At 42.3% G+C, this 122,848-nt stretch overlaps 9 protein-coding genes across 10 annotated transcripts; 3 read left to right on the top strand and 6 right to left on the bottom strand.

Moving 5' to 3' along the window:
• Nucleotides 1-15,843: 15,843 nt before the first annotated feature.
• Nucleotides 15,844-25,592, top strand: LOC310997848 (high affinity cGMP-specific 3',5'-cyclic phosphodiesterase 9A-like; the record flags this gene model as incomplete). Its single annotated transcript, XM_083987670.1, has 14 exons — nt 15,844-15,931; nt 16,895-17,044; nt 17,633-17,672; nt 17,762-17,864; nt 17,982-18,124; nt 18,810-18,869; nt 19,003-19,180; nt 19,394-19,516; nt 19,615-19,707; nt 20,677-20,744; nt 20,851-20,953; nt 21,040-21,144; nt 24,836-24,982; nt 25,500-25,592. The coding sequence occupies 14 exons, from the start codon at nt 15,844-15,846 to the stop codon at nt 25,590-25,592; spliced, it is 1,494 nt and encodes a 497-aa protein (XP_083843796.1).
• Nucleotides 25,593-26,960: 1,368 nt separating this feature from the next.
• Nucleotides 26,961-39,779, bottom strand: clcn4 (chloride channel, voltage-sensitive 4). Of its 2 annotated transcripts, XM_083985699.1 has the most exons (13): nt 39,682-39,779; nt 39,374-39,468; nt 37,071-37,225; nt 36,841-36,940; nt 36,566-36,753; nt 35,647-35,769; nt 35,339-35,545; nt 35,167-35,247; nt 33,249-33,794; nt 32,548-32,734; nt 31,344-31,742; nt 29,620-29,836; nt 26,961-28,506 (listed from the first exon to the last, which is right to left on the bottom strand). In XM_083985699.1, the coding sequence occupies exons 3-13, from the start codon at nt 37,194-37,196 to the stop codon at nt 28,416-28,418; spliced, it is 2,265 nt and encodes a 754-aa protein (XP_083841825.1). In that variant the 5' UTR covers nt 37,197-37,225; nt 39,374-39,468; nt 39,682-39,779; the 3' UTR covers nt 26,961-28,415. The 2 variants fall into 2 exon arrangements, with proteins under 2 accessions (XP_083841825.1, XP_083841824.1); XM_083985698.1 differs by lacking the exons at nt 39,374-39,468; nt 39,682-39,779 and adding an exon at nt 38,074-38,243.
• Nucleotides 39,365-44,973, top strand: LOC310997839 (NACHT, LRR and PYD domains-containing protein 3-like; the record flags this gene model as incomplete). Its single annotated transcript, XM_083987658.1, has 13 exons — nt 39,365-39,480; nt 39,675-39,788; nt 40,023-40,136; nt 40,365-40,478; nt 40,677-40,790; nt 40,977-41,090; nt 41,191-41,269; nt 41,344-41,560; nt 41,651-43,451; nt 43,538-43,711; nt 43,791-43,964; nt 44,290-44,336; nt 44,429-44,973. The coding sequence occupies 13 exons, from the start codon at nt 39,365-39,367 to the stop codon at nt 44,971-44,973; spliced, it is 3,723 nt and encodes a 1,240-aa protein (XP_083843784.1).
• A 1,444-nt stretch (nt 44,974-46,417) lies between these two features.
• ephx2 (epoxide hydrolase 2, cytoplasmic) lies at nt 46,418-55,531 on the top strand. The gene is made up of 18 exons (XM_083989531.1): nt 46,418-46,580; nt 47,057-47,135; nt 47,221-47,383; nt 48,123-48,313; nt 49,038-49,160; nt 49,624-49,695; nt 49,795-49,890; nt 50,899-50,977; nt 51,084-51,118; nt 51,703-51,729; nt 51,868-51,953; nt 52,035-52,146; nt 53,429-53,503; nt 53,608-53,650; nt 53,755-53,857; nt 54,044-54,113; nt 54,573-54,653; nt 54,748-55,531. The coding sequence occupies exons 1-18, from the start codon at nt 46,477-46,479 to the stop codon at nt 54,892-54,894; spliced, it is 1,686 nt and encodes a 561-aa protein (XP_083845657.1). The 5' UTR covers nt 46,418-46,476; the 3' UTR covers nt 54,895-55,531.
• A 67-nt stretch (nt 55,532-55,598) lies between these two features.
• On the bottom strand, nt 55,599-58,950 carry plaat1l (phospholipase A and acyltransferase 1-like). Its single transcript, XM_083992285.1, has 5 exons — nt 58,924-58,950; nt 57,549-57,678; nt 57,217-57,305; nt 56,482-56,646; nt 55,599-55,705 (listed from the first exon to the last, which is right to left on the bottom strand). The coding sequence occupies exons 1-5, from the start codon at nt 58,930-58,932 to the stop codon at nt 55,640-55,642; spliced, it is 459 nt and encodes a 152-aa protein (XP_083848411.1). The 5' UTR covers nt 58,933-58,950; the 3' UTR covers nt 55,599-55,639.
• Nucleotides 58,951-59,628: 678 nt separating this feature from the next.
• On the bottom strand, nt 59,629-73,014 carry LOC310996998 (zinc finger protein 513-like). The gene is made up of 7 exons (XM_083986565.1): nt 72,899-73,014; nt 72,363-72,614; nt 71,136-71,258; nt 70,719-70,856; nt 69,588-70,100; nt 68,290-68,486; nt 59,629-61,317 (listed from the first exon to the last, which is right to left on the bottom strand). The coding sequence occupies exons 2-7, from the start codon at nt 72,400-72,402 to the stop codon at nt 60,676-60,678; spliced, it is 1,653 nt and encodes a 550-aa protein (XP_083842691.1). The 5' UTR covers nt 72,403-72,614; nt 72,899-73,014; the 3' UTR covers nt 59,629-60,675.
• Nucleotides 73,015-74,409: 1,395 nt separating this feature from the next.
• Nucleotides 74,410-75,769, bottom strand: LOC310997831 (NLR family CARD domain-containing protein 3-like; the record flags this gene model as incomplete). The annotated part of the gene is made up of 3 exons (XM_083987647.1): nt 74,410-74,569; nt 74,757-74,873; nt 75,033-75,769. The coding sequence occupies 3 exons, from the start codon at nt 75,767-75,769 to the stop codon at nt 74,410-74,412; spliced, it is 1,014 nt and encodes a 337-aa protein (XP_083843773.1).
• An 8,996-nt stretch (nt 75,770-84,765) lies between these two features.
• On the bottom strand, nt 84,766-88,445 carry LOC310997824 (NLR family CARD domain-containing protein 3-like). Its single transcript, XM_083987633.1, has 7 exons — nt 88,394-88,445; nt 87,441-87,528; nt 86,996-87,244; nt 86,810-86,872; nt 86,542-86,687; nt 85,028-85,995; nt 84,766-84,882 (listed from the first exon to the last, which is right to left on the bottom strand). The coding sequence occupies exons 3-7, from the start codon at nt 87,237-87,239 to the stop codon at nt 84,810-84,812; spliced, it is 1,494 nt and encodes a 497-aa protein (XP_083843759.1). The 5' UTR covers nt 87,240-87,244; nt 87,441-87,528; nt 88,394-88,445; the 3' UTR covers nt 84,766-84,809.
• A 1,988-nt stretch (nt 88,446-90,433) lies between these two features.
• On the bottom strand, nt 90,434-93,732 carry LOC310997817 (NLR family CARD domain-containing protein 3-like; the record flags this gene model as incomplete). The annotated part of the gene is made up of 6 exons (XM_083987621.1): nt 90,434-90,878; nt 91,236-91,349; nt 91,511-92,448; nt 92,482-93,188; nt 93,294-93,392; nt 93,489-93,732. The coding sequence occupies 6 exons, from the start codon at nt 93,730-93,732 to the stop codon at nt 90,686-90,688; spliced, it is 2,295 nt and encodes a 764-aa protein (XP_083843747.1). The 3' UTR covers nt 90,434-90,685.
• Nucleotides 93,733-122,848: the final 29,116 nt, after the last annotated feature.

Raw genomic sequence — 122,848 nt, 5'->3', positions numbered from 1 at the left:
GTTGGGAACCACTGCTCTAGACCACCACTCAACCTGAGAGTCTCACCTCTCACAACCTTCAACTCCAACACCAGTAGTGTAAACCTCTCGACTACCCAGCCAAGCTGTCTGCTTCACTGGCTCCTGGTGTATTTGAGTTCCACATTGAAAGGAAAGCCACCAGAGAAAAGCAAAGTGCCAACACCGGGTCTTGATCTGGCAACTTCTAACGCCAAAGTCAGGAGTTTATCCTGTAGGCCACCACTGGATCTGGAAGTTGAAGATGTGGGACTTGTACTGACTCGTATGACGCTCAGCACAGCAGCAGAAAGCAAACACAGCAAAAGTGACAAACAGTAGAAATTCTCATGTTGACTCATGTGTGAATTCTCATGTTGAGTGGTGGTCAATCAGTCACAGCCTGTAAATTAAACATGTCAACAGGTCTGACCAAGGCTTTTCTTTTTTTCTTTTTTTACAGATTGCATTATTTTTTACAGATTGCATTATAAAAAGATGTTGTAGAGAGCACATAGGCTCAAGGTCTTGATAGCTTTTGTGTTATTAGTTTTACTGTAATATACCTCTTGACTTCATTCTTAAATGTAAGAAAAAAAGGGGATTTTGATTTGTGTATCTACATTTATGAATGTGCCATTTGGATAAAAGGATAACACGTTTAATGATGTAGTATTGTCTAACTTTGGTAAATGGAAAGACAGAAACTGGTAGAAAAAGAGCAAGACCAAAACAAATGAAAGACATCTTCAGGGCATCCCAAACAAAAAGAGCAACTTGTATCAATGACACTTTTAAAACGTTGTGAAAAGAAGACTTTAGGTTAAAAACATTTCTCATGCTTATAGCTGAGAACTTAAAACTTTATCTATTTTCTTTTATTTTACTTTTATTTGCTGTGTTTGTTTTTATTCTGTTTTATGAAGAACTTTAAACTTTATCTATTTTCTTTTATTTGCTCTTGTTTTTAACTCTGTTTTTAGTGTTTGTTTGTTTTTATTCTGTTTTATGCTTCTCTTTTTTTCTTTTTTCTTTTTTTATTGAGTTGCGCTCATAGACTGTAAAAAGAGGTTGCGCTATATAAATAAAGATGCCTTGCCTTGCCCTGCCTATGCTCCTCACCACCAGGCGGCGCTGGTGAAGCTGCAGCTTCAACCACTTCCGGTTAAGGAAGCATGGCTCATGGAGTAAGCAGACAACCGACCACCGGAGTCTACGAGAACTTCGCTAAAAGTCACTGTAAGTGCGATAAAACCTTCACAAATGAAAAGAAAAGTTGGTCGAGGAGCTACAGAGACGTGAACACGTAGAAAGAGACGTTATAAGCCGCTCCGTGTCCATAGCAACAGCAGTGTTAGCTTTCAGCTGTGTCTGTTTAGCTCCGTTTATGACCAATGTAAATGTGTGAACTAGAGTGTTGTAAAGAGCTGGATGTAGTGGTGGTGAAACCGAAGCTTTCTGAAGCACTGAACCACTTTGACACAGTTGTTGCCCCGAAAGTGATGATGCACCGCTGAAGCTGCAGCCCGCCGACACTTCCGCTTCATTTAGCTCCAATCGGTGTCGAGCGTAAAAACACTTAAACACATCTAAGATCTCAATTAATGAAATATTGCAGTTTAAAATCGTTATTTAATATATAGTAGAGTGTGTTGAGAACAAAATAACATAAAAATGATCAATGTAAATCAAAATGATCATCCCAGGTTGATTTCACACAGGTGTGATATACTTGGAGTTACAATGTATTGTTTAAGTGTTCCCTTTATTTTTTTGAGCAGTGTATTAAATGTCTATCTGGCTGTGATCCTGTGATCCAGTCTCATGAGTATCTTATTTAGGCTACACTTTGCTTATACATGTCTTGTACTTTTCCACTGTCATACATAGACCTCACTTCTCTCTGTGTTTTCTTTACTTAATTTCCTGTGGAGTAGCCTATATGGTGACAGCGCGTGTGGCTTTATTTAGTTACAAACTGTGTTGTCTGATGTGGTTTTTATTGAGTGTGAAGGAGGAGAGGTGAGGACCAGACCAGACTTTGTGCTCTAACAGTGGAGATGTATGTTGGTGTGTTCATGCAGACAGGCTGGATTGGTTGTTTGCGTTGTGCTTTTTGTTTTGGAGTGGCCACTGGCCACAGAATGGGTGGCCACTCTAGTTATCTACCAGAACTAGATTGTGTGTTATTGTTGTTGTTTTACATTGTAGTAAAAAGTAAAAACTACAGCCACTTTATGTAAAACCTTTTATTTTTAACACAGTATTTGCTGCAATTTTTTTTCTCCAGCCTACAATCTTTAATATTTGTTTTTTAGCCGCATAGTGTCAGTGTGCAAATTATAATAAGAAAGTGTTTGTCAACTTTATTCATGTTTTCAATGTAAACTGGTTAACCTGGTGTAATTCTATACTTTGACCAGCAGATGGCGCCAAACCACCATCTGGAGCCAGGAGTGAGCCACCTCAATGTTTCTGGAGAAAACACAATGGCCGCGTTTCCCAGATTCGATCTTTCTTAAGGACTTAAGAAGGCTCTTAAGAAGGGTTCGGCTAAGAAGGAGCGCTAAGATACGGGTGTTTCCCAGATGCGTTCTTAACTGCCTTCTTAAGATCACGCCAAAGAAGCTTCTTAAGAAGCTCTTAACAGGAGCTGTCCACCACCACAGTACTGAAACTGAATCAATCGATGCCAGGCAAATCGATTATTATATCACACGCCACCTAATACACACATAGATCACACACAGTGACCAGCGCAGCTGCACCGACGGGCGATGAATAAACCGAAGACGGGATTTCCACTTGTCAAACACGGGGTTAACACAGGTCCCGGTGTCCGCGGGCCTGATTAGAAACTTCTCCGCTGTTGTTGCCGCGTTGGTCACGGGCAGTGACGGACTTGCCATAGATGACACGGCACAGCCGCGTAATGATGCAGCCGAGACGGCTGCGTGACCATGTGATTGATGTGTGTGAAAATAAAAAATGAAAACGTGCGCAGGGGCTGGCTGGTTTACAGCCAGACAACTCTGGAAAAGAAAGTTGAAGCATTGCCGTGGTCTGGGTTCGAATCCACCCACTAAAATATTATTTTGGTGGTCAACACGTTTTTCTTTTCTCATCATCATTAAATGATCAATGCAAGGCTAAATATGTAGGCTATATAGGCTACATATATATTTAGGCAGTGGAGTGTTAATGCGTGACAGTCTTTTTGGTGCCAGTATAACATGGCACAGGAGGATCAGTGTCACGGCTGCCACACTCCGTGACACTGACCCTTGCTTGCGATGCCCCCACCACACCAAGAAGCTGCCCACTGTGTAAAAACACGATGAAACAGCGACACTAGGGGTTGATTTAAGAACGGTTGTTTTTGATGTTCATGCAGATATGGGACGTGGATGTGTGCGTAAAAAGTTATGATGAATGATAGTCCTGATGATTACTTTTATTTGTGTGCCTGATGTGCAGAGCACATATTATTCCTCATATTTAGGCTATTTATTGTTCTTATTTTATTTTTTATCTCTTTATTTTTTATTTCGGCACATAATTTAATGTTTTAAACATACGATGTGCACTGCTTAATATCTTGCTTAGTGTGATATTGATTTGCCTTGAAAACGTGAGCGTTGGTCGCTAAGAAGACTCGTAAGAGTGGGTCAGCTCGATCTTACGTTTCCTTCTTAGTGAAAGATCTTCTTAGGCTAAGAGCGACTCTGGGAAACACGTTCTTCTTTCACAGCGCTCTTAAGAGCGCTCCAAAGAAGATCTTAGCGCTAAGAGCTTCTTAACAAATCTGGGAAACGCGGCCAATGTAAGTGTGATTTGTAGCTGAAGTGTTGCAGCTCAAACATTTCTAAATGTCAGGATGAGTGTGACTAAATGTTTTTTGTGTATGTGTTGTCCCAGGTGGAGAGTCAGAGGTGTTTGTGAACATCACACTGAAGATGAAGCAGGAGGAGCTGACTGACTGTCTGCACAGCAGTAAGAGCATTTCTTTATTTGTCGTTAATGCTAGTTTGTTTATCTGGGGTTCACCTCATTAGTATAGGTTTGTATATGACCTGATTGTAACTGTACATACTAAAGCTATGGTCAACAATACATGTGTTTTAAATTTAAAGTTTCGTATCTTTTTATATACGTGTGTGTGTATATATATACACAATTTTTTGCATCTTGCCTTATTGCTTGTTTTATTGTTTGTGTTTTTACTGTCACAGACTCATTTACTCAAGATGTCTCCAATTTGACGCTCCAACAAGGTGACGTCCTCTAGGAAGGCCATGGAACACAGGTCTTACGTCTTTACATCAGGTTTGGTTTTTATTTTGTACTTATTTTCCAAACAACTTTACATTGTTTAACCTTGATCCCATCTCTGGTTTGTGCCATGTGCTTCACTGGGTGAGTCGGCCATCTTGTAGACCAGGCCATGTGCCTGTAGGCGTTTGTTCCAACCACGAGCACTTGAGTCAAGTCTCGTCTACAAGATGGCTGACTTACCCAGTGAAGCGCATGGCACAAACCAGGGATGGGATACGTAAAGTTGTTTGTAAATGTACAAAATAAAAACCAAACCTAAGTAAAGATGTAAGATCTGTGCTCCATGGTCCGCCTGGAGGACGTCATCTCATTGGAGTGTCAAATTGGAGACATCTTGAGTAAATGAGTCTGTGACAAGCAATGAGGCAAGATGCAATAAATGGTAAAAGATACAAAACTTTTATTTTAGGTTTTTATTTTGTACTTATTTTCATTTCCAAACAACTTTACATTGTTTAACCTTGATCCCATCCCTGGTTTGTGCCATGTGCTTCACTGGGTAAGTCGGCCATCTTGTAGACCAGGCCATGTGGCTGCAGGTGTTTGTTCCAACCAAGCAGCAGTACACCAGACTTGACTCAGTCAAAGTGCTCTTGGTTGAAACAAACACCTGCAGCCACATGGCCTGGTCTACAAGATGGCCGACTTACCCAGTGAAGCACATGGCACAAACCAGGGATGGATCTCAAGCATTTCCACACGATTAACATTGTTGAGTCTTCTTTGAACAGGTGGTGAAGTTCTTCTGGACTCAAGGTGGACAGCAGCTCCTGAAAGAGAGAACATGGACAATCAGTGTTAGACAGGACTAATTGCAACTCATGCTGAATGTGTCCTTTGTCTTTCAGACTGAACAAGATGGAGGTAACTGTGGAAGTAAGTAAAGATTGCTGTGTGGATTGGTGTTTCTTACCAAGTCGAGGTGGCAGTAGTAGAAGCACATGGTAGCCAGTCAGCTCAGGGTTGAAAACCTGCAAAAGAGACACAGATGAGTGAAACAAAGAAACACTATCAAATGAACAAAAACCTGAAGTAAAGATAAGATGCCTGGTCTTTGAGCAAAGTCACATTCCCTGACGCTTGTAGACCAGGCCATGTGGCTGCAGGTGTTTGTTCCAACCAAGCAGCAGTACACCAGACTTGACTCAGTCAAAAGTGCTCTTGGTTGAAACAAACACCTGCAGCCACATGGCCTGGTCTACAAGATGGCTCACCCAGTGAAGCACATGGCACAAACCAGGGATGGATCAAGGTTGACAAACATTTCCACACGATTAACATTGTTGAGTCTTCAATGTCTTCTTTGAACCAGGTGGTGAAGTTCTTATGGACTCAAGGTGGACAGCAGCTCCTGAAAGAGAGAACATGGACAATCAGTGTTAGACAGGACTACCTGCAACTCATGCTGAATGTGTCCTTTGTCTTTCAGACTGAACAAGATGGAGGTATGTGTCTTGTGGAAGTAGGTAAAGATTGCTGTGTGTATTCAACAGTATGCCTTGAGTGTTTCTTACCAAGTAGAGGTGGCAGTAGTAGAAGCACATGGTAGCCAGTCAGCTCAGGGTTGAAAACCTGCAAAAGAGACAAAGATAGAGTGAAACAAACACTATCAAATGAATAAAAACCTTAGTAAAAGATGCAAGATGCCTGGTCTTTGAGCAAAGTCGCATACCCTGACGCTTCCGCCTGCAACTCATGTTGAATGTGTCCTTTGTCTTTCAGACTGAACAAGATGGAGGTAACTGTGTGACTATGTGTCTTGTGGAAGTAAGTATAAAAGATTGCTGTGTGGATTGGTGTTTCTTACCAAGTGGAGGTGGCAGTCGTAGAAGCACATGGTAGCCAGTCAGCTCAGGGTTGAAAACCTGCAAAAGAGACAAAGATAGAGTGAAACAAACACTATCAAATGAATAAAAACCTTAAGTGTAAGATGCCTGGTCTTTTGAGCAAAGTCGCATTCCCTGACGCTTCCGCCTGCAACTCATGTTGAATGTGTCCTTTGTCTTTCAGACTGAACAAGATGGAGGCAACTGTGTGACTATGTGTCTTGTGGAAGTAAATAAAGATTGCTGTGTATGCTTTGAGTGTTTCTTACCAAGTAGAGGTGGCAGTAGAAGCACATGGTAGCCAGTCAGCTCAGGGTTGAAAACCTGCAAAAGAGACAAAGATGGAGTGAAACAAACACTATCAAATGAATAAAAACCTTAAGTGTAAGATGCCTGTTCTTTGTTCTTTGAGCAAAGTCGCATTCCCTGACGCTTCCGCTGACGCTCCAGTGCAGAATGACTATTTGTAGGACACTGCTCCTCTGTTTGCTGCAGTTGATCGTCAGGACGGGAGTGCAGACACATGTGCTCGGCCAATGGAGAAGCAGCTCCGCCTTCCTGGAGGACGTCATCTCTTAAGCTCAACATTCAATCTGTGTCACAGTACGAGTCAGTAACACGTCTGCTCACAGATCCACCGCTGGTGTAGTGGATATCCTCCTGGCTTTGGACTCTGACATTGTGGGTTCGAGTCCTGGTGTTGGCTTCTTGGTCTTCTCCGTAAGTTTCTTTGTATGTGCTGCTTTGTATGAGTCAGTACAAGTTCCAACACATTAAGTCTCAGATCCATCGCTGGTGTAGTGGATCTCGCTCTGGCTATGGACTCAAGAGGTCGATGGTCCGATCCCTGGTGTTGGCTTCTTGGTTTCCTCCTTAAGTTTCTTTGTATGTGCTGCTTTGACGATGTCAAATACACTATGACCAATGTCTCTGTCACACCGATTAATGGTACAGTGGGTTGCGCTGCTGCTTTGGGTTCAGCAGACCATGGGTTCGATCCCCAGGGAGAGAAGAAGAAGGCCGGGTAAAGAGATGCATGAGAAGTGAGTAAGTAAGTGGGATTTTATTGACTTTATTACTTAAAAATACAATAATACTTAATAATAGTTCTTACTTTAGTTTTTTTTATTTACCTACATTACTTCTAGTTACTTATCATTACTTTTATTTTTCTACTTTTAGTTTCTACTTTTAGTTCCTATTTATGACCTATATACCCACATTCATTCAGACGGACAAACAACACAGAGACGAACGACACATAAGTCGGGTCGGGACCGGTCGGGTCCTGTCAGGTCAGGTCGGTCGGTAACGCCCTTGTCCGGCCTTCTTCTGTCCCACCGTAGGGGCTTGGTACCCATCGTCGTGGTGGTGGGGAGGGGAGGGGACTGCTCCCACTGGGGCTCGAACCCGTGGCCTTCGCTACCCAAAGCGGTAACGCAACACACTTGACCACCGAGCCCGAGACAATCCACTGGTCATAGTGTATTTGACATCGTCAGGGCAGCTACAAAGAAACTTAATGAGAAAACCTCTCACTGTCTCCCCTGGGGATCGAACGCGTGATCTGCTGCACCCAAAGCGGCAGCACAACCCAATCAACCGTTAATCGGCGAGACAGACACAACATTGGTCATAGTGTATTTGACATCGTCAAAGCAGCACACACAAAGAAACTTCAGGAGAAAACCAAGAAGCCAACACCTGGACTCGAACCAACAATCTCTTGAGTCCATAGCCAAAACGAGATCCACTACACCAGCGCTAGATCTGAGGTGTGTTGGATTTTGTACTGACTCGTACGGCTGCACAGCAACATAACAAAAGCTGTCAGCTGTGTTGAATAAGTGAATAATTATGACAGTCTCCTTCATTGACATGTTTGGTTGGTCTTTGTTGATAAGATTGTTTTGGAGCAGGATGATGATGATGATGATGATGAAAACTGTGCGTGGTCGCGAACCAGCGAATGCTGCGTTGACAGGCAAGGAGTAACTCCATTACACCACAAGCGAGTGATGAAAAAAAAAAAAAAAAAACTGGGAGTGCTGATCGTGAGCAGGCAGCTCACAGCGGCCTCCGAGCTCCTGCAGCGGATCCCACACGGATCGGGGAGCAACGTCCCCGCGGAGCCAGCTGCCCCCCCCCGGAGCTCCAGTCGTGGTCCATCTCTACACATACAAACATGGATATGGATCACGGATCATGGTCGGGGGGGGGGGGGGGGGGGGGACGCGTTGAAACTCGTAAAAGTACATGGGATCATGTTGGGACATATGGATCATCAGGTTTGCAGTGGTGGCGGCGGGGACGTCGCTCCGGGGGGGGGGGGGGGGTTCCAGCACTCTCCACACTTTTACAAGTTTCAACGCGTCTCTCCCCCCAACCCCCCCGACCATGATCTGTGATCCATATCCATGTTTGTATGTGTAGAGATGGACCACGACTGGAGCTCCGGGGGGGGGGGCAGCTGGCTCCGCGGGGACGTTGCTCCCCGATCCGTGTGGGATCCGCTGCAGGAGCTCGGAGGCCGCTGTGAGCTGCCTGCTCACGATCAGCACTCCCAGTTTTTTTTTTTTTTTTTTCATCACTCGCTTGTGGTGTAATGGAGTTTCTCCTTGCCTGTCAACGCAGCGTTCGCTGGTTCGCGACCACGCACAGTTTTCATCATCATCATCATCATCCTGCTCCAAAACAATCTTATCAACAAAGACCAACCAAACATGTCAATGAAGGAGACTGTCATAATTATTCACTTATTCAACACAGCTGACAGCTTTTGTTATGTTGCTGTGCAGCCGTACGAGTCAGTACAAAATCCAACACACCTCAGATCTAGCGCTGGTGTAGTGGATCTCGTTTTGGCTATGGACTCAAGAGATTGTTGGTTCGAGTCCAGGTGTTGGCTTCTTGGTTTTCTCCTGAAGTTTCTTTGTGTGTGCTGCTTTGACGATGTCAAATACACTATGACCAATGTTGTGTCTGTCTCGTCGATTAACGGTTGATTGGGTTGTGCTGCCGCTTTGGGTGCAGCAGATCACGCGTTCGATCCCCAGGGGAGACAGTGAGAGGTTTTCTCATTAAGTTTCTTTGTAGCTGCCCTGACGATGTCAAATACACTATGACCAGTGCATTGTCTCGGGCTCGGTGGTCAAGTGTGTTGCATTACCGCTTTGGGTAGCGAAGGCCACGGGTTCGAGCCCCAGTGGGAGCAGTCCCCTCCCCTCCCCACCACCACGACGATGGGTACCAAGCCCCTACGGTGGGACAGAAGAAGGCCGGACAAGGGCGTTACCGACCGACCTGACCTGACAGGACCCGACCGGTCCCGACCCGACTTATGTGTCGTTCGTCTCGTTCGTCTCTGTGTTGTTTGTCCGTCTGAATGAATGCGTGAATGAATGTGGGTATATAGGTCATAAATAGGAACTAAAAGTAGAAACTAAAAGTAGAAAAATAAAAGTAATGATAAGTAACTAGAAGTAATGTAGGTAAATAAAAAAAACTAAAGTAAGAACTATTATTAAGTATTATTGTATTTTTAAGTAATAAAGTCAATAAAATCCCACTTACTTACTCACTTCTCATGCATCTCTTTACCCGGCCTTCTTCTTCTCTCCCTGGGGATCGAACCCATGGTCTGCTGAACCCAAAGCAGCAGTGCAACCCACTGTACCATTAATCGGTGTGACAGAGACATTGGTCATAGTGTATTTGACATCGTCAAAGCAGCACATACAAAGAAACTTAAGGAGGAAACCAAGAAGCCAACACCAGGGATCAAACCAGCGACCTCTTGAGTCCATAGCCAGAGCGAGATCCACTACACCAGCGATGGATCTGAGACTTAATGTGTTGGAACTTGTACTGACTCATACAAAGCAGCACATACAAAGAAACTTACGGAGAAGACCAAGAAGCCAACACCAGGACTCGAACCCACAATGTCAGAGTCAAAAGCCAGGAGGATATCCACTACACCAGCGGTGGATCTGTGAGCAGACGTGTTACTGACTCGTACTGTGACACAGATTGAATGTTGAGCTTAAGAGATGACGTCCTCCAGGAAGGCGGAGCTGCTTCTCCATTGGCCGAGCACATGTGTCTGCACTCCCGTCCTGACGATCAACTGCAGCAAACAGAGGAGCAGTGTCCTACAAATAGTCATTCTGCACTGGAGCGTCAGCGGAAGCGCCAGGGAATGCGACTTTGCTCAAAGAACAAAGAACAGGCATCTTACACTTAAGGTTTTTATTCATTTGATAGTGTTTGTTTCACTCCATCTTTGTCTCTTTTGCAGGTTTTCAACCCTGAGCTGACTGGCTACCATGTGCTTCTACTGCCACCTCTACTTGGTAAGAAACACTCAAAGCATACACAGCAATCTTTATTTACTTCCACAAGACACATAGTCACACAGTTGCCTCCATCTTGTTCAGTCTGAAAGACAAAGGACACATTCAACATGAGTTGCAGGCGGAAGCGTCAGGGAATGCGACTTTGCTCAAAAGACCAGGCATCTTACACTTAAGGTTTTTATTCATTTGATAGTGTTTGTTTCACTCTATCTTTGTCTCTTTTGCAGGTTTTCAACCCTGAGCTGACTGGCTACCATGTGCTTCTACGACTGCCACCTCCACTTGGTAAGAAACACCAATCCACACAGCAATCTTTTATACTTACTTCCACAAGACACATAGTCACACAGTTACCTCCATCTTGTTCAGTCTGAAAGACAAAGGACACATTCAACATGAGTTGCAGGCGGAAGCGTCAGGGTATGCGACTTTGCTCAAAGACCAGGCATCTTGCATCTTTTACTAAGGTTTTTATTCATTTGATAGTGTTTGTTTCACTCTATCTTTGTCTCTTTTGCAGGTTTTCAACCCTGAGCTGACTGGCTACCATGTGCTTCTACTACTGCCACCTCTACTTGGTAAGAAACACTCAAGGCATACTGTTGAATACACACAGCAATCTTTACCTACTTCCACAAGACACATACCTCCATCTTGTTCAGTCTGAAAGACAAAGGACACATTCAGCATGAGTTGCAGGTAGTCCTGTCTAACACTGATTGTCCATGTTCTCTCTTTCAGGAGCTGCTGTCCACCTTGAGTCCATAAGAACTTCACCACCTGGTTCAAAGAAGACATTGAAGACTCAACAATGTTAATCGTGTGGAAATGTTTGTCAACCTTGATCCATCCCTGGTTTGTGCCATGTGCTTCACTGGGTGAGCCATCTTGTAGACCAGGCCATGTGGCTGCAGGTGTTTGTTTCAACCAAGAGCACTTTTGACTGAGTCAAGTCTGGTGTACTGCTGCTTGGTTGGAACAAACACCTGCAGCCACATGGCCTGGTCTACAAGCGTCAGGGAATGTGACTTTGCTCAAAGACCAGGCATCTTATCTTTACTTCAGGTTTTTGTTCATTTGATAGTGTTTCTTTGTTTCACTCATCTGTGTCTCTTTTGCAGGTTTTCAACCCTGAGCTGACTGGCTACCATGTGCTTCTACTACTGCCACCTCGACTTGGTAAGAAACACCAATCCACACAGCAATCTTTACTTACTTCCACAGTTACCTCCATCTTGTTCAGTCTGAAGACAAAGGACACATTCAGCATGAGTTGCAGGTAGTCCTGTCTAACACTGCTTGTCCATGTTCTCTCTTTCAGGAGCTGCTGTCCACCTTGAGTCCAGAAGAACTTCACCACCTGTTCAAAGAAGACATTGAAGACTCAACAATGTTAATCGTGTGGAAATGCTTGAGATCCATCTCTGGTTTGTGCCATGTGCTTCACTGGGTGAGTCGGCCATCTTGTAGACCAGGCCATGTGGCTGCAGGTGTTTGTTTCAACCAAGAGCACTTTGACTGAGTCAAGTCTGGTGTACTGCTGCTTGGTTGGAACAAACACCTGCAGCCACATGGCCTGGTCTACAAGATGGCCGACTTACCCAGTATAGCACATGGCACAAACCAGGGATGGGATCAAGGTTAAACAATGTAAAGTTGTTTGGAAATGAAAATAAGTACAAAATAAAAACCTAAAATAAAAGTTTTGTATCTTTTACCATTTATTGCATCTTGCCTCATTGCTTGTCACAGACTCATTTACTCAAGGTGTCTCCAATTTGACACTCCAATGAGATGACGTCCTCCAGGCGGACCATGGAGCACAGATCTTACATCTTTACTTAGGTTTGGTTTTTATTTTGTACATTTACAAACAACTTTACATATCCCATCCCTGGTTTGTGCCATGCGCTTCACTGGGTAAGTCAGCCATCTTGTAGACCAGACTTGACTCAAGTGCTCGTGGCTGGAACAAACGCCTGCAGCCACATGGCCTGGTCTACAAGATGGCCGACTCACCCAGTGAAGCGCATGGCACAAACCAGAGATGGGATCAAGGTTAAACAATGTAAAGTTGTTTGGAAATTAAGAAAATAAGTACAAAATAAAAACCAAACCTGATGTAAAGACGTAAGACCTGTGTTCCATGGACTTCCTGGAGGACGTCACCTTGTTGGAGCGTCAAATTGGAGACATCTTGAGTAAATGAGTCTGTGACAGTCAAAACACAAACAATAAAACAAGCAATAAGGCAAGATGCAAAAAATTGTGTATATATATATATATATACACACACACACCCCGTATATAAAAAGATACAAAACTTTAAATTTAAAAACACATGTATTGTTGACCATAGCTTTAGTATACCAATCAGGTCATATACAAACCTATACTAATGAGGTGAACCCCAGATAAACAAACTAGCATTAATGACAAATAAAGAAATGCTCTTACTGCTGTGCAGACAGTCAGTCAGCTCCTCCTGCTTCATCTTCAGTGTGATGTTCACAAACACCTCTGACTCTCCACCTGGGACAACACATACACAAAAAACATTTAGTCACACTCATCCTGACATTTAGAAATGTTTGAGCTGCAACACTTCAGCTACAAATCACACTTACATTGTGTTTTCTCAATGTCCTGGCTCCAGATGGTGGTTTTGCGCCATCTGCTGGTCAAAGCATAGAATTACACCAGGTTAGTTTTAAATCACAGAAAACCAGTTTACATTGAAAACATGAATAAAGTTGACAAACACTTTATTATAATTTGCACACTGACACTATGCGGATAAAAAAACAAATATTAAAGATCGTAGGCTGGAGAAAAAAAATTGCAGCAAATATTGTGTTAAAAATAAAGGGTTTTACATTTGTGGCTGTAGTTTTTACTTTTTACTACAATGTAAAACAACAACAACTAGAACTAGACTAACTAGAGTGGTCACCCATTCTGTGGCCAGTGGCCACTCCAAAACAAAAAGCACAAAGCAAACAATCCAGCCTGTCTGCATGAACACACTAACATACATCTCCACTGTTAGAGCACAAAGTCTGGTCTGGTCCTCACCTCTCCTCCTTCACACTCAATAAAAACCACATCAGACAACACAAGCCACACGCGCTGTCACCATATACTCCACAGGAAATTAAGTAAAGAAAACACAGAGAGAAGTGAGGTCTATGTATGACAGTGGAAATGTACAAGACACGTATAAGCAAAGTGTAGCCTAAATAAGATACTCCTGAGACTGGATCACAGGATCACAGCCAGATAGACATTTAATACACTGCTCAAAAAAATAAAGGGACACTTAAACAATACATTGTAACTCCAAGTATATCACACCTGTGTGAAATCAACCTGCCCTGGGATGATCATTTTGATTTACATTGATCATTTTTATGTTATTTTGTTCTCAACACACTCTACTATATATTAAATAACGATTTTAAACTGCAATATTTAATTAATTGAGATCTTAGATGTGTTGTTTAAGTGTTCCCTTTATTTTTTTTGAGCAGTGTATTACAGTACATGTAGAAATATATATGTAACCTTTCTGACATCAAAACACTGAGGCAACTTTATAAGACACAACAAAGTCTGGTCTGGTCCTCACCTCTCCTCCTTCAGACTCAATAAAAACCACATCAGACAACACAGTTTGTAACTAAATAAAGCCACACGCGCTGTCACCATATAGGCTACTCCACAGGAAATTAAGTAAAGAAAACACAGAGAGAAGTGAGGTCTATGTATGACAGTGGAAAAGACACAAGACACAAGATTATATATATAAATATATGATTTTATATAAATAAATAAAAATATATAAATAACTTTGCTGCTTTACCGCGTCGCTCCACCGCGGAGTCTCCAATCCCCGCTTGCTCCACGACCTGCAGCCCAACGCCGTGGTGTCAGGGTAACTTCTTTTGCATAACTCACAACAGAGAAGTGTTTTTGACTTGCTATGGAGACGCACCTTGATTTATGCACTCGCGGCCTCGGCTGATGTTTTTTTTTTTTTGCTCCAACTTGGTCCATTAAGTTGTGCCCAATAAACAAAATGTATTGAACAAAGAACTCAAAAAAACGCCGCCAGCCTGCGGTCAAAAACAATCTACTTCTGTGCTCCACACCTGGAATAATCAGCGCGCACCTTAAATGTCCTCACATTACTCCCCACAGCGCCGCTCAGGCGCTCTGCGAGAATGACTCCACCACTACACCTGTAGACACACAGACAAGCTTTTAGTTGATTGGTTATCTTGGATATGCTATTTTAATGTTATGCTTTTATATTTTAAAAGGGATATTGGCAAATTGGCCTATTGCCTATAGTTTTATGAGTAGGTTCGTTACCTTTAATTGTAGGTGCAAGCTATTTTTAGAACGGCGGAGCAGAGACGTGAGTTGCTCAGAGCTACACTTTATGATTTTATCTGTGAAAAGCACTAGAAAAATAAAACTTACTTTCGAGATCCACAAGGTGGCTCCCACCCAGTCAATAAAACCTTGAAAAATAAAACCACTTAGTTAAAGTGAAGATGTGAAGCAGGATCTGATGTCCTTATTTTCTGTATGAAGCACCACTGATGATGATTTGTCTTCAACATAGATTTGAAAAAGGACAAATCTGCCAATCATACTGAATCAGGATTTCCAGAAATAGCTGCTTGAATCATCCAAATTATAACAGAGCTTAAACAAACCTTAAAGCAGAAGTAAGCGATCCGGTGGTTTTGGCTAACTTCCTGTCAGCCGATGGAGTTAGCAGCCCCCGCCCTCGTCCCTACGTCACCACATTCACGCGCATCCCTTGGCTGCACACACAGAGAGGACCGCCCCTTTATGCCGTTCTCTCTCCTCATTGGATACGTTTTCTCCTCGGCTTACAGCAGAGCAGAGTGACTGACAGACCCGTGTTTCGGACCAAACACTCTAAGTGATTGCTGTTGGAAGATATAACTATTTAAGACTTATATTAACACAAATATTCCGCTTACTTCTGCTTTAACAAATTATTCTTAAACGGTGACCGACTTCTGTGACCTCCTGACCCACCTGGATTTTCTTTTACTGGTGCACATTTCTGAGAGATTTCTACAAGAAACGATGTACACTCTAAAATGTATGACCCTCGGTGTCCCTGAGCCTCTGCCCACTCGTCCTGGTCGGTACTTCAGCCTCGAGTGGATGAGTGGGAGGGTCCTCTGTCAGCCGCAGCTGTCTCCTTCCCACATGCAAGGTGCCCGTCGGTGTCGAGAGGTCTCATTTGGACTCGGGGAGCAGGTCCTGCTTCACCCGGCTGCAGGATGACGACCAAAATCATCCACTTCATGGTGAACGGGCGGCTGGAGCAGGCCGAGCTCGCGGCCGACTGCTCTGCTGCCGACGTCAGAGGTAAGAGAAGGAAGAGGAGGTGTCGACGCACGCTGCAGCAGGTTGTTTATCATTTATTATCAATGTGTAAAAAAGCTGAAACATGCAGTTCAACCTGAGCAGGGTGAAGTGTGGAGTGACGCGGCCTCTCTGTCAGGACCGGGCCTCCATGTGGCGCTGACAGGTCCTTTCAGCTTCCAGCTCTTTGTCCTCTTCACACCGTCTGGAGTCCCTGACCTTTAAAGAGGAACTACGCAGGATTTATACCTTAACTCTGCTCCATTTGTACCTTAAATGAGACATATTCTGCCCCCTTTCCATGAATTAAAATAGTTCCCAGGTGTCTTATGGACATATCTGTGACATGCTTTGGTCAAAATCCCCCAAGGATCAAACATCACAGCTCTTTTCATCCTCTCTAAACAGCTCTGTTCAGAACGGCTGGTTTCAGTGCCTGTCCCTTTAAATGCAAATGAGCCACTGCTTGCCCCACCCCTTCTACCGGTCCCAGGTAGGGGTGGTATTATGCAAATTTGAATCCTAGTTACATCATTGTCAGACAACTGAGGGAACAGCTCGTAAAACCACATGGATTTCAACCTCGTGAGCCTGAAAATTACAGATTTTTTTTTCGTCAATTCTCACATTTTGGAGGCTGGAAGGCAAAACAAACGCCCAAATATGTGTGTTAAAGAGCCTTCAAAAAGTGATATTTCCATAATATGTCCCCTTTAATGAATCGTAACACACCCCGTAACCCGTAATCTCTTGTTGATGACAGATAAGACGACACAAATATACACATGGTAACATGGTAGATGATAATAACCTTATCCACCGCTCCATGGATTGATTTCTCACCGGCTTCTTTGTTGGAAACAAATGCACATGGAGGAGAGGAGGGTTAGAGACACAGAGGAGGAGACACCATCCTGCTGTGGAGTGAGTGTGAACCTCACCTGTGCTCATCTACCTGCCTGACAGATCTGTTTCGAGCGGCGGCAGAGGCCGGGCCGCACCACATCCTGAAGATGTACGACACTCAGGGCGTCATGGTGAACATCTCGCCCCGGCTGCAGGCCAACAGCCAGGAGACCTACTACCGGCTGGAGGTGGTGGCGTCGGACCTGCAGAGTGAGCCTGATGTTTCCAGATGTTTATTTGTTCATTTGGATCCCCCATTAGCGCTCTGGTGGACAAGTTGTGACCTGCACATTCACCACGCTATGAGATAATAATAACACAACGTTACCAGACAGAGTTGTTTTAGAGGGAAATTCATGCAAAACCGCTGATGCGCGTTGCCTTCAGGGACAGTTTTTCATCAAGCAGTCTCTGTATTTACCTCTAAAACAACTCTGTCTGGTAACGTTGTGTTATTATCTCATAGCGTGGTGAATGTGCAGGTCACAACTTGTCCACCAGAGCGTTTTGGAGTTGTTGGATTGTGTATTTGATGAGGGAAACCAAGAAATCCCATGAGCCTCCGTAGCGTAGCTCTGAGCAGCTCACGGCTCTGCTCCGCCATTCTAAAAGTAGCTTGCACCGACAATTAAAGGTAACAAACCTACTGCTATGACTATAGGGATTATGGCAATGGGCCAATTTGCCAAAATGTTGAACTATCCCTTTAAAACACATCTAATGAATAAAGTTAGAAGACTCCTGTGATGTTTCCTGTGATCAGTGTCTGATGAGGCAGTTGATGTTTTGTTTCTGCAGGTGTGACGCTGCCTCCTGAGCTGGACAGCATGGAGCACAGGTGAGTGCGTCCTGTCAGCGGTGTGACGCACTGAGGCGTTCAGGTTCACGTCGGACTCACCGCCGTCCACTTCCTGTCTCCACCTCCAGGCTGCGTCACCTGGAGAGCAAGGTCATGGAGGACATGAGGAAGACCCCGGACATCATCTGCGAACTCAAGAGCCACGTGGAGTCGTTCAAGAGGAAGCTGCAGGTCCGGAGAGAGGAACCAGGCACTTCCTGTGGCTGCTTCACAATAAAAGCCTCAGAGAGTTTTAGTAGAAACAGTATTTACAAAAATAATAAATATGTTGACCTTCTCCTCCGTCAGAGCGTGGAGCACCTGAGCTGGATGGGTCTGTTCAAGGACGACGGCGACCAGCAGAACGCCAAGTTCTCACCCAAACCCAAGACGCCTCAGCTGAGCGTGCAGGAGGAGCAGCAGCAGGTCCGCAGGAAGTTCCTCAACATGAGGTGACCTCGCCGCCTTCAGCAAAAATGTTGAATCTATTGTTTCTTATTCTTCACGTTAAAGGGATATTTCAACATTTTTGCAAATCCTCCTATCACCATAATCTCTATAGTCATAGCAGTAGGTTCATTACTTTTAATTGTCGGTGCAAGCTATTTTTAGAACGGCGGAGCAGAGACGTGAGCTCTACTTTCACCTTTTCCTCATCAAATTCATCAAACAACTCCAAAACGTTGTGACCTGCACATTCACCACGCTATGAGATAATAACAGAACGTTACCAGACAGAGTTGTTTTAGAGGTAAATTCATGCAAAACCGCTGATGCGCGTTCCTGTCAGGGACAGTTTTTCATCAAGCAGTCTCTGCATTTCCCTCTAAAACAACTCTGTCTGGTAACGTTGTGTTATTATCTCATAGCGTGGTGAATGTGCAGGTCACAACTTGTCCACCAGAGCGTTGTGGAGTTGTTGGATTGTGTATTTGATTAGTTTGATGAGGGAAATGTGAAAGTACCGTGCGCCTCCATTGCAGCTCGCGTCTCTGCCCCGTCGAAAAACAGCTTGTACTGACAATTAAAGGTAACGAACCTACTGCTAAAACTACAGGGATTATGGCATTCGGCGAATATGGCAAAAATGTTGAACTATCCCTTTAAGTTAGACCTGATTAAAGTTTTTTGGCGCAGCTCACTGCAGGTGACAGAGGAAGTGAGAGAGCTCCTGAAAACTCCTGTTTTTGACAACTGGTGAGAACAAACACAAATCAAACACACACACACATACACACGTACTCGTCCTGCCTCACCTGTGTGTGTGTGTGTGTGTGTGTGTGTGTGTGTGTGTGTGTGTGTGTGTGTGTGTGTGTGTGTGTGTGTGCAGGCAGTGGGAGGAGGCGGAGATGCTGGTGCTGCTGCAGGTGATGTTCACGGACCTGGACTTCCTGACGGCGTTCCACATCGAGCTGAAGGTGCTGCAGAACTTCCTGTTCGAGGTCTACCGCCACTACAACAACATCCCCTTCCACAACTTCCGCCACTGCTTCTGCGTCACACAGATGGTACGACAACCTCACACACAGACGGAAAACAGAGATACACAATTAATGTCTACTTTTACTTTTGGTCCAATTGAACACTTTTATTATGTACAAAGAGTAAAAAACAAAGCAAATTTAAACATAAAACACATAAAGTTTAGTTAAAAGTAGGGTTAAATCAAAAAGATGAGGAGGAAGCAGCTGTTGTGTTGTGGTTGTGTTGCTGTGCTGCAGATGTACGGCCTGATCTGGCTCACAGACCTCAGGAATAAATTAGGACGAATCGACCTGTTCATCATGTTGACCTCGGCGCTGTGCCACGACCTCGACCACCCCGGATACAACAACGTCTACCAGGTCCCGTCAGCGCCGCTTCAGCCTCCGTCTGATCTGTTCGTCCCATGAGAGAGAAATGATCCTTTAAAATCAATTTGTTTTTTTGTTTGTCTGCTCAGATCAACGCTCAGACCGACCTCGCTCTCCGCTACAACGACATCTCGCCCCTGGAAAACCACCACTGTGCCGTCGCCTTCGGCATCTTGTCTAAGGTAATCCCTCTACACATTACCTTTATTCTGAAGGAGCTTTGATATAAACATCTACCTTTATTCTGAAGGAGCTTTATTATAAACATCTACCTTTATTCTGAAGGAGCTTTAATAAACATCTACCTTTATTCTGAAGGAGTTTTAATATAAACATCAACTTTTATTCTGAAGGAGCTTTGATATAAGCAGCATCAACCGGATCGCTTACTTTTGCTTAATATAAACATCTACCTTTATTCTGAAGGAGCTTTGATATAAACATCTACCTTTATTCTGAAGGAGTTTTGATATAAACATCTACCTTTATTCTGAAGGAGCTTTAATACAAACATCTACCTTTATTCTGAAGGAGTTTTGATATAAACAACAACTTTTATTCTGAAGGAGCTTTAATAAACATCTACCTTTATTCTGAAGGAGCTTCATTATAAACATTTACCTTTATTCTGAAGGAGCTTTATTATAAACATTTACCTTTATTCTGAAGGAGCTTTAATTTAAACAATATTATTCTGAGGGAGCTTTGATATAAACATCTATCTTTATTCTGAAGGAGCTTTGATATAAACATCTATCTTTATTCTGAAGGAGCTTTAAAATAGACATCTACCTTTATTCTGAAGGAGCTTTATTATAAACATTTACCTTTATTCTGAAGGAGCTTTGATATAGACATCTACCTTTATTCTGAAGGAGCTTTAATATAGACATCTACCTTTATTCTGAAGGAGCTTTATTATAAACATTTACCTTTATTCTGAAGGAGCTTTATTATAAACATTTACCTTTATTCTGAAGGAGCTTTATTATAAACATCTACCTTTATTCTGAAGGAGTTTTATTATAAACATATACCTTTATTCTGAAGGAGCTTTGATATAAACTTTTACCTTTATTCTGAAGGAGCTTTAATATAGACATCTACCTTTATTCCGAAGGAGCTTTAATATAAACGTTTTCTCTCTGCAGCCTGAGTGCAACATCCTGAAGAATCTGACCTGCGATCAGTACAAACACATCAGAGGAGGAATGATCAGGTGAGACTTAAATACATCTATATGTATATATTAGAACACATACATGTGTATATGTACAAATTGCCCTTCGGGGACAATCAAGATCTCCTGACTCTTGACTCTTGAGATGCATCCTGGCCACTGACATGGCTCGACACAACGAAATCCTCAACAAGTTCAAAGTGATGCAGCCGGTGTTCGACTTCACCAACAAGGAGCACAAGGAAGTGGTAAGTTTGAGTTTCCAGCCGAGCTCTTACTTTGAAAGGATCCAGCTCCTTCACCAGAGTCTTCCTCTCTCCCCGTCTGTCTGCAGCTGATGAAGATCATGGTGAAGGTGAGCGACATCTCCAACGAGGCGAGGCCGATGGAGGTGGCCGAGCCGTGGCTGGACTGTCTGCTGCAGGAGTTCTTCAACCAGGTGAGACACACCGACACACAGGAAGTGACTGGAAGACACAACACTCACACACACGGAGGTGCAACCAAATTTCAAAATAAAACGTCCAGTGGGAGAACATCTGGATCAACCTATAGATTGATAAACTCAGCCACAGTTTTGATGTTGAAATAAAAACATCAGGGGCCAGATTCACAAAAAAAACTTCTTAAGTGTCTTTTTTTTCTTAACTTCAGTATTAAAAAGAAAAAAGAGAAGAAGTCATATTCTCCAAAAAAGTTTTTTCTCAACTTTCTGCTTAAAGGGATAGTTCAACATTTTGGCAAATTGGCCCATTGCCATAATCCCTATAGTCATAGCAGTAGGTTTGTTAGACAGAGTTGTTTTAGAGGTAAATACAGAGACTGCTTGATGAAAAACTGTCCCTAAAGGCAACGCGCATCAGCGGTTTTGTATGAATTTCCCTCTAAAACAACTCTGTCTGGTAACATTGTGTTATTATCTCATAGCGTGGTGAATGTGCAGGTCACAACTTGTCCACCAGAGCGTTGTGGAGTTGTTGGATTGTATATTTGATGAGTTTGATGAGGGAAACCAAGAAATCCCATGAGCCTCCGTAGCGTAGCTCTGAGCAGCTCATGGCTCTGCTCCGCCGTTCTAAAAATAGCTTGCACCGACAATTAAAGGTAACAAACCTACTGCTATGACTATAGGGATTATGGCAATGGGCCAATTTGCCAAAATGTTGAACTATCCCTTTAAGAAAAAACTTAAAGACCCACTCCCGTGAAAATCTTGTTTTTTGAGCTTTTCACATGTTCCTGTGGCATTTTTCTTGTGTTAGAGGACATATCAGCAGAAAAGGAAGTGCAAAATTGCATTTCTGAGTTTTTCTGCCTTCAAACTGCTGTGAACCAATGGCAGACGCAAACTGGCAGTTTCAGGGAGACTGGAGCTGACGTGTCACAGCTCCAGGGGAGGGCACTAGTGCTACAAGCTCCCGCCCCGCTCTGCATCTGGCTCAGAGGTGAAAACCATGGCAGCTCGGTGTAACTATGGAAGTATAACAGGTATAGCTCACCTGGTAGAACAGCTTGCACTGTGAGCAAGGACTATGCTCCAGTCTGGGATCGAATACCAATGTGGAGTTTTACGCTAAACACGCTGAATCTGTAATTGTACAATGTCCAGCTGTCAGCAGGCGGGGGGTGGGGTGCGAGGAGGTGGCTGGGCGGGTGCAGAGCAGCGCTGTCTCCGCCCACCCTCCAGAGGTGCATTGCTAATGAGCTGGTTTTAAAATGACCAAAAAGGGTCGCGGGAGTGGGACTTTAAAGCAGAAGTAAGCGATATTTTTGTGTTAATATAAGTCTTAAATAGTTCTATCTTCCGACAGCAATCACTTACATAGAGTGTTTGGACCGAAACACGGGTCTGTCAGTCACTCTGCTCTGCTCTGAGCCGAGGAGAAAACTTTTCTCGTATCCTACAATTTTTATCCAATGAGGAGAGAGAACGGCATGAAGGGCTGTGTGTGCAGCCAAGGGATGCGCCTGAATGTGGTGACGTAGGGCCGAGGACCAATAGATCCATGACGAGGGCGGGGGCTGCTAACCCCATCGGCTGTCAAGACGTTATGGTGCGTTCAAGGCAACCCGTAACTCGTGTTTTTACGAGTGGTCGTTATAGTGACTTTCACAGGTAAAACAGGTCGGAAAAACACGAGTGGGTTGCCTGGAACGCTACAAAGTCGTAAGTCGTGACGTGAAGCTATAATTTACGGTTTCAAAAGCCTGCCTGGAACGCAGCATTAGCCAAAACAACCGGATCACTTACTTCTGCTTTAAGAATGAATGGTATTCTTGAAATCAAAGTTCTCAAATTTGTTCTTAACTTTAAGACAACCTTGACCTGTCTTAAAATCCCTATGGTGAATAGGTAGCCTAAGCCTCTAATATCACACATTTTAGACAAGTTTAGACTAGTAGGTCATAGTAAGTAAATATATTTATTAATTAAAGCAGAAGTGAGTGATCCGGTCGTTTTCGCTAATGCTGCGTTCCAGGCAGGCTTTTGAAATCGTAAATTACAGCTTCAAGTCACAACTTACGACTTTGTAGCGTTCCAGGCAACCCACTCGTGTTTTTCCGACCTGTTTTACCGGTGAAAGTCACTATAACGGCCACTCGTAACTTCCGACCGGTGAACTCGTACCAGATCGAACTGGTACCACTTCACGGTCGGAAAAATACGAGTTTCCTTGAACGCACCATAACAGTCCTCGTCGCTACGTCACCACATTCACGGCGTTCCTTGGCTGCACACACAGCCCTGCATGCCGTTCTCTCTCCTCATTGGATAAAAACTGTAGGATACGATAAATGTTTTCTCTTCGGCTCAGAGCAGAGCAGAGTGACTGACAGACCCGTGTTTCAGTCCAAACACTCTATGTAAGTGATTGCTGTCGGAAGATATAACTATTTAAGACTTATATTAACACAAATATATCACTCACTTCTGCTTTAATCGCACAAAGTGACTGTTAACTATTAGTTAGCATGTTAGCACCGCTGACACAGCTTCAGCCACTTTGACCCACCCTCTTGTCTTATTTTCCGCTGTTATTCCCATATTATTAATTTTCCCCAAGAGAGAGTTTTTTCGTACATTAATTTCATTCACCATAACCTCAAGCGCCTGCCTTGAAAAGTTTCTGCATCTCTTTTTGTCCTTCACCATGGTTAGTCAGTGACTAAACTATATGCTATACACTGCAGTGACATATTTTAAGAAGTTCTTAAGTAGGAAAAATAAGAAATTCGTAAGAACTTCTTAAGACTGTTCTTAAGAAAATATTGAGGAATTGCACTTAAGAACTTTCTTATGAACTTCTTAATTTTCTTCTGAAGACATTTCTTAAGATCTTTCTTAAGAACATATTGATGAATCCAGCCCCAGATATTTAACCCTCCTGTTGTCCTCCTCCTGTCCTCCTGGGTCAAGGAAGGAAGGACAAAAGGAAGGAAGGGAGGAAGGAAGGAAGGAAGGAAGGAAGGAAGGAAGGAAGGAAGGAAGGAAGGAAGGAAGGAAGGAAGGAAGGAAGGAAGGAAGGAAGGAAGGAAGGAAGGAAGGAAGGAAGGGATAGATGAACGGAAGGAAGGAAGGACAAAGGGAAAGAAGAACGGAAGGAAGGATAAAGGGATAGAAGGAAGGAAGGAAGGAAAGAAGGATGAAGGGAAAGAAAGGAAGAAGGAAGGAAGGCAGGAAGGACGGAGAGAAAGAATAAAGGAAGGAAGGACAAAGGGAACGAGGGAGGAAAGAAGGAAGGAACAGATTGGGTCAAAAAAGAAGGGATGAAGGGAAGGAAAGAAGGGAGGGAGGCAAAAAAGATTGTGGAAAGAAAGAAGGGAAAAGGGTAGGAAAGGAAAGAAAGATGGAGGGAGAGAACAGATTTGTTCAAAGAAGGAAGAAGGGAAAAGGAAGGAAGGGGGAAAGGATTGTGGGAGAGAAGGAAGGGAAAAGGGAAGGGAAGAAAGATGGAGGGAGAGAGCAGATTCGTTCAAGGAAGGAAGGAAAGAAGGAAGGATGGAGGAAGGGAACAGAAGGACAACAGGAGGGTTAACACATCAACAAAACATCTTTTTGACGCACACAGTCAGACATTCTATTACAGGTGGACCCTGAACGCAGCGTTTGTCTCTGCTCTGGTCTCCAGAGCGACACGGAGAAGCAGAAGGGACTCCCCGTCACTCCGTTCATGGACCGGGACAAAGTGTCCAAGCCGTCGTCTCAGACCAGCTTCATCCGCTTCGTGCTGCTGCCGCTGTTCACCGAGCTCACCAAGCTCTTCCCCTGTCTGGAGGTGAGGTCCCTGAACGCAACACCAGAGAAGTCAGGTGTGCAGAGTAGACTCACTCATAACGCACACACAACACACAGGGTTCCTACGCAAGTATGGAAAGTATGGAATTTGATTTGATACATTTCCAGGTCTGGAAAAGTATGGAAAATGGAAATTATTGTATGGAAATATATTTATCTTATACTTATCTGAGTTTGGTCTTATCTGCAGTTATCTGGGTTAATTATTTTTGTATGCACTATTGTACCTATAGCTAGTTACATAATGGCATACACATTCAGAATAATGAAAAAAAAATATTAATTGCATGACTTTTATTATATAATGCACAACTATTTACTCAAATATCACAAATTATTTGAATTTTTTTTACCGAGAAGTCTGGAAATTATGGTCTGGAAAAAGTATGGAATTTGGAAATGTCAAATATGTAGGAACCCTGAACACAACACAACACAACACAACACGGGGATGACAGGTTGTGACTCGGGCTTGTTGTGTTGTTGTCATGGCGCAGCAGCACATCCTAGAGCCGGTGAGAAGAGCGCTCAAGTATTACTCTGAGCTGGAGACGGCCAATAAAGGAGAGGAGGAGGCCAAGACGCCATGAGGAGGAGGAGGAGGAGGAGGAGGAGGAAGACAAACGCGATGTTTTTCTTCCTTGTGTGTGTTTTATGAAACCAAAGAATTATTTATCGTCTCATCTTGGTTTGTTTTTTTATATTTAATTAATCATTGTATTTGTTTTATTTTGAACTTCTTAAAGGGATAGTTCAACATTTTGGTAAATTGGCCCATTGCCATAATCCCTATAGTCATAGCAGTAGGTTCATTACCTTTAATTGTCGGTGCAAGCTGTTTTTAGAACGGCGGAGCAGAGCCGTGAGCTGCTCAGAGCTACGCTACGGAGGCTCATGGGATTTCTTGGTTTCTCTCATCAAACTCATCAAATACACAATCCAACAACTCCACAACGCTCTGGTGGACAAGTTGTGACCTGCACATTCAAAACGCTATGAGATAATAACACAACGTTACCAGACAGAGTTGTTGTTGGGAAATGCAGAGACTGCTTGATGAAAAACTGTCCCTGAAGGCAACGCGCATCAGCGGTTTTGCATGAATTTCCCTCTAAAACAACTCTGTCTGGTAACGTTGTGTTATTATCTCATAGCGTGGTGAATGTGCAGGTCACAACTTGTCCACCAGAGCGTTGTGGAGTTGTTGGATTGTGTATTTGATGAGTTTGATGAGAGAAACCAATAAATCCCATGAGCCTCCGTAGCGTAGCTCTGAGCAGCTCGCGGCTCTGCTCCGCCGTTCTAAAAACAGCTTGCACCGACAATTAAAGGTAACAAACCTACTGCTATGACTATAGGGATTATGGCAATGGGCCAATTTGCCAAAATGTTGAACTATCCCTTTAACTTTATTTTGAAGTTTAGTGGCTCCTACAGTTTCCTGTTGAAGGATATTTCTGTTTTCTATCAATAAAACCAATGTTTAACATCTGGATCACAGCATTCAAACACGTTTCCAACTGTTTCCTGTTTTTCTTCTTTATATTTAAAGGTGTACAGAAAAGAAAAATGAATTTGATTCCACTCTGTCTGGGTCATAAAATTAGTGTAATAACTCATCTATCAGACAATGGAGCTCAAACTTTGTGCTAAATTCTATTTTCGAGTAAATCCGGGATGAAAGTGGGGTAGTTTCGCATTGGATAATGCAGTCACACGAATTATGCGTCGGTCTCGCCCCAAACATTGAATATCCTGCCCGCTCGATAACGACCAATCAAATTCGTTGTAACATCTGGATCACAGCATTCAAACACTTCTCCAGCTGTTTCCTGTTTTTCTTCACTATATTTAAGTTTATACGACTGTTTATCTGCAACATGACACAGAAAAACACACATTTTAAAACAAACCAAGACTGCAGATTAGATCAAACTTTATTTTTTCCCCACTTTTCATTTACAAAAACAAAAACAAAAAAAAGTGCAAATGTGAGTTTTTCTTCTCTTCTTCTTTCTGTACCGGTAATGAATCTGATAAATATTTTAGAGTTTCAACATAAAAAATAAAAAGAGGCAGAGCTCCACATTAGTGTGACGATTAAATTAAATTAAAATGCTCACAATAAATCTTCAGTATATACACACAGTTATTTTTCCAGTACATTCTCTTGGCATTGAACAAAAAAAAAAAAAAAAAAACATTGATCATTTGTTGGTTTTCCCATAATTCCCTCAAAGTTTCCGGTTGCGATGACGTGTGTTTAGTTTAGCAGCTGCAGCTCCGACGACAAATACCACGACACAGGAAGTGACCGAGCGGAGAGAAACACTGGATCGGGGAGGAAACGTGTTCACGACTTTCAGAATAAAAGCCCGACACAGACACACGGAGCTCCTTCATGTAACAGCAGCTTTTTAGTGCTGATATGGATATTTAAACTGCTGTTGTTAAAATAATTCACATCATTAAATCAACACTAAAAAAAAAAAAAAAAACTGTGACGGTTCTGCCGCGACAGTGAACGCATCGTTTAGTGTTTGGGACACCGACAACATCGACACAGGCAGCGTTAATATAAATATGGCAGCGACACGACGAGAACACAAAGTGCAACAGTCCCAACAAAAAAAAAAACAACACAAAACAACTCAGGTACAGAAGATTTACAGTAAAAACGAGGAAGAGTCACAACTGGTCCCATCATCTTCATCTTCATCATTTTGTACAGTACCATGACAACACCGGAGCAGATGAGCGATTAATAATAAACTGTGGTTTTTGTTTGTACCTGTGAACTTTTCTCTGCTGCTTGAGTCTATTTCATATCATTATTATTGTTATTATTATTATTAATGAGTTTCTGAGAGTTATTTTCAAACACAAACTAAACTTGTAGCCAAAAAAAAAGAAAAAAAGAAGCAGCAACAGAATAATTACAGTTTGTGTTTCACATCTTTTCATGTCACAGCAGCTTCGATTAAATCCTGCAGAGTATTTTCTGGCATCTCAAAGACAAAAATAAGAAGTGAGAAGAGATTTTGATCGCTGAAGTTCACAGGAACGAACGTTAAACTACGGCTACGACTCGGCTCAGAGAAAACAAACGCACCTCTTTTTTTTTATTTCTTTTTTTTTTGTTTTGTTGTTTTTTTTTAGGATGAGAACTAAAAGAGCTTCAGGCGGCAGCAGCAGCGTCTTCTCCGGCTTCATATGTAGAAATTTTTATATCTATGATGATTATTCACACGTTTCCTGGATTGTTCTCTTCAGTTTCACCTTCAGCGTTTGATTTGAGGCGTTTAGCTTTTCAAAATAAGAGCGGTGCATCATCATGTTGAACTGAGAACGGTGGCGGTGCGGTGCGGTGGCGGTGGCATTGAGCGGCGGCGGTGGGACTTGCCTGTTCACAGCTAATTGAACATGATGGACTCTGGATCCTGGTTCATCATCTGGGCCATGTGGCGCAGCACGTCCTTCTTGGTGATGATGCCCAGGAGACGCCTGCGAGGGACAGAGAGAGACACGTCAAACGGGTTTCAAACTGTCTCCTTTATTATAGTTTAATTTATCCCTATCTGTCATACTGTAATATAGTTTGGGCAAGAAGCCAGGCAGTTTTTGTTTCAGAAAATGCAAGTTGTGAAGCCTGAGTTTTTTTGGGTTGATGATGAGGTAAAGTTGGAATGGTTCTTCAGAAAAGAAGTCTTTACTATAAAAAGTGCCTGGTCAAAAAGAAAAAGTGAATTATTTATGTGAATTCCATGTGGTTTTTGTTTTGTTTGTCTGTGCTCTGATGATTTTGCTTGTTGTCTAAATATGAAATGTGTCTTGTAAGCCCTTATAGGCTGGGCGCTTTAATTGGTGCATGACATTTAAATAAATATAAATTCATTCATAAATTCATACATTTCCTTCTACTCTTCACAAAACTTTGGTCCTCCAGAAACACTTTACACATTTCATCTGCTCCTTTATTTCAGAGACTATGTAAGTATTTATGACATTAACATTTTTCAAATATGTGTTTTTCTTTATAAGATACTCTCTAATGAAGGAAATATTCCAGAACAATTCAAGACTTATGGTTCATTCTTACTCAACACGCCAATCTGCAAATCTTCATCTCCCTAAACTCCTCACTACCAGAGGTCAATTCTCAATTAGATTTAGAGGTAGTAAGTTATGGAACAGTTTCTACCATTTAGCAAAAAAATTGTTCTTCTGTGAAATGTTTTAAAAAATGTTTAAAAGGTAATTTAACTGCTGTTTTGTAATGTATCGTCTATGTAGGCATTTGTCTTGCTGTTCATTGATAACTATACATTTTAATACTGATTATTATTCTCATTATTATTATTGCTCATGAGACACACATACTTTCTGTTTTTAAAAAAAATATATATTATTGTTGTTAGTCACTATTATTTTTTTATACATTTTTTCATGTTATCTTGTGCTTTTGTACATTAAACTCTAACATTAATATTATTATAAGGTGGAGGCTTCAGTGGTTTTTTGCCTCTCCCTGCACTGTTTCATTATTATCTATCATGTTTTATGTTGTATTCTTGTAAATTGTGCAAAATAAAAAGAACGAACTAAGAACTAACTGACCCGCTCCTGGTGACCAGACACTGGCGGAGGCCGAGCTTGCGGAAGATGTCGACGACCGTCTCCATGGGCGTGTGGTCGGTGACGGTGAAGGGGCTGAGGTTCAGGATGCGGCGCAGCTTCAGCGGCTGCGGGTTGCTCGCCGGCAGCTGCGGCGCGTCCTCGGTGAAGTAGACCACGGAGCTGCTGACCACGCCGTCCTGCTTCTGGCGGGCCGTTTCTGTGAAAGAGAGAAACAAACGAATGAAGAGACGTTGTTTTTTTTCTTTTTTTAAAAATCTTTCTGCTTTTTCATCACAGACGAGCTGCGGTCGGCGAGCGGCCTTACTTTTCTTTTCTTTTTTATTGTGGAAAAAACACGACAGACAATACAGTGAACATGCATTGATGACTTACATTGACATAAAATGTGAAATTAGGTGTGTGTGTGTGTGTGTGTGTGTGTGTGTAAGTCAGTTATAAAATATTCTATAAATGGTGATCATAATAATGATGAAAAAGAGACTTGGTGGATAATAATGGGGAAAAAAATAGTAATAAAGATTGAAAAAATTAATTAATAATAATAATAGAAAATAAATAAATAACAATTGTGACGGCAATAACTCAACAGTAATAACGACAAAACCAAACAAGCAAACAAACAAACAAACAGAACAACAACAGAGAAAAAAAAGAAAAAAATAGTAACAGCGATTATTCTAGAACAGTGGTTCCCAAAGAGTAGTACGCGTACCCCTAGGGGTACGTGAGCACATTGCAGGGGGTACATAGAAACATTTATTAATTTATTACTAAAATGATAAGTAGATATTCCGAGTCACTTCAGAAGCCCATTACTGAAATGGTACGTGCGCCACAACTAGTTCCCCCCAGAAGACAACAACCTGCAGCACAGCTTTGTATAGTTGTCAAAAGTATCGATGCAAAACGGCGCATCTGGATACATGACTGATTTCTAAAAGTATCGATACTAACAGCGCGCCCCCACAGCGCCCGACGCGCGCACTCGGCAGGCAGAGCAGAGCAGAGAGCAGGCAGCGTCCAGTGCATCTGGACCTGAGTAACAGAGTTACACAGAACTAGACACACGTAGGGTGAATTTAGTCGTAAGAGTTTAAAACGGCGATATTAACGGCAACACTCCTCTCCTCTCTTTTTCTCCGCTGTCTGAGTGCACGTGTGTGTGTTGTGAGAGAGGAGGGAGGGGGGAGCCCCGGCCGTCAGAGGAGAGGAGATGCATTGTAATGAATGTAATGAAACAATAGCAACACGCTGGAATTGCACAACTCTTAGTTAGCTTTTCATTTAATTAAAAAAAAATAATGATGGAACAATAATAACCTGGGAGGCACTGCTGCTGTATTGAATATGATGTCATATTCAATATTTTCCTGGGTATTGGCATTGAGTTTGAAATTTTAGTATTGTGACAATCCTTCAACTCTGTGAAGACACATTTGACCACGACAAACATCAAAACAGCCAGAAACAACTAAAATGCAGGAGAATATGTCTGTATACAAATTGAAGAGAGAAATTGAAATGATTTTCATTTCATAATCAGTTGTGATACGTTCTATATGACCACTTTTGGAGAATCATCAACACGTATGAGGGAGGGGGTACTCGTGGTATGGCAAAAAGGCTCTGGGGGTACACAAGACAAAAAAGTTTGGGAACCACTGTTCTAGAAGTACAGCGAGCGAGCGAGCGAGCGGCCTTACTGATGGCGAGCGTCAGGTCGCGGCGCTGCACGAAGCCGATGAGCCGCTCCGACTCCCGGGACACGACGACGGGGAAGCCGTTGTAGTCGGTGTCTTTGATGAGCGTCTCCACGTCCTCCACCGTGGTGCTGTCCTGCGTCAGCACGGCCAGCGGGGGGTCGTTCCGCCGCGGCCGCATCACGTCGGTGGCGAGCGTGCGGTGCGTGAACTCGTCCCGCACGTCCAGGTACGGGTACCCGTTGAGCTGGATGTGAGACTCGTAGATGCCCTCCTTCCCGAAGGCGTCGGCCACCCACTTACTGGTGACGGCGGCCGCCATGAGGGGCACGATGTACTCCAGCCCGCCGGTCAGCTCGAACATGATGACCACCAGCGACACCGTCATCCTCGTCACGCCGCCTGAGACACAACGACAACGATGACAAGAAACTGGAACTAAACCAGTGGTGTAGATACTCAGTATACCCAGTACAACAAAACTATCTACCTAAACTTTTTCCTAGAATTTTTTCAACTATTTTTTTTTCATAAATGTTATCACTTTTTTTTAATTATTTTTGGACTTTTTTTTTATTTTTATTTATTTTTTTTTTGAAATTTTACCACATTTCCTAGATTTTTTTTTAGAGATGTTACCAGTTTCTTTTCAATTTTTCTTTTATACTTGAAATTTTTACCCCTTTTTGTATTATTGTTGTCCTTTTTTTGAGAGAGAATTTGTACCACATTTTTCTACAATTTTTTTTTTTTGCGACATCTTACCACTTTTCCTAGAATTCTTTTGAGAAATTTTACCAGTTTTTTTCTCAATTTTTAAAAAAACTTTTTACTTTTTTTTTTTTTTTTTAGAAATTTTACCACTTTTTTTTCCAAAAAATCTGAAACTTTTTTTTTTTTTTTTTTTTAATCTTACCACTTTTTTCTAGAAATGTTTCAACTTTTTTTGAAAAATTGTACCACTTTTTTGCAGAAATTTACATTACACCCAATTTAAACGTACATTGATTGTTTGTATATTTCTGGTGTTTGCTTCAAAATTTTGTCCAATGGGGGTCCGTGGTCAGTTTTGGGTCATTGATGTAAAAAAGTTTGAGAACCACCAGTGATACAAGTATGAACAGTTAAAAAGCAGTAGCCTATACCCACTGAAGAAAATGAGACTACACCACTGAACTAAACATCCCGCATCATCGTCTCCACTCACCCAGACAGGCGGCGGCGCCCACCATGGCGTAGAGTCCCGGGGTGACGCAGTCGGCGCCGGGTCGGCACCAGTTCTTGAAGATGATCCAGTCGTGGTGGTGATACGCCATCTGCTCCACGGCGATGCCCACGATCCGGCCGGCGATGGCGCCGACCGCCATGCTGGGGATGAAGAGCCCCGATGGGATCTGGACAGGAAACAGAAGAAACCATCAGATTTCTCCTCATCGTCGTCGTCGTCATCAGTGTCTCTAGGGATGTTACAATTACTTTGCGGTATTAAAGGCCACAATTAATTGATCGCAAAGATTCCTAAATACTGTCACTTTAAAAAAAAAAAGATCATGTATGAACCGTGTTGGCAGATGTTGCACCAAAGTAAAGGTAAATGCACAGATTCTGGTCCATTTACCTACGTAGCATTGAATTGGTAGGAGTTTAAACGCTAGAGTGTCATTTGTAATAAAAAAAAAAGATTAAAATGAACTTAAACATTTGGTATTGATGACACTTCCCCTGGCGGATTAATAATTGGTCATATTTTAATAGATATTTAAAATATTTTATAATTAGTAATGTATATTTGAACTAGATTTGATTTTACACATCGGTAGTGTTGTGAAATTAATGAATGCATAATAATCGTGATAATCGGAACACCGTGATTATTTCTCTGACAATAATCGTAGCAAGAAAATCGACCTTCATGCCGAAGGTGAAGATGGTGATGACGATCTTGAAGACGAGGGCGAGGGCGAGCTGCCACAGGGCGTTGTAGACGCCGGGCCCGGCCGGCCGGTCCGGGATGTCGTCCACCGGCCGGCTCATGTTGGGGTTGTTGACGTAGTCGCACAGCTGCGACGACTCCAAGGCGCCGCAGTCGTTGAACAGCTCCGAGATCAGCTCGCTGGTGCTGCGGCGCGTGTACGGGTTGGGGAACGCCAGCAGCGCGGTGATGCCCGTCACGGCGATGACCTCCAGCACCGGGTACTTCCCCAGCTGCGTCGTCTTGCGGCGCCGGCACCAGGCGATGTTGGCGCGGATGAAGAGCGTCCCCCAGAGGCCGCCGAACACGCCCAGCAGGATGAAGGGCACCAGCTCCGCCATGTACCACGGCGTGTGGTACTCCACGTAGAACAGCACCAGCCGGCTGTTGCCGAACGGGTTGATGGAGCGCAGCGTGAAGGCGGCCACCAGGGCGGCGAAGAAGGAGCGCCACAGCGTCTTCAGGGGGAAGTAGTAACTGACCTGAGAGACAGACGGAGAGGAAGTGTCCGTCAGGCAGAGGAGGGACAAAGTCCAAGTAGAGTCTCAAGTCCCAAGTCAAGTCAAGAACATGACCACGCCTCATTTTATTTTATTTGCTATTGCTATTTTATTATGTATAGTTTGTTCTTTATATTCTTATTCGGTAACACTTTACTTGAATAGGTATTCATAAGATTGACATAACAGCTGTCATAAACATCAATGAATACTTATGACAGCTGTCGTTAAGTGTCATTCGGTAAGTTATGTCACTTTTGATGCAAAGTTGACATTATTTGAGATGTCCTTGTTATGAGAACTTGACATAATTTTTAAAGTTTGGCCATTAGGTCTGCTATGACAGTTTATATTGTCTTTATGTCAAGTTGTCAGAAGAAAAACATCTCTAATAATGTCAACTTTGCATTAAAAGTGACATAACTTACCGAATGACACTTAACGACAGCTGTCATTAGTATTCATTGATGTTTATGACAGGTGTTATGTCATGGTTATGACAGTGTTATGTCAATCTTATGAATACCTATTCAAGTAAAGTGTTACCTCTTATTCTTTATATTCTTATACTATATGTTGTTATCGTCACTGTGTGTCTGTGTAATGCTGCTGCTGTTGGACTGTAATTTCCCACCTTGGGATCAATAAAGTCTATCTATCTATCTATCTATCTATCTATCTATCTATCTATCTATCTATCTATCTATCTATCTATCTTTATTTATATTTTATTGTGATATGCTTTGTCAATATAAGCACCGCCTTCTCATGGCAATAAAGCTATTTAAAATTGAAAAAAATTGAGAGATATCTTTAGTATCTTTAATTATAGCCACGACTGATAACAGGAGTGGGTTCTATATAGAATGTATCTGGCTGGCTGCTACAGTATCCACAAGTTTCTGAACGTCATCTATGGTCAAACCCGGAAGCCGGTTTTTCCGGTTTGGTGGAAATGTACGTTTACGTTTCCATGGTTTTCAGTCATTGTCATAGTTGCGGTAAACGCATGGATCTATTAACGCTGGCTTTTAACACGGATGTCAATTTGTGTGATATCCACTGTTAAAAGCTGGTGTGAAGAGCAAGAGAGCAAAACTGGCAAAACAGGCTACGTTTTTGACGTTCGGAAAAAGGTGGATAACATTGATGTGACGCTTTTTAAAATATTTTAATATTTGTGCTTGCTGCATGTGACTTGACTGGAATTTCAAGTCAAGAGGGTTAAGTCCAAGTAGAGTCTCAAGTCTTTGGCATCAAGTCCCAAGCGAGTCAAGCAAGTCTTAAGTCCAAGTCCCCAGGAGACATTGACTAAAACAACGCCACATGACAGACAGATTTATGGATGACCGACCTCCTCCAGGCTGAACAGGACGCCGCCGATCGGCGCTCCGAACGCCACCGACACTCCGGCAGCTGCAGCCGCCGACAGCACCTGGACGACACCGAGACACAAGACACCGAGAATGAAAAACCACGACAAAACGTTTTGAGCCGGCGTCACTGATGACGACCACCACACACACCTCTCGCCGTTTGCCCTCGTTCTTGCTGTACTTGGAGAAGAGGCTGCAGAAGAGGTTTCCACAGCAACAGGCCACGTGCACCAGAGGCCCCTCCTTCCCCAGGCTGAGGCCGGACGACACCGCCAGCACCAGCGTCACCGTCTTGATCAGCAGCGTCCACTTCCCCAGGTAGCCGCGGATGATGAAGCCGCTGAGGATCGTCTTGATCTGCACAGAGAGAAAACAACAAAACAAAAAACAGACGTGGATCAATCCGCCGCTGAAAATAGTTCCTGTGATGCGTTTCATCCGTTTTTTTATGACCTCACCTCTGGGATTCCTGATCCGCAGGCGTACGGAGCGAAGACTCGCACCAGTGACACGGCCAGGAAGGAGAACAGAAGCGCCCACATGATGTACAGGAAGTAGTTCAGCACGTAGGCTCCGGCGCCCTGCGGAGGGAAAACCACAGAGAAGACGGGAAAATATAAAAGATACAAATTGCGATGCATTGATTTATATTCCTGTGATACAACTACATCGATCTGTGCTCAGCAAGTTGGCCTTCCGGGTGACATATATCGATCTAACATCGTTTTAAATGGTAAACAATCAATTGCACGTTGGATTTAAGCACGGAAAACTTTATATAGATGTGTTTTTTTTAGCACTTTAAAGGGATAGTTCAACATTTTGGCAAATTGGCCCATTGCCATAATCCCTATAGTTTTAGCAGTCGGTTCGTTACCTTTAATTGTCGGTGCAAGCTATTTTTAGAACGGCGGAGCAGAGCCGTGAGCTGCTCAGAGCTACGCTACAGAGGCTCATGGGATTTCTTGGTTTCCCTCATCAAACTCATCAAATACACAATCCAACAACTCCAAAACGCTCTGGTGGACAAGTTGTGACCTGCACATTCACCACGCTATGAGATAATAACACAACGTTACCACACAGAGTTGTTTTAGAGGGAAATTCATGCAAAACCTCTGATGCGTGTTGCCTTCAGGGACAGTTTTTCAGCAAGCAGTCTCTGCATTTACCTCCAGTGTGTGGAAACACTTTGGCTTTTGCAAAGATGAAGAAGAGATGTTCTAAATAAGTCGCTCGTTGTTTATAGGATATGTATTTCACAGACGCAGAATCCAATATCGAACCAATATCGCCCTTGAATCGTGATACCAATCGAATCGTTGTTAGAAACGAGTCGTTACGCCCCCTAACGTGTTTTATTTTGGCGGGTCTGACCTCAGCGTGGCCGGTCATCAGCTCCGCCCACTTCTGCCACTGCGGACACTTGTCTCGGTCGTCGAACGTGGTCTCGTTGGACGTCCAGCAGCACTGCTCGTGGCTGTAATAGAAGGCCGTCAGACACACGCCCTCCTTCAGGTCCGTCATCCAGTCCACGGCCAGGTCGATGACTCCGGCCAGCGTACCTGAACACAACAGGAAGTGTCAGCGTCTGTGTCCGTGCAGCTGTGATGAATGATGGGAGGAGCTGTGTGTTGTTTTCTCCGACTGACCTGAGAGCAGCCCGATCAGCAGCATCACCACCCATCCCGACCAGGCGTCCAGCAGACTCTTGATCAGCTCCCAGATCGACTCTTTGCTCTTACTGGTGATCTGGAGGGAAAACACACAGGACTCAGATCAAGAATGTCTTTTTTTTTCTTCCCCATTCAGATGATTTAAGAGAATAAACTTCACTTCAGACATAAAACCAAACTGAGGGATCGAGAAGACGTGGTCAGACCTTGCGGTGGCGGTCTGTGTCTCTGGATTTCTCCCTCAGCCAGTCGATGGTGTGGAAGTCTTCGTACGTTCCCACGTCGGGAAACGGCTCGTCCAGGAAATCCATCAAGTTCCCGGTGCCGTTCATCTCCTCTGTGGGCGTGGCACTGCTCACACCTGGGTTAGAGTTTAACCGTGTTAATTACAACTTTCAAAGGTTAAATCGAAAGCAACTGGACTTAGTTATTTGTCTAGGAAGAAGACAAATAACTAAGTCCAGTTGCTTTCGATTTAACCTCCTTTGAAATACTATGACCTGGACAAATGAGAATATGCACCGCCTTGTTAATTACAACCGATCACAGTTTCACTGCTACAATCAAATGATGCTGTCACACGAAAACTACATTTCCCATCAGCCTCATATCCTTTAATGAATAACGTCATTGCTCAGTCATCTATTCTATGATCTATAAACAATAAACCATATATTTCTTCCATATCTTTTTATCTTAAATATATTTCAATAGAATATTATATATATCCTGGTAAATGTATTTGCTTATTTACACCTGTTTTATAGCATCAGGTGTAGAGTACTTTGAGCTGCACTTTGTGTATGAAAGGTGCTAAGTTATACAAATAAAGTATATTACTTATATACATCATATATTGTTCAAGCATCAGTTGACAGAGAGAGATTTGGGTTTAATTCATATATAAAACAGAAAATCTGTTTATTTGCACTCGGGAGGCAGAACAACATGTTTTAATGCTCAATTGCAGCAACATTTTGCACTGATTTTAATAAAAAATGATCAAAATCGATTAATTTATCTGACTTTTAATGATGCTATTAATGCACAACTCTCAGGTGTGCATAAATCCACGATGACTGCGGTTTTATTAACAACAAAATGACCACGTATAAAGAAATAAAAATAAGGCTTGGCCACTGTTTACGTTAGCAGCCTGAGCTAACCGCATTAGCATTAGCATTATTATATTATTATGTCGTATTTTACCTTCGCCGACCTCCATGTTAGCGCCGCTGTGCAGCTGGAAACGGTTTATTTTAAATTAATAACTTATATAAACTCGACTCTTCCTGTCATTTTAATGTTTAGAGAGGTTTATTTAACATCGACAGAGACAGCGTCAGTGATTGCTTTAGCCCTAGCACATCACAGCTGCTCTGGCCGTCGGTCTCGCGATACGACAGGAAATCTCGCGTTGATTGCGCAGCGAGCAAAGATCGTCTATTGTAACGATGACTAAACACAGTCAGTAAATAGAAATCCCCTTTTTCTTTTCATTCCTTTCCTGTTGTTTACAGCAGCACAGTTTAATAAATCAGCACAACTAAGACACAAAGTGAACATTATGGAGGAGAATTAAGTGCAAAATAGGTGGATTATTAGTCATTTTATTTTGCAGTGGAAGTATATTCTCATGGAAAATCTACAGAATAAGTCACACAAATATATTTTAAAAAATGCTATAAGTGCTATAACAATAATTAATCATTATTATGGCAATTTGCTGAATCAAGTGTCAGCAGTTCTTCATTGTTATCTACTCATGGCTGTTCAGATAAGCATCACTGGAGCATTGTGATAATAAAAAGGGGGAAAAAAAAGGACAGTTTGACCGATTTAAACCAGGAAGGAAGATTTCTGTATTTGTTTCAATCAATAGTTTTGTTCACAGGTTTGTTTGTGTTTAAATGTTTCTCTTCAGTGGATGATGCAGTTATATGGGTTATAAGGAATTGACGCGGCCATAATAAAGTGGATCTTTGGCCTCAGTGTTGTTGTAACGTCTGAGGGGAAGAGGCTGAAGTCCTCAGTGATCGACAGTGAGCTGCTGAGACCTGACGTCCCGACCTGAGGATGAGGGTGAGCTGAGTGAGTACACATCTGTTTGGAAATGTTTTCTCCTCATCAGATGTTTTGGTGGCGTAATTATTCTCAAAAATCAATTTAACACATAAAACATGTGATTATAAAATGTCAAAGAGACAAGCTCTACGTAATCCTGGTCAAACTGATTTAGTTTTCATAAACTGGTATTTTTTATCACTATTATTATCACTAATGATAATGATGTTAATAACAATTTCACCATTTCTCTCCGTCTTTCTCATCAGTTTGGCTCCATTAACTCCAACATGGAAAAGTAAGAGACTCTTCAACAATACAGGTCATTGTGTATCTTTATTGCGAACACTAAAATTATATTGCACCTTCCAGTAAAACTGCAATCACTGCCCTTGGACTTTAACCTGGCTTTAACTGCCTATTTTATTTTAGTACCATGACTTACCAGAAGAAACCAGACCCCAATATGTCCAGCTGTGTGTCCATGAGAAGTGATAACTCTGTGGGTCATCCTCTGAACTTCAAAGATGGACGTCACCTCTTGGATAAAAGGTACAAATTACAGATGTTTTAAAATTTGATTTTTAGTACAGAAGCCCTGAGAGGCAAAAGTCTTTTCCCTATATTTTGTTGTTCTTTTTGTAATATTTGTTTTAGATGCTTGACCCCTTGTGACCAAAATGAATATTATAAAACCAACAAAAACTGGTTTATCCAGATTATAATATGAGTTGTGTTTGTACCAGGACTCACCAGAAGAAACCAGACCCTCCTGTGTCCAGCTGTGTGTCCATGAGCAGTGAGAACTCTGTGGGTCATCCTCTGAACTTCAAAGATGGACGTCATCTCTTAGATAAAAGGTGAAGGTTAAAAACTTTAATTATCTGTTTTTTTAGACTAATTATTTGTAAATCAAAGCACTTACATACTACTTAGACTATCCCAGTTTAAATGGGGCTAAAGCCCTCTTGTGGCTGAAATGAGAATTACAAAAGAAATCACTGTACTTATTTCATTTTTATTTTAGGTAGAAGATGCTGTTAAGTGTTTTAATTGATTTATACAGATTATAATATGAGTTGTGTTTGTACCAGGACTCACCAGAAGAGACCAGACCCTCCTGTGTCCAGCTGTGTGTCCATGAGCAGTGAGAACTCTGTGGGTCATCCTCTGAACTTCAAAGATGGACGTCACCTCTGGGATAAAAGGTACAAATTACAGATGTTTTTAAATGTGAATTTAAGTATGGAAGCCCTGAAAAGGAAAAATGTTTTTATATATATAATATATATTAGTATTGCAAAAGCAAACACAGAACAAATGACTTTCCCTCCAATCTCTTCATAACATTTTCTACCCAAAATAAAAATAAATAAATGACGTTAAATGTCTAAACTAATTTATGCAGATTATAATATGTGTTGTGTTTGTACCAGGACTCACCAGAAGAAACCAGACCCTCTTGTGTCCAGCTGTGTGTCCATGAGAAGTGATAACTCTGTGGGTCATCCTCTGAACTTCAAAGATGGACGTCACCTCTTGGATAAAAGGTACAAATTAAAGATGTTTTTAAATTTGACATTTTGTACAGAAGCCCTGAGAGGCAAAAACTTTTTTCCCTTAAAATTTGTTGTTGTTCTCCTGTAATATTTCTTTTGGATGCTTGACCCCTTGTGATCAAAATGAATATTATAAAACCAACAAAAACTGATTTATCCAGATTATAATATGAGTTGTGTTTGTACCAGGACTCACCAGAAGAGACCAGACCCTCCTGTGTCCAGCTGTGTGTCCATGAGCAGTGAGAACTCTGTGGGTCATCCTCTGAACTTCAAAGATGGATGTCATCTCTTGGATAAAAGGTACAAATTACAGATCTTTACAAATTTGACATTTAGTATGGAAGCCATAAGAGGCAAAACTTTTTTCCCAAAATATATTGTTGTTCTTTTTGTAATATTTCTTTTGGACCATGTGACCAAAATGAAGATTATAAAACCAACAAATCTGATTTATCCAGATTAAAATATGAGTTGTGTTTGTACCAGGCCTCACCAGAATAAACCAGACCCTCCTGTGTCCAGCTGTGTGTCCATGAACAGTGAGAACTCTGTGGGTCATCCTCTAAACTTCAAAGATGGACATTACCTCTTGGATAACAGGTACGAATTGTACAAATCTGACATTTAGTACAAAAGCCTTAAATCCTCATGTACAGAAACATTACATTTTAACCACCTTGAACATGTCTGTTTCCTTCAGACTGGACCAGGAGAGGTTAGAGACGCCCGGTGGTCGGCGAGTCCAGGAGCATCCCTCAGACCTGAGCACCATATTCATGGTTTGTACATGGACAGTCAACTTTGATATGATCAAAATGACCTCTCTGTTAATTTACATGTATCTCTGTTTCAGGATCTTGAAGACCACATTGTGACCTTTGTGAAGAAGGAGCTGAAGAGCTTCCTGAAGGTTCTTCAACCCAGTTCGGAGAGTCGAGGGGAGGACGAGGAGGTAATGGATGAGGAGGGCGAAGAGCAGATAAGGAGCAGCAGAGAGGCTTTTCTGAAGATCACTCAGCACTTTCTGAGGAGGATGAAGCAGGAGAAAGTGGCTGACTCTTTGTCCAACAGTAAGTAAGAGTAGCAGTTGGCGGTGAAGGTATAAGTCATGTTTTCAGTCATATCTACTCAGGGATTTCATGTGTTGCTTGTTCATTCAGAAACAGCTGCTCCACTGTGCCGGGCCAAGCTCAAATCTGCCCTGAAGAAGAAGTTCCAGTGTGTGTTTGAGGGGATCTCTAAGACAGGAAACCCAACCTTTCTGAACCAGATCTACACAGAGCTTTACATCACAGAGGGCGGGACTGGAGAGGTCAATGATGAACATGAGGTCAGACAGATTGAAACAGCTTCAAAGAAACCAGACAGACCAGAAACAACCATCACACAAGAAGACATCTTTAAAGTCTCACCTGGAAGAGACGGACCAACCAGAACAGTGATGACAAAGGGAGTGGCTGGCATTGGAAAAACAGTCTTAACACAGAAGTTCACTCTGGACTGGGCTGAAGACAAAACCAACCAGGACATACACTTCACATTTCCCTTCACCTTCAGAGAGCTGAATGTGCTGAAGGAGAAAAAGTTCAGCTTGGTGGAACTTGTTCATCACTTCTTCTCTGAAACCAAAGAAGCAGGAATCTGCAGGTTTGATCAGTTCCAGGTGGTCTTCATCTTTGACGGTCTGGACGAGTGTCGACTTCCTCTGGACTTCCACAACACTGAGATCCTGACTGATGTGACAGAGTCCACCTCAGTGGACGTGCTGCTGACCAACCTCATCAGGGGGAAACTGCTTCCCTCTGCTCGCCTCTGGATAACCACACGACCTGCAGCAGCCAATCAGATCCCTCCTGAGTGTGTTGACATGTTGACAGAGGTCAGAGGGTTCACTGACCCACAAAAGAAAGTGTACTTCAAGAAGAGGTTCAGAGATAGGGAGCAGGCCAAGAAGATCATCTCCCACATCAAGACCTCACGAAGCCTCCACATCATGTGCCACATCCCAGTCTTCTGCTGGATCACTGCTACAGTTCTGGAGGAGGTGCTGAAGACCAGAGAGGGAGGAGAGCTGCCCAAGACCCTGACTGAGATGTACATCCACTTCCTGGTGGTGCAACTGAAACTCAAGAACATCAAGTACGATGGAAGAATTGGTACAGATTCGCACTGGAGTCCAGGTAGTAGGAAGATGATTGAGTCTCTGGGAAAACTGGCTTTTGAGCAGCTGCAGAAAGGAAACCTGATCTTCTATGAATCAGACCTGAGAGAGTGTGGCATCGATATCAGAGCAGCCTCAATGTACTCAGGAGTGTTCACACAGATCTTTAAAGAGGAGAGCGGCCTGTACCAGGACAAGGTGTTCTGCTTCGTCCATCTGAGTGTTCAGGAGTTTCTGGCTGCTCTTCATGTCCATCTGACCTTCACCAACTCTGGACTCAACCTGATGTCAAGAAAGAGATCAGTCTCCACAAAATTAAGTAATTCATTCAAAAGTAAATTTCCAGATTTCTACCAGAGTGCTGTGGACAAGGCCTTAAAGAGTCCAAATGGACACCTGGACTTGTTCCTCCGCTTCCTCTTGGGTCTTTCCCTGCCAACCAATCAGACTCTGTTACATGGTCTGATGACACAGACAGGAAGTGACTCCCTGACCAATCAGGAGACGATCCAGTACATCAAGAAGAAGATTGAAGAGACTCCTTCTGCAGAGAAAAGCATCAACCTGTTCCACTGTCTGAACGAACTGAACGATCGTTCTCTAGTGGAGCAGATCCAACAGACCCTGAGATCAGGATGTCTCTCCACAAACAAACTGTCTCCTGGTCAGTTGTCGGCTCTGGCCTTCATTTTACTGTCATCAGGAGAAGATATGGACGTGTTTGACCTGAAGAAATACTCTGCTTCAGAGGCAGCTCTTCTGAGGCTGTTGCCAGTGGTCAAAGCCTCAAATAAAGTTCTGTAAGTAAGAGAGTTCAATCAATTCAAGATACTTTAGTCCGAGCAAGAAAGTGTCATCATGTTCTTGTTTGTTGTTGTTTCTTCAGCCTGAGTTGCTGTAACCTCTCAGAGAGAAGCTGTGAAGCTCTGTCCACAGTCCTCAGCTCCCAGTCCTCTAGTCTCAGACACCTGGACCTGAGTAACAACGACCTGCAGGACTCAGGAGTCAAGGTCCTGTCTGGTGGACTGAGGAGTCCACACTGTGGACTGGAGACTCTCAGGTGAGGATCCATCCAGCTGTTGATCTGACTACACTTGAACACACCTCCAGTTGTTGACAGATGGTTCCTGTGTGTTCAGTCTGTCAGGATGTCTGGTCACAGAGGAAGGCTGTGCTTCTCTGGCCTCAGCTCTGAGCTCCAACCCCTCCCATCTGAGAGAGCTGGACCTGAGCTACAACCATCCAGGAGCCTCAGGAGTGAAGCTGCTGTCGGCCGGACTGAAGGATCCAGACTGGAAACTGGAGACTCTCAGGTATGGAGGAACCTTAGGTCAATCAGGAAGTTAGAAAGGTCAATCACATCCCCTGTGTCAACAAAGTCTTTGTATTTTGCTGAACGTCCATCTGAGAGCCCACAATAGTCACATCTTGGAGAAGGTTTTGCCAGCATTTAGCACCATGTGGCTGTCTCAAACAGGTTAGCCTACAATGGGTTGCTTTATGTATCGTTCACCAGAGAGGCCTAAACTACAGAGTCAAGTCTCAAATGAGAAAGAGTTTGCAAGGGAGAGGTCATTGAACAATTGTTTGGATTGCCTTTGTTGACATACCATTCCTAATTTGTGTGTCCTCCCTCAGAGTGGACCATGATGGAGCCTGGAGTTTGAAACCAGGTCTGAGAAAGTGTAAGTGTCTGAAACTTGCTGAGCAGTTTTCATCTTAGTTTATGATTGTATCATGTGAAACTTAGCCTTGACGTTGTCTCTTGTTGCCACAGATACCTGTAAACTCACAATTGACCCAAACACGGTGCACAGAAACCTCAAACTGTCCAACAGCAACATGAAGGTGGAAACAGTGAGAACACGGCAACCCTACCCCGATCATCCAGACAGATTTGACAACTGTCCTCAGCTGCTCTGTAGCACTGGTTTGACTGGTCGCCATTACTGGGAGGTTGAATGGCATGGCATGGTCTTCATAGGAGTGACGTTCAAAGGAATCAGCAGGAAAGGAGACGGTTCTGACAGCTTACTGGGAGCGAACTGTCAGTCCTGGAGCCTGTACTGTTGTGGGAGGCCTTCCTCTGTTCACCACAAGAACGAAGAGAAGACCATGTGTTCCCCATCAGCCCAGTCCAACACGGTGGGCGTGTACCTGGACTGGCCTGCTGGTACTCTGTCCTTCTACAGCGTCTCTGCCGACACAATGACCCACCTCCACACCTACAGCACCACCTTCACCGAGCCCATCTACCCTGCGCTCAGGCTAGGGTTTCAGCAAAAGTTTGTTGGCTCGTCAGTCTCACTGCGTGAGCTGTAGGAAGACGGCTAAAAGACTACAAGAAAGACTCATGATTCATTCATGAAAGATGAATCTAGAGACACTTAACCCTGATGTTGTCCTCCTAGGTCAGGGAAGGAAGGACAAAAGGAAAGAAGGACGGAAAAACGATGGATGGAGGGAGGGAACAAGTTGGGTCAAAAGGAAGGAAGAAGTAAGGATGAAGGGAAGGAAGGAAGGAAGGGAAAAAGGATTGTGGAAAGAAGGAAGGGAAAAGGAAGGAAAAGTAGAGGGAGGGAACAAATTGGGTCAATTGGATCAAAAAAGAAGGAAGAATTAAGGATGAAGGAAATCAAGAAAGGAAGGAAGGAAGGGAAAAAGGAAGGAAAGAAAGATGGAGGGAGGGAACAGATTAGGTCAAGGAAGGAAGCAGAAGGATGAACGAAGGGAAAGAAGGGAAGAAGGAAGGAAAGAAGGAAGGGAAAAGGGATTGTGGAAAGAAGGAAGGATGGAAGAAGGGAACAGATTGGGTCAATTTGACCCTTAATGAATTTTAGATTATCATGTAAAGAACAACACGAATGTCTTTCAGATCTAAATCACTGTTGTAATGTACCTTATTCTGACAAATACCATGATACCAAGAAAGAAGAAAGCATTTGTAAATAGACTGATAAGTTTGTCGACATGTGACAACAATGTAAATAGATGTATTTCCTGTTCCTTGTGTTGTGACACCTGCAAGTTGTACCAGAGTCCACCATAGCAGAGAAACATAAACACTGCCGATGCTGAAAAATAAAAGTATTATATATGTACAATCCGTCTGCTAGCTACTCATCCTCACTATATCAATCAACACTCAATCCAAGTGGGCGGGGTTTGGTGACTGCTCTGTTGTGACATCATAATGTCAGCTGGTTTTAAAGCAACTCTTACTTTTTGGGAATTTCACACAGCACAGCACAAAAAATTTAAAATCAGCCATTGCACCTCCCTCCGAAGTCTCTTCACACCTTTTTTACCTTTATACTGTATGGAGCTTTAATACAAACATCTACCTTTATACTGTATGGCGCTTTAACAAAAACATCTACATTTATACTGTATGGGCCTTTAATACAAACATCTACCTTTATACTGTATGGCGCTTTAACAAAAACATCTACATTTATACTGTATGGACCTTTAATACAAACATCTACCTTTATACTGTATGGCGCTTTAACAAAACCCTAACCCTAACCTTTATACATTTTATTTGTACTTTGTACTTCTGGAGTTTTGCAGTAGCAGTAAATCTGTGAGGTTGGGTTCAGGTTTGCAAATTGATTAAAATCAGATTAGATTTGTTCAATGCATGAATCATAAAACTGTAGGTGGATATTTACCCTCTGACCCAGAGACAGTGTTGATAGTTGTCTCTGTGTCAAGTGTTGGCTTGCAGCATAAGTGGGCGGAGCTTCTCTGTGAGTCTGTATAGAGGCCACAGTGAACCCTGAACAAAAGCCCCACAGCTGCTCTCAGTCACACTCTGACAACATGGCTGACTGCAAAGTGGTCCTGTTCAACTTCTGGGGAGTTGCTGTCTCTTCACGACCTGATGCGGTTTTCCACAAGCTGGAGGAGTTGCACAAGCTGCCGGGGTAAGGAGCACTACTGTTATGCAACATCTCCACACTGTAAAAAATTAGGTGTTGTATTTTATTTTAAAGTCCACATAAAAATGCAGATATTTTGCGTTTTTCCTGTCATTAAATCTGAATGTGATTATTTTACTGTGAGTTTAGACGACAGGTGCACAGAAACTATGTGGCCAAAAGTAACCAGACGCCTGTGAATGTATGAAGAGACACAGCACTGTACTGTTTCCTTGTTAGTTCCTTGTTTTTGGTCATGCCTTTACCTTTCCTGTTCTACTACAAACGCCAGTTACAGTTACAACACTGTTAGTCACATGGTAAACAACCCTCTGGTGCATAATTACACGCTAAAAGAAAAGATAAACATCTCTCATGTTTAAACCCAGAGGAATTATCATTTTCCCCTCATGGTTCTAGAGATTTCATTGGCAGCCATGTTTGTTGTTGACTTGTTGTCGTCTTTGTGTTGTTGTTCTCAGGGGTTTTCTGCGGAGTGTGGCGTCGAAAGCCGATGGCGCCATGATGAAGGCGGAGAGGGGGCAGGTGACTCTTTCTCAGGTGAGTGAGGGGGGGTCTGCCTCCTCTGTTGGATCATTAAGACTGTGTGTATTTACTGTGTGTGTGTGTGTGTGTTTGTGTGTAGATGATCCCAGTGATGGAGGAGGACTGTGTGAAGGAGGCGCAGGCCAGAAGCGTCACTCTGCCGCCTGATTGGTCGGTTAAAACCGTGATGGAGGCGCTGGGGGCGGCCATGATGGACGTCCAACCGGCCGTACTGAGGACGGCTGCGTGTCTGCGTCGCAGTGGTACACAACAACAACACAACACAACAGTACACACCAACACATACACACCTGTTCCACTCATAGATATACGTATATACTCACTAGAAGCCGCCTTCTGCTTCTCAGCGTACGTCAATAGCGCCGCCATCTTGGGACAGGGTGTGTGCCGGTTTTGCTCTTTTATGCAATTTTATGTTTGCGTTTCCATGGTTTCGGTATTTGCAGTAAATGCATGGATTTTCTTTTTTTTTTTTCAATGAAAATCTGTAAAACGCATGGATCATCACACCAGCTTTTAACAATGGAAATCACACAAATTGACATCCGTGTTAAAAGCGAGCATTAATAGATTCACTCATTATTGCACATTCCTCTTTACATACAGCAACACACTCATTATTGCACATTTCTCTTTCCTCTTTGCATACAGCAACACGCCCATTATTGCACATTTCTCTTTACATACAGCAACACGCCCATTATTGCACATTTCTCTTTACATACAGCAACACACTGGTCGAATTGAATATCGGTTGAATATTCAGTGAGTTATGGCAATTTTAATGGTTGATAGACCTCTGCCTCTGTTGACTGATGCAGTAAGTAGACACGGCTTTGCCCTTACCAAGATGGCGGCCGCGTTGACGTATTCCACTCAATAGAATTGCCTGGGAACATGGCATCTAGTCAGTATATGTGTATCTATGTTGTGTTCCACTGACTCTGACTCCGACTCCGCCCCCCTCCCCCCTCCCTTCAGGGTTACTCACGGCCGTGCTGGCCAATCACTGGGTCGATGACAGCGCCGCCAGAGATGGCCCCGCCCACCTTCTTGCTCAGCTGCAGGGGAACTTCGACCTGGTCCTCCAGTCCTGCCGCGCAGGTCACAGGGTCCCGGAGCCCGCCATGTTCAGCTCCGCCCTGCAGCGGCTGGGAGTGACGTCACAGCAGGTGAAGAAGAACAGATGGTTAAAGTGATAGTTCACCCAAAATTCAAATTTCACTCATTATCTACTCACCCTCATGTCGACTAAGAGCTGTGAGAATTTTCAGAGTCCTCCGTGCCTTCTCTGAGTTACGGGGGGCTCCGCGCAGCAGTATTTGTCCATATAATGGTTGTCAATGGATACCAACTTTCTTCGTCCAAAAAGACACACAAAAAAACATCCAAATACCTCCATACTGCTCGTCTGTAATGTCCTTCTTGTATTGAAGCCCCGACATGAGAAATTGTTCCGAAAAAAATTAAATAAGTCTATGTTTTAAGCTTTTTTGTAGCGGAAGCTCCCAGTGTCTCAGTTCACTGCTCTTCCTGTGTCAGTGCATTTGCACTGACCGGTGGAACAATTTCTCATTTCGGGGCTTCAATACAAGAGGGACATTACACACGAGCAGTATGGAGGTATTTGGATGTTTTTTGTGTGTCTTTCTGGACGAAGAAAGTTGGTATCCATTGACAACCATTATATGGACAAATACTGCTGCGCGGACCCCGTTACCCCGTAACTCAGAGAAGGAACGGAGGACTCTGAAAATTCTCACAGCTCTTAGTCGACATGAGGGTGAGTAGATAATGAATTTTGGGTGAACTATCCCTTTAATAATAAATACCTATCTGGGATCAGGTGACTCACCATGACATGATGATGATGACCTGATCCTCTTCCTCCCTCAGGCCGTGTGGCTGGACGCCGATGAGGAGGGCGTGAAGGCGGCCGAGGCGGCGGGGATGAAGGCCGTGCTGGTGCAAAGTCTGGACGCCGCTCTGGACAAACTGGCCGGTTTTACCGGAGTCCAGGTGCAGACCGGTGTTATAATGAGTGATGTTAACATGTTAAAGGGATAGTTCAACATTTTGGCAAATTCGCCTATTGCCATAATCCCTATATTCATTTGATTGTTGGTGCAAGCTGTTTTTAGGAGGCACATGGTACTTTCACATTTCCCTCATCAAACTCATCAAATACACAATCCAACAACTCCAAAACGCTCTGGTGGACAAGTTGTGACCTGCACATTCACCACACTATGAGATAATAACACAACGTGCAGGTCACAACTTGTCCACCAGAGTGTTGTGGAGTTGTTGGATTGTGTATTTGATGAGTTTGATGAGGGAAACCAAGAAATCCCATCAGCCTCCGTAGAGTAGCTCTGAGCAGCTCACGGCTCTGCTCCGCCGTTCTAAAAACAGCTTGCACCGACTATTAAATGGGCCAATTTGCCAAAAAGTTGAACTATCCCTTTACCTGGTGCTGCAGGCTGTCAGAGCTGAGGACAGCGCCCCCTGCTGCAGCCCCGAGGAGGTGTCGCACGCCTACGTCACCATCAAGGTAAACAGGAGCAGCAGTGTCAGTCATACAGGTGGGACTCAGGTGTTGCCTTGTGTGATCTAAAGCTCCTAAACTCATCTCTCTCTCTGTCTGTCTCAGCCCGGTGTGCAGACTCACTACGTGGAGATGGGCTCAGGACCTCCGGTGCTGCTGTGTCACGGCTTCCCAGAGAGCTGGTACTCCTGGAGACACCAGGTAAACCAGTCAACTAAGCACTAATCATGAAGAACATATTCATGCTGCACATTAAAATCAACAGCAGAACCCTGGCTATACATATAGGGCCGTTGTAGGCTATATGGAAGAAAGGGGATGATAATTCTAGGGGCCCACAAACCCAGTAGTCTAATCTTTGTATGACTGAATTATTCTGCATAAGACCCTGACTAATACTCATAGTAATGCTGCAGTAGCATCAAAATGTCTATGGATATTGTCATTCATCCAGGTCATCGGTTCTTTTCTGGGCAAATTGAATTGTATACTGGCAACTGGACTTGTATTTATCTGGGAAGACGTTTCGCCTCTTATCCAAGGGGCTTCATCAGTTTGTACGCAACAAGTCTCACTAGTCCGCATTCCGCACTAGCTAGACAATATACGAAATACAAGTCCAGTTGCCTACGATTCAATTTGCCCAGAAAATTAGCATCAAAACAAAGTAAGCTAAATAAAAAATGATAATACATATTAAGAAAAAAAGTGGAAAAGCCAGGGGCCCACTTTAGTATTCTTTCAGGGGGCCCAGAACTCCTAGCAACGGCCCTGTACATATATAAACCATTTTTACACACACCAATCAGGATAATTAAAGAATAATCAGATTTATAATCAGATTGTTTGGATACATTTAACTTTTTTCTTTCAAATGTACTCACATAGATATAGTTTTAACAAAAAATGGCTTGAAATGGGTTAAAAAATTCACTTTGTTGTGGAGTAAATCAGTGTCAGATGGATCTCTGTCGGTCTGACTGATCAGGACGCAGCGTCTTATTTTGGTTCCAACTTATTCAGTTCACTACTTACTGTACAGAGAAACAAGCTCTCTTTCTCTCTGCATTCAGTCCTACAGCTTGGTTGGACCAAACCATTGTGAGCCATGAGTTTGGAGTCGTGTGAACTGAATGACAATTAACCAATGGGTATTAACTTGTGCTGACTCACCATGTTGTTCTCCCCCCTCCTCTCTCTCTCTGGTAGATCCCGGCCTTGGCAGCTGCAGGGTTCAGGGTCCTGGCTCTGGACATGAAGGGCTATGGAGAGTCGACAGCGCCCCCAGGTGTGTGCACGTGTCCATAACTCATTATCTAGAATAGAATAAACAGAGACAAACAGGCGACGACAAATACCACACCTCTTTAACTGTTTGATCTTCACACCTACAGATATAGAGGAATACTCACAGGAGCAGCTCTGCAAGGTACAAACACACACACCTGTTTAACCCTTTCATGACCCTGTGTGTTACTGCTACCTCCATACTAACTATTAGGGGTGTGCCAAAAAAATTGATTCACATAAGAATTCTCATTTAATACGATTCAGAATCGATATAAAATGTCCCAAAATCTATTTTAAAGAATAAAAATATGAAACAAATCTGCTGGCTGTCGGCCTCCGTCTCCTTAGAATTTAAAAGGCAGCATGTTTAACTACACTATTTTTTTAATAAAGAGGCACTTTTAATTTTGTTACTTAAGAAATATGTGATATTGCTTTTATGCAACAGTTTCAACAATTCCATCTAAGCATGGATAAATGTTTAAAACTCAATAAATGTGAAAAAGACACTTTAGTCATTCTGTCTTGCAAAGCAGACTGGAGTAGATCATGAGGATCCTTTGCACACCGATAGACTGAAGCAGAAATCATTAGGAATCAAATCGGTTTGAATCGAAAATCGATTTTGAATCGAATCGTAGCCCCAAAACTCAGAATCAAATCGAATCGTGAGAAAGTAAAAGATTCCCAAACCTACTAATTATGCTTCTGTTGCTTTACCAGGATTTAATCACATTCCTGGACAAACTGGTAAGTTACAGCACCATCACACACACACACACACACACACACACACACACACACAAATGATCAATGAATTTATGTGATAGAAAACAATAAAATAAAGGATATGTCAAACCAGACTCTGCGTGTGTGTGTGTGTCTCAGTCCATCCCTCAGGTCACACTGGTGGGTCACGACTGGGGCGGCGCCTTGGTCTGGAACATGGCTCGCTATTTTCCTGAGAGAGTCAGGTAAACACAAACACACACATGCACACACACACATTCAGACTGGAGTGTGAGCTGGTATCCTGTGTGTGTGTGTGTGTGAAGGGCCGTGGCGTCTCTGAACACCCCCCTGTTCCCGGCCGACCCCTCCGCTCCTCCTTCAGCGAAAGTGAAGCACATTCCCATATTCGACTACCAGGTGTTCTTCCAGAAGCCGGTGAGTACGGTCTACGGTGGCCCCGGGGGCTCAAAGCACTGCAGCTTTAAAGGAGACATATTCTGCCCCCTTTTCCACAAATTCAAATAGTTCCCTGGTGTCTTAAAGACATATCTGTGACATGCTTTGGTCAAAATACCGCAAGGATTCAAACATCACAGCTCCAAAACAGCCCTGTTCAGAACGGCTGGTTTCAGTGCCTGTCCATTTAAATGCAAATGAACCACTGCTGGCTCCGCCCCTGTTATGAACTCCCCTGGGAGATGTGAAGCAGGTGAAGTGTAAGGGCCAGGTGAGGTCAAGGTAGACTGATCCACAAATACACAACACAGAAACATATCACGAGATGGGAGGTAGCTCACTTAACCCAATGAGTGGGCGGAGTTTGGTTGACCCATATCACCTGGGCTGGAGGCGGAAGTGAGACGACTTCCGGGGTTTCGAGACGAAGAGCGGCAGGTCTTCACGAGGAGAGACCACGCTGGCGAAAGACACGCACCCACACACCGCACCGGAGTCACACACCAAATGAACTAAGAACCAAGTGCCGAGTCGAGCGAGCTGGCCGGCTGTGGAGCTGCTGTGGCCGTGTAGCGACGGGGACACCCTGAGCTACGGCCTCGCCGAGTCCGGTCGCGCCGGGTCGTACCGGGCCTAGAAGCGGTAACTACGGAGCGGGTAAGTGAAGCAACTCCCATGCTCAGGTAGATACACACACATACAGACAGGTACACAAACTCACGTCTATGCATACACTTGAGAGAGAGATAACCACAGGAGCAAGCGGGAGGTTTCAGGACAGGCATAGTTTAATAAACGAGCTAACGTAATATCATGTTTCATGTACCAATGCAGTCCCGTTTGTCTGCGTGTGTTACAGTTGGGGGCTCGTCCGGGATGCCCCCTTCTACTGGTATTATGCAAATTTGAAAACTAATTACATCGTTTCAACCTCAGGAGCCTGAAAATTACAGATTTTTTTTGTCAATTGTCACATTTTGGAGGCCGGAAGGCAAAACAAACACCCAGAAATATGTTAAAGAGCCTTCAAAAAGTGGTATTTCCATAATATGTCGCCTTTAAATCAACACACAGAGACAAAACGGTGCTACAAATTCAGAACCAAACAACTCACAACAATAAACCAAACAAACTCACTAACAGGAAGCTGTCTGCACAAGGCCCCAGACCGGTCCCTCGCTTTATTGCGTCCCCAGAAACACTTCCTGTTGTGTTGAAGACTATTGAACTACTGAATCGTACGTATGTGTGTGTGTTGCAGGGCGCTGCAGAGGCCGAGTTGGAGAAAAACCTGGAGAGAACATTCAAGATTTTCTTTTCCAAAAGTAGTGAAGAAGTGAGCGTTAACACACACACACACACGCGCGCACGCACGCACACACACACACGCACACAGATCTATCTCTCAGGTGTGCACAGGTAACATGGTTTCTTCCGCAGGCGCAGCGGCCGTCGCTCAGCACCGCTGGCGTCTGTGCTCGAGGTCAGAGGACGACTTCCTGCTCCGTATATATATCACACAACTTAGAGACAACATCTGTAGTGTGTGTAACGTTGTGTGTAACGTTGTGTAACGTTGTGTTTCAGGAGGTTTGTTCGTGGGGCTTCCCGAGCAGATTCCCAAGAGCTCCATGTTGACAGAGGCCGACCTGCAGTACTACGTCAGCCGGTACAAGGAGAACGGCTTCAGGTGAACACACACACACACACACACACACACACACACACACACACACACACACTGACACACACACACACACACACACACACACACACACACACACGCTGTTTGTGCATCATCTAATTTCAAAATAAAAGCTGCAGGTTCCTGTTTGTATTTTTGTTATTTATCATCAACCATCACTGTGTGTGACAGGGGGCCTCTGAACTGGTATCGTAACAGTGACGCGGACTGGAATTGGACGTGTTCTCGACCCAATACGAAGGTTTGTCACTAGGGGATGTCACGATTACTTGTTTTCACAATTAATCGTGGTATTAAACGGCACAATTAATTGATCGTTAAGATTCCTAAATACCGTCACTTTCACAAAAATTGGCAGATGTGCGCAAAAATAAAGGTAAATGCACAGATACTGGTCCATTTATCTAACGTAACATTGAATTGGTGGGAATTTAAATGTTAGCGTGTCATTTTTAATAAAAAGAAATGGCAAAATAAAACAAAAAGCGATTAAAACAAATGCAAATATTTGGTATAGATGACAATTTATTACCTGAATATTTCAAACACTTCCCCTGGGGATTAAGAATTGGTCATATATTAAAAGATACTTGAAATATTTTGTGTTAACAATGAGTAATGTAATTATATTTTGACTATATTTGATTTGCAACACAACCTGGAGAGGAAAAACTTAAGTGTGTGTGTGTGTGTGTGTCAGCTGCTGATGCCGGCCCTGATGGTGACGGCAGGTAAAGACCCCGTCCTGCTGCCGGTCATGTCCAAAGGAATGGAGAACATGGTGAGAACAGAAGCATCTAGACCGACTAATCAATCAATCAATCTGACATGTGATTATTTATCTATTAATTAACTAATCAATGAATTGATGTCAGGTCCCGAACCTGAGCAGAGGACACATCGAGGAGTGTGGACACTGGACTCAGATGGACAAACCGGCGGAGACCAACGACATCCTGATAAAGTGGCTCAAGGAGACGCACGGGAAGACGGGGGGAGGAGGGGCGACTCCCAGACTGTAAGGGAGGGAGGGAAGGAAGAAAGGAAGGAAAGGAGGGGGGAAACAAAACTAACAAAAATCCTGCAGAGACTAATTCCACCAAAATGAGATTTCACAATAAAACGCTCCATTTCCTGTTGTGTCAGTGTTACACGATTTAATTAGATTATCACACATTTACCTGATAATTAAAATAAATCTGAATTAACTCTGGTATCAATAATTCGGTAAAACTGAGAATTTAAATAAACAGACACTTGATTCACGAAACCAGGATGTTTCAGAAACATTTCTTCACTCGTTCTCAAATCTGTGTCGGGTTAAAAACATTTTTAATGAAGGTAAACAGAGAGAAAAAATAATAATAAAGGAGAGAAAGTACAAGTTTTAAACAATAAAGTGTAATTACATTCCCCAACAATTATACATGAATGAATATATTTCCAGACTTTTTCTTGTTAATTATGACTTCATTTTAAAATATTAAAACTTTTCCACATAAAAATCAGTTTTTAGTTTAAAAATGTTCCTAATCTGTCAGTCATTTGTCTTGTTTATGTCATTGGATGTTACAGTTGATTGGCATCAGGCCATTTTGGGAATAAAGTCAAAATATTTTCATTTTTTATAAATTAAAAAACATAATTTTACTGTGACAACATTTTGACTTCTGTCTCAAAAATATCTGAATTTTATTCTGAAAATCCAACATGTGTTTGAGGAGCGGTGGCGCCCTCTGGAGGCGGCGGCGGCGTGAAACAGTTTTCTCACAGTTTCTTCTGCTCAAACAGCTTCTTCCAGGCCGGCATGATGTGTTTATAAATTGTCTCTATCTGGAACACACACACACAAACACAGAGCGACGATGAGCGTGATCACCTTCTACCTGTTTAAAGGGATAGTTCAACATTTTGGCAAATTGGCCCATTGCCATAATCATAGTCATAGCAGTAGGTTCGTTACCTTTAATTGTCGGTGCAAGCTGTTTTTAGAACGGCGGAGCAGAGCCGTGAGCTGCTCAGAGCTATGCTACGGAGGCTCATGGGATTTCTTGGTTTCCCTCATCAAACTCATCAAATACACAATCCAACAACTCCAAAACGCTCTGGTGGACAAGTTGTGACCTGCACATTCACCACGCTATGAGATAATAACACAACGTTACCAGACAGAGTTGTTTTAGAGGGAAATACAGAGACTGCTTGATGAAAAACTGTCCCTGAAGGCAACGCGCATCAGCGGTTTTGCATGAATTTCCCTCTAAAACAACTCTGTCTGGTAACGTTGTGTTATTATCTCATAGCGTGGTGAATGTGCAGGTCACAACTTGTCCACCAGAGCGTTTTGGAGTTGTTGGATTGTGTATTTCACGGCTCTGCTCCGCCGTTCTAAAAATAGCTTGCACCGACAATTAAAGGTAACGAACCTACTGCTATGACTATAGGGATTATGGCAATGGGCCACTTTGCCAAAATGTGGAACTATCACTTTAATGTCTCAGACAGTTTATTGATCGGTGATTATTATTATTATTCATCCTGGTGTTCACTGTGTCAGAGTGATGAATGAAACGTGGTGGTGGAGGTGAATGAGTGAACGAGTCTCTGACCTGCTCCGACTTCTTGACTCCGTATCGTAAGAGCGTCGCCTGGTGCTCGCTGTTGTGAAACAGGATGTCGAAGGTCACCTCGCGGCCCAACATGTCGTCGATGGACGGCTTCACCACGCTGTGGAAGTCCCGCGCCGAGAACGACTCGTCCAGCATGTTGTTGACCTGCGATAACACACAAATGTTCTTTATAAATCAGCATCTCTGCATGTTCGATTCCTGTGTTTTCCACCAATGTTGGTTTCTGAACTCTTTTTTAAGTTTAAAAAAATTAGTGTGGTGTTGTTTAAAAATGATGATGAACTTTGCATTATTTTTACTATTCAAGGTCTGAAAACACTGCAACATTTCAGTCAGTTGGTGACTCAATCAAAGGCTGAAAAGAGGCTTTTAATTTTTTACGTCTGTGACTTCCTGTTGTCTGAGCTCTAGTACAGTTTAATGTTGTCTCAGTGTTTTGTGTTTGAATGGCAAAAAAAAGTCTAAAATATTAGGACTAAACTAAACATCTACCTTTATTCTGAAGGAGTGTTAATACAAACATCTACCTTTATTCTGAAGGAGCTTTAATATAAGTGTCAAATTTGGGAGAAATGTTGTCAGTAGTTCATAGAATAAAACAAAAGTGTTTGTTTTACTCAAACAAATACCTGTAAATTGTAAAATCAGAGAAACTAAAGGGGTCTTTCCCCATTTTTTGTGTATATGTGTGCGTTTAATGTGTTTGGGCGTCACCTTGTATTTCTTCCCCACCAGCTCCAGTGGATCCAGTTTGACCTCTGACCTCAGAGCTCGGCCGAAGAGCGGGAGCTTGGCGTCCGAGTCTGACAAACACACAGATACAAAAAGAAGAAGAAGAGCATGAAAACACCTGTATCTTAAATATTTCTATTCATTTCTACTCCTTCAAAATAAGACTTCTCCTTTTCTTAGATGAGAAGCATCAAAACTCATAAGAACATAATCAGAGAAGCATGCGTCATCGGTTTACATCTGCCGACTGACACATTTCTACTTGATTGATTCTAAAACAGGAAGTAGAGTTTTGTCTGTTTCTGGGCACCGACCTCGGCAGGTCAGATGAGCCACGTAGGGAACGCCGTCTCTCTCCCCGTAGTACACGGCGAAGTGGGAGAAGTACTTGTTCCTGGGATACTCCACAATGTCCCCCGGGAACGGCTTCGGCAGGGATTTGGTCTGTGAGAACAGGAAGTGATACCAAAATAAAATACAATACAATATAATACAATACTTACAACAACCATTACACTCCCAAATAGTTTCACAGTCAGTTTTTTTGTGATGTTGCAAAAACACATGACAAGAGTTGAGGATTAAAATCTAATCTGTGCTCAGTGATCACCATTTCAACAGAAAGCAGAAGTTTTTTTTTTTTTTATAACCACAAGAAAAACTGAAGCAAGAAACCACAAAATGAAAAGCTGCTGTCTGTGAACATCGGTGCCCTGTTACTGCACTCTGTCTGTCTGTTTTTATATATTATTACAGCTCCTTCAGAATAAAGCTAGATGTTTATATTAAAGCTCCTTCAGAATAAAGCTAGATGTTTATATTAAAGCTCCTTCAGAATAAAGCTAGATGTTTATATTAAAGCTCTTTCAGAATAAAAGGTAGATGTTTGTATTAAAGCTCCTTCAGAATAAAGGTAGATGTTTATATTAAAGCTCTTTCAGAATAAAAGGTAGATGTTTGTATTAAAGCTCCTTCAGAATAAAGGTAGATGTTTATATTAAAGCTCCTTCAGAATAAAGGTAGATGTTTATATTAAAGCTCTTTCAGAATAAAAGGTAGATGTTTGTATTAAAGCTCCTTCAGAATAAAGGTAGATGTTTATATTAAAGCTCTTTCAGAATAAAAGGTAGATGTTTGTATTAAAGCTCCTTCAGAATAAAGGTAGATGTTTATATTAAAGCTCCTTCAGAATAAAGGTAGATGTTTATATTAAAGCTCTTTCAGAATAAAAGGTAGATGTTTGTATTAAAGCTCCTTCAGAATAAAGGTAGATGTTTATATTAAAGCTCTTTCAGAATAAAGGTAGATGTTAGCATTAAAACTCCTTCAGAATAAATGTAGATGTTTGTATTAAAGCTCCTTCAGAATAAAGGTAGACGTAATTTTTAATATTTTAGACTTTTTTGCCGTTTTCATTCAAACACTTCTGATATTTCTTAAACACAAAACAGTGACAACATTAAACTGCACTAGAGCTCAAATGACAGGAAGTCACAGACTTTTAAATTTAAAAACCTCTTTTCAGCCTTTGATTGAGTCACCTACTGACTCGATCAAACTTTATCAATTTTAACTTCATTAAAAACTTATCTCTAATAATAAAAGGCAGTGATTTCAGTATAAAAGTCTTGTTAATTAATTAAATACATAAATAAATACAACTGATGATAAATTTGTCCCCGTACTCACCAGACCCATGGGTTTAGGTGTTTTACTGTCGCTTTCTACAGCCGCCTCTGAAATTAAAACCACATACACACTCACACATAGACAGAGAAACTCCAGCTGCTTTACATACAGGCGTGATAATGTCTGTCACAGTCCACTGCCCTCGCCCTCACCCACCCATCTGTTAGTGCTATGCTCTGAGCTGTGGTGCATCGTGTGTGCGTCTCTCTCTGGAGTCGAGGTCGATTCTTGAGGGACGCTCCTGCAGGTTTGTGGACGACACATCGTGGTCGTGGTTGTGGTTTTGGGAGCAGCCGCAGCAGCAGCCGCAGCAGCAGGCCGTCCCACCCAGCGAGGCCTCGTCCACCTCTGGGCGTGTGGAGCAGGTGTTTCCTACGCAAAAGAGGAAGTAGCTTCAATCAGATGGGTTTTATTGGAGGACGTGAAGGCAGCGTGAACAACACAGAAAGAAAGAGAGAGAGAGAGAGACGTCCAAAGCTGCTGCACCTTCTCCTAAAAAGAGGAAATATCGATTTCTAAGAGTCTAAAAGTTACAAAAGAAACAGTTAGAGCCAAGATAATTTACACAACTCAACAGCCACACACAGTAATCTGGAGCTTTCATGGTCTTCATCACAAGTGTTATCAAGGGTTAAATCCAAGTTGAGTTGCAGCTCTGAACAGAATCAAGGAGACAAAACAGGTTTTTTCTACTCAAGTCTTTTCTTTTGACACTTTTATTCTGTTTAAAAACATTTAAGAAATATTGATTTCTAGTCAACGTGATCAGTATTTATTTATCGCGAGTATAATCAACATGTCATTGCTGTCGAGTGTCCTTCTCTTCAATCCCTTTAAAAAAAAAAAAAAAAAAAAAAAACACTGGATCAGCACAGTGATACGTCAGCAGTTCAAAGGAAAAGGTCAAATTCATGAGCTTTTCCTCCAAAGTATCACAAAGTGCAGAGGATTCAGTGATGAAATCAAAGCTGTCAGAAGTCCTGCCGTTGGTTTTTATCCCACTAAATAAATCTATCTCTCTATGTTTCTACTAGAGACGTCTGATAAGTTCACAGTTTTTTTCCAGAGCTGCTGTCTGAACCAGGACTTGATCTGACTTTAGCTTATTAAAATAAAATAATAAAAAAACAAAACAACAATCCACAGGCTTCACATCATCTACAGACGTTTGTGTCAAGGCCAAATTCAAGTAAATAAGAACCATAAGTATTTTGGAGTTACATTTCATGATTTAATAAAAAATAAAAAGTTCTCTCATGATTAAATCATTTTGGTTCTTCTCTCGGTCGATATTCAGAAGAAGAAGCGATGACGATGTTTCGCCATGTGGCTGCGTTGTGTTTTTTCTTTGTGTAGAGCCCAGATTTGTACGAAAATAAAAAGAGATCTCTTAATTAAATCCACGTAAAGCCTCTGTGATAACAACAAAGATAACTATTATGATAACCATGATAATGATGATGATGATCCACTCTGCTCGAATGAAAAAACCCACCGCGTTAGAAAATATAGATTCTCTACAGAGAAAAAAAAATAAACATTTCACTTCAGATTCAGATACAGAGGAGGAGAGAAACCTGATGATGTCACTGATGTGAAGTCACACGTTAATGCCCCGTGATAAAGTCAGTGCAGCGTTACAGTCGTTCAGTCCATCGAAGGCACCTGAGTTTAGCTCCAACCTGAAGCCGGAGGTTCACCAGTGTATACACAACACACACACACACACACATTCACATTCACACACACACTCTAATTGTGTTCCTCTCCCTGACTCTGGCTCTCCTGAGTGTCCTTGCCCCAGCCGAGGTCGTTGCCGGGCGCGTGCTTGTCCCAGCTGTCCGTGTTGTGTCCGTGCTTCCTCTGGTGGCGTTTGTAGTTGTCCCAGTGACCCGTGGTGTAGCCGCACTCGCCGCACGCGTACGGCTTCTCGCCCGTGTGCCGCAGCATGTGCCTCTTCAGGTTCATGCTCTGGTTGCAGGAGTAGCCGCACACGCCGCAGTGGAACGGCTTGGCGCCCGAGTGGATGCGCTCGTGCCGCCGCAGGTTGGCCAGGTTCCCGCAGGCGTAGCTGCACGACGGGCACTGGTACGGCTTCTCGCCCGTGTGCACGCGCATGTGCCGCTTGAGGTTGTCGAGGTGCGAGGAGGTGTAGGCGCAGTGCGGGCAGCGGTGCGGCTTCTCCTCCGAGTGGGTGTGGGCGTGGCGGGCCAGGTGGTTGGGGTAGTGCGACAGGAAGGGGCAGTGCGGGCAGCGGTACAGCTTGGTGCTTCGTTGGCCTCGCCGCGAACCCCGGGACGCCACCGCTGCCACCGCCGCCACCGCCGCCACCGGGCTGCAGGGGGCGCCGGCTTCGTCTTTAGACAGGAGGTCCAGGGAGCAGCGGCGACACACCTGAGTAAACACGGACATGAAAACATCCGTCACACATCGACACGGACGAGACGAGACGTAAACTAATGGAAAAACCTCGATAAAGAATTAAAAACACATGAATCACTACATTTAAAAACATGTTTAAAACTAAGTATTCGTAATGAATAAAAGCCAAGTAGTAGTAAAAATTGAAGATAATTATGTAGAATGACAAGTTAAAACCAAAATACGATAAACAAGGATAAAAACATTAATTATTAATGAGGAATGACTTGTGTAATAATAAACTTGGTGCTGCGATGGATCCAGTCCATCGCTATGTATAGTATGTATATACATTAATAATATGTCGTTGCATTTGCTGCAGCATCGTTTCAATAAGCTTCTGCACTGTCACAGCATTTATTTTCGTCCAGAGTTGCATTAATTTTTCAAAGATTCTCAGTGGGGTTCAGGTCTGGACTCGTTCTTCCTTGAAGATGATGGTTCCCCACTCTCCTTCCAGTTTTTAATAATACATTGGACAGTTCTTAACTCAAATTAGAAGTCTCAGCAATCTGTTTAGATGTTTTATTTGCTTTATGTCAATAATTTGGCCCTTCTGAAACAGATTAACACAGGATGTGACTTCCAACATGGTTGTTTAAGAAATGAGACTGCATCAGTTATGGTTAAATAAGTTGTTTCCAGCTGAAACATCATCATCCATGCAGTAATCATCCAATGGGAGGCTCTTATCTATTAGCTTGGTTAAATCCAAGTTGACTCTTGCTTAGATTAATCTTATGTATTGCTCTCAGTTTGGTTCAAATCAATGTTTAAAACGGTGTTATCCCGTTATCTTAACCCTGTAATCCAAATTGTATGTATGTATTTATTATGTTCTGCTGAATGGACCTAAATAGTAATAATAAAAAACAAACTACAGGATTCCGCTTCCGGGTCGCAACGAAGATGGCAGCTTGATTTCAGTGCTCCCCGACGGTTTCACGAATTAACCCTGTTAACCCCTGAGATAACTAAAAAGTGAGTGTTAAAACGCGGCGATGAACAGGGTTAACACAAGAAGTTGGAAAAACATGACCACGACAGAAGATATTGGTGAGTGTATGCCACCAAATGTTGCTAGCCGAAGTAGCTCCCCGACATGCGAGATGAGCGAGGACCATGGCGAGGACGGAGAAGACGATGCTAGCCTGCGTGGCATACTAAACGAACTACGAGACTTCAGGCGAGATAATAAACAGCACCTCACGGAGATTAAACAAGAACTGCACAAGACGAACGATAGACTGGTAGAAGCCGAGACCCGAATCGACGAAGCAGAGACAGCACTACAAGCGGTGTCAACGCTGGTGAAACGGCTCTCACAGCGCCAGGCTGACATGGAGGCTAAACTCATTGACCAAGAAGGACGTGCTCGCAGAGACAATATCCGAATATACGGGATACCCGAAGACGCGGAGGGGAACAACGTCTCGTCTTTCCTGGAAAACTTACTGAAAGAGTCGCTGGGTTTTCCACCGGGCACAGAGCTAAAAATTGAGAGAGCACACAGAGCCACTGTTCCTAAGCCCACCGGCTCCCAGCTAAAGCCCCGGTCTATCATCGCCAAGTTTGCGAGCTACAGAGTAAAAGAAGAGGTGATCCGAAGAGCCTGGCAAAAAAGAGAGGTTTTCTACAACAACACCCGCTTCTACATAGACCACGATTACCCATCAGCGATCCTGAAGAGACGTGTGGAATACGCGGAAGCAAAGAAAATATTAAAAGAAAGAAAGATCAAGTTCCAGACCCCCTACCCAGCGAGACTACGGGTTTTTTACAACGACGGCACCCGCCTGTATCAGAGCGCAACCGAGGCGACGGAGGACATGGCCTCACGCGGATTTCCCGTCACCATCATACCAGCACCAGACCGCCCGGATGAACGAGAGACTGAACTCTTATCTACATGGCAAATGGCAGGGCGCCGCCGGGTTGGAGCCAGGATCACCCCGGATAGAGCACCTCAAAAGAAAAAAGCCTCCCAGATGCAGTTCAAGGAGAAACTCCAGGAGTTCAGACTGAATCCTCCTCCAGAGTGAGGGACAATCAGGACAATCAACCACCTGACCAAGAAAAAGCTGCAGATAAGTCTGACCCGGTTTACACTGTATTTTATTATGTTTATGAACCAACTGATCTAATTTTATTTATTTTTTTTATTTTATTTTTCATCTGGGATTTAAAGACTCTAAGGATTAGGTTGATCTTAATTGCCTTTGTGACTGAAGCCATATATGGTTCTCTTTTATTTAATTTGAAGTTTGAAAATTCCTATTTAAAAAGGAAAAAAAAAAAAAAAAAAAACCAAGTGTAAAAAGGTCGGGACACAGAAATCCTTCAGCTATGACTGTAAGTTTTATGCAGTCATCTCAAAGGGCCCTACTCTTAAAAAAGAGCTGGACATCCCTTTATGGGCGCTCTGACATCAGGAGCCCCTCAGAGGCTAATGAAGAAAGAGCCTCAACATTGGAAGCAAAAAACTCTAAGGAATATATGGACGTTTGGTTAAGATCTGTATTATTGTTCTTACTGTGTTATGTTCATCTCTCGAAGTTCACGAGAGTTTTTGGGATGTATGATGGTCCAAGAACTAGTCATGGTGTAGGGAGATTTCAGCCATATGCAACACAAGTAGAAGACCATGGCTAATCATGATATTAAAATCGTTTCATTTAATATAAATGGAGTCTTGAACCCAATTAAGAGAAGCAAGATATTGAGCAAAATGAAAAAGGAGAATGCACATGTAGTGTTCTTACAGGAAACACACCTTAATCCTGTAGAACATGAAAAGCTGAAAAGAATGGGGTTTTCTCAGGTGTATCATTCATCTTGCAAATCAGGCCATAAGAGAGGGGTAGCTATTCTACTCTCTCATAGAGTTAAATTTGAAAAAAATTCAGAGGTAAAGGACAACGAGGGAAGATATTTACTTGTCTCAGGTAAGATAGAAGGGGTCCAAATAACCCTACTTAATGTTTATGCACCCCCCGGTAGTGATTTCATTTTCTACAGAAAAATTTTTGACTTAATGACGGAGGCGACAGGTATACTTATATGTGGAGGAGACTGGAACATACGCCTCAACCCCAGACTAGATGGCTCCAAAGATTCTATTCAAACCTCCATACACAAGAAACTTAAGATTCTTATGTCAGAACTAGGAGTGCTGGATCTTTGGAGAGACTTCTACCCAACAGGCCGAGATTACACACATTATTCACACCCACACGCTGTCTACTCCAGAATCGATTATTTCTTCATCTTTAAAAGAGATCGCCATAGAATACATCATTGTGAGATAGGTAACATCGACTTGTCAGATCATGCACCTCTCTCATTGATGCTGCAAATTAATAATAATCCTGGAAATACACTATGGAGGCTAAATTCAAATGTTCTTAATAATGAACAATTCAAAACAAAAATTAAAGAAGAAATCAAACAATTTATGGAAGTAAACAATAATGGGGAAGTTGGTCCAGAAATTGTATGGGATGCACTAAAAGCCGTTATGAGAGGGAAAGTTATATCCTTCTGTGCTTACCAAAAGAAACAAAGACAATTAAGACTCTTAGAACTAAATAAAGAATTAAAAGAACTTGAGACAAAACACAAGAAGGGATCAAACCCAAATCTCATCTCGAAATTAAAAGAAATTAGGAATGAAATTAATGTTCTATACTCACAGGAAATACAAAAGAAGATGATTTATACAAAACAAAAGTATTACGAGTCTGGCCCGAAATTTTCTAAACTGCTGGCAAGGAAATTGCAAAAACAACAGTCAGATAACACAATCTACAAAATTAGGGACCCACTTTCCAAAGCTTTGCTACATAAGCAACATGAAATTCAAATGGCATTTCAAAATTACTATAAACAACTATACTCCCAACCACAATTATTAGATGAACAACAGATTGAACAGTTCTTATCATCTCTCAATTTACCCACCCTATCAGAAGATAAAAACAGAAAATTAAAAGCTGAAATAACAAAGGAAGAGCTGAACAGTGCAATTTCAAGGTTAAAATCAAATAAATCACCAGGGCCAGACGGGTTTTCTCCTGAATGGTACAAGACCTTTAGGACAGAGTTAACACCAATTCTTCTTAACATATTTAATACAGCTTTAAAGGAAGGGAAAACTCCACCAACTTGGACAGAAGCTACAATCTCGGTTATACCGAAGGAGGGAAAAGACAGACTGGACTGTGGGTCATACAGACCAATCTCTGTCCTGAACACAGATTACAAACTGTATACATCAATCCTCGCCAAGAGAGTTGAGGAGGTCCTCCCTCACCTTATCCACACAGACCAAACAGGTTTTATTTCCCAGAGACAAACACATGATAGTATTAGACGCTCATTACACATTTTAAGCCATATACAAAAACAGAAGTTACAGGCCTTATTGGTGAGCCTAGACGCAGAGAAGGCCTTTGATTCTGTGAGTTGGACGTTTTTGTATAAGACTCTTGAGAGATTTGGGTTTCATAAAGAATTTATTAAGGGAATTGGTACTCTATACAATCATCCAACTGCCCGCATTAAAATAAATGGGTACCTCTCAGACACTATCAAATTAGAACGGGGCACTAGACAAGGTTGTGGTCTATCACCACTCCTTTTCGCAATTTATATAGAACCACTTGCTCAATGGATTAGGCAATCTGACAATATTAAAGGAATTACCATAAATGGGGAACAACACAAAATAGCATTGTATGCAGATGACATATTAATATACCTCAAAGACCCCGCCCACTCACTTCCTGAATTGTTTAAACTTTTAGATAGTTTCGGTAAATATGCGGGATACAAACTAAATATTCAGAAAACCCAAATCTTAACACAAAATTATACTCCATCTAAACAACTTCGGGATAGATACCATCTGAACTGGGATCAGGATGCAATGAAATATCTAGGTGTACTATTCCCTAAAGATATTTCTACATTAGCAAAGATTAATTATGACCCCCTTTTTACCAAAATAAAATTGGATATACAAAGATGGAATTCCAACCCCTTTATGAGCTTTACTCAAAGGGTGGAGACCATAAAAATGAATATACTCCCAAGATTTCTTTTTTTGTTTCAGGCCCTTCCTGTGGAGATAACCACAAAACAATTCTCTGAGTGGGACAACATTATTTCTAGGTTCATATGGCAGGGAAAAAAACCCAGAGTAAGGTTTAAAACATTACAATTATCAAAAGACAGAGGAGGCATGGCTGTACCAAATTTAAAGGATTACTTTTTCTCAGCTCAAATTAGACCATTGATTAATCTGTGTAACCAAGATTATCATGCCAGGTGGAAAGACATCGAGCTTTCACTTGTTAAGGACCCTCCACTCTGGGCAGTACTCGGTAATAAGGATCTGGAAAACTTTGTAACCAAATTGCAGAATCCGTGGACAAAATTTCAAATTAAAACCTGGAACTCAATTAAAGACACATATAAATTACACGATAAATTGGGAATAATTAGGTGGTGCGCCTACGACCCTGACTTTAAACCGAATCAACTGGACCATAGATTTAAAAGCTGGATAACTAAGGGAATAACAACATTTCACTCAATAATAGACAAGGGACAACTTAAAAGTTTTCAAACTCTACAAAGAGACCACTCTTTAGAAAAGCAGGATTTTTATAGGTATTTACAACTACGTAATTACTACGACAAGGTAATTAGAAACTATACAGTGGATCCAGAAGACCCAATACTGAAAGAGATATTACGTGCTTATTCATCAGAGCGAGCCAAAGGTACTATATCTAGAATATATAAGGGCTTCATGATTAAAAAAACCTACTCTACAGACTACATTAAAGATAACTGGGAGAAGGAAGGTAATTTTGAAATGCCCAATGAGGAGTGGTACAGTTGTTGTGAGTTTCAATGGAAATGCACCAACTCACATACATGGAGAGAATTTGCATGGAAATGTTTAATCAGATTTTTTGTAACCCCTAAACAGAAAGCTCACTTTGCAGGAGAGGATCCACAGTGCTGGAGGATGTGTGGGAGCCAGGATGCAAACCATTGGCATATATTTTGGGAATGTCCAGTAATTGTAAATTTCTGGTCAGAGATGCATAAAATATTAGAAAACATGTTTCATATGAAAATGCCATACCATTTCAAAACCTTTATTCTGGGAGAAATTAATTTTCTCACAGGGCATCTCAACAAATACCTATTTGGGGCTCTGATTTCTGCTGGCAAGAAAGCCATCACACGTCACTGGCTGCATCCTGACCCCCCCACAATAGAGGAATGGACTGTTATTGTTGATGAAATATATCAAATGGAAAAGATTACTTTCTCACTTCGGCTACAAATGGATAAATTCACAAGGTCATGGTCAAAATGGGTCTCTTATGTACAAACATCACAGTCTCACTCACTCTAGAAACTAAATCACTTGTCTCCACCCACTTACTCTCGGTTATCTCCCTGTTGGTTTGAAGGACCGCCAGGTCTTGTGTGTTTCATACTCACATGTGTATGTATTTCAGAACTCTTATCTTTTTGATACCTAGTCTCCCTACAACTAAATGCAGCTGCTGTTATAAACCCATACATCCTGTTTTGATTCTTCATTGTTCCTTTTTCTTGTTTGTCTTTAGTTAGTTTTGTTTGTTTGTTTGTTTGTTTGTTTTTTCTTAAAAATATAAAAGTATGCAGGTTTTGTTTCTTTCAACATTACACAACTATATGGCGATAGCTATGTTGATATGATGTTATCCTCTCTTCTTGACAATAATTGTAAATCAAGAATTCAACACCAGCTGTGTAATGTAATGTGTGAGAATAACAATAATAAAGAAAATTAAAAAAAAAAAAAAAAAAAAAAAAAAAAAAAACAAACTACAACTACTAACTATTCTGAAAATCTCTAGAAACGATGATGATGATGCGTACCTGTCCTCCGTCACCCTCCCCCTCGCCGTCGCCCTTGTCCCCCCCCTCCAGGTCGGCGTCGTCCAGCGTGAGGCCACACAGCCGGCAGCACATGGGGAAGAGGAGGACGGGCAGCGGGGCCGAGGGCGAGCCCAGGCCGCCCAGCGTCTGGAGGTAGCCCGAGTCCTGGGACACACGCAGCGTCAGGTCGGACACGACTGAAAAAAAGAGTTGAAATAAAGCTTTATTGATACAAGACGACCAAACAGTGAACAAGACGTGATGCTGTTTTTAAACCTCCATGTTCACTTCCCTCTGAATTAAAGCTGTTAAAGGGATAGTAGCAGTTTTTTTTAAGTGGGGTTGTATGATCTACAAATAGCCCCTAAGTACTTTAATTGCAGTAGAAGACTCTCTGCACTCCTCCCGTTAGCAACGGCAGCCCATAGCCCTGCCCAGAGATTTACAACATACATTGTTGTGAACAGGCCTATTTTCGTGGCCTAAAAGAGGTTTTACCTGAAAAAAAAAATACACAGTTCCATTGTTCGCTATAATATAATTTTTTCCAGCCCCTCAAAGTGTAGGAAAAACGCAGTTTTTATTTGGAGCTAACCAACTGCTGATCGGCGGGCGCTAACCCTGGGCGGAGGGATACGTGAGTTGGTTATAGGTCCAAATAAAAACTGCGTTTTTCCTGCACTTTGAAGGGCTGGAAAAAATTATATTTTAGCGAACAATGTAACTGTGTATTTTTTTTCACGTAAAACCTCTTTTAGGCCGCGAAAATAGGCCGTTTCTTTGGGTCCATTCACAACAATGTATGATATAAATCTCTGGGCAGGGCTATGGGCTGGCGTTGCTAACAGGAGGAGTGCAGAGAGTCTTCTACTGCAATTAAATTACTAAGGGGCTATTTGTAGATCATACAACCCCATTAAAAAAAAAATGCTACTATCCCTTTAAATTTGAAACTTCTCTCCTCAGTTTCAGTCGGTCGATGAGCAGTCAACCACTCCGCTGTCCTTCCTCATTTTTTAACTCAGTCAGTTTCACCTCGTTGCTTCCTCTTTTCTGCTCATGTTGCCCTCGTTACACTTTAAATAAAGTTTAAAAACCTCATCATGAGCCTAAATTTGATTTTATTGACTTCCCAAACCTCAACACACACTTTCATTCACAGTCTGGTCTCTGTGTTTTCTAAAATCTTAACACACACATCTGACTTTGGGCGTGTGATGTTTCTGACTCTGACTCAGTTGTTTATTACGAAGACGGTGAGTTCAAGGACGCGTGGGAATTTCCCAGCTGTGTTTTACCGTCTTCAGCTGCGGCGCTGGCCTTTTTCCTCCGCCCTCGCCTCTTCTCCTTCTCCCTCCTCTGCGGCCGCTCCTGCATGTGCATGCGCTGGTGCCTCCGCAGGTTGCCCAGGGAGTTGCAGGCGTAGCTGCACTGGGGGCAGCGGTACGGCTTCTCCCCAGTGTGCGTGCGCGCGTGGCGCTGCAGGTTGACGAGCTGGGCCGAGGCGTAGGGGCAGACAGGGCAGTGGTACGGCTTCTGCCCGTCGTGGATCCTCATGTGGCGTTTGAGGTGGTTGGAGTAACGGGAGGTGAAGGCGCACAGCGAGCAGGTGAACAGCTTCGCCGGGACGTCAGCGCCGGCGTCGTCGGCATCGGCGCCCGTCTTCGCGGCGCGTCGCCTCTTCCTCTCCGAGCCGCTGCCGACGGATCGGTCCGACTCCTCCAGCTGAGGGGAGTCGACGGAGGCCGAGTGCTGCAGGCCCTCCTCGCAGGTGAGGCAGTAAAGCTCCGCCCCCAAGTCCAGACCCACACCTGAGACACACACACATTCAGATTTAAGACCAGAAAACAGGAAGAAAAAAAAACACTTATAACATTATTATGTTTTTATTTATTCTTATTCTGCTTTTTATTTGAAATGTTTTATTTTATTTGAAATAATATTCCATTTATCTATGTATATCTCACTTTGTGTTGATTTCTCTTACAATTCAGGAGTTTGTAACAAAGAAAAATTTCCCTTTGGGGAAAATAAAGTATCTTAAAGATATCTATATTCAATAATTTACTATCTAACAATCAATAACTATAATTGATAATAGCTCTGCAGTAAACTCTGAATAAATACTTATTACTCGATGTAAATCAGTAGAAACAGGTGAAAATCCTCGAACTGCAGGCACCTTACAAAAAGAATCAGATGAAAAAAAAGGAGCGATGGCGACATCTTTAAATGGACGAGGATCGTTTTAGACGCATGAAAAAAATAACCAAGACCTGAAGAGAGACTCCAGAAATAAAAGTCTAAGTTTGAGCTGCTGCCTCTTGAAGACAAGAACGGTGCAGCTCAGTGAAAGAGGAGGAGAAAAAGAAGAAGGAGAAAAAGAAAAAAAGAAGAAGAAGAGGAAGAAAAAGAATAAAAAGAGTTACCCAGATCTAGTCCGGCCCCCAGCGGCGTGTCTCCCAGCAGCTGACCACATCCTTTACAAGAGAGAAACGCTGGGAAAGTGGAGTGTGTTGGAGCCGAGGGGTCGTCGTCCTCCACGCTCAGAGAGAAGACGGTCATACCTGAGGAGAGGGGACGGACAGAGGTGGACAGATGTTTTAGTTTTAGTCTCTGCAGTCACAGCACATCTGGAGACGCTGCCTGTCTGTGCTACAGCAGCAGATGTTGACACACAGAGACGGAGAGGAAAACCAAACACTAGGAGCAGGTTTGACAGACGCCTTGGAGCTAAATGTTTATGAGCAGCCAAACTGTCCCAGTGTCTTTCTCCTCCTCCTCCTCCTCCTCCTCCTCGTATAATAAACAGTAAACACAGCTCGTCGTGTGTCTGTGTCTCTCACCGGACTCTCGATCCAGACCCATGATCTCCGAGTCTCCAAACTCCAGCTCTCCGCTCAGCAGGAAGTCGCTCTCCAAAACCAGGCAGCCCGGCTCGCACACCACCGCCCCGTCCTCCGACTCCACTGGACACACAAACACACACAAAAACACATTCATCAGCATAATAACAGGCAGAAAATTAGATTAGGATTGATGCAAGTCCTGAAATAATATGATATTATCCATCCTGGGCTCAGATAAAAAAGAGTTTTATTGGTCATGAAACCGGGAACATGTGTGTCTAATGTTTCACAGAAGCAGAAGAAACTGGACAGGAGTGATAAGTTTGGTCAGAGGAGGTGGAGGAAGACGATGATGATGATGGACGAGGGCGAAGGGGAGTAAACAGAGGGCAGAGGAAACCAGTGAGGATGAGATAAGTGCAGAGGAGGAAGAGTCGGAGGGTGAGGAGGAATGAGTCAGGAAGAGGAAGAGAAGTGAAAGAAGGAATGAGAAACGTCATTTTATTCGACCAAAAACCTTCTTTTAGTTTATTTTGGTGCTTTAATGAAGTGGATTCACTGTTTTTCTGCAACACAGATGATTTAAGATGTCTGTAAACCAACTGGAAAACCTCATTTTAGAATAAACTGAAGATGAACCAACTCGACTGAATTAAAGGATAAGAAAACAACAACATATAAATACAAGGTTTGTGTGTGTAGCAAAGGAAGCGACACAGGAAGAGATGAAAGAAAGAAAGGAAGAATGAGGAGGGGGAGGGAGGAAAAGAGGGAGGGAGGGGGGAAGGAGGTCAGGTAAAGGCCTGTGTGAAGAGGAAGAGAGGAAGTGGAGAGTCCAAGTTGAGCCAGGGCAGTCAGGATGAGATAACACACACACACACATCTGCTTAAAGGACAACACGACTCCAGCAGTCTTCCTCTTTGACAGATAATGAGGAAGGAACCGAGCCTGCAGAGTCAATAATATGTCAGACCAGTTAGGCAACTTTTTTTTTTTTTTTTTTTTGGTTTCCTTGGCAACACATTAGTATAACTCCCCCACAACGGGTTTAAACTTGTGGTAAATATACGTCTTGAAGCGACTTTTGCGTGGATTTAAAGCAACAAAGCGCCACTTCCTCCGATCGAAGCTGTGATTTGGCGTTTTGGGGAGTTAAAAAAGAAGAAGGAGAAGAAGGAGGAGGAGGAGGAGGAAAAGGGGAAAAAAACACAGGATTAACTCACATTTGACGGGCTGCGGGTTGGACTGTTTTCTCCGCGGCATCCTCGCCTCTCTCTCGGTCTCTCGTCGGTTCCCTCCGGGTCTCGGTCCCGGTTGCAGCGGGAGACACCCGACACGAAAGTGGGCTCCGGTCCGTCAGCCAGGCAGCCAGCTAACTAACTGCTTGTAATCATCATCATCACCTCCTTCCTCTTCCTCTTCCTCCAACGGACAGCGGCGGCGGCGGCGTCGGTGTCATCGCTCCCGACTACTGCCTGAAACGGAAACCAACGTCCGTTAAGAAAAAAACTAAACACTAAACCTTCTTTCTTTCTTTGACTTCGGTGTGGTTTTAAATGGCGTCACACACACTCCTGCCACTTTAAAGTTAACGCAGTGATTCATTCTTTGTTATTGTTTCACAGCAATTAGTCGGAGCCATCTTGCTAGCAGCCTGGCTAGCCGGATAACTTTAACGTTAAAAAATAAGCTGTGTTTCAGCTAGAAACTTACAAAAAAACGGCCACACCAGTAGATATAACTTCACCAATAAACCCACCTGTGATCAAGTCCGACAGAAACAGCCGTGGCGTCGAAAAAACGTCAAGAACTCCTTCAGAAACACTCTTTTGTTGCCAAACGCACACCACCGCTGACAGAGCTACGCCGGGTCCGGGCTCCGGATGACGTCATTGACAGGAGCAGAGGCTCATGGGATTCGTAGTCTTTCACACGCCATTTTCTACTTTTAGTGAAACAGGGTTTTTTTTCTTAAATTAAGGTACCACTGAGGCCTCTTTGCTCATTTTATTTTACTCTATTTTAATTACACACGATTCACGGTGTGTTCCAGTCAGTAACACTTAAAAAAGAGGACACCATATCTCGTAATAATGAGAAAACAGCCCTCAGACACCTCAGAAACCCTGACTTCACAATCCAAGAAGCCCTGTGAATCAACAGTGAATAAAAGCTGTGAATGACGGTGTTATGATTCTTAGCAACTCAACTGTATACATGTTGTTGCACTCCACAAATGAGCTGGTAGGCCTACTAGCTAACAATGTCGAAAGATAACAAAGTGGATGCTTTTCTGACTTTTTCCCAACTCGTAATTGGAAATAGCATGCATGCTAATGTATCATGATTTGACAAATTATAATTTCCACAACACTCTTTTTAAAAATCACTTTCTTTATTCTGGTGTAAATAAAATATTATGGAATATAGCCTACAGAAAAATAATTATTCATACAATTAAAGGTACAGTATGTAAGAAATCTAAAGCAACTGGCCGTAAAATCCTCCTAATATGTCACAGAGACTCAGGAATAATGTTCATATAACATGATGAACTCACCAACAACAATAGCACAGCCAGAGTTTTCGCATTAAAAATCTTTTTTTGCAGACTGCAAATCATGTTTATGTTTTGAATTTACGTGTTTACATGTTGCGCCACCTAGCCCTCTCTCCCAGTCACGGCGGCGTCAGTGGCGTTTCAGCCTACGGTCTGGTCCACTGAGCTGCCGCTACGACTGGGAGAAAAAATTAGATCGCTGTGTTTTGAATTTGACTGCAGTAACCGTTTTTGGCCACATTCTTACATATGGCACCTTTAATTAAACAATTAACCAAGATAAGATAAAACAAGATAAGGCATTCCTTTATTTTTCCCACTCTGGTGGAAATGTACAGTATTGTAGCAGCGAAAGGAATAAAGACCACAAATAATAAATATGAAGCAATAAAAATCTATATTTGTAAAATAAATAAATAAGCATGTACAGAAACATGTACAGTCCAGTGGTGAACAGCAAAATATACAAAGAATTGATTCATCATGTACAGATTTTTTATAATTGGTACTGGATACACATACACATATATACATATACACTGGACAACAATCATTGTAGTGTAAAAGAAATGCGAGAAATGAGAAATAAATATTTAAATGTGACAGTGTCTCAAAGGATAGCATACCATAGAAGTAATCCAAAATGAAGCTGCAATGGGTTTCAACCTCCTCTCTCTCTACAACTGACTTTTCTGTCTCTCTGCACAGTTTTATTGAAATAAATACCAGAGTAGCGCCTCAATAAAAGACCGACTTGGTATCAGCATGTCTATGATGAAATATGAGACTGTATAAGAGAGAAACGGAAGACACAGAGGAGGTATTACATCGGATGCACATAACTGCCAGGAGCTCCACTGGAAAAAATACCTGAAAAAGGGACAAGGCGTTGAGCAGAAGACATGTGCAGATGTTTATTTAGTTAACTAATATGCTTAGATATACACTGTATTACATACAGCTGTAGTTATAACCTCCAACAAGGTCCTTAAAGGTGTCACATTGATAAACCTGACTTGATTTCAATAGGTTCTGTCTGCAGTAAGACTCTACGTACCTCATGATCATTTTCCTGCGTTGTTGACCAATGACCTTGTCCATAATCACCAGATAGGTGCTTTCGTCCCTCGCACGGCCTTCTGTAACTACCTCCTGTAATATCCGGAACAACACTCTGGAAAGAGACACAGATGAGAAGTGTAAGGTCCAGGTATCTCAGACTAGAGGAATGGGAACAGGACAGACAGAGCCCCATAGCTTCTCTCTGAGGTGTTATCAACAACAATAATAAGCATGATCACAACTGATTTTTCTTCTCATTCCCTTTACTTACTTATGAGCAGCAGATCCCTTTGCTGCTTTCACTTTCTCTAATTTCAGGTAGCACTGAATCTCCTCCTGTAGAAAAGGATCCTTCAGTTCACGCAGACATTCAAACAGACTGAAGACCTTCTCTGGAGGCAGTTTCTCTTTGACCTTTCTCTTGATGTACTGGATTATTTCCTCATTTGTTTCAGAGCAGCTTCCTGTCTGTGTCAGCAGACCTCGTAGGAGACTCTGATTGGTCTTCAAGGAAAGACCCAGGAGGAAGCGAAGAACCAAGTCCAGGTGTCCATTTGGACTCTGTAAGGCTGTGTCTACAGCGCTCTGATAGAAGTCTAGAAATGTACCTTTTCTTGTGGTCAGTCTTTGGAATATTGGTTGTTTTTCGGACATCAGGTTGAGTCCAGAGTTGATGAAGGTCAGATGGACATGAAGAGCAGCCAGAAACTCCTGAACAGTCAGATGGACAAAGCAGAACACCTTGTCCTGGTACAGGCCGCTCTCCTCTTTAAAGATCTGTGTGAACACTCCTGAGTACATTGAGGCTGCTTTGATATCGATGCCACACTCTCTCAGGTCTGATTCATAGAAGATCAGGTTTCCTTTCTGCAGCTGCTCAAAAGCAAGCTCTCGAAGAGTCTCAATCATCTCCCTGCTCTCTGGACTCCAGTGTGGATCTGTACCAGTTCTTCCATCGTACTTGATGTTCTTGAGTTTCAGTTGAACCACCAGGAAATGGATGTACATCTCAGTCAGGGTCTTGGGCAGCTCTCCTCCCTCTCTGGTCTTCAACAGCTTCTCCAGAACTGTAGCAGTGATCCAGCAGAAGACTGGGATGTGGCACATGATGTGGACGCTCTGTGATCTCTTGATGTGGGCGATGATCTTTCTGGTTTGCCTTTCATCTCTGAACCTCTTCCTGAAGTACTCCTCCTTCTGTGGGTCAGTGAACCCTCTGACCTCTGTCACCATGTCAACACACTGAGGAGGGATCTGATTGGCTGCTGCAGGTCTTGTGGTTATCCAGAGGCGAGCAGAGGGAAGCAGTTTCCCCCTGATGAGGTTGGTCAGCAGCACGTCCACTGAGGTGGACTCTGTCACATCAGTCAGGATCTCAGTGTTGTGGAAGTCCAGAGGAAGTCGACACTCGTCCAGACCGTCAAAGATGAAGACGACCTGGAACTGATCAAAGCTGCAGATTCCTGCTTCTTCGGTTTCAGAGAAGAAGTGATGGACAAGTTCCACCAAGCTGAACTTCTTCTCCTTCAGCACATTCAGCTCTCTGAAGGTGAAGGGAAATGTGAAGTGTATGTCCTGGTTGGTTTTGTCTTCAGCCCAGTCCAGAGTGAACTTCTGTATCAAGACTGTCTTACCAATTCCAGCCACGCCCATTGTCATCACTGTTCTGATTGCTTCATCTCTTCCAGGTGGGTCTTTAAAGATGTCTTCTTGTCTGATGGTTGTTTCAGCTCCATCTGGTTTCCTGGATGCTGTTTCAATCTTTCTGACCTCATGTTCATCATTGACCTCTCCAACCCCTCCCTCTGTGATGTAGAGCTCTGTGTAGATCTGGTTCAGGAGGGTTCGGTTTCCTGCTTTAGCGATGCCCTCAAACACACACTTGAACTTCTTCCTCAGGTTGTGTTTCAGTTTAGGCTGGCATTTGTGAAGAGCTTCTGAAAGTACAAACAACAGATAATAGAACAACATGGTAAAGGTCTGGTCACAACAGATCTCGGTGAAATTAGTCTCAACATAGACAGAATTTTTTGGATTCTTGTACTGTTCTGAACTTTACCTGCTGCTGCTGCTGCTGCTGCTGAGGCTGACGGATCTTGAGGCCAAACTTGTGACCATTTTCCTGTTGGAGGAAAATTAGTCTTTAATCAACCAACCCAGTTTACTTTGTCCACTGTGTGCAAATAGTCACAAAACCAAGAGGTTTAACAAACGTAAAACCCTGGCTGCACTTTCCATGACTGACCTTCATTAATTCCAAGCTTCTTCAGAATGAACCACGCAACCTGCAGAGCTTTCTCAGTGTACATGCCGAACATCAAGTCCACCGTCTTCTCTCTGCTTGCATCCTCCACATGACACCTTTTGATGGCAGGGAAACCACCCAGTAAGTCAGGATCCTGCAGGTACCACTGGAAGCGGTCCAGCTCTTTATTTCCCAAATCCTTCAAAATGTGCAGAAGCTGCTCCTTCACAGACGGCTCCATCTTTGCCACCTGACAGAGATGGTTTTAGAGCTCAGTGACACTTTTTCCACCAAGAATGATACCATAATTCATCATGGTAGGGGGTGTGACAAAAATGTAGTGCCATTACATCCCTGGTGGATTAATAAATACATTTAACAATGGTAGGATGAATCTGAGCTCCATCTTTACATAGGACAAACATTGATGTGACTCACAGCAGTGATGGCCGACAGCAGACAGACGTCATTTGATTGACTTCTTCACATAACTGGTATGAATGTGTTGTTGTTATGACTGCTAACCCAGGTTGCTGTAACTTGTTCCTGATTGGACAAACAAAGCAGTTTGAACTGACCCGGGTTACAACCGCCCCGTCTTCTCTATAAACATTAAACACACTCTGAATTACGTCCTTAAAGATCAAGATAAAGTTAATGTGTCAAACAAACTAAACTTACCCTTTAATCACAGTCCAAACAACAGCAGAAGTAGCCTACCGTCTTCTCGACACCTGAGGAACCGGTTTGACAGGTGAACTACGTCCTGTAGGTGAAAGGGGAAGCGGAAGAGGAGGAGGAGCAGATTTCCACAACTACTTACAACATTACCAATTCATTTTTTTTATTTTTTTGTTGCTTGTGATGATGTCAGAAACACATGGGCTTTTCTTTCTCTCCATATTTACAGTTACGGTTAAAAAACCAACTCGTGTAAATACAAGCAATGTGTTGTAGTTCCGGTTTCCGGCCACTAGATGTCGCCAAAGAAATGTGACAGTTGAGCCCCAGAATCCGTTTCTGCTCTTAATATCATGATAAAAATAACAGAGAGGTGATTTTACAGGTAAACTGCACCGTTACTACTGGTGTTAATTTTCTAGGACCTAACAGAAACATTACGTTGTCACATTTAAAGTCTGCAGTAGTACTGTGTATTATTATTCATGTCTCATCAAGTTTGATTAGGCCTACATTCCCATTTCAGTCTATCAAATCAAACATGATTACAATGTTTTAATTAGATTTGAATGAATAGATCAACTCTGATGTGTGAATCTCTACTTTGAGAGCTTGTGTAGCAGAGATTATATCACCTCTTCTACTACATTTAATTATTCCTAACAACTTCTACCTGTAGACATGTTGCAGAAACTAGCCTATCACGTAGTGTGTAGCTATATTAGATAACAATGCTAACAAAATAGCTGACAAAATGGTTGTTTACTGACTTGTTGCCCTGGAAAACTGGCAACTCAGCTGTGACACCATTCTGAGCTCCAACCAACTCCAACTCAGTGTTATATGATTTAACAAAACATAATTTCCACAAAAGTCATTTCTACCACTTTATTTATTTTGGTGGAATAAAATATAGTGATTTAAATAGAAAAATAACTGTTCATACATTTAAATAATGAACCAATACAACAATCTGAATATCACAGAGTATACCATATAGGCCTAATCCTAAATGCAGCTGCAATGGTTTGAATCCAACCTGTGGATCTTTGCTGTTTCAAACTCCTCCCTCTCTCCCACTGACTTTCTTGTCTCTGCACTAGCGAAATAAACGTTGGATATTCCAAAAAATAATGGTGACAATCTCATTCCATCTCCACGGCCCGCATATCAGGAAGTCCACGATGCCATGTGAAACCATAACAGAGAGCAAGTGAACACACGGAGGAGGTATTACATCAGATGCACATGACTGCCAGGAATTACACAGAAGATTCCTGAAAAAAGGGATAAGATGTTAAAACTGTGTCAGAGTTGTTGAGAAGAGACGTGTGCATCAAAGTAAGAATTTATTTCTATGCTTAGATATACCGATATGACATGCAGTTGTAGTAATCCCCTCCAACATTTTACAGTAAAGTTTCACTTAATGTTGGTTTGAGAAGCAGAATTTAGACTCATTTTAAATTTCAACTCAACTGATTGATAACCTTTTTTTTTCCTTTAAGTTTTTTTGGGGGGACTTTTTGCCTTTAATTGACATCAAAGTTGGGAATTGAACCAGGGCAGTTACAGTGAGGACTTTTGCCTATGTGGCGCCGGCTCAACCCAGTGAGCTATATGACGCTCCAAAAATGTCTTTTAATTTCCCTTTTATTGTCTTGTATCTTATCATCTTATTGTTGGTATTCATGTCTTTTCTATTATTTGTGCTTTTACTAATGATGTTACTTTATTCACTTTGCCTTAAACTAAAACTTGTACAGCTCTTTGATGAAGTCCAATTGTTTTAAAGGTGCAACGTGAATCAGCCTGAATAAGCGCTGCTGTAGAAAGACACTACATACCCCACGATCACGTTCCTGTGTGCTTCAGCACTGAGCTTATCCATCAACGCCTCAAACGAGCTTTTCTTCTGTAGATCGTCGGCTATCTTCTGTAATATCTGGGAAAACATTCTAGAAAGAAACAGAAATAGAAATAGATGTAAGGTCCAGGTAACTCAGACTGAAGAACTGGAAGCTGAGGACAGGGCAGAGCTCCACAGCTTTTCTCCGATTATCATAATTACAATAGCTTTTTTTCTCAGCCCAGTTACTTACCTGTTAGCAGCCGATTTCTTTGCTGCTTTCACTTTCTCTGAATCCAGGTACCGTTGAATTTCCTCCTGTAGAGAAGGATCCATCAGCTCATGCAGACATTCGAACAGACTGAAGACCTTCTCTGGAGGCAGTTTCTCTCTGACCTTTCCCTTGATGTACTGGATTATTTCCTCATTTGTTTCAGAGCAGCTTCCTGTCTGTGTCAGCAGACCTCGTAGGAGACTCTGATTGGTCTTCAGTGAAAGACCCAGGAGGAAGCGAAGAACCAAGTCCAGGTGTCCATTTGGACTCTGTAAGGCTGTGTCTACAGCGCTCTGATAGAAGTCTAGAAATGTACCTTCTCTTGTGGTCAGTCTTTGTGATGTTGGTTGTTGTTGTGACATCAGGTTGAGTCCAGAGTTGATGAAGGTCAGATGGACATGAAGAGCAGCCAGAAACTCCTGAACACTCAGATGGACGAAGCAGAACACCTTGTCCTGGTACAGGCCGCTCTCCTCTTTAAAGATCTGTGTGAACACTCCTGAGTACATTGAGGCTGCTCTGATATCGATGCCACACTCTCTCAGGTCTGATTCATAGAAGATCAGGTTTCCTTTCTGCAGCTGCTCAAAAGCAAGCTCTCTAAGAGTCTCAATCATCTCCCTGCTCTCTGGACTCCAGTGTTGATCTGTACTGGTTCTTCCATCATACTTGATGTTCTTGAGTTTCAGTTGAACTACCAGGAAGTGGATGTACATCTCAGTCAGGGTCTTGGGCAGCTCTCCTCCCTCTCTGGTCTTCAACAGCTTCTCCAGAACTGTAGCAGTTATCCAGCAGAAGACTGGGATGTGGCACATGATGTGGAGGCTTCGTGATCTCTTGATGTGGGAGATGATCTTTCTGGCCTGCTCCTCATCTGTGAACCTCTTCCTGAAGTACTCCTCCTTCTGTGGGTCAGTGAACCCTCTGACCTCTGTCACCATGTCAACACACTCAGGAAGGATCTGATTGGCTGCTGCAGGTCTTGTGGTTATCCAGAGGCGAGCTGCGGGAAGCAGTTTCCCCCTGATGAGGTTGGTCAGCAGCACGTCCACTGAGGTGGACTCTGTCACATCAGTCAGGATCTCAGTGTTGTGGAAGTCCAGAGGAAGTCGACACTCGTCCAGACCGTCAAAGATGAAGACGACCTGGAACTGATCAAACCTGCAGATTCCTGCTTCTTCGGTTTCAGAGAAGAAGTGATGAACAAGTTCCACCAAGCTGAACTTTTTCTCCTTCAGCACATTCAGCTCTCTGAAGGTGAAGGGAAATGTGAAGTGTATGTCCTGGTTGGTTTTGTCTTCAGCCCAGTCCAGAGTGAACTTCTGTATCAAGACTGTCTTACCAATTCCAGCCACGCCCATCGTCATCACTGTTCTGATTGGTTCATCTCTTCCAGGTGGGACTTCAAAGATGTCTTCTTGTCTGATGGTTGTTTCAGCTCTATCTGGTTTCTTTGAAGCTGTTTCAATCTTTCTGACCTCATGTTCATCATTGACCTCTCCAGTCCCTCCCTCTGTGATGTAGAGCTCTGTGTAGATCTGGTTCAGGAGGGTTGGGTTTCCTGCTTTAGCGATGCCCTCAAACACACACTGGAACCTCTTCCTCAGGTTGTGTTTCAGTTTAGGCTGGCATTTGTGAAGAGCTTCTGAAAGTACAAACAACAGATAATAGAACAACATGGTAAAAGTCTGGTCACAACAGATCACAGTGGAATCTTAACATAGACAGAAATATTTTTCTTGTACTGCTCTGAACTTTACCTGCTGCTGCTGCTGCTGCTGCTGAGGCTGAGGCTGTCGGGTCTTGAGGCCAAACTTGTGACCATTTTCCTGGTAGAGAAAAATGAATCTTTAATCAACCAACCCAGTTTACTTTGTCCTCCATGTGCAAATAGTTACAAAGCCAAGAGGTTTAACAAACGTAAAACACTGGAGGCACTTCCCAAGACTGACCTTCATTAATTCCAAGCTTCTTCAGAATGAACCTCGCCACCTGCAGAGCTTTTTCAGTGTACATGCCGACCATCAAGTCCACCGTCTTCTCTCTGCTTGCATCCTCCACATGACACTTTTTGATGGCAGGGAAACCGCCCATTAAGTCATCATCCTGCAGGTACCACTGGAAGCGGTCCAGCTCTTTATTTCTCAAATTCTGCAAAATGTGCAGAAGCTGCTCCTTCACAGACGGCTCCATCTTTGCTGCCTGACAGAATCAGATGGTTTTAGATCTCAGTGACGATTTCACCAAGAATGAAAGATCCAGATTACACAATTCGTCATGGTAGGAAGTGTGACCCTATCTAGAGCCATCACATCCCTGGCTGATTAATAAATACATTTAACAATGGTAGGATAAATATGAGCTTTCCTCCATCTTTACACAGGACAAACATCAGTGTTACTCACAGCTTCGATGGCTGACAGCAGACAGACGGCATCTCAGTGTTCACTCCTCAGACACCACAGTGTCACCTCCATGGGTGTGACGACTGCTGAAAGATGGAAGAGATCAGTGATGTAGTCTATGTCATACGCAGGTATAAGTATACCCACTGAAAATACATGAACTTACCCACTACAACAAAACTATGTAGGCTAACTATAGTCTATGGTACAGTTATGAAAAGTGTACCTAAAAAGCTGTGACTGACTGAGTGACACTTGGTCAGATCATAAACTTATTCTGTTGAGCTACTTCCTGGTTCACTTAATCTACTGAGCCATGTAAAGTCTGAGAGTTCAGACAGAGTCAAAGTCCAAACTGTAGAACTAAGAACAGATAACAGTAGAGACTAATCACATATTGTTCAACTGAGCTCCACTTATGAATATGTGTGAACAATTGTTATCTAAACTGCTGCCAAAGTCAATATAACTTACTCTATGTGGGACTTCTTCTGCTTACATCAATAAACATGACCCAACAGATGTTGGATCTCATCTGGTCTGACACATCTAGGGCAGAAAAAAGTAATTTCCTGTCAATTCAGTTAGTGAAGCAAGTGACAGTGTGTTGAAATTCAGGACACATTAGTTTCATAACCCAGATTGCTGTGACTTGTTCCTAATGCAGTTGGAATTTACCCGGGTTACAACAGTCCCGTCTCCTCTATAAACACAACACACAGTCTGAATCAAGTCCTTAAAGATAAAGATAAAGTTAACGTGTCAAACAAACTAAACTTACCCTTTAATCACAGTCCAAACAGCAGCAGCAAAAGAGGTACCGTCTTCACTCCAGACCTGCAGAGTAACCTTACCGGTTTAACAAGCGAACTACTTCCGGTGGGAAGGGGAAGCGGAAGAGAAGATAGATAGACCAGGGAAATTCATCTTCACACTCTGTCACTGGTCAACATACAACACTGAACCACTGTGCTGATTTCCACAACTAATTGGAACATTACTGGTTGATTTTTCATTTATTGTTGCTTGTGATGATGTCAGACACACATGGGGTTATTTTTCTTTTCCGTATTTACAGTTATGGTTCGGGGGGGAAAAAAACTCTGTAAATACAACGTGGTGCCGTTCCGTTTTCCGGCCACCAGATGGCGCCAAAGACACGTACAGTTGAGCCCGAGAGTCTGTTTCCGGTATTCAATCATATAACAAAAGATGTTCAGTTTGCAGGTCAGCTGCACTGTTTCTACTGGTGTTCATTTACCAGGACTTTACAGAAACATTAAGTTGTAATGATATTTAAATATTGTCTCCAGTTGGCCTGTGTATTTCCATGTTTTCTCAAGTTTAATTAAATTACCGTTTCAGTCTATCAAATCAAACACTATGACAATATTTTGATTAGATTTTAATAAATACCACTATATCAACTCTGTAAAGTTAATCTCTACTTTGAGTTCTTGTGTAGCAACAGCTATGTCACTTCATCTCCTACATTTAATTACTCCTAACAACTCCTACCTGTAGACATGTTCTTGTTGTCATGTTGCACAAACGATCACACTGTCGCTATCAGCTGGTATTAGCAATGCTAACAATGAAAATAGCAAACAAAATATTTGTTTACTGGCTTGTTACCCACACATAACTGGAACACAGTCGACCCAGCTGTGACATCATTCCCCACTCCAACCAACTCCAACTCAGCGTTATATGATTCAACAAAATATAATTTCCACAAAAGTCATTTCTACCACTTTATTTATTTTGGTGGGAAAATTTGTTGTGGCATATATAGAAAAATAATCATTCATACAATTAAATAATTAACCAAAACAGCAACCACTGTTGTGTAAAAAAATCCAGAACTGTTGCCAGTTATAAAAGAGGCACAGATATCTAAATATGACACTTCATGACACTTCATGACACTGAATATCACAGAGTGTACTATATAGGCCTAATCCTAAATGCAGCTGCAATGGGTTTGAATCCAACCTGTGGATCTTTGCTATTTGAAACTCCTCCCTCTCTCCCACAAACATTCCTGTCTCTCTCCATTGCTCTAGTGAAATAAACGCCAGATATTCAGATAAACAATGGAGACAATACCACCCCACCTTGACGGCCTGTAGCCTACATCAGTAAGTCCATGATGACATGTGACCCCATAACAGAGAGCAAGTAAACACAAGGAGGAGGTATTACATCACAGCACATTGCCGCTTTTGTAGTTTCCTGAAAAAAAGGGAAAAGATGTTACAACTGATGCACACATCTCTACTCAACAACTCTGACACAAAGTCTGAGATAAATGCTATGTTCGGAAATACCAATATTATTCAGTTGTAGGAACACCCTCCAAATCACACTCTAAAAAACGTTTGCTTTACTTTTGAGACTTCGTCTTTTTTATTTTGATATTACCTTGTATGTTATCCTTGATATTATTCATGTCTTTTCTTTGGTCGTAATTCAACTCCCTTTGACTTTTACTAAATTTGTAAAGCTCTTTGGCAGACTCCAATTGATATAAAAATGTTTCATATTTATCCAGTTATCCATTACATCGAAGTGACATACCAGGAAGGGTACAGTTACCTGTGGCGTTCAGCGTCATCATTATCTCGCAGTTCGTCGCCGATTATCTGTAACATTTGTTGCAAGTTTCTGAAAGAAACACAAACAAACCATGTAAGGACCAAGTCTGTCAGACTGGAGGTGAGTACAGAGCTCCACAGCTCCTCTCTGAAAGGTTACACCTTAGAAGAAATCATGAATATAATTCCCATTTTTCCCCAGACCAGTTACTTACTCATTAACAGCAGATTGTTCTGCTTTCTTTTTCTCTGAATCCAGGTACAGCTCAATCTCCTCCTGTAGAAAAGGATCCTTCAGTTCATGCAGACATTCAAACATACTGAAGACCTTCTCTGGAGGCAGTTTCTCTTTGACCTTTCTCTTGATGTACTGGATTATTTCCTTGTTTGTTTCAGAGCAGCTTCCTGTCTGTGTCAGCAGTCCTCGTAGGAAACTCTGATTGGTCTTCAGGGAAAGACCCAGGAGGAAGGAGAGAACCAAGTCCAGGTGTCCATTTGGAGTCTGTAAGGCGGTGTCTACAGCGCTCTGGTAGAAGTCTAGAAATGTACCTTCTCTTGTGGTCAGTCTTTGGGAGGTTGGTTGTTGTTCAGACATCAGGTTGAGTCCAGAGTTGATGAAGGTCAGATGAACATGAAGAGCAGCCAGAAACTCCTGAACACTCAGATGGACGAAGCAGAACACCTTGTCCTGGTACAGGCCGCTCTCCTCTTTAAAGATCTGTGTGAACACTCCTGAGTACATTGAGGCTGCTGTGATATCGATGCCACACTCTGTCAGGTCTGATTCATAGAAGATCAGGTTTCCTTTCTGCAGCTGCTCAAAAGCCAGTTTTCCCAGAGTCTCAATCATCTTCCTGCTCTCTGGACTCCAGTGTGGATCTGTACCAGTTCTTCCATCATACTTGATGTTCTTCAGTTTTAGATGAACCACCAGGAAGTGGATGTACATCTCAGTCAGGGTCTTGGGCAGCCCTCCTCTCCTTCTGGTCTTCAACAGCTTCTCCAGAACTGTAGCAGTGATCCAGCAGAAGACTGGGATGTGGCACATGATGTGGAGGCTTCGTGAGGTCTTGATGTGGGAGATGATCTTTCTGGCCTGCTCCTTATCTCTGAACCTCTTCCTGAAGTACTCCTCCATCTGTGAGTCTGTGAACCCTCTGACCTCTGTCACCATGTCAACACACTCAGGAGGGATTTGATTGGCTGTTGCAGGTCGTGTGGTTATCCAGAGGCGAGCAGAGGGAAGCAGTTTCCCCCTGATGAGGTTGGTCAGCAGCACGTCCACTGAGGTGGACTCTGTCACATCAGTCAGGATCTCAGTGTTGTAGAAGTCCAGAGGAAGTCGACACTCGTCCAGACCGTCAAAGATGAAGACGACCTGGAACTGATCAAAGCTGCAGATTCCTGCTTCTTTGGTTTCAGTGAAGAAGTGATGGACAAGTTCCACCAAGCTGAACTTCTTCTCATTCAGCACATTCAGCTCTCTGAAGGTGAAGGGAAATGTGAAGTGTGTGTCCTGGTTGGCTTTGTCTTCAGCCCAGTCCAGAGTGAACTTCTGTATCAAGACTGTCTTACCAATTCCAGCCATTCCCATTGTCATCACTGTTCTGATTGGTTCATCTCTTCCAGGTGGGGCTTTAAAGATGTCTTCTTGTCTGATGGTTGTTTCAGCCTCATCTGGTTTCCTGGACGCTGCTTCAATACATCTGACCTCATGTTCATCACTGACCTCTCCAGTCCCTCCCTCTGTGATGTAGAGCTCTGTGTAGATCTGGTTAAGGAGGGTTCGGTTTCCTGCTTTAGCGATGCCCTCAAACACACACTGGAACCTCTTCCTCAGGTTGTGTTTCAGTTTAGGCTGGCATTTGTGAAGAGCTTCTGGATGAATAAACACCAGATAATAAAACATGGTAAAGGTCTGGTCACAACAGATCTCTGTGAAATTAGTCTCAACATAGACAGAAATATTTGGATTGTTGTACTGTTCTGAACTTTACCTGCTGCTGCTGCTGCTGAGGCTGAGGCTGTCGGGTCTTGAGGCCAAACTTGTGACAATTTTCCTGTTGGAGGAAATGGAATCTTTAATCAACCAACCCAGTTTACTTTGTCCACTGTGTGCAAATAGTTACAAAGCCAAGAGGTTTAACAAAGGTAAAACCCTGGCTGCACTTCCCATGACTGACCTTCGTTAATTCCAAGCTTCTTCAGAATGAACCTCGCCACCTGCAGAGCTTTCTCAGTAGTGTACATGCTGACCATCAAGTCCACTGTCTTCTCTCTGCTTGCATCCTCCACATAACACTTTTTGATGGCAGGGAAACCGCCCATTAAGTCATCATCCTGCAGGTACCACTGGAAGCGGTCCAGCTCTTTATTTCTCAAATTCTGCAAAATGTGCAGCAGCTGCTCCTTCACAGACGGCTCCATCTTTGCTGCCTGACAGAATCAGATGGTTTTAGAGCTCAGTGACACTTTTCACCAAGAATGAAAGGTCCAGATTACAACAATTCGTCATGGTGTGAAGTGTGACCCTATCTAGAGCCATCACATCCCTGGCTGATAAATACATTAACAATGGTAGGACCAATATGAGCTTTCCTCCATCCTCCAAACATCAGTGTTACTCACAGCTTCGATGGCCGACAGCAGACAGACGGTATCTCAGTGTTCACTCAGCTCCTCAGACACCACAGTGTCACCTCCATGGGTGTGACGACTGCTGAAAGATGGAAGAGATCAGTGGTGTAGTCTATGTCATACGCAGGTATAACACTGGAAGATTAGACTACAGCACTGGAAGAGATCATTTCACTTCACTGTGACACTGAGTCAGATCATGAACTTATTCTGTTGAGCAACTTCCTGGTTCACTTACGTAATCTACTGAGCCATGCAGAGTCTGAGAGTTCAGACAGAGTCAACGTGCAAACCGTAGAACTAAGAACAGATAACAGTGGAGACTAATCACATATTGTTCAACTGAGCTTCACTTATGAATATGTGTGAATAATAGTTGTGATCCAAACTGCTGCCAAAGTCAATAACTTACTTTTCGTGGGACTTCTTCTTCTTCTTCCATCAATAAACATGAACCAACAGATGTTGGATGCCACCTAGTCTGAGACATATGAACATACATAAACAGTTTCAACATCAACAATTTCATGTTGATTCATTTTGTTTGAAGACAGATTCTCAATATTTAATTCAATTCAATTCAATTCAGTTTTATTTGATAGAGAGGGACAATGTACATTGATACACATTTTAAAATAAAATGTAAATGTACCCAATTCTGGCTACCAATCTAATTTCCATTGCCAGCCCCCCTATGCTAAAATAGAAAAAAACAAGTTAAGAAAAGTGCAAGTACAATATTTTAAAAGTCTAACTAGTTTCATGAATCTAATGTTAAGCATAGGGAGTGGTCAGTGTGTGTGTGCTGTGATCCTAACCCAGATCCTTGTAACTTGTTCCCGATTGGACAAACAAATCTATTTGAAATTATCCTCTATTAACATCACACAGACTGAAATAGCCTACGTCATAAAAGTTAAAGTTAACAAACGGACTAAACTTACTCCGCAGGCTTATCTCAGTCCAAACAGCAGCAGAAGGACGTCTTCACTCGAGCCCTGCAGGTTAAACTACTTCCTCTTCTGAGTCAGGAACAGGAAGAGAACGAGCACATTTTAACAATAAGATGACAGGTAACCGTTTGGTTTTAACATATTTCAATTAATGTTGTTTATGATGATGTCAGACACATGCAGGCTTGTCACTTTTTCTGTATTTCTACAGCTTAAAAACAAGCTTGCGTTACCAGTTTTTCTCGATTGCTAAGACACATTTCTCGAAAGCTTCTCTCATTTTCTCTAAACTGTGAACACAAACCCCAATTTTCAAGCTACATTCACAAAACCTCAGACTCTTCTTGCAAAACCAAACTTTCACCTCAAAACAGTTTAATCTGTGCCCAGAACTGAACTATGTTGTCAAATCGTGCCCCAAGCCAATCAAAATTAAAAACATTACTGAGCAGACACTAAACACTACATAGAAAAATAGAAAACACAATGCTCAGGACATGAAGCTGTAGAAATAAATGTTTATTGTTCACTGTAGGCTAAATGCATGTTGCAAAACAAAAAACCTGTGCATTTACTGTAGCACTTCTCTCATTCCCTTTCTTTCACCCTCCTCCTTCCCTCCCCACATTAATTTCATCCCCTTTTCCTTCCTTCTTCTTTTTTCTTCCCAGTTCATCCCTCCCTCCCTCCCTCATCCTTTCTTCCTTCACCCTGTTGTCTCTCATCTTCTCCTCTTGCAAAACAAAAAACCTGTGCATTTAGCACTTGTACATAGTACAGTAAGAAAAAAAGTTAAAAAAAAAAAAAAAAAAATCCTGTGCATTTTACACGTAGCACTTGTACAGTATAAAAACAAACAGAAATCTTGGGCATTTAGCACTTGTATGCAGTAGGCCTGCGTAAAAATAAAGTACAAAAATATAGAAATGAGAAGTGCACAACTCAGCCACAGCATCGTTTCTCTACTGGGTCAGGCCACAGGACTTCATCCTGAACTGGCTTACAGTATATGTGCCCTCACATCATTGGACACAAGTGTGATCAATTTTGAGTTGTTGTGTTCAACCGGAGCTTTAGTTGTGTTTGACTTTTGCCACCTGTGCTCAGCATTATGCAACACAGGTGCATCCCAATGAAAATGTGTTGGTAAGTTGTGTCTAAACAGGTGAAAAGTGCTGATGGTTTTTCCAAAAGAGTGACTGATTCAATCAGTGGGTTCAGGCAACTGAGAATTTGGTTCAGACAATAGGGTTTAGTGTTTTAGCAATTGAGAAAAACTGTAATACAGCCAACGTGTTGCAGTTCAGGATTGCGACCACTAGATGTCGCCAACGTAGCGTGACAATTGAGCCTCAGAGTCTGTTTCCGTTTTTTATTCATAACAACAACAACAACTCTACAGTGAAAGTTTGTTTGTACTGGAGTTTATTTCCTAGTACTTTACTGATGCATTAATTTATAAAAGTCTTTTCTTCAACAGGTCTATTTATCATGTGTCTCCTGACGCAGCACGCAGGCTCCGCTACGCGCTGTATCACTCGCTTCTTTTTCTGAATGAATCGCTTTTTTCCCCTCCCGTGACCAGAAAACAGTAAACATCGGCGTGTGTGAGTGCGTCAATAAACAAGAGCATTATAGGCCTACCAGAATTGTTGTTATGGAGAAGAGAGGAGTCACTGATCACCGTCCATCTGTCCTGACTCCTGCCTCCTACTTTCACCGCACATTTTTTTTATATTATTTATTTTTCATTTCATTAATTAGGCCGAAAAAAATACCGAGGTCATGATCTCGGTGTCCTCAATGGTAGTTACAGCCATGCATGCAAACTGTATAAGTAAGAACAGATAACAGCGGAGACTAATCACATATTGTTCTACTGAGCTTCACTTATGAATAACTGGAACACAGTGGACTCAGCTGTGACATCATTCCCCACTCCAACCAACTCCAACTCAGTGTTATATGATGAACAAAATATCATTTCCACAAAAGTCATTTCTACCACTTTATTTATTTTGGTGGGAAAAACTGTAGTGATTTAAGTAGAAAAATAATTATTCATACAATGAAATAGGCCTAATGAACCAAAAACAGCAATCAATGTTGTGTAAAAATTCCAGAACTGAAGAGGCATAGATATCTAAATATGACATTTCATGACACTGAATATCACAGAGTTTATAGGTCGAATCCTTATTGCAGCAGCAATGGGTTTGAATCCAACCTGTGGATCTTTGCTATTTGAAACTCCTCCCTCTCTCCCACAAACGTTCCATTGCTCTAGCGAAATAAACGCCGGATATTCACATAAATAATGGCGACAATAGCACCCCACGTTGACGGCCTGTGCATCAGTAAGTCCATGATGACATGTGACCCCATAACAGAGAGCAAGTGAACACAAGGAGGAGGTATTACATCAGAGGCACATAATTTCCAGGAATTACACCGGAGAAGATTCAAGAGAAGATTCCTGCAAAAAAGGGACAATATGTTAAAACTGTGTCAAAGTTGTTGAGTAGAGACGTGTGCATCAGAGTCTGAGAGAAATAACAATATTACATGCAGCTGCAGTAACACCGTGATGTCATACTGTAAAGTAGGGTTGTTAGCCTATATCTATACATTTGATTTAGTTTTTTTAATTTACCTTCTTTAATATTGCTTTGTATCTTATTGTTGTTATCCTGCATTTTATCTGTTTGTCAGTTTACTCACCTTGTCTTCAACTAAACTTTGTACAGTTCTTTCGTCACCTCAAGTTGTTTTAAATCTGCTATAAACCTGATTAGATTGGTATAGATTTCTCCATCACAAAGATTTAACTTACCAGAGAATGATCTGTTTCTGTTGGGGTTCAAGGGCGGAGTCATTAATCATCCTCTGTAATTCAATGTTCCCATCCAGTTCTTCCCCTAACCTCTGTAATGCACGGGCCAACATACTAGACAGAAACATAAAAGACACATGTAAGGTCCATGTTTCTCAGACTAGAGAACTAGGAGTTGAAGACAGCAGAGCTTCTCTCTGACATGTTAAAGCTGCTCACAGAAAAGAATGAATGAGCATCAATACAAATTATTTTTTCTTTGCCCAGTTACTTACTAATGAGAGTGAGATTCCGTTGTTTTCTCTTTCTCTGAATCCAGGTACCGTTGAATCTCCTCCTGTAGAGAAGGATCCTTCAGTTCATGCAGACATTCAAACAGACTGAAGACCTTCTCTGACGAAAGTTTCTCTTTGATCTTTCCCTTGATGTACTGGATTATTTCCTCATTTGTTTCAGAGCAGCTTCCTGTCTGTGTCAGCAGACCTCGTAGGAAACTCTGATTGGTCTTCAAGGAAAGACCCAGGAGGAAGCGGAGAACCAAGTCCAGGTGTCCATTTGGACTCCGTAAGGCTGTGTCTACAGCGCTCTGGTAGAAGTCTAGAAATGTACCTTCTCTTGTTTTACATTTTCTTATGGTCAATCTTTGCGATGTTGGTTGTTGTTGTGACATCAGGTTGAGTCCAGAGTTGATGAAGGTCAGATGGACATGAAGAGCAGCCAGAAACTCCTGAACAGTCAGATGGACGAAGCAGAACACCTTGTCCTGGTACAGGCCGCTCTCCTCTTTAAAGATCTGTGTGAACACTCCTGAGTAAACTGAGGCTGCTCTGATATCGATGCCACACTCTGTCAGGTCTGACTCATAGAAGATCAGGTTTCCTTTCTGCAGCTGCTCAAAAGCAAGCTCTCGAAGAGTCTCAATCATCTTCCTGCTCTCTGGACTCCAGTGTGGATCTGTACCAGTTCTTCCATCGTACTTGATGTTCTTCAGTTTCAGATAAACTACCAGGAAGTGGATGTACATCTCAGTCAGGGTCTTGGGCAGCTCTCCTCCCTCTCTGGTCTTCAACAGCTCCTCCAGAACTGTAGCAGTGATCCAGCAGAAGACTGGGATGTGGCACATGATGTGGAGGCTTCGTGAGGTCTTGATGTGGGCGATGATCTCTCTGGCCTGATCCTCATCTCTGAACCTCTTCCTGAAGTACTCCTCCTTCTGTGGGTCAGTGAACCCTCTGACCTCTGTCACCATGTCAACACACTCAGGAGGGATCTGATTGGCCGCTGCAGGTCGTGTGGTTATCCAGAGGCGAGCAGAGGGAAGTAGTTTCCCCCTGATGAGGTTGGTCAGCAGCACGTCCACTGAGGTGGACTCTGTCACATCAGTCAGGATCTCAGTGTTGTAGAAGTCCAGAGGAGGTCGACACTCATCCAGACCGTCAAAGATGAAGACCACCTGGAACTGATCAAAGCTGCAGATTCCTGCTTCTTTGGTTTCAGAGAAGAAGTGATGGACAAGTTCCACCAAGCTGAACTTTTTCTCCTTCAGCACATTCAGCTCTCTGAAGGTGAAGGGAAATGTGAAGTGTATGTCCTGGTTGGTTTTGTCTTCAGCCCAGTCCAGAGTGAACTTCTGTATCAAGACTGTCTTACCAATTCCAGCCAGTCCCATCGTCATCACTGTTCTGACTGCTTCTTCTCTTCCAGGTGGGGCTTTAAAGATGTCTTCTTGTCTGATGGTTGTTTCAGCTCCATCTGGTTTCTTTGAAGCTGTTTCAATCTTTCTGACCTCATGTTCATCATTGACCTCTCCAGTCCCTCCCTCTGTGATGTAGAGCTCTGTGTAGATCTGGTTCAGGAGGGTTGGGTTTCCTGCTTTAGCGATGCCCTCAAACACACACTTGAACTTCTTCCTCAGGTTGTGTTTAAGTTTAGGCTGGCATTTGTGAAGAGCTTCTGAATGAAAAAAAAAACAGATAATAAAACATGGTAAAGGTCTGGTCACAACAGATCTCTGTGAAATTAGTCTCAACATAGACAGAAATATTTGGATTGTTGTACTGTTCTGAACTTTACCTGCTGCTGCTGCTGCTGCTGCTGCTGCTGCTGCTGCTGAGGCTGAGGCTGACGGATCTTGAGGCCAAACTTGTGACCATTTTCCTGTTGGAGGAAAAGGAATCTTTAATCAACCAACCCTGTTTACTTTGTCCTCTGTGTGGAAATGGTTACAAACTTGCTGCACTTCCCATGACTGACCTTCATTAATTCCAAGCTTCTTCAGAATGAACCTCGCCACCTGCAGAGCTTTCTCCGTAGTGTACATGCCGACCATCAAGTCCACCGTCTTCTCTCTTTTTGCACCCTCCACATCACACCTTTTGATGGCAGGGAAACCGCCCAGTAAGTCATCATCCTGCAGGTACCACTGGAAGCTTTCCAGCTGAGGGTCCCCCAAATTCTGCAAAATGTGCAGCAGCTGCTCCTTCACAGACGGCTCCATCTTTGCTGCCTGACAGAATCAGATGGTTTTAGAGCTCAGTGACACTTTTCACCAAGAATGAAAGTTACAGATTACAACAATTCATCATGGTGGGATGTGTGACACTATCTAGAGCCATCACATCCCTGGTTGATTAATAAATACATTTAACAATGGTAGGATAAATATGAGCTTCCCTCCATCTTTACACAGGACAAACATCAGTGTTACTCACAGCTTCGATGGCCGACAGCAGACAGGCGATATCTCAGTGTTCACTCAGCTCCTCAGACACCACAGTGTCACCTCCATGGGTGTGACGACTGCTGAAAGATGGAAGAGATCAGTGGTGTAGTTTAAGTGATACGCAGGTATACACAGTATACCCACTGAAAATACATTCACTTATACCCACTATAACAGAACTATTTACCTATAGTCTATGTGGTACCGATATGAACAGTGTACCTAAAAAGCAGTAGGCCTATACCCACAACAACAAATTATACTACACCTTTCACCTAACTGTGACTGACTGAGTGACACTGAATCAGATCATAAACGTATTCTGTTGAGCAACTTCCTGGTTCACTTAATCTGCTGAGCCATGTAGAGTCTGAGAGTTCAGACAGAGTTAAAGTCCAAACTGTAGAACTAAGAACAGATAACAGTGGAGACTAATCACATATTGTTCACCTGAGCTTCACTTATGAATATGTGCGAATCATTTTTATGATCCAAACTGCTGTCAAAGTCAATATAACTTACTTTTTTGTGGGACTTCCATCACATAAACCAACAGATGTTGGATCTCATCTGGTCTGAGACATCTTAAGAACATAAATAGTGATTTCATGTCACTTCATTTTGTTTGATGACAGTGTTTTTCAAAAACTTAACAATGAAATAACAATGAATCTGCTGTTAAACACAAGGAGAGGTCATCAGCTTCCAAAAAAGGGAATAGGCTATACCATTATGACATGTTTGAACTGGTTACAACCGTCCGTCTCCTCTATTAAACATTGCACACAGACTTACTCAAGTCCTTAAAGATAAAGTTAAAGTTTAGCGGATCAAACAAACTAAATTTACCCTTTAATCAGTCCAAACAGCAGCAGCAGAAGAAGTACTACCGTCTTCACTCGACGCTTCACTCAACACCTGCAGAGCTCCAGTTTGACAGGTGAACTGCTTCCGGTAAAGAATGGGAAGCGAAAGAGAAGGAGCAGATTTCCACCAAGGGGGTGGATCGGACCACACGCAGGCGTAGCTCACAGTCGGCCATATGAGGACGGGCAACTTGCTCTGACTCTGGCTGCAGTTACAGTGCAGTAGATAGGTGATCCAGTCATCTGCACTAAAAAAACGATTCATAACTCTGTGAAAAATAAATCAGTATGTAGCTATTACTTTAACTATTTGCATAATGTCACTATAATGTTACTTTTACAAAAAAAAAATACATTATTAAAGGTGTACAGAAAAGAAAATTGAATTTGAGCCCACTTTGGGTCATAATATTAATGTGATAACTCATCTTTCAGACGTTGTAGGCCAAACTTTGTGCAAAATTCTATTTTTGAGTAAATCCGGGATGAAAGTGTGTATTTTTTTTTCCGCATTGGATAATGCAGGCGCACGGATTATACGTCAGCCTGTACACGATTCACCAGCCACTGATATTGGATCCGTCATCCGTCATTCAAACGTCTGAGACACGCACACACACACGGAGCTCGGGCTCGCCCCAAGCATTGAATATCCCGCCCGCTCGATACCGACCAATCAAATTCGTTTTCCTCACTCGGGTAAACTCGTGTTGCAGCTCGTGACAACTCGGCGCGACAAACAGGACAAACGGCCATTTCTGTACACCTTTAAAATTATCCGTGATTCTAAATATGCTGCATCATAACTGCATAAACGTTCATAAAAATCAAACCGTTTTGAAATCGGACAAAAACTGAGCAAGTTATGGTCATTATAGCAGAACATGCACCATAGGCTTAATGCTCTGAGGGAGAGAGTTGCCCGTCCCAAGATGGCCGCCATACTGGCTACGCTTTGTCATTGGGAAACAGCTGCGGGTGAGTCATCTAGTTCTTATATATATCTATGATTTCCACAAGTTCAAACATAGCCTACCGATTGATTTGGACACATTTATTTTGTTGCCTCCGATAATTGACACACGTGGGCTTATTTTTCTCTCCACATTTACAGTTACGGTTAGATAAAACAACTCGTGTAAATAAAAACTAACATGTTGCAGTTCCGTTTTCCAGCCACTAGATGGCGCCAAAGAAAAGTGACAGTTTGAGCCCCAGATTCTGTTTCTGGTCATCATGTGATTTCAATCATAAAAATAAAAGAGGTGCAGCTTACAGGTTACATTTCTACTGATGTTCATTTACTAGGACTTTACAGAAACATTAAAGCAGAAGTGAGTGATCCGGTTGTTTTCGCTAATGCTGCGTTCCAGGCAGGCTTTTGAAATCGTAAATTACAGCTTCAAGTCACAACTTACGACTTTGTAGTGTTCCAGGCAACCCACTCGTGTTTTTCCGACCTGTTTTACCGGTGAAAGTCACTATAACGGCCACTCGTAACTTCCGACCGGTGAACTCGTACCAGATCGAACTGGTACCACTTCACGGTCGGAAAAATACGAGTTTCCTTGAACGCACCATAACAGTCCTCGTCGCTACGTCACCACATTCACGGCGTTCCTTGGCTGCACACACAGCCCTGCATGCCGTTCTCTCTCCTCATTGGATAAAAACTGTAGGATACGATAAATGTTTTCTCTTCGGCTCAGAGCAGAGCAGAGGGACTGAGAGACCCGTGTTTCAGTCCAAACACTCTATGTAAGTGATTGCTGTCGGAAGATATAACTATTTAAGACTTATATTAACACAAATATATCACTCACTTCTGCTTTAAGTTATAATACTGTACATTTAAATATTGTCTCCAGTAGGCCTGTATATTATTCATGTCTTATCAAGCTTAATTGAATCACTCCATCAAATCAAACACTATGAAAATATTCTAATAAGATTTTAATGAATCAACTCTGATGTGAATCTCTACTTTGAGTTCTTGTGTAGCAGCAGTTATGTCACCTCTCATACATTTAATTATTCCTAAAAACTTCCACCTGTAGAAATATTGTCATGTTGCACAAAGTATCAGTGTGTTGCTATCAGCTGGTATTTGCTAACAATGAAATAGTAAACAAAATGTTTGTTTACTGACTTGTTACCCACACATAACTGGAACACAGTCGACTCAGCTGTGACATCATTCCCCACTCCAACCAACTCCAACTCAGCGTTATATGATTCAACAAAATATAATTTCCACAAAAGTCATTTCTACCACTTTGTTTATTTTGGTGGGAAAATTTGTTGTGGCATATATAGAAAAATAATACAATAATACAATTAAATAATTAATCAAAACAGCAACCACTGTTGTGTAAAAAAAATCCAGAACTGTTGCCAGTTATAAAAGAGGCACAGATATCTAAATATGACACTTCATGACACTTCATGACACTGAATATCACAGCGTTTATAGGCCTAATCCTAAATGCAGCTGCAATGGGTTTGAATCCAACCTGTGGATCTTTGCTATTTGAAACTCCTCCCTCTCTCCCACAAACATTCCTGTCTCTCTCCATTGCTCTAGTGAAATAAACGCCAGATATTCAGATAAACAATGGAGACAATACCACCCCACCTTGACGGCCTGTACATCAGTAAGTCCATGATGACATGTGACCCCATAACAGAGAGCAAGTGAACACAAGGAGGAGGTATTACATCACAGCACATTGCCGCTTTTGTAGTTTCCTGAAAAAAAGGGAAAAGATGTTACAACTGATGCACACATCTCTACTCAACAACTCTGACACAAAGTCTGAGATAAATGCTATGTTCGGAAATACCAATATTATTCAGTTGTAGGAACACCCTCCAAATCACACTCTAAAAAACGTTTGCTTTACTTTTGAGACGTCGTCTTTTTTATTTTGATATTACCTTGTATGTTATCCTTGATATTATTCATGTCTTTTCTTTGGTCGTAATTCAACTCCCTTTGACTTTTACTAAATTTGTAAAGCTCTTTGGCAGACTCCAATTGATATAAAAATGTTTCATATTTATCCAGTTATCCATTACATCAAAGTGACATACCAGGAAGGGTACAGTTACCTGTGGCGTTCAGCGTCATCATTATCTCGCAGTTCGTCGCCGATTATCTGTAACATTTGTTGCAAGTTTCTGGAAAAAAACACAAACAAAACATGTAAGGACCAAGTCTGTCAGACTGGAGGTGAGTACAGAGCTCCACAGCTCCTCTCTGAAAGGTTACACCTTAGAAGAAATCATGAATATAATTCCCATTTTTCCCCAGACCAGTTACTTACTCATTAACAGCAGATTGTTCTGCTTTCTTTTCCTCAGAATCCAGGTACAGCTCAATCTCCTCCTGTAGAAAAGGATCCTTCAGTTCATGCAGACATTCAAACTGACTGAAGACCTTCTCTGGAGGCAGTTTCTGCTACACACGTACATCAGAGGCACATAATTTCCAGGAATTACACCGGAGAAGATTCAAGAGAAGATTCCTGCAAAAAAGGGACAAGATGTTAAAACTGTGTCAAAGTTGTTGAGTAGAGACGTGTGCATCAGAGTCTGAGAGAAATAACAATATTACATGCAGCTGCAGTAACACCGTGATGTCATACTGTAAAGTAGGGTTGTTAGCCTATATCTATACATTTGATTTCGTTTTTTTTTATTTACCTTCTTTAATATTGCTTTGTATCGTATTGTTGTTATCCTGCATTTTATCTGTTTGTGTCAGTTTACTCACCTTGCCTTCAACTAAACTTTGTACAGTTCTTTCGTCACCTCAAGTTGTTTTAAATCTGCTATAAACCTGATTAGATTGGTATAGATTTCTCCATCACAAAGATTTAACTTACCAGAGAATGATCCGTTTCTGTTGGGGTTCAAGGGCAGGGTCATTAATCATCCTCTGTAATTGAATGTTGTCATCCAGTTCTTCCCCTAACCTCTGTAATGCACGGGCCAACATACTAGACAGAAACATAAAAGACACATGTAAGGTCCATGTTTCTCAGACTAGAGAACTAGGAGTTGAAGACAGCAGAGCTTCTCTCTGACATGTTAAAGCTGCTCACAGAAAAGAATGAATGAGCATCAATAAAAATTATTTTTTCTTTGCCCAGTTACTTACTAATGAGAGTGAGATTCCATTGTTTTCTCTTTCTCTGAATCCAGGTACCGTTGAATCTCCTCCTGTAGAGAAGGATCCTTCAGTTCATGCAGACATTCAAACAGACTGAAGACCTTCTCTGACGAAAGTTTCTCTCTGACCTTTCCCTTGATGTACTGGATTATTTCCTTATTTATTTCAAAGCAGCTTCCTGTCTGTGTCAGCGAACTCGTAGGAAACTCTGATTGGTCTTCAGGGAAAGACCCAGGAGGAAGCGGAGAACCAAGTCCAGGTGTCCATTTGGACTCTGTAAGGCTGTGTCTACAGCGCTCTGGTAGAAGTCTAGAAATTTACATTTTCTTATGGTCAATCTTTGCGATGTTGGTTGTTGTTGTGACATCAGGTTGAGTCCAGAGTTGATGAAGGTCAGATGGACATGAAGAGCAGCCAGAAACTCCTGAACACTCAGATGGACAAAGCAGAACACCTTGTCCTGGTACAGGCCGCTCTCCTCTTTAAAGATCTGTGTGAACACTCCTGAGTACATTGAGGCTGCTCTGATATCAATTAGTGTTGCACCGATACCGATACTAGTATCGGTAGGGGGCCCGATACGCAGGGCCGCCCCTGCCTACACGCAGATCACGCACAGTGCGTAGGGCCCCGCGATCCGATAGGGGCCCCGTTTTGCGCAAAGGATGCGCATATGCACAGCCATGGTGCGGGCTACTAGATCAGCTGTCAGCGCGAGAAGAGACCTTTTTTTTTTTGTAATCTGACACCGCACGCGCCGTCACTGCAATGATTGACAGCAATCGATCTGACCAATCACTGGTCAGATGCGCTGCAGGCACTTGTCAAGTAGCTGCAGGTGAAGACGTGATGGCTTCGAAAAGAACCTACGAGTCAGGCGCGAGCAAGAGGGGGAAAAAAGCAAAACATGAGGAAACTCGTGCTTCTCTCGAAGGTGGGTATTTGTTGAAGTTAGTGCTCCAGCACTAGTAAAAATGTAAAACTTTGTGGCATAAGCAAGCACTAATCCTCCATGCTCAGCACTGCTGCTGCTGCAGGTAGGAGGAGAGATGCTAGCCTCCAGTAGATGTGGACTGTGGTCTGGAGATGAAAGTAATTTTCCAGCGGCCCTTACCATTTATTAAATGTCTTGTTAACACCTTTGTCTGCATATGCATTCACCTCTGTTGAAAGGCAGTGGTAAATGTATCAGTTGTTGGTCGTATTTTCGGCTAAAGTTTATAATCTATTTTATCACCACACAAGGATTTGGCTAATTATTTTAATGGGTGTAAAATGTCGCCATCTGTTGGTGAATTTAATCTATGACAGGCAGTTTTGGAGGAGATATTAGAGATAAATATAGATAGAAATGAGTGTATTTGATACTTCAGTTGACAGAAGGAACTAAATTTGAATGAAGCTACATTTTGAAATGTCAGTCAGTTTGGTACTGAATTAGTATGTTTTATTATATATTATATTATTGTTTTATTAGGATTGTAGTTGTAGCCTATATAATAATAATAATGACAATAATAGTAATAATAGATAGCAATAGCAATAGTTTTTTAAATTAATATTAGTATGAGTATAGAAGTAGTAGTAGCTACTGCCAGTATTAGTGGTTGTAGTTTGCATTATAATCGATTATAGTAGATACTACTAATATAGTATACATATATTAGTATTATATTTGTAACAGTTTTAAATCAGTGATTATTATTTGTTGTTGTAGTATTTGCATTAATTGCGTTTTAATCTTTTTCAGACTAGTATTTACTTGAATTTCATTCTGTAGTTTACCATTAAGACCAGAAAATATCTTCATGATCTGCTTGTATGATGGATTTCTTGTCTGAATTTCTTGTCATAACAGGGTCAATGCTGAAATTTGTGACCAAGGGAGACTCAGGGACAGCATCAGCAGCAGACACAGAGGAAGCACCCAGTGATGCAGGGCCATCAAGCAGCACAACGACAGTTACTGATGCAGCAGCACCAAGTGCATCACCAGGGCCATCAAGCAGCACAACGACAGTTACTGATGCAGCAGCACCAAGTGCATCACCAGGGCCATCAAGCAGCACAACGACAGTTACTGATGCAGCAGCACCAAGTGCATCACCAGGGCCATCAAGCAGCACAACTACAGGTACTGATGCAGCAGCACCAAGTGCATCACCAGGGCCATCAAGCAGCACAACTACAGGTACTGATGCAGCAGCACCAAGTGCATCACCAGGGCCATCAAGCAGCACAACTACAGGTACTGATGCAGCAGCACCAAGTGCATCACCAGGACCATCAAGCAGCTTCTCTTCAGCCACAGATACTACCATCACTACTCCAAGTGCACAACCAGTTGATCCTGCTCTTTGGCCAGCACACTTACCAGATGCCGAATGGGTTGAATTTGTGCGCAGAGGGCCTTTTAGGGTTGTGTCAGATTTCACTTTCCCTAAGACAGATGGAAGAGGTTTTCACAGTGCACTGTCCTACCGGTCACTTGCAAATGGAGACAAGGTAACAAGAAGTTGGCTTGTGTATTCAAAGCACAACAACTCTGTGTTTTGTTTTGCTTGCAAACTTTTTAGTGCCCAAGATATAAAGTTGACTACCCGGGGACATAATGATTGGTCTAATATTAATGCTGCTCTCAAGAGTCATGATAATAACCAAGAACACACAAAGTCAATGCTCAAATGGAGGGAACTTGAGCTTCGTCTGAGGAAGGGCCAGACGATTGACCAGCAGGAACTGACTCTACTAGAGGAAGAGAGGAAAAGATGGAGAAATGTCCTCGCACGTCTCATTGGTATCACCCTGTCACTTGCATCAAGAAATCTGGCTTTCAGGGGCACTTCACAACACCTTTATGAGCCAGATAATGGCAACTTCCTGAAGGAAGTTGAGCTGCTTGCCAAGTTCGATCCTGTGATGGAAAATCACCTTATGAGAATAAGAGATGACATCACCCGCACTCACTATCTCGGACCGACAATACAAAATGAACTAATACAGACAGTTGGTGACAAAGTCCAGCAAAACATTGTCTCCTGTGTGCAAGCAGCAAAATATTATTCCATTATCCTTGACTGCACCCCTGATGTAAGTCACAAAGAACAAATGTCAGTTGTACTGCGCAGTGTGGCATTGAACCCCAAGCCAGAAGTGAAGGAATACTTCTTGGGCTATTTGGTAGTTGAGGAAACTACTGGCCTGAACCTATCAAATGTAATACTGGACAAACTGGAAGAGCTGCATATTCCCTTTGAAAATTGCAGGGGACAGGCCTATGACAATGGGGCAAACATGAAAGGAAAGAAGCAGGGTGTACAAGCAAGATTGCTCAACAAAAACCCAAGAGCCCTCTTTGTGCCTTGTGGTGCACATACCATGAATCTTGTTATTGCAGATTCAGCAAAGTCCTCCAAGGATGCTGTGGGTTATTTTGGCTATTTACAGAAGCTCTTTACTTTTTTCTCAGGAGCCACACAGCGATGGAGCATCTTGACAAAGCATGTCAACGTGACACTGAAGTCCTGGAGTGATGTTAGATGGGAAAGCAGACTTCAGAGCATTGCAGCTGTCAGACACCAAACCAAAGAAATCCGGGATGCTCTCCTTGAGGCAAGGCAAACTGTTAATGATCCAGTTGCAAAAGTAGAGGCCCAGGCTCTGGCAGAGGAAGTGGCTTCCTACAGGTTTTTGATCTGCTCCATTGTGTGGTTTGACATTCTGACCACCACCACCAACCAGGTGAACAAGCTGCTTCAGTCAAGTTCAATGCAACTTGACATTGCTGTAAAACTCATTGAACGAGCAAAAACCTCTCTCTCTGAGTACAGAAAGACTGGGTTTGCTGATGCTCAGTCAACCGCCAAGGAACTCTGCGAGGGCCTTAACTCATTGAGTGCCGCGCTCCTTTCCAAAGTTTTAGTCAAGTGTACCGGCAATTTAGACCATTTTTGACTTTTTATGTAGAGCCACAGTGTATTCTATATTATTGCCACCAACACATACTGTGGCTCAATTGAAAGGTTTACCTTAATGCTTCAAGTGGCCACAAACCGTTTGTTTCTACGTGCCTCTGTTCCTGAGAAAAGTCAAGCTAAACATGGCTGGGTTTCACCAAAATCCCTCCTTTTTTTCTAGAAAAGGAGATACAGCGTCTTTTATGAAAGGTGCGCTGTTTGTGTCTGTCGCTCTTCTGACACTCGCATTTCTGGATCAAAGGGCTCGTATAAGATAAATATATACAACAGTTGTTGTTCTATTCGCAAAACCACCATCGGGGGCGGGGGGGGGGCGCCACTAAACAACAATAACACAGACGCACCGTGCCGTGTCACAGCTTCTCCCCGCGGAGCGTGAGGGTCAGTCGGCCACCGCGGCTCGGGAAGACCGGTCCCGCCGGTGGTCGCGGTCCTTCTGTGGTTCGGGTCGGTGACGGCGGTCTGCTTTGGTCCAGAGACCATCAGATTTTACCGCGGGAGGACTTTGGGGAGGACACGGTGTTGCTCCAGCTGAAGACCGGGCGGACTGTCGGCTGAGAGCTTCCTGGTTCAGCTCCGAGCAGCTCGAGCAGCTGGAGCAGCAGCGCGGGTGAGAGCGGAGCAGCAGCGGAGCAGCTGCGCTGCATCTGCATGCAGAACTCGTTTGCAGAAGCCGAGTTATGATAAAAACTTCCAGATCATGAGCTGTCATGTGACTTTGATCGTCATCTATTTCAGTTCTCCTCGTCGTAGAGTCCCCAAATTTACATATAATGTGTATTAAAGTGTCTATTTTCATAATTTAAAAAAAAAAGCAAAAAACGTAAAATTACTTTTTCGGCACTCAACGCATGGGAACGAAAAACGAGAAATTACGTGGTTGGCACTCAATGAGTTAACATAGAGCCAGAACTCAAGAAGAAGAGACTGAGGAGTACCAAAAGGCATTTTGCCTATGAAGCTGCAGATGAGCCCATGGATGATGCTTTGAAGAAGCTTGAGGTGGAATTTTTCAACACTGTTGTGGACTCTGCTGTCACATCACTGGAAGACAGATTTGAGACATTCACTCAGGTGAAGGAAAAATTTGGTGGCCTGCTTGATTTCAGCCAGCTTAAAGGGATGCCCAAAGACACCTTGCAGGAACACTGCACCAAGGTGGAGAAAACATTGGGCCTCATTCACCAATATCTTCTTAAGAACCTTCTTAGATTCTTTCTTAAGTTGTTCTTAAGAGGTTCCTTAAGAAAACCCTACGTCAGATTCATCAACGCGTTCGTAAGCCTCAGAATTGTTCGCAGCTGTGTTTCTACTTGATGAATGCCATCTCCTCGTAAGTTGAGGGCGTGTACCAGGTGAGTCTAATTAACATATGATTAGCATAGGTAACTGCCCCATCAATGCCCGTAAAAGGGCATGAGACTGCAGGGCCGTGTGCACACAGAACCCACAGGCACTGAGCAGAGAAGGTGAAGTGAGAAAGAAAGTTGAAATGCTCAAATGAAAATCTGGGAGGGAGCACCAGACTCCAAACGTAAAAAGAACTTGAGTAGTGAAGTGGCGCTACTGCGGCAGGAGTGAAACAAAGAAACAAACAAAAGGCTTATATTTAGTTTATATTTTTATATTTATATTTAGGCTATATTTAGTAGCGTCAGCAGTGGATGCAGCTCTTCGGGTTGTTATCAGAGAAACCACACTCTCACGTGTGCCATCATAAATATCATCATATTATCACATATGAAACCCCCCCCCCCCCCCCCCCCCCCAAAAAAAAAAAAAGAGAAAAAAAACCTGATATGAATTAAGTGTCTATAATGTTTTTAAGCGACTGCAATGATTTGTCAATTATTATTATTGATATATGATTATTAAAAAATAATTAATTTTCTAATAATTAATAATCAAAATAAAAACATCATAAAAGATAAGAAAATAATTCTTATTCAAATCATATAATATCATACAACTGCAGAACAAAAGAAAACGCTATAATGGGTTATTTTTGCAGAAGTCTCAGCACTTAAAAGTGCGTAAGTATACTCCTGACTGTTCGTAGATTTTGTTCGTAGTTAAGAACAAATTCTGGATAAGAAAACATTCATGAATGCCACAATCTTCGTAAAAACTTCGTAAGTAGGACTTAAGAACAAATTTGTTCTTAAGAACGGTTCGTGAATGAGGCCCATTGACTGCAGCAGGAGAGTCTGACATTGATGGTGCAGAGATGGCCCAGGAAATCATGACCCTTCCAGAACTGCCAACACAAACAACTGCTCTGGAGATGCTGTCATTTCTCCATGAAAATCATTTGCAGGAACTGTATCTAAATCTCTGGATTGCCCTCCGCATTGCATTAACTCTCCCTGTCACAGTTGCCTCTGCTGAGCGAAGCTTTTCAAAACTGAAGCTCATTAAAACATACCTCCGCTCATCAATGGCACAAGAACGTTTAAGTGGCCTGGCTATCATAAGCATCAATTCAGAATTGGCGCAGCAGCTGTCATATGACGACCTCATTGATGACTTTGCATCCAGAAAATGCAGACGTGTGCATCTGTAAAAGGCACACAAGCTTGTTTTGCACTCTTTCAGTGCCTGAAAGACTCAAAGGTCTGACTGTTAGTTTTTTGTAGACACAAGTTGAAGTTACTGTTAATATGTAATTGTTCTTTGTGACTCAGATTTATTTATTTTATTCAGTGTTAAGTAGGGATGGGTATCGAAAACCGGTTCCTCTTCGGAACCGGTTCCAGCTTGGATCAATTCTTGGAATCGTGTGCGTGTCTGCTTTAACGATTCCCTTATCGATTCCGTTTGGTTCAGAAACTCGCGCATTAATTGATTAATTACGTGACGTTACGTTAAAACCAATCATCATTATAAATGGGGGTGCTTAGTGTTTATATCCACATGTCGCCGTTTGTTCTCACAGAATAAAGTTAGTGGCGTGTCTGCATGGAGCGGAGCTGCTGACAGATGCAGCTGACAGTGACGTTTCCTCATCACTAAACCTGTGAGCCACCCTCCGGTCCTCCCTCCCTCACGTCGTGAGGACAGGTCAATGTCTCCTGAACAGGCTACATGTCTATTCTTTGTGTTTTTCTCTCTTTATTATAACCACTTCCTTTCAGGTTTCGTCGTAGCCACGTGAAACGGTGCGCCCTGTGTCTTTTCTCTCGCGCGCTCTCTCTCTTTCGCTCGCTCACTCACTCCGCATAAAAACGAACGCTATGAAAACAATAACTAGTGAGAAGAATACAGATGCATAAAAACCATGTAATGGAAACATTGTTAAATTCCTCCTGTGAGCACAGCTGGCCCACAGCCACAGTGGTCTATAGTGTTAACCTGTCCAGGCAGGTCGGTCCTGTCAACTTTTTTATTGTTAGAGCCATTAAAGCAGAAGTAAGTGATATATTTGTGTTAATATAAGTCTTAAATAGTTATATCTTCCGACAGCAATCACTTACATAGAGTGTTTGGACTGAAACACGGGTCTCTCAGTCCCTCTGCTCTGCTCTGAGCCGAAGAGAAAACATTTATCGTATCCTACAGTTTTTATCCAATGAGGAGAGAGAACGGCATGCAGGGCTGTGTGTGCAGCCAAGGGACGCCGTGAATGTGGCGACGTAGGGACGAGGACTGTTATGGTGCGTTCAAGGAAACTCGTATTTTTCCGACCGTGAAGTGGTACCAGTTCGATCTGGTACGAGTTCACCGGTCGGAAGTTACGAGTGGCCGTTATAGTGACTTTCACCGGTAAAACAGGTCGGAAAAACACGAGTGGGTTGCCTGAAACGCTACAAAGTCGTAAGTTGTGACTTGAAGCTGTAATTTACGATTTCAAAAGCCTGCCTGGAACGCAGCATTAGCGAAAACGACCGGACCACTTACTTCTGCTTTAATGCAGTGTTTTCAACCTTGGGGTTGGGACCCCATGTGGGGTCGCCTGGAATTCAAATGGGATCGCCTTAAATGTCTAGTAATTGATTACATTTTTTTTTAAAATAAACTAATTCATTTTCACAATCTAAAACAACTATATTCTTTATACATTCCACTTTCTTGAATATAAATCAAGATCAAATAAAATGCAGCATATACAAATATCTGAGCTTGCTCATCTTGATTGAGGGTCACCAGAAATTTGTGATGTCAAAAGGGGTCATGAGCCAAAAAAGGTTGGGAACCACTGCATTAATGCAAACAAACCCATTTCTCTTTTATTCCCTCACCCAATGAGAATCGATAAGGAATCGAATCGATAAGCAATATCGATAATGGAATCGGAATCGCTAAATTCTTATCAATACCCATCCCTAGTGTTAAAGCAGAAGTGAGTGATCCGGTCGTTTTCGCTAATGCTGCGTTCCATGCAGGCTTTTGAAATCGTAAATTACAGCTTCAAGTCACAACTTACGACTTTGTAGCGTTCCAGGCAACCCACTCGTGTTTTTCCGACCTGTTTTACCGGTGAAAGTCACTATAACGGCCACTCGTAACTTCCGACCGGTGAACTCGTACCAGATCGAACTGGTACCACTTCACGGTACCACTTTATATGATACGGTACCACTTTATATGATAAAAATTGTCCTCTAAAAAAAATCAATAGGAAACTAAAATATAAAGACCGTCCTTGGATATCTAAAGGGTTACAAAATGCCTGCAAAAAGAAAAATACACTTTATAGAGAGTTCATTAGACTAAGAACTAAAGAGGCTGAAGGTAAATATAAAAGGTATAAAAATAAATTAACTAATATATTGAGAACAGCTAAGAAAGAATATTACAACAATATATTAGTGGACAACAAAAATAACATTAAAAGAATATGGGACATAATGAACACTGTAATAAAAAACTGTCCCAGACAAGTAAGCTATCCTAAGTACTTCATTGTTAATAACTCCGAAAAGTATAACATGAATGAAGTAGTTAACAGTTTTAATGAATTCTTTGTAAGTGTTGGACCTGACCTGGCAAAAAAAATCCCTGATCTAGAAACAGCGTAGGAAGATAGCAATAACTTAATTGAAAGGAATCTGAATTCAATGTTCCTCACAGCAGTTAAGGAGAAAGAAATTATAGATATAATTTCAAAATGCACTAATAAGAGATCTACTGACTGTGAGGACATTGATATGTCTGTTGTGAAAAATGTGATGGAGGGGATTGTTAAACCATTAACATATATCTGTAACTTATCCTTTCAGACTGGTACAGTGCCAAACAAAATGAAAATAGCAAAAGTTATACCTCTGTATAAATCTGGGAACAAACACCACTTCACAAACTACAGACCTGTCTCACTACTCCCTCAATTCTCAAAAATTTTAGAAAAACTCTTCAATAATCGACTTGACAAATTCATAAACAAACACAAATTACTCTCTGAAAGCCAATACGGGTTCAGATCTAAACGAACGACATCACTGGCACTAATAGAATCCATTGAAGATATCACAAATGCAATAGATCAGAAACAGTATACAGTTGGAATATTCATAGACCTAAAAAAAGCTTTCGACACAATAAATCATAACATATTAATCAAGAAACTAGAGCAGTATGGCATCAGGGGAACAGTATTGGACTGGGTGAGGAGTTACCTGAACAACAGGAAACAGTTTGTGAAGTTGGGTGACTATTGTTCAGCATGTTTGGACATTACTTGTGGCATCCCACAGGGGTCAGTTTTGGGCCCTAAGTTGTTTATTTTATATATCAATGACATATGCATGGTATCAAAAGTACTTAAGCTAGTGCTATTTGCAGATGACACAAGTATTTTTGGCTCTGGTAGTGATCTACAACTCCTAATGCAAGAGATTAATACAGAATTAATTAAATTTAAGCTATGGTTTGATAGAAATAAACTGTCATTAAATTTGAGCAAAACAAGAATAATCCTCTTTGGGAACTGCAGATCTAATACACAAATGCAAATTCAATTGGATGGGGTTGCTATTGAAAGAGTCAATGAGATCAAATTTCTGGGGGTTACAATAGATGATCAAATCAGCTGAAAATCTCATATTAATCATGTACAAACCAAAGTGTCACGAAGCATTGCAGTATTAAATAGAGCAAAAAAAGGTTCTGGATCACAAAACACTCCGCATTCTATACTGTTCACTAGTCCTTCCTTATCTAACTTACTGTGCAGAGGTTTGGGGGAATAATTACATAAGCACAATACATCCACTCATCACTCTGCAAAAGAAAGCTGTAAGGGTCATTCATAGGGCAGGATATAGGGATCACACAAATTCTCTTTTCTTACAGTCAAAACTACTGAAATTCAAAGATCTTGTTAATCTACAGACAGCTCAAATAATATTTAAAGCAAGAAACAACTCACTGCCTGGAAATATTCAAAAATTATTCATTGAAAGGGAAGGGGGTTACAACTTAAGGGGAAAATTTAACTTCAAAATCAGGAACATACGAACAACAAGAAGGAGCTTTTGTGTTTCTATCTGTGGAACTAAACTATGGAACAGTTTGAATGTGGGGTTAAAAGAATGTCCAAACATAATCCAGTTCAAAAAGAAATACAAAGAAATGATTTTCAGTATGTACAGAAATGAGGTTGTCTGACAACCACAAGGTGCTTATTATTATTTATTTGGGTATTATTTACCCACTTAGTTATTTGTTGCTCGGTTCATGTTACTTTCAGTTTGTCTTTGTATGTATGAATGTGTTTGTATATGTTTTTATATGTATATGACTATATAGAGAGATAAAGATTAGTAATCATATGTTAGAATAAATCTATATGTATATAAATATAATAATATATTAGAATAAATCCAGTTAAATAACTCATAAATTAACTTACTGTATATATTATAATGACTAGATAACCTGATAAATAATTTATGAATAAGGGGTGGGAGTAAATAAGTTTTACTTCTTCCCACTCCTTTTCGGATATGAAACAAACAAAACAAAACAAAACAAAAACAAAAAAAAATCAAATTACCTTTATTTTTCAATTATTTTCTTTTTTTTTTTTTATTATATATATATATATTTCTTTTTTTGTTCATATGTTGTTTTTGCAAAGTTTTTATATGTTATGTCTGTCCATTTCTGTATTATGTTTTATTTCTTTTAACATGTCCGAAATAAACTTAAACTAACTAACTAACTAACTAACTAACTAACGGTCGGAAAAATACGAGTTTCCTTGAACGCACCATAACAGTCCTCGTCGCTACGTCACCACATTCACGGCGTTCCTTGGCTGCACACACAGCCCTGCATGCCGTTCTCTCTCCTCATTGGATAAAAACTGTAGGATACGATAAATGTTTTCTCTTCGGCTCAGAGCAGAGCAGAGGGACTGAGAGACCCGTGTTTCAGTCCAAACACTCTATGTAAGTGATTGCTGTCGGAAGATATAACTATTTAAGACTTATATTAACACAAATATATCACTCACTTCTGCTTTAAGTTATTTTTCCTGCCTGTTCATTTACTTTGAAGTTACTTTTACATTTTACTCACTCTTTGTGAGTCCGCTTTATTTATTTTATTTATTTATTTAATTCAGTGTGAATTTAGGTTTATATTTTTGTTCTTTGTTCTTACTAATAAAGGTTGTCAAGTTCAATGGCATTTCATTATACTGTCGTTTTGTACCTGGGGGGGGGGGGGGGGGGGGCGAAGAAATTTTTCCGCTTAGGGCCCCATTTTGGTCAGGGACAGCCCTGGATATATTACATAACAAGGCTTACAAAATAGCTGACAAAATGTTTTTTACTGACTTGTTGCCCTGGAAAAGTGGCGACTCAGCTGTGACACCATTCTGAGCTCCAACCAACTCCAACTCAGTATTATATGATTTAACAAAACATAATTTCCACAAAAGTCATTTCTACCACTTTATTTATTTTGATCGAATAAAATATAGTGATTTAAATAGAAAAATAATTGTTCATACATTTAAATAGTGAACCAATACAACAATCTGAATATCACAGAGTATACCATATAGGCCTAATCCTAAATGCAGCTGCAATGGTTTGAATCCAACCTGTGGATCTTTGCTGTTTCAAACTCCTCCCCCTCTCCCACTGACTTTCCTGTCTCTGCACTAGCGAAATAAACATTGGATATTCAGAAAAATAATGGTGACAATCTCATCCCATCTCGACGGCCCCAATATCCGGAAGTCCACGATGCCATGTGAAACCATAACAGAGAGCAAGTGAACACACGGAGGAGGTATTATATCACAACACAACACATTCTTCCTTCATGTGTCGATTCCTGAAAAAAAGGGACAAGATGTTTAAACTGATGCACACATCTCTACTCAACAACTCTGACAGAGTCTGAGATCAATTCTACGTTCAGAAATAACCAATATTATTCAGCTGTAGGAACACCCTACAAATCACACTAAAAAATGTCTGCTTTACTTTTTAGACTACGTCTTTTTTATTTTGATATTACCTTGTGTGTTATCATTGATATTATTCATGTATTTTGGTTGTAATTAAACTCCCTTTAACTTTTACTATATTTGTAAAGCTCTTTGGCCGTCTCCAATTGATAGAACATTTTTTCATATTTATCCAATTATCCATTACATCGAAGTGAGATACCAGGAAGGGTACAGTTACCTGTGGCGTTCAGCGTCATCATTATCTCGCAGTTCGTCGCCGATTATCTGTAACATTTGTTGCAAGTTTCTGGAAGGAAACACAAACAAAACATGTAAGGACCAAGTCTGTCAGACTGGAGGTGAGTACAGAGCTCCACAGCTCCTCTCTGAAAGGTTACACCTTAGAAGAAATCATGAATATAATTCCCATTTTTCCCCAGACCAGTTACTTACTTGTCAGCAGCAGATTGTTCTGCTTTCTTTTTCTCTGAATCCAGGTACAGCTCAATCTCCTTCTGTAGAAAATGATCCTTTAGTTCATGCAGACATTCAAACAGACTGAAGACCTTCTCTGGAGGCAGTTTCTCTTTGACCTTTCTCTTGATGTACTGGATTATTTCCTCATTTGTTTTAGAGCAGCTTCCTGTCTGTGTCAGCAGTCCTCGTAGGAGACTCTGATTGGTCTTCAGGGAAAGACCCAGGAGGAAGCAGAGAACCAAGTCCAGGTGTCCATTTGGACTCTGTAAGGCTGTGTCTACAGCGCCTTGATAGAAGTCTAGAAATTTACCTTCTCTTGTGGTCAGTCTTTGGGAGGTTGGTTGTTGTTGTGACACCAGGTTGAGTCCAGAGTTGATGAAGGTCAGATGGACATGAAGAGCAGCCAGAAACTCCTGAACACTCAGATGGACGAAGCAGAACACCTTGTCCTGGTACAGGCCGCTCTCCTCTTTAAAGATCTGTGTGAACACTCCTGAGTACACTGAGGCTGCTCTGATATCGATGCCACACTCTGTCAGGTCTGATTCATAGAAGATCAGGTTTCCTTTCTGTAGCTGCTCAAAAGCCAGTTTTCCCAGAGTCTCGATCATCGTCCTGCTCTCTGGACTCCAGTGTGGATCTGTACCAGTTCTTCCATCATACTTGATGTTCTTCCGTTTCAGTTGAACCACCAGGAAGTGGATGTACATCTCAGTCAGGGTCTTGGGCAGCTCTCCTCCCTCTCTGGTCTTCAACAGCTTCTCCAGAACTGTAGCAGTGATCCAGCAGAAGACTGGGATGTGGCACATGATGTGGAGGCTTTGTGAGGTCTTGATGTGGGAGATGATCTTTCTGGCCTGCTGCTCATCTCTGAACCTCTTCCTGAAGTACTCCTCCATCTGTGAGTCTGTGAACCCTCTGACCACTGTCACCATGTCAACACACTCAGGAGGGATCTGATTGGCTGCTGCAGGTCGTGTGGTTATCCAGAGGCGAGCAGCGGGAAGCAGTTTCCCCCTGATGAGGTTGGTCAGCAGCACGTCCACTGAGGTGGACTCTGTCACATCAGTCAGGATCTCAGTGTTGTAGAAGTCCAGAGGAAGTCGACACTCGTCCAGACCGTCAAAGATGAAGACCACCTGGAACTGATCAAACCTGCAGATTCCTGCTTCTTTGGTTTCAGAGAAGAAGTGATGGACAAGTTCCACCAAGCTGAACTTCTTCTCATTCAGCACATTCAGCTCTCTGAGGGTGAAGGGAAATGTGAAGTCTATGTCCTGGTTGGTTTTGTCTTCAGCCCAGTCCAGAGTGAACTTCTTTATCAAGACTGTCTTACCAATTCCAGCCATTCCCATCGTCATCACTGTTCTGACTGCTTCGTCTCTTCCAGGTGGGGCTTTAAATATGTCTTCTAGTCTGATGGTTCTTTCTGGTCTGTCTGGTTTCCTGGACGCTGTTTCAATCTGTCTGACCTCATGTTCATCATTGACCTCTCCAGTCCCTCCCTCAGTGATGTAGAGCTCTGTGTAGATCTGGTTCAGGAGGGTTGGGTTTCCTGCTTTAGCGATGCCCTCAAACACACACTTGAACTTCTTCCTCAGGTTGTGTTTCAGTTTAGGCTGGCATTTGTGAAGAGCTTCTGGATGAATAAACAACAGATAATAAAACAACATGGTAAAAGGTCTGGTCACAACAGGTTTGGATTCTTGTACTGTTCTGAACTTTACCTGCTGCTGCTGCTGCTGCTGCTGCTGAGGCTGACGGATCTTGAGGCCAAACTTGTGACCATTTTCCTGTTGGAGGAAAAATAATCTTTAATCATGAGTAGCAGCAGGAACAACCCTGTTTACTTTGTCCTCTGTGTGGAAATAGTTACAAAGCCAAGAGGTTTAACAAAGGTAAAACCCTGGCTGCACTTCCCATGACTGACCTTCGTTAATTCCAAGCTTCTTCAGAATGAACCTCGCCACCTGCAGAGCTTTCTCAGTAGTGTACATGCTGACCATCAAGTCCACTGTCTTCTCTCTGCTTGCATCCTCCAGATCACACTTTTTGATGGCAGGGAAACCGCCCATTAAGTCATCATTCTGCAGGTACCACTGGAAGCGGTCCAGCTCTTTATTTCTCAAATTCTGCAAAACGTGCAGCAGCTGCTCCTTCACAGACGGCTCCATCTTTGTCACCTGACAGAATCAGATGGTTTTAGAGCTCAGTGACACTTTTTCCACCAAGAATGATACCACGATTCATCATTATAGGGGGTGTGACAAAATTTAGTGCCATCCCTGGTTGATTAATAAATACATTTAACAATGGTAGGATAAATATGAGCTTTCCTCCATCTTTATGTAGCCGATGTCATATCTGGCCCTCTGCGTTGTGTTTCTCACGGCCTGCCCTAGGTGGGGTTCGATCCCATGACCTCCCGCACCGGAGGCGACGATGCTAACCTCTTCGCCAAGAGGTTGACAACCACTTGGCGGGTTGGTTAGCACGTCTTTTATGGGTGGAGTGAGTGCACATCCGCTACATTTACACAGGACAAACATTAAGAGTTACAGCTTCGATGGCCGACAGCAGACAGACGGTATATCAATGTTCACTCAGCTCAGACACCACAGTGTCACCTCCATAGGTGTGACGACTTTTGAAAGATGGAAGAGATCAGTGGTGTAGTCTATGTGATACGCAGGTATACGCAGTATGCCCACTGAAAATACATTCACTTATACCCACTATAACAGAACTATTTACCTATAGTCTATGTGGTACCAATATGAAAAGTGTACCTAAAAAGCAGTATACCCACAACAACAAATTAGACTACACCTTCACCTAACTGTGACTGACTGAGTGACAACAAATCAGATCATAAAGTTATTCTGTGGAGCAACTTCCTGGTTCACTTAAAATACTGAGCCACGTAGAGTCTGAGAGTTCAGACAGAGTCAAAGTGCAAACCGTAGAACTAAGAACAGATAACAGTGGAGACTATTTACATATTGTTCTACTGAGCTTTACTCATGAATATGTGTGAATAATAGCTGTGATCCAAACTGCTGCCAAAGTCAATAACTTACCTTTCGTGGGACTTCTTCTTCTTCTTCCATCAATAAACATGAACCAACAGATGTTGGATCCCACCTAGTCTGAGACATATGAACATACTGTACATAAACAGTTATTTCATGTTGATTCATTTTGTTTGAAGACAGATTCTCAATATTTACTTCTATTCAATTCTATTCCGTTTTATTTGATAGAGAGGGACAATGTAGGTTAATACACATTTTAAAATAAAATGTATGTAGCCTACCCAATTCTGGCTACCAATCTAATTTCCATTGCCAGTCCCCCTATGCTAAAATAGCAACAAACAGGTTAAGAAAAGTACAAGTACAATATTTTAAAAGTCTAACTAGTTTCATGAATCTAATGTTAAGCACAGGGAGTGGTCAGTGTGTGTGTGCTGTGATCCTAACCCAGATCGTTGTAACTTGTTCCTGATTGGACAAACAAAGCTATTTGAAATGATCCTCTATTAACACTACACACAGACTGAAATAGCCTACGTCATAAAAGTTAAAGTTAACAAACGAACTAAACTTACTCCGTAGGCTTATCTCAGTCCAAACAGCAGCAGAAGGACGTCTTCACTCGAGCCCTGCAGATTAAACTACTTCCTGTTATGAGTCAGAAATAGGAAGAGGAGGAGCAAATTTTAACAATAAGATGACACGTAACCGTTTGGTTTTAACAATGTTGTTTATGATGATGTCAGACACATGCAGGCTTGTCACTTTTTCTGTATTTCTACAGCTTAAAAACAAGCTTGCGTTACCAGTTTTTCTCGATTGCTAAGACACATTTCTCGAAAGCTTCTCTCATTTTCTCTAAACTGAACACAAACCCCAATTTTCAAGCTACATTCACAAAACCTCAGACTCTTCTTGCAAAACCAAACTTTCACCTCAAAACAGTTCAATCTGTGCCCAGAACTGAACTATGTTGTCAAATCGTGCCCCAAGCCAATCAAAATTAAAAACACTACTGAGCAGTCATTAAACACGACATAGAAAAATAGAAAACACAATGCTCAGGACATGAAGCTGTAGAAATAAATGTTTATTGTTCACTGTAGGCTAAATGCATGTTGCAAAACAAAAAACCTGTGCATTTACTGTAGCACTTCTCTCATTCCCTTTCTTTCACCCTCCTCCTTCCCTCCCCACATTCATTTCATCCCCTTTTCCTTCCTTCTTCCCAGTTCATCCCTCCCTCCCTCCCTCCCTCCCTCCCTCATCCTTTCTTCCTTCACCCTGTCGTCTCTCATCTTCTCCTCTTGCAAAACAAAAAACCTGTGCATTTAGCACTTGTACATAGTACAGTAAGAAAAAAACTACAAAAAAAAAAGAAATCCTGTGCATTTTACACGTAGCACTTGTACAGTATAAAAACAAACAGAAATCTTGTGCATTTAGCACTTGTATGCAGTATAGGCCTGCGTAAAAATAAAGTACAAAAATATAGAAATGAGAAGTGCACAACTCAGCCACAGCATCGTTTCTCTGTACTGGGTCAGGCCACAGGACTTCATCCTGAACTAGCTTACAGTATATGTGCCCTCACATCATTGGACAAAAGTGTGATCAATTTTGAGTTGTTGTGTTCAACCGGAGCTTTAGTTGTGTTTGACTTTTGCCACCTGTGCTCAGCATTATGCAACACAGGTGCATCACAATGAAAATGTGTTGGTAAGTTGTGTCTAAACAGGTGAAAAGTGCTGATGGTTTTTCCAAAAGAGTGACTGATTCAATCTGTGGGTTCAGGCAACTGAGAATTTGGTTCAGACAATAGGGTTTAGTGTTTAGCAATTGAGAAAAACTGTAATACAGCCAACGTGTTGCAGTTCAGGATTGCGACCACTAGATGTCGCCAAAGTAGCGTGACAATTGAGCCTCAGAGTCTGTTTCCGGTTTTTATTCATAACAACAACAACAACAACTCTACAGTGAAAGTTTGTTTCTACTGGAGTTTATTTCCTAGTACTTTACTGATGCATTAATTTATAAAAGTCTTTTCTTCAACAGGTCTATTTATCATGTGTCTCCTGACGCAGCACGCAGGCTCCGCTACGCGCTGTATCACTCGCTTCTTTTTCTGAATGAATCGCTTTTTTTTCCTCCCGTGACCAGAAAACAGTAAACATCGGCGTGCGTGAGTGCGTCAATAAACAAGAGCATTATAGGCCTACCAGAATTGTTGTTATGGAGAAGAGAGGAGTCACTGATCACCGTCCATCTGTCCTGACTCCTGCCTCCTACTTTCACCGCACATTTTTTTATATTATTTATTTTTCATTTCATTAATTAGGCCGAAAAAAATACCGAGGTCATGATCTCGGTGTCCTCAATGGTAGTTACAGCCATGCATGCAAACTGTATAAGTAAGAACAGATAACAGCGGAGACTAATCACATATTGTTCTACTGAGCTTCACTTATGAATAACTGGAACACAGTGGACTCTGCTGTGACATCATTCCCCACTCCAACCAACTCCAACTCGGTGTTATATGATGAACAAAACGTCATTTCCACAAGTCATTTCTACCACTTTATTTATTTTGTTGGAAAAAAATATAGTGATTTAAATAGAAAAATAATTAATTATACAGTTAAATAATGAACCAATACAACAAGCAATGTTGTGTAAAAAAAAAAAAAAAGAAGAAAAAAAGCCAGAACTGTTGCCAGTTATAAAAGAGGCGCAGATATCTAAATATGACTCTTCATGACACTGAATCACAGAGTACACCATATAGGCCTAATCCTAAATGCAGCTGCAATGGGTTTGAATCCAACCTGTGGATCTTTGCTGTTTCAAACTCCCCCCTCTCTCCCCATGAACTTTCCTGTCTCTTCACTGCTCTAGCGAAATAAACGTTGGATATTCAGATAAAAACTGAGAACAATATCTTTCCACCTAAACTGCTTGAGTATCAGTAAGTTTATGATGACATGTAACCCCATAACAGGAGAGCAAGTGAACACATGGAAGAGGTATTACATCAGGCACATAATTGGAGAGGGACCTGTGTGCAGGGACAAGGGCGGCGCCATAACTCAGCTCATCCATACCGGAAGTCACGACCGAAAGTTGCTTTTCTTCGTGTATATTATTTCTATGTTATTCTAAGAACCCCCTCTCTCTCTCTGGCCTGTCTAGCCTCTACCTGGGGCCTCATGTATCAATGTTGCGTACGCACAAAAAAGTGGCGTACGTCATTTTCCACGCCAACGTTCAGATGTATCAAAAGTGAAATGACCGTGGAAAAGTGCGGTGGCCCACGCCAACTCCATAGCTGGCGTACGCACGTTTCTACTGCTGTTGTTCCTTTGGCGACACTTAGAGGTGAAGCTGGGAAACTGTTAATAATGTGAAAACAATTAGTCCTCAGAGTAATGTGCACATCAGAGACACATTTATGAACAACTAACCCATCCACATGTTGCAATTAGATAGGTGGATAGAAAAGCATGCGCAAAGTGGTGCAGAAAATAGCATCAGCTTTAGTCTTAAGATATTGCAGATGCTGCAGTGCGAAGTGCACACGAGTCCCGGAGGTTTTTTTTTTTTTTTGCACATGATGACTCCGAGGGCAATTCTCTTGGAACTGAGCGCAGTGCGCTGCAACCGGCCTGAGAGCGCGACACGTCGGGGAGCCATCGCCTCCATTCAGGTGCTGACCACACTGTGAACAGGAAGCATGTTTATACTATAAATGTACAGATCATATGTGATGCGTAAATGCATCACATATTAACAAACATTGTGGCGAGATGGCTGGTTCAGCGCACGATTCATTCATTCAGCATAGCTGGGTACAGATTACAGCCTGGGACTGTATGCGCGCAAAGTAAATGTATTTGTTTAATTGTCCTATGTAACCCCCCGATGCACATTGAGCATGTCTGCCGAAATATCACGCTGTCAGTGACTTTCTTTTTGCTGGTTAAACTACACAGACTGTGTGAAGTAGCCTACTTAATGTCAATAAACACATGCGTAAAGTTGGACATGTGTCTTTATCAGCCTCCCTGGCGCACTTCTGCATTTATTTACTACGCGATCTGTGTATAAAAGAAGGCAAATAAAATTGTAAATCCATTTTACATAATTTAATTAGAGTACATTGTCTGCTTTCATTTGGGATGACAGCGGTCCTCCGCCTCACATTCACCTTTATATAACACACACACTCTCCCACCCCCTTTGTGATGGTGCCGGAGGACGGCAAAAAAAAAAAAAAAAAAAAGATGTTTACACGGCTCAACTTTATCGAGGAGCACCTTCCACTCAAATTTGGTTAAATTGCTGTTCCTCACAGTTTTTCATGGTGTTTTCTGACCGTAAAGAGAAGGGAATCTTTGGTGCAGGCCTTATTTACATTGATTTGCATATTTAAATGGGGGCGTGGACAGGGAGGAGATTACCACTTCGGCATGTGCGCTCAAATCCACGTTGATTGGGATGTACAAAGGAAAAGTGCTTGGATCCATGAGTACGCACACTTTGATACATCAGATTTTCTTTGTGCGTACGACAGTTTCTGGATTTTGGCGTATGCCATGTTTCAGTATGAAATCCACGCAAGTATTGATACATGAGGCCCCGCTGTCAGCTGGGCAACTGGTAGTTGTTAGCCGTTAACAGCGTTTTTTAATAACTCAATAACTTAATAAACGATCCATAAAAAAATATTTAGTTAGCTCAATCATGTTGTAACTAAGATATCCGCTGGGAATTTTTTTTTTTATCATGGACCATTTGAGTTACTGAGTTGTTGTTTTTTTTTATCTGAGAAATGATACACACGAAGAAGAGCAACTTCCGGCCGTGACTTCCGGTATGGATCAGCTGAGCTAATGGCGGCGCTCTTTTCCCTGCATACGGGTACTCTTGCATAATTGCCAGGAGTTACACCTGAGAAGATTCCGGAGACGATTCCGGAGAAGATTCCTGTAAAAAAGGGACAAGATGTTAAAACTGTGTCAAAGTTGTTGAGTAGCCTAGAGACATGTGCATCAGAGTCTGAGAGAAATACCAATATTATTCAGTTGTAGGAACACCCTCCAAATCACACTCTAAAAAATGTTTACTTTACTTTTTAGACTATGTCTTTTTTATTTTGATATTACCTTGTATGTTATCATTGATATTATTCATGTCTTTTCTTTGGTTGTAACCCAACTCCCTTTGACTTTTACTAGTCCAATTATCCATTAGATCAAAGTGACATACCAGAAAGGGTACAGTTACCTGCGGTGTTCAGCGTTGATCCTATCAAAGGCCCTCTGAAAATCACCAATTCATTGCTGAATTCATTGCTATACATAGCAACGGATTGGCCCCCAATATGGGTCTGGAAAGAAACACAAACAAAACATGTCTGGAGGTGAGTACAGAGTTCCACAGCTCCTCTCTGAAAGGTTGCACCTTAGAAAAATAATGAACATAATTCCCCAGACCAGTTACTTACAATAAAGCCAAACCACCCATTACTTTCACTGTCTCTGAATCCAGGTACTGCTGAATCTCCTCCTTGAGAGAAAGATCCTTCAGTTCATGCAGACATTCAAACAGACTGAAGACCTTCTCTGGAGGCAGTTTCTCTTTAATCTTTCTCTTGATGTACTGGATTATTTCTTTGTTTGTTTCAGAGCAGCTTCCTGTCTGCGTCAACAGACCTCGTAGGAGACTCTGATTGGTCTTCAGGGAAAGACCCAGGAGGAAGCGAAGAACCAAGTCCAGGTGTCCATTTGGACTCTGTAAGGCTGTGTCTACAGCGCTCTGATAGAAGTCTAGAAATTTACTTTCTCTTGTGGTCAGTCTTTGGGAGGTTGGTTGTTGTTCAGACATCAGGTTGAGTCCAGAGTTGATGAAGGTCAGATGGACATGAAGAGCCGCCAGAAACTCCTGAACAGTCAGATGGACAAAGCAGAACACCCTGTCCTGGTACAGGCCGCTCTCCTCTTTAAAGATCTGTGTGAACACTCCTGAGTACACTGAGGCTGCTGTGATATCGATGCCACACTCTGTCAGGTCTGATTCATAGAAGATCAGGTTTCTTTTCTGCAGCTGCTCAAAAGCCAGTTTTCCCAGAGACTCAATCATCTCCCTGCTCTCTGGACTCCAGTGTGGATCTGTACCAGTTCTTCCATCGTACTTGATGTTCTTCAGTTTTAGATGAACCACCAGGAAGTGGATGTACATCTCAGTCAGGGTCTTGGGCAGCTCTCCTCCCTCTCTGGTCTTCAACAGCTTCTCCAGAACTGTAGCAGTGATCCAGCAGAAGACTGGGATGTGGCACATGATGTGGAGGCTTCGTGATCTCTTGATGTGGGCGATGATCTTTCTGGTTTGCCTTTCATCTCTGAACCTCTTCTTGAAGTACTCCTCCTTCTGTGGGTCAGTGAACCCTCTGACCACTGTCACCATGTCAACACACTCAGGAGGGATCTGATTGGCTGTTGCAGGTCTTGTGGTTATCCAGAGGCGAGCAGAGGGAAGCAGTTTCCCCCTGATGAGGTTGGTCAGCAGCACGTAGACTGAGGTGGACTCTGTCACATCAGTCAGGATCTCAGTGTTGTGGAAGTCCAGAGGAAGTCGACACTCGTCCAGACCGTCAAAGATGAAGACAACCTGGAACTGATCAAACCTGCAGATTCCTTCTTCTTTGGTTTCAGAGAAGAAGTGATGGACAAGTTCCACCAAGCTGAACTTCTTCTCCTTCAGCACATTCAGCTCTCTGAAGGTGAAGGGAAATGTGAAGTCTATGTCCTGGTTGGTTTTGTCTTCAGCCCAGTCCAGAGTGAACTTCTGTATCAAGACTGTCTTACCAATACCAGCCACGCCCATTGTCATCACTGTTCTGACTGCTTCGTCTCTTCCAGGTGGGACTTTAAAGATGTCTTCTAGTCTGATGGTTGTTTCAGCTCCATCTGGTTTCCTGGATGCTGTTTCAATCTTTCGGACCTCATGTTCATCATTGACCTCTCCAGTACCTCCCTCTGTGATGTAGAGCTCTGTGTAGATCTGGTTCAGGAGGGTTGGGTTTCCTGCTTTAGCGATGCCCTCAAACACATACTTGAACTTCTTCCTCAGGTTGTGTTTAAGTTTAGGCTGGCATTTGTGAAGAGCTTCTGAATGAAAAAAAACCAGATAATAAAACATGGTAGAGGTCTGGTCACAACAGATCTCTGTGAAATTAGTCTCAACATAGACAGAAATATTTGGATTGTTGTACTGTTCTGAACTTTACCTGCTGCTGCTGCTGCTGCTGCTGCTGCTGAGGCTGACGGATCTTGAGGCCAAACTTGTGACCATTTTCCTGTTGGAGGAAAAGGAATCTTTAATCAACCAACCCTGTTTACTTTGTCCTCTGTGTGGAAATAGTTACAAACTTGCTGCACTTTCCATGACTGACCTTCATTAATTCCAAGCTTCTTCAGAATGAACCTCGCCACCTGCAGAGCTTTCTCAGTAGTGTACATGCCGACCATCAAGTCCACCGTCTTCTCTCTGCTTGCATCCTCCACATGACACTTTTTGATGGCAGGGAAACCGCCCATTAAGTCATCATCCTGCAGGTACCACTGGAAGCGGTCCAGCTCTTTATTTCTCAAATTCTGCAAAATGTGCAGAAGCTGCTCCTTCACAGACGGCTCCATCTTTGCTGCCTGACAGAACCAGATGGTTTTAGAGCTCAGTGACACTTTTCACCAAGAATGAAAGGTCCAGATTACAACAATTCGTCATGGTAGGAAGTGTGATGCTATCTACAGCCATCACATCCCTGGCTGATTAATAAATACATTTAACAATGGTAGGACCAATATGAGCTTTCCTCCATCTTTACACAGGACAAACATCAGTGTTACTCACAGCTTCGATGGCTGACAGCAGACAGACGGTATCTCAGTGTTCACTCG

This window comes from Trachurus trachurus (assembly GCF_905171665.1).
Source record: "Trachurus trachurus genome assembly, chromosome: 2".
Lineage (NCBI taxonomy): Eukaryota > Metazoa > Chordata > Actinopteri > Carangiformes > Carangidae > Trachurus > Trachurus trachurus.
This window is presented reverse-complemented; position numbering and strand designations above follow the sequence as displayed.

Bases quoted from the DNA above. Each gene is read 5' to 3' on its own strand.
- clcn4 (XM_083985698.1), bottom strand. The intron at 35,248-35,338 runs GTGTGTGTGGTG...GGTGTCGTCCAG, and splicing joins ACGAGGGCAAACGGCGAGAG to GTGCTGTCGGCGGCTGCAGC. The intron at 33,795-35,166 runs GTCGGTCATCCA...TCTGTCTCTCAG, and splicing joins TCCTGTTCAGCCTGGAGGAG to GTCAGTTACTACTTCCCCCT.
- ephx2 (XM_083989531.1), top strand. From the start codon at position 46,477: ATGGCTGACTGCAAAGTGGTCCTGTTCAACTTCTGGGGAGTTGCTGTC. The intron at 47,384-48,122 runs GTACACAACAAC...CCCTCCCTTCAG, and splicing joins TGCGTGTCTGCGTCGCAGTG to GGTTACTCACGGCCGTGCTG. The intron at 51,119-51,702 runs GTACAAACACAC...TTGCTTTACCAG, and splicing joins CACAGGAGCAGCTCTGCAAG to GATTTAATCACATTCCTGGA.
- plaat1l (XM_083992285.1), bottom strand. The intron at 57,306-57,548 runs GTCGGTGCCCAG...TGTGTTTGTCAG, and splicing joins GGCTCATCTGACCTGCCGAG to ACTCGGACGCCAAGCTCCCG. The intron at 55,706-56,481 runs GTCAGAGACTCG...TGTGTGTTCCAG, and splicing joins GAGTCAAGAAGTCGGAGCAG to ATAGAGACAATTTATAAACA.
- LOC310996998 (XM_083986565.1), bottom strand. From the start codon at position 72,402: ATGCCGCGGAGAAAACAGTCCAACCCGCAGCCCGTCAAAT. The intron at 70,857-71,135 runs GTGAGAGACACA...CCCTCTCCTCAG, and splicing joins GGGTCTGGATCGAGAGTCCG to GTATGACCGTCTTCTCTCTG. The intron at 61,318-68,289 runs GTACGCATCATC...GTGTTTACTCAG, and splicing joins GGGAGGGTGACGGAGGACAG to GTGTGTCGCCGCTGCTCCCT.
- LOC310997824 (XM_083987633.1), bottom strand. From the start codon at position 87,239: ATGGAGCCGTCTGTGAAGGAGCAGCTGCTGCACATTTTGCAGAATTTG. The intron at 85,996-86,541 runs GTCAGTGATGAA...ATCCCTCCTGAG, and splicing joins CAGAGGGAGGGACTGGAGAG to TGTGTTGACATGGTGACAGA. The intron at 84,883-85,027 runs GTAAGTAACTGG...TGTTTCTTTCAG, and splicing joins GAACAATCTGCTGTTAATGA to AAACTTGCAACAAATGTTAC.